Source organism: Myotis nattereri (genome assembly GCF_964212035.1).
Source record: "Myotis nattereri genome assembly, chromosome: 4".
In the NCBI taxonomy this organism is placed as follows: domain Eukaryota; kingdom Metazoa; phylum Chordata; class Mammalia; order Chiroptera; family Vespertilionidae; genus Myotis; species Myotis nattereri.
The window spans coordinates 384,687-522,500 of record NC_138079.1 but is presented as its reverse complement, the minus strand read 5'-3'; the positions used below and the strand labels follow the sequence as shown (position 1 = coordinate 522,500).

At 52.2% G+C, this 137,814-nt stretch overlaps 2 protein-coding genes across 6 annotated transcripts; one reads left to right on the top strand and one right to left on the bottom strand.

Moving 5' to 3' along the window:
* The first annotated feature begins 26,667 nt into the window (after positions 1-26,667).
* Positions 26,668-74,075, top strand: GPBP1 (GC-rich promoter binding protein 1). Of its 5 annotated transcripts, none has more exons than XM_081089685.1 (13): positions 26,693-27,015; positions 27,762-28,692; positions 47,827-47,946; positions 55,067-55,190; positions 55,322-55,545; positions 58,848-58,914; positions 59,936-59,995; positions 65,262-65,446; positions 66,701-66,841; positions 68,410-68,577; positions 69,240-69,427; positions 71,841-71,943; positions 73,611-74,075. In XM_081089685.1, the coding sequence occupies exons 3-13, from the start codon at positions 47,884-47,886 to the stop codon at positions 73,767-73,769; spliced, it is 1,482 nt and encodes a 493-aa protein (XP_080945811.1). In that variant the 5' UTR covers positions 26,693-27,015; positions 27,762-28,692; positions 47,827-47,883; the 3' UTR covers positions 73,770-74,075. The 5 variants fall into 5 exon arrangements, with proteins under 5 accessions (XP_080945813.1, XP_080945811.1, XP_080945815.1 ...); XM_081089686.1 differs by lacking the exon at positions 26,693-27,015 and adding an exon at positions 27,071-27,105; XM_081089687.1 differs by lacking the exon at positions 59,936-59,995 and having other exon boundaries at positions 26,668-27,015.
* A 38,209-nt stretch (positions 74,076-112,284) lies between these two features.
* ACTBL2 (actin beta like 2) lies at positions 112,285-113,415 on the bottom strand (the record flags this gene model as incomplete). Its single annotated transcript, XM_081089931.1, has 1 exon — positions 112,285-113,415. The coding sequence occupies one exon, from the start codon at positions 113,413-113,415 to the stop codon at positions 112,285-112,287; it is 1,131 nt and encodes a 376-aa protein (XP_080946057.1).
* Between the last annotated feature and the right edge of the window lie 24,399 nt (positions 113,416-137,814).

Here is a 137,814-nt window from a genome sequence, read left to right as displayed (position 1 = left end):
GGCCTGGCCGCTAGGGGCGCACTGGTCCCTCCAGCCGCCGGCACTCCCAGGCCTGGCCGCTAGGGGCACGCTGGTCCCTCCTGCCACCGGCACTCCCAGGCCTGGCCGCTAGGGGCGCGCTGGTCCCTGCAGCCACCGGAGCCAGCGGTCGGGCCGGACCGTGGAAATGGGCTTTTACACCGACCAGCTCTGGACCCTGATGTTTCTGGGAGAGCCCGGCCGGTTCTGGCTGCCCTTTCCCGGGTTCACAGGGCTGGGTCCTTCTCTGTGGTGCGGCCTCGCGCGGGTGGCCGCCGAGGGCGTGGGGGCCCAGGGTGACAGGTGGGGTGCCAGTCTTCCCGGAGCCTCCACCGCCCATTCCCCTGGGGGTGCCGGGGCGTCCTGTCCAGCTGCGGGGCTGGGGCGGCTGGGCCGTCGGGGGGAGGAGTGCACCCCCCACCCCCAGAGTGTGACCCCCTCTCCTCATCCCCCCTCCCCCTCCCCCTCCCCCTCTCCCTCCCTTTGTCCCCCCCCCCCCCCCATCACTCCCGCTCTTTCTTTTCCCTCGGCTTCCATTTCTGTGAGCCCAACAAATGAGCACGTTCTGAGTTGCTAATATCAGCCTCAGGCGGTGACCCACTAGCCAGCCGTGCGGGCCAGATCCGGCCCGTTTGAAATGAATAAAACTAAAAAAAAAAAAAGACCGTACCCTTTTATGTAATGATGTTTACTTTGAATTTATATTAGTTCACACACACACTCCATCCATGCTTTTGTTCCGGCCTCCGGTCCAGTGTAAGAACCCATTGTGGCCCTCGAGTCAGAAAGTTTGCCCACCCCTGGTCTAGCCCTTCGCTCCCCTGGGCACCTGCTGGACCATTGTGGTGCCATGTTCCACAGGATCCATGGATTCTTTTATATATAAAAGAGAGGAAGGGAGAGAGAGAGGGAGGAGAGCGAGAGAGAGAGAGAGAGAGAGAGAGAGATCAATGATGAGAGAAGCATTGATTGGCTGTCTCCTGCACGCCCCACACTGGGGATCGAGCCTGCAACCAGGGCATGTGCCCTGACTGGGAATCGAACCCACGACCTCCTGGTTCACAGGTCGATGCTCAGCCACTGAGCCACGCCAGTGGGGCGGAAGCACCGATTCTTAGAGCACACCTCTAAGAATGGATGGCACACCACGGATGCTGGTGCCATGGCCTAGGCAGGCACGTTCCTGGCACCTGACACTCCTAACGAGCTTGGCTGGACCAGGTGCATTCTCTGCCGAGGAGGGGATGGGCCGCGGGCATTACCACATATTTCCAGCTCCCTCACCGCGAGCACCTGCTCCCCAAGGCGTGGCCGAGCTGTGACGGACAGGCCCAGACACCCGGCCGGGCTGTTGGTTTCCTGCAGGCCGTGTGCCAGCCCTGGCAGCAGGTTAGGATAAAGGCTGGGGAGACGCACAGTAAAAACAAGCAAACAGCAACAAAACCCCTCCGAGATGCTGGTCCCTCGTACACTTTGAGCACATGGAGATGTTGTCTTTAACAGTGAAAAGACTAGAAGGAAATTCATCCAAATGCTAGCAGTGTTATACCAGGGCCAGAAGATCACATGCATTTTTTTTCTTCCTTAATTGTCTTTTTTTTTTAAAGTATATTTTTATTGATTTCAGAGAGGAAGGGAGAGGGAGAGGGAGATAGGAACATCAATGATGAGAGAGAATCATTAATCAGCTGCCTCCTGCACACCTCACACCGGGGATGGAGCCCGCAACCCGGACATGTGCCCCGACCAGGAATCGAACCACGTTCCCTGGTTCGTAGGCCGATGCTCAGCCACCCAGCCACGCCGGCCGGGCTCTTCTCATTGTCTTGATGGTGTCATTGCAGCACAAAAGTTCTAAATCTGGAGGGAACCCAGCTTAATCCAATTAAATAGATTTTTCCTTTTGTTGCATGTGTTTGTTATTACATCCCTAATCAAAATTCATGGCGATTTATTGCTACGTTTTCTTCTGAGAGCTTTATAGCTTTCGCTCTTGCTCTTGGGCCTCGGATCCACTGTGAATGAATTGCTTGTGTGGTGTGACAGCGACTTCGTTCTTTTGCGCGTGGGCATGACGTGGCTCCATCGTCGGCTTCCTCCCTTCTTTCCCCATTGGACTGTCCGGTCACCCTGTCAGGAAGTCAGCCGACCAGAAAGGAAAGAGCCTATTCCTGAGCTCAGTCTGTCCCAGCCAGTCCCACGCTGCTTTGCTTCCTTGCAGCTTTGTAGTGACTTTTAAAACCTGGAAACGTGAATCCTCTCTCTCTGCCACTTTAAATCTCGAGCAAGTTCCTTAAACTTCTCTTTCTAATTCCGTCCAACGATGGTAAAAAGAGTACCTCCTGCCCTACCCAGTTTGGCTGAGCGGAGAGAATGTTGGCCCTCGGACTGAAGGGTCTCGGGTTCGATTCCAGTCAAGGGCACGTACCTGGGTTACAAGCCTGACCCCCAGCTCCAGTCGGGGTGCGTGCAGGAGGCAACAGGTCCATGTGTCTCTCTCTCATTGATGTTTCTCTCTGTCTCTCCCTCTCCCACCCACTCCCTTTAAAAACCAATGGGAAAACCCGCAGGTGAGGATTAACAAAAAAAGAAAAAGAAAAAAGGAAAGAAAAAGAAAGGAAAAGAGAAAGAGTGCCTCCTTGAGAACATAAAGGTAAGTGCCAAACTCCCAGGGAAACCCCCACGAAGCCTCTGCAGCCAGAGATGTGAGCAGCCCCCAGGATCAGTGCGGCCCCTGCACCCTGTGCAGGACGAGCCGGGAGAGCAGGCCCCCGCCCGCCCCTGCGTCAGCCCGGCCCTGGTTCTGAGAGCCAGTCCGCACCCTCCCTGCACAGGGGCACGCTGGGAAGGCTGCACGCTGTTCCCTGGGTGGAGGGTCCTGGTGCTGTCCAGGTCCAGTTCCCTGGGAACAGGCGGCTGGAGGGGAGTGTGCAGGCGGCTGGAGGGGAGTGTGCAGGCGGCTGGAGGGGTGTGTGCAGGTGGCTGGAGGGGAGTGTGCAGGGGGCTGGAGGGGAGTGTGCAGGCGGCTGGAGGGGAGTGTGCAGGCGGCTGGAGGGGTGTGTGCAGGCGGCTGGAGGGGAGTGTGCAGGCGGCTGGAGGGGAGTGTGCAGGCGGCTGGAGGGGTGTGTGCAGGCGGCTGGAGGGGAGTGTGCAGGCGGCTGGAGGGGTGTGTGCAGGCGGCTGGAGGGGAGTGTGCAGGCGGTTGGAGGGGAGTGTGCAGGCGGCTGGAGGGGAGTGTGCAGGCGGTTGGAGGGGAGTGTGCAGGCGGCTGGAGGGGAGTGTGCAGGCGGCTGGAGGGGTGTGTGCAGGCGGCTGGAGGGGAGTGTGCAGGCGGCTGGAGGGAATGCTAGGGAAGCGCCACCTGTGAGGGAGTGACCGGCGCCCTGGCCTTGCAGACCCATAGAGCTGAGCTGCCCGGGCAGGCGGGCAGGTGGGGGCACGCTGCTCTGGCCACGGTGCAGGCTGTGCCAGGGGTGAGGGGAAGGACAGTGTGGGGCAGCTCCAGGTCCCTCCGCTGGGAGCAAGGCCTGGGCGGGTGCACCCCTCTACCCAGCACAGCGCCGCTGCTCAGCACCACCTACAATTCAGTCCATCGCTGGTCCCAGCTCCGGAGGTAGTGCAGGCCCCACAGGTCCAGGTGAGGTCCTTGTTCAGGCTGCCCCCTCAGACACCAGCCGCCCGTGTGGGGGACCACTGCTCTTCCCACTGACCAGCTGTAAAATGGGGTCCCTCCCCCTCAGTGTCCACCTTTCACCAGGGTGACTCACAACTCACCAACAGCCCTACACGTGTGATCACAGTTTTATTATAAAGAAAGCAATGCAGCCCGGCCGGTGTGGCTCAGTGGTGAGCGTCAACCTATGGACCGGAGGTCGAGGCTCGATTCCTGGTCAGGGCACAGTGTGGGGCGTGCAGGGAGCAGCCGGGCAGTGATTCTATCTCTCCCTTTCTCTCTGAAAGCAATAATATATATATAATTCAAGGCAGGAAGCACTAAATGAAAGGGACATAGCAAGCCGAGAGGACACATGCGCTCGCCTCCTAAAACCCAGGTGTCGTTCTCCCTGAACCGTGTGCTCAGCAGCCAGGACGCCCCCCTGAGGCCCTGAGGCCTACGCTTTTGGTCTGTGTTTTTTTAATGGAGCTTCATTATATCAGCATGAAAGATTAAGTCAACAGTCACCTAAGAGAACTGGCCCTCCAGCCCTCCCCACCTTGGGGGTAGGGTGGGCAGAACTTCCAACCGCTCATTTCAGGCTTGGTCTTTCCGAAGATCAACCTTGACCCAGAGGCCATCTGGGCACCCCACCCCCACCCCAGCCCATACGATGTCGTTAGCATAACAATGACGCTCCCTCCACCCCCAAAATTCAAAATTCCAGAGGGGGACCAAGGCCCAGAGGTTCCCTTTCACAATGCAGCTCATCATCATGTTAACCACCTGCGTCCCCTGGCATTTCCTCCATGCACTTGACCATGACGCCCCACTGTGTGGCTCTGCTCCGCCTCCCACCACACCTGCCAGCACCCCGAAAAAGCACTTTAGGGAACCCTCCCCAAACCCTTATTTCTCTGAGCTCCACCCAATGCCGCACCCCCAAAGGCTTGGTGGCGGGACCAACTCCATAATTCGTGGGGCCTAGTGCAAAGCCAGTGTGGAGCTCCTTGTTCAAATACAGGGCGTCCCCCCCAAAATGTAGACACACTCTGTTTTTAAATATATTTTTATTGATTTAGGAAAGGAAGGGAGAGGGAGAGAGAGAAACATCAGTGATGAGAGAATCATGGATGGGCTGCCTCCTGCACGCCCCACACTGGGGATTGAGCCCACAACCCGGGCCTGTGCCCTGATTGGATTCGGACCCTGACCTCCTGGTTCATGGGTGGACGCTCACCCACTGAGCCACGCCGGCCGGGCCTACACACTTTGAATAATGATTAATTCCAATGCGTTAAATCTGATAAGAAAGACACTTCAATTGAGCTATCGGCTGCTAGGTGTGTAGACGTTTTGGGGGGGACACCCTGCTTTATCAGGAGTGGTGGGCCCCTGGGCACAGGACCCTCTGAGGCTGCACAGGCCACACGCCCGCCCGAGGCCTCCCCACCTGAGGGGCTCCCTCCACGGCGTGTCCACTGGGGCATCAACGCAGCCCCCCAGGCTGTCAGTCCAGTCTTTTCCTCTCCCTCGCCCCTCACACCCAATTCATCACCAAGTCCTGAGTTCTCCCAAGTACCTCTCCACCTTGTCCACACCTCTGGATCCCCCGCTGCCGCCCCATTCAGGCTGCCATCGCCCTGCACCCGGGAGCCCCCCAGCCCCGCCTCCCATGGCTCCCCCCGAGACCCAGGGCACTCTCTGTCAATGCAGACCTCACCATGGCCACCCCCTCGCCTGGGGACAGCACCTCAGTGCACCCCTGTTTTGGGGACAAAGGTCAAGCACCCGGTGGCTGGGGAGGCCCTTTCTGGTGGGGTCCCTGCTGGTTTTCAAGCCTCAACTCACTGCAGCTGTTTCTCTCTGGGGGACATTCTTTCTCCTCTGTCCGTGGGGTTGTGAGCTAGGACCTTGGTGTTAGTTACAGTTGTATTTGCCATAAGACCCCCCGAGTTTGAACATTGCAAACTGTGTGAAGTGACATAAACAAACCCTACTTTCCCAAACGAGTGAACGCCCAAACCTGTACCCTTAGAACCTTGTCACACCGGCCCGAAGGCCGCAGCCTGGCAGCCACCGATGAGGACCAGCGGGCTTACCCGACACATACAAACCCCGGACTTTCGGCACGCGGTGTCTCCTGCCCCGAGGAGGACTCCCCGGGCCGTGCCCGAGCTGACTGCGGCCGTCCCGTCCACGTCCCTGTCGGTGTGCGCCACCGGTGGTCGGGCTGGTGCTGGGAACCACCAGAGCCTGGCGGTAAGCCCTGTGTGATTGCACACTCACTGTCTGTCTGTGTTATGGTTATGACGTGGCTCGGCTGCCTCAGGCCTTAAGTTCCCGGGGGGACGCCGGTATTGCTGGCTCCGGGACCCCTGCTGTAAGTAATTATAGGACATTGGGGTCAACTGGGACCCTCGGGCAGAGCCAGACTCCACAAACTCCCAGGACGGGGCACAGGTGGCCTGAGGAAGGAGAAGGGGCCCAGTCAAGTGGCCAAGGAGGGCCCTAGAGACTTCATGCTTTTCTGCCTCGATTTCCTCATATGTCCATTCAGGACACTCCCCACCAGCTGTCAGCCCTCTGAGCTCCATGCACACAGCTTCCTGGCTCCTGCTGGTGCCTGGCTTGGCTGCCTCCTGCCGCCACTCCTACGTCCTACGGCATCTGCATGAGGCTTTCCCTAGGGGAGTCTAGCTCCCACCACAACTACTCAGCCCTCTCTGGCAGCTTTCCAAACCCCCAAGAGTGAGGATCCGTCGATTGGATGGGGCGGATGGTCCAGGAGGTCCCTGCAGTCATGGAGGCAGCAGCCGGGTGGGACTGCTCCCCTGGGGCTCAGGGAGGGAACATGGGAGGGAATGTGAATAGAGGGAACATTCCCGGCAAAGGGCTGTTCCGTCTGCCTGTCACTCAGCCCCGAAGATCTGTGCTGTCCTGGCCAGTACCAGTGCCTCGGTCCCCACAGCCCAAGTGTGACCCTCATCTTCTTTTAAAAGGATGTCTTCAGCCTGGCCAGCGTGGCTCAGTGGCTGACCGTCGACCTATGAACCAGGAGGTCATGGTTCCATTCCCGGTCAGGGCACATGTCCAGGCTGCAGGCTCCATCTCCAGTGGGGGGCGTGCAGGAGGCAGCTGATCCATGATTTGCTCTCATCATTGATGTTTCTATCTCTCTCTCTCCTTCTCCCTTCCTCTCTGAAATCAATAAAAATGTATTTTAAATTAATCTATACCAATAATAGAGGAATATGCAAATTGTCCAGGACACCATCACAGTAACAGTAATGACCAGCACACAGTGTGGGGCACCAGGCCGGCAGGGGAGTTAGTGAGGGACAACCAAACGACTGAACAGCAGGCTTTGTGGGGCACCAGGCTGGCAGGGGGGCAGTTGGGATGACCAGGCCAGCAGAAGGGGGCAGTAAGGGATGATCAGGCAGGCAGGCAGGCAGGCAGGTGAGCAGTTAGGAGCCAGTGGTCCCAGGTTGTGAAAGGGATGTCCGACTGCTGGTTTAGGTCTGATCCCCGGGCCTAAACTGGCAGTCGGACATCCCCCAAGGGGTCCTGGATTGGAGAGTGTGCAGGCTGGGCTGAGGTGACCCTCCCTCCCTCCACATAAACAAATTTCGTGCACTGGGCCTCTAGTAAAAAAATAAATGTCTTCATACTTCCCACTGGAAAGCCACCCATTACCTTCATTTTCTTTTTTTAAAAAATTTTTTTTAATATATTTTATTGATTTTTTACAGAGAGGAAGGGAGAGAGATAGAGAGTCAGAAACATCGATGAGAAAGAAACATCGACCAGCCGCCTCCTGCACATCCCTCACTGGGGATGTGCCCGCAACCCAGGTACATGCCCTTGACCGGAATCGAACCTGGGACCTTTCAGTCCGCAGGCCGACGCTCTATCCACTGAGCCAAAACGGTTTCGGCCTTCATTTTCTAAATGACATTTATTTGGGTGACATTGCAATGACATGATACAAGGTTCAAGTGTACATTTCTATGCTACACCCACAGTCCAATCTCCGTCCATCGCCATGTGTTTCACACCTTTGCCCTTTGCTACCCCACCCCCTTCCTCTGGTCACCACCACTGTGGTCTGTGTCTATGGGAGTGTTTTGTTTGTTCATTGGTTGCTTTCACTTTTATATCCCGCATATATAAGTGAAATCATTACCTTCATTTTTTGTACTTCAAATCACTTAACATCTGTAAAAATACAGCCTGCATTTGGGGTAAAAAAAAAAAAAAGAAAAGAAATTCTAGAAATAGTTTCAGGAATATAAGAAATTTCCAACTTAAAGGGCAGAGAAGTGCATTCAAATGACTGCTGACTACAGTTATTTGTGTGTTTTCCATGTTTTTAAAATAACTATGCTATTTGGTAACCTGGACCCAAAGAGCAACTGTGAAAAAGTCAGACAACCCCACGTCCCCCTAAAAATCTCATCGAATAGCTCCTGGCCTTGGCTCTACCACTCACAGGCGCCATGTGATCGAGTAAAATTCATGATTTAGTAAAACACAGCGCTGTCTGGCCTGTGGCTCAGCCTGTTGGAGCGCTGGCCCAGCACGGGAAGGACACATGTTCAGGTTTCAGGTTTGATCACGGTTGGGGCATGTGTGGGGGCAACCAATCATGTGTCTCTCTCACATCAATGCTTCTCTCTCTCCTCTTCTCTCCTTCCCTTCCTCTCTCTAAAAAGAAATCAATAAAATGCATGCTAAATTTGAAAATATGCAGCTACGCTATATTATAAACTATGCAGCTATGCTATATAAGACGAAATAGAAATGATATTATGTAATGTGTTGCGGGCCTTTGCCAGCCCACGAATCCATTCCAGATGGAAATGCCCAGCACAACCCAGAAGCTCTCAGCACCCCGCGGTGTGGGTTCCTCTTCTGTACTTTTCTGCCCAACATCTTATTACGAAAAATTTCAAAAATATAGAAAAGCTGCCCAGTCATCGCCCATATGTACATGGTTTATTTATCCCTTCTGCCGACAGGCACGTGGGCCACTTCCCGTGCTTGACTGTTACGATGAAACGGCTATAAATATCCTGTACGATTCTCTTGGTGGACATATGATTTTATTTTACAGGGCTTTTGATAAGCAGAAGTTTCTAATTTTGACGAAGTGTGATTTGCCAACGTGTCTTTCTTTTATGGTTAATTCATCTGTGCCCCAGGTATAATGTTTTGACCTGCCCCAATTCCATGAGGATATTATCTGATGTGTTTTTTAGAAGTATTGTAGGTTTACTTTTCACATCTAGGTCTGTGATTTACTCTCACATTAATTTTTGAGTGTGTTATAAGGCAGAGTATGTTAGTAGGGTCTTTTTAGTTGATGTTAATATTAAGTTGTTCCAACACCATTCAGAATAGGGCATCCGTTTCCCCTGAGCTGCACTGGTGACTGTCATAAATCAGGGGGCCCAGTGTGCGTAGCTCTGTGGGGCCTCCCTATGCTGTTCCATTGGTTCATCTGTCTTCATCCAACAGCACATGGTCTTCTTTTCACTTTCAGACTAAGTTTTAGATTAATTATTTTGTTTGTTTGTTAATCCTCACTCGAAGATACTTTTCCCTTGATTTTATTTTATTTTTTGTTGTTAATCCTCACCCGAGGATATTTTTCCATTGATTCTTAGAGAGAGTAGAAGGGAGAGGGAGAGACAGAGAGACACATCGATTAGTTGCCTCCCAAATTAGAACCAGGGATCGAGCCTGCAACTTAGGGAGGTGCCCTTGACCGGAATTGAACCTGGGACTCTCTCTGTCTCCCCCGCTCCCTCCCACTCTCTCTAAAAAAGTGCCATTGACGCCTTCATTGGTGAAATTAGAGGCAGTCTCTCCCTAAAGTTCTCTGCCTTCCGTGCCCACTTGATGAAGGAACGTTTCTGCTTTCCTTCTGGTACTAATCATGCCAACAGGCCGGGCTCAGCCTGGAGGGAGAACCTCCTGGAGACCCAGGCCGCCCTTGGGGGCCTCCGGGACTTCCATTTCAGCACCTTCGAAGGTGAGCAGTGCCATGGTACCAGAGTGGTTCTTGGGGCTTCCCCAGGGCCGAGATGGGTCTGCTCGAGGCCCCAGACATGGGCCCTAGTTCTAGATCTAGTTCTAGTTCTAGACATGGGATTTAATTTGGAGGTGCCTTGCAGTCATCCCCATGTATAGGTGGTTTTAGCTTCATTGATCGTATTCTACCAGCTCTTTCTATTTTGCCCTCGTCTTTAACCACAACACCTTCATTGTAGTCTTTCTTTCCAGAGAGAGAGAGAGAGAGAGAGAGGTTTGCGTACCTTTGTTATAACAGAGAAAAAACAACCCTGTCAGCTCACCGTGACCCACAGCAGTGCTGCTCCCGTCTCATGCTCCGCGAGGTTGTTCTCTTAAATTGTTCGTGGCCCCGTTGCTTTAAGTCTCTCTTTCCGGCTGCTGCTGCAGGAGACGGATTTGCCTGTGTTTTCCACAGAGCAGATTCCGCAGAAATGTCTTGTTTGTTTGTTTGTTTTTAATATATTTCAACTGGTAGACGTTCAACCACTGAACCACACCAGCGGGCTCCGCTCTTCCTTTTGAAGTTATTCTTTGATAGAATCGGTCTTTATATGTAGCGGACTTTCTATCAGTTTTTTCCTAAGGAAAATCCCACTGGCATTTTGATTGGGATGATGTAAAGTTACACCTTGGCTTGGAAAGAATAACATATTTGTGGCACTTGCTTGTTTTTCTTTATCCCCTTCAGAACCCTTCAGCTCATCCATCTTTTTTTTAAAAATATTTTTTAATTGATTTTAGAGAGAGAGGGAGAGGGAGAGGGAGAGGGAGAGGGAGAGGGAGAAACATCAGTGATGAAAGAGAATCATCCATCGGCTGCCTCCTGCACGCCCCACACTGGGGATTGAGGCCACAGCCTGGGCTTGACCGGAATCAAACCCGGGACCTTTCAGTCCACAGGCCGACGCTCTATCCACTGAGCCAAACCAGCCAGGGTTCATGCCAACTTTAAATACCCAGAATGGCAGTTGTCCCTTATGTGTATTTTTACCATTTTTTTTGCAATTATCCGTTACTTTTTTTTTAATATATTTTATTGATTTTCCACAGAGAGGAAGGGAGAGAGATAGAGAGTCAGAAACATCGATGAGAGAGAAACATGGATCAGCCGCCTCCCGCACACCCCCCACCGGGGATGTGCCCGCAACCCAGGCACATGCCCTTGACCGGAATCGAACCCGGGACCTTTCAGTCCACAGGCCGACGCTCTATCCACTGAGCCACACCGGTTTCGGCTATCCGTTACTTTTAATGTAATGTTTTCAAGGTGGTTAATGCTAGATAAGCATATGTTTTATATTTTTTTAACTTTTCATATTAGGCTTCAGTTGGAGAAAAATTAATTACTCAGACCTCTCAATTCATTGCTTACTGTCAAGAGCAGCTCTGTAATGCCGATTAATGGTTCGTTCATTTTAGTTTCTTTTAACCGTACTCACTCATCTTATTTTTCTTCCATCACTTTAATATGTTTGATCCAGGTTATAAAACATGCATACGTTCTTGTAAAATATATCGTTTTGCATTGCATGCCTATGTGCTTTAATCTACATTAATGATATATGCCATATACTCTATTTCTTACTTCTTTCTTCCACAGCATTATATTTTTATGATATGCCTATACTGCTGAGTACATATATGTTAAATATATGTATTGCTTCTACCTGCATAGCATACCACGGCTACCACATTATTTTTTTGGTTAATCCTCACTGGAGGATATTTTTCCATTGATTTTTTAAAATAGATTTTTATTGATTTCAGAGAGGAAGGGAAGGGGAGAGACAGAGAGAGTGAAACATTGATGAGTGAGAGACACATGGATTGGCTGCCTCTTGCATGTGCCCTGACTGGGGCCGCAGATTGAGCCTGCAAACGAGGTATGTGCCCTTGACCAGAATCGCACCCAGGACCCTTCAGTCCACAAGCCGATGCTCTAGCCACTGAACAAACCGGCCAGGGCACGTCCACCACATTTTGCACACCCACCCCTCGCACATCTCAGGCTCACACTACCGTCAACACTGGGATGAACATCCTGTGTAACCTGCCTTCATACCTGTGCAGGAATTTCTCTTTTATGTTTATTTTTAAAGTATTTTTTAAAAAAAATATATATATACATATATATATATATATATATGTATATATATATATATATATTTAAATATATTTTATTGATTTTTCACAGAGAGGAAGGGAGAGGGATAGAGAGTCAGAAACATCGATGGGAGAGAAACATCGATCAGCCGCCTCCTGCACATCTCCCACTGGGGATGTGCCCGCAACCCAGGTACATGCCCCTGACCGGAATCGAACCTGGGACCTCTCAGTCTGCAGGCCGATGCTCTATCCACTGAGCCAAACCGGTTTCGGCTTTTTAAAATATATTTTATTGATTTTTTACAGAGAGGAAGGGAGAGGGATAGAGAGTTAGAAACATCGATGAGAGAGAAACATTGATCAGCTGCCTCCTGCACACTCCCCACTGGGGATGTGCCCGCAACCAAGGTACATGCCCTTGACCGGAATCGAACCCGGAACCCTTGAGTCCGCAGGCCGACGCCCTATCCACTGAGCCACACCAGTCAGGGCTTAAAGTATTTTTATTGATTTCAGAGAGGAAGGGAGAGGGCGAGGGAGAGAGAAGCACCAATGATGAGAGAGAATTACTGACTGGTGCCCGTGCGGGAATTTCTGAGATAACAACTGAGTCTGAGTCGGGCACCAACTCCTTATCCCCGAGTCCTGCCAGACGCTTTCTAGAATGTCCTGGACACCGGCTGCCGTGTCCCTGCCACTCTGCCAATCTGCTGGGTGGGAAGTGGGTGTCACCTTTGCTTTAATTTTTATTTATCTGCCTCCTAGTGAGGCCAAGTTTCTCTTCAGTATTTGCCAGCCTTTGTCCACCCCCTGCCTGTTCACATCTTTTATCCATCTTTCCAGACGGCTCCCAATTTCATCTCTGCTGGCTGTGGGAGCCGTTGGCGTATTCTGCTTTTAACGCCCTGCGGGTTTTAGTCATGGCTCATATCTTCTCCTAGGCAGCCACCTGCTTCCCAAGTTTGTATTTCATTGGACAAAATTCTTTAAATTGAATGCAGTGACAATTGTCGTTTTTCATCTCAGTTGTATTTTATATATATGTATATATTTTTGTTGATTTCAGAGAGGAAAGGAGAGAGATATAGAGACATCAATGATGAGGGAGGATCATTGACTGGCTGCCTCCTGCACACCCCACACTGGGGATGGAGCCCATAGCCCAGGCATGTGCCTTGACCAGAATGGAGCCCAGGACCCTTCAGTCCGCAGGCCGGCGCTCTATCCACTGAGCCACACCAGCTTGGGCTGACATTTGTATCTTTATTTATTTCTTTTCCCACATTTGCATTTTTAAAGGACAGCTTCCTGGTTCATAGGAGAGCCTGCACCTTGTTCCCGAGTCGCTGCCAGGCGGAGTCCCTCTCCCAGGGCGGAAACGCAGGGCCCGGCCTTCCCTGGGCAGGTGGGCAGTTTCTCAGCCACCAAGTCTTTCCTCCTTCCAAGCACCAGGTTCCACCTCTTTCTGCGCTCTGTTCCGTCCTGGGGTCTGTCTGTCTGTCTGTCTGTCTTCCCCGGGAGTCTAGGCCGCTGTCCCTGTGATGACTTTGGATCATGTGGCTGATTTATGTTCGTGTTGTTCTCAGTCCGTTTTACTGGCGTTTCAGTGACATCATCCCGCCAGTGCCTGTCCTTCTTCCTGTCCAGCAGGTGCGGTCACCGTGGGGACGGCCCACGCGGGGGGCAGCAGGGAGCCCATGGACCGCACTGCTCCCCGGGACGGGGCCTGCTCCCCGGGACGGGGCCTGCTCCCCGGGATGGGACGCTGCTCCCCGGGATGGGACGCTGCTCCCCGGGATGGGACCCTGCTCCCCGGGATGGGACGCTGCTCCCCGGGATGGGACGCTGCTCCCCGGGATGGGACCCTGCTCCCCGGGATGGGACGCTGCTCCCCGGGATGGGACGCTGCTCCCCGGAATGGGACGCTGCTCCCCGGAATGGGACCCTGCTCCCCGGGATGGGACCCTGCTCCCCGGAATGGGACGCTGCTCCCCGGAATGGGACGCTGCTCCCCGGAATGGGACCCTGCTCCCCGGGATGGGACCCTGCTCCCCGGAATGGGACGCTGCTCCCCGGAATGGGACGCTGCTCCCCGGGATGGGACGCTGCTCCCCGGAATGGGACGCTGCTCCCCGGAATGGGACCCTGCTCCCCGGGATGGGACCCTGCTCCCTGGAATGGGACGCTGCTCCCCGGAATGGGATGCTGCTCCCCGGGATGGGACGCTGCTCCCCGGGATGGGGCTCTGCTCCCCGGGATGGGACGCTGCTCCCTGGGATGGGGCCCTGCTCCCCGGGATGGGACGCTGCTCCCCGGGATGGGACGCTGCTCCCTGGGATGGGACGCTGCTCCCTGGGATGGGGCCCTGCTCCCCGGGATGGGGCCCTGCTCCCCGGGATGGGCCCTGCTCCCCGGGATGGGGCCCTGCTCCCCGGGACGGGCCCTGCTCCCCGGGACGGGGCCTGCCTTACTCTTTGCACACTGCATGATGCCCTCTCTCTTCAGCTCCCACTGTGGGTCTGCCTCTTCATGTTCTAGGGGGTTTATAGTGGGAGGAAGAGTGAAAAGACACCGGCAGCAGGAAGGCCATAGGCAGGGCGATCTCGCTGGAGGCCCACCGCGCTGGTGGACGTGATTCACACTCACTTGCTTGTGATTCCAGGTGTTTCAATCCACTTGCTTAAGACCAAGACCAGACTTGCTTTACTCGGAGCATCCGGGGGGGGGGGGGGTCAGGACGTGGTCCCTCTGCATCTGCTGCCCTTGAGAGCAGTCAGGCCCACTGAGCGCTCAGGGATAAGACGCGGGAGGGGTAACTATGGCAACGGCGCCTGCAGCCTAAGTGAGAGTTTGTGGGGCTGTGGAGAGTTTCCATCTGAGCCAGGCGACTTTTTACTAACCTGAAAACTCTGGGGTCCCTGAGGGTGGTGATAAAGGGGTCCCCCCACCCACCCTGGCGTCTCTTTCCCTAAGAACGTGCTCTGGCAACAGCACTTTTATTTTTGCGGGAATTTGTCCCCGGGCTCAGGTGCAGCCTCCCAGGAACAGGAGCACCTCCTATACAACCTGGACTTGGTCCCTTCCCCGCCTGGCCAGGAACAGCGGTGCGACCAGCCGGTCATTTGCTTGCAGGGTGTTATTTTTTTCACCTTTTAAGACATGCTGTCCTGTGTGTTACTGGCTTTTGAAATGACTATAATTCCCACCGCGAACCTGTGCTACATGCATTGCCGAGAAAGGTAGAACCAGTCTCCGAGTGCAACCCTGCTGCTCTCCCCCCCGGAAAAATGACCCCCGCCTCCCTCCCAAGGCTCTGAGGCTGTCCGGTGGGCGCTCATCTGCTGCGTCCGCCTGTAACCCCCGCTCACCCGGTTTTGCTTTGCTGGTCACTGTGGGGAGAGCGGCTACAGCGTTGGGGCAGGTTCCAGCCTCGGACTAGTGAGAGGGCACGGTCCTCTCCAGGCAAAGCCCTCCCAGCACATTACAGCCAAAGGCTGTGGCTGTGAGCTTGACCTCATGGTCCGAACCTGTGGTCCCAGGTGGCTGAGTGACGTGGGCTGCGGGAGGGGCCGCAAGTGCTGCCCAAACAAAGCTTGATCGAGTTCAGGTGCAGGTGACTGAGTGGATTCGAAACCTGCGAGAACGTTGTAAACATCTTGACCTGCCCTTGCTTTGCCTCCTGGATCTGACTATAAAGTAAAGACTCGGCTTGCAGTCCGTGGCGCTGTCTCTCCATCCGAGGACAGTGTCCACCTGGTCCCAACTCTTTTCTCTTGTTTGTCTGCTTTAATCCTTCACCGCCCGCCCTCGGGTTCACCCCTGGCCGTGCTGGGCACGGGTCAGGTACAGACTAGAGATGAGCTGTGGGTGTGGGAACACAGGCCTTAGTTACGTCTTCCTCTGCACGCCTCTGTACTTTTAACGTGTCTCCAAGTTAAAAGAGAAAGAATGCGGTACATGTTTATTGTTCCAAATCTGGAATACACAAAAGAGTAGGGTAATCTTCCATAATTTTACAACCGAGCGGTAATTCCCTGAAGATGTCAGTACCCATTTCCCAGTGATGGGGACTGGCCGATCTTCTCCAGGGTTGATGAAGGTTAAGGAGCCCGCATCCAAAAGCTCAGAAAAGTATTTCATTTGAAAACAAGCGCCATCAGCCAGGCTGGTGTGGCTCAGTGGTTGAGCATCAACCTATGAACCAGGAGGTTAGGGCTTGCTGCGAGGTCAGGGCATATGCCCAGGTTGTGGACTAGATCCCCAGTAGGGGGTGTGCAGGAGGCAGCTGATCTGTGATCCTCTCTCATCACTGATGTTTCTATCTCTCTCTCCCTCTGCCTTCCTCTCTGAAACAAAATAAAAAATATACTTTAAAAAATACATTTTTTTTATAGATTTTTATTGATTTCAGAGAGGAAGGGAGAGGGAGAGATAGAAATATCAATGGTGAGAGAGAATCACTGATTGGCTGCCTCCTGCACGCCCCCTATGGGGGGCGGGGGGATCGAGCCCACAACCCGGGCATGTGCCCTTGGCCAGAATCGAACCTGGGACCCTTCAGTCCACAGGCTGACGCTCTATCCCAGCCGTGGGCAAACTACGGCCCGCGGGCCGGATCCGGCCCATTTGAAATGACTAAAACTAAAAAAAAAAAGACCGTACCCTTTTATGTAATGATGTTTACTTTGAATTTATATTAGTTCACACAAACACTCCATCCATGCTTTTGTTCCGGCCCTCCGGTCTAGTTTAAGAACCCATTGTGGCCCTCGAGTCAAAAAGTTTGCCCACCCCTGCTCTATCCACTGAGCCAAACCGGCCAGGGCAAAATACATTATTAATATCAATCTTTCTGATCTTTCCCAAAGTATTCTTATATCCTGGCTCGTCATTCTGCTATAAAAGAAAAGAGAAAAGCGACATCAGATTCCCCAGATCAGTCAAGGGCCGTAAAGGATTCTTGGCACAGAGGCATGGGGTAAGACTTTAGGGTAATCCGGTCCTTATAACACGAATGGCGATCACCTATGCAACACATTTAATTCAGACGAACAACTTTCAGAACTTTGCCATTTTAATGAACAGAACCATCCACTTCAGAAACTACTCACTCCCATAAAGCAATTTTAACTTTTCCTTTGGGTCTGCAGGTAGCAGAATGCTTTTTGCAAACTTATTTCTTCGCCCAATGTATGGGCAATAAAGTCTCTACAGGAAGTTTTGCCAGTTTTCCTCCGACCCAGGTGCATCTCCTCGTGACTGACTTTGGCTCCTGGTTCTTAGCGATGGAGGGAGGGCGTGGCTGGTCCACGGAAGGGAGGTTTCCGGTTCTGGTCTGGCCACGGGGCAGGCAGCAGAGGCCCCGGGAAAGGGGCTCAGGAGTAAAGGGAGCCGCAGTGACCTCACTGGGAGGTCTGCTCCATAAACTCCTGCCTCCGGTAGCAGTGAAAGGCGGCCTTTGCCCTGAGCGAGCCCGTCCCTCCTGTCCCTTACTCCTGTACCTGGAGGTTAACACACCTTTGAGATGCCTGTTTCTGAGACCCAGGGGGCGTGGCCACCCTCCACAGAGCCATTATCTTGTTCACCACCTTCCTTGCCTTCTCCCACCTTCATGGAATCTTCTTTTTTCTTCATGTTTTTATTGATTTCAGAGAGGAAGGGAGAGGGAGAGAAGCATCAATGATGAGAGAGAATCATGGATCGGCTGCCTCCTGCACGCCCCACACTGGGGATCGAGCCCACAACCCGGGCCTGTGCCCTGACCGGGAATCGAACCCTGACCTCCTGGTTCATAGATGGATGCTCAGTCACTGAGCCAAGCTGGCCGGGCTCATGTCACCTTCTAATGTCATTGTCTGGAGCGTTTGCGATCTTGCTTTCCTGCATGTCCTCGGTTTGGCTCAAATAAAAACACTCCACAGGCTTGAAAGGCGGCTGGAGGGGTGGCCCTGAGGCAGGGACCCCACGGGTGCAGAGGCCCCTCCAGCCTGCCCGGCGCTCGCCCACAGCCGCCGCGTGGCCCTACTATGGGGGCGGGGGTGCAATTGTGGGGCTTGGGCTTGACAACACGACTCCACTTTCTCTTCCCAAAACTCAGGCCCTGGAGCCAGGCTCAGCGGAGCGGGGACCCCACCCTGCAGGACGGCTCCCCACGTGGTCTCCGCGGGCTTCCTCGCTCACGGGGCCAGCGGCTGCCGCTCAGGAAAGCTGTTGTGGCAAGTGCGCGAGGCCAGAAGATGGAAGGACTGTCGCGTCAGGGATCTCAGTGAGCTGGGCGCTGGGTGCTGGGCTGGGGAGCCACAGTGAGGGCCGGGTCAGAGGCCTAACGAGAGGGTGAGGGCTGGGCGTCAGTGCTGAGGGGGAGAGGGGGGAGCGGGCGCAGAAGCCAGAGATCCCCGACTTTGGAGACTTGCGACCTGTCGTCGGGCCCAACAGCATGGCTCTGGGCCTTTCCACAGGACAGTCGCGCACGCAGGGCGATGCTCCCTCGAAAGCGAGGCCACGGCGAAGGCAGGCTGAGACCGCAGGGCCGCGATGGACGGGAGTTTTTGGCATCCGGACTTAGCCAGGGTTCGGCTTTCTCCGTCATCAGATCACATCTCCTCCTTCCGTTAGCATTTCTGAAGGGAAAGGACGGTGAGGAGTTTCTCTCGTCCCGGAGTTCCCCAGCAGGAGGGAGTGGAGGGCGGGTGGGCAGGAACCAGAGCCCGAGGCAGAGGCCGGAGGTGGGGGAGGTGACCGTGACCTTCCCAACCTTCCCAAGGCCAGCAGCTAACTGACTTGCTGGGAACAGCGAGGGCGTTTTGATTGTTACAAAGAGAGCATTTAGCAAACTTACGTGCAGTCAACCGCCTTCTTTTAACAGATAAGCACGAGTATTCCTTGCTGGGCTGTAACGGACATTGAATTTGCTAGGAAAGCAAGTACTGGCAAAGCGAAGGAAATCGGTACTTTTCACCTGGCCTGCATGGCTCAGTGGTTGAGCATTGACCTATGACCCAGGAGGTCAGGGTTCGATTCCTGGTCAGGGCACCTGCCTGGGTTGTGGGCTCGATCCCCAGTGTGGGGCGTGCAGGAGGCAGCTGATCTGTGATTCTTAATATTGATGTTTCTATCTCTCTCCCTCTGAAATCAATAAAAATATATTTTAAACAAAAAAAAACCCATGGTACTTCCCTTTGTGGGAAACTGTACCAAGAAACATGCAGAACTTTTTTATTTTTTAAATATATTTTTATTGATTTCAGAGAGGACGAGAGGGAGAGATAGAAACAACCTGCTAACGTAAAAAACCACTAAAACCTGTAAAGAATTTTTGTGAGTTTATTTGAACCAAACTGTCAACCTATGCCGGGAAGCAGAACCTCAACGATAGTGCTCCAGAGAATGTCGGGCTAGATCTGCATTTATACATTACAATCAGAGGAGGGGATGTAGGTGGGGTACAGGAAATCCATTGGCGATAGACTAGAGAGGTGGATTAAATAAAAATTAAAATGATGGACACATACTTAGGTGGGTGCAGGAACAATTAACATGATAATGAAGGAATTTGTGGTCCCTGTCCTGGCGCCCAGCACATGTGGTTGTGCCCCAGGGGCTCCAGAAAAAGGGAGGTTACAAGTTACCCAGACATTTCAAGGGTATGTTATCATAGATGCAAAAAGACAGACAGGCTCAGTGAAGGTAAAGGTTAACCTTGTCAGTGAAGATACCGGCCTAGGACGGAACTGCCCACCATCACTGCTGTAGTTAAAGTTTAATTTCAGACCATCCTTGGTTAAGGTCTCTGAGTTTGTGAGACCGCCATGCAGGCCTCCCCTGAGCTTGTCAGGTTAGCACGTGGCCCCTTTCGTCCACAAACCATAATGAGAGAGAATCATGGATGGGCTGCCTCCTGCACACCCTACACTGGGGTTCGAGCCTGCAACCCGGGCATGACCGTGACCTCCTGGTTCACAGGTCTACACGCAACCACTGAGCCACTCAGGCGGGTGAAACATGCAGAACTTTGGAAAATAACACGGTGGCACCTCGGCCAGTGCTGTTCAAACAGTGCAGCACACTTGTCACCGTCCGCCTTTGTAGCTTTTGCAGACAATGACTCCACAGAGGGGAACTCTTAAAAGACATGCTGAGGCATATTCAAAATGTTAAGAGTTTATTTGAGTGCAAACTTGATTAGAGTCGCGGCCTCTGGTTCTGCCGGAGAGAAGAGCCCTGGGGAGCTGTCCTTGTGGACAGAGCCAGCGGAACGAGGGAGCTACGCTGATTAAAACAGCGGGTTGGTTGCTACAAGGTCACACCCGCAGCGGATGGCAGGGCTATCTGCCTGGTGCTGACCAGGGCTTTGCTGACCTCTGGTTTCAGATCCGTTTCTGAGAAGCCCAAACGACCAGGAGTTACGCCTTCACTTGGTGACGAGAGGCTCAGCCGCGGTGCGGCCCTCTTGGGCCCACTGTCTTGTTTTGCAACCGTACAGACATATGACTGTGCCCGTGGGCGTTCCGGGGGCTACGCATGTACACATTGGACTGTGTTTATGACAGACCACTTCCAGGTTATTACAGTAAAGGGGCACCACAAAATATCATTGTTAAACACGGGAGGAGGGTGTGGATACGGAGAGCGAGGACCCGCCGGCCGCAGGATCAGAGCTTTTCACGCTGGGATCCTTAACCCCTTAGAACATCATGAAAACCAGAGCAGCTCCCTGCTACACGTGAGCGTACCCCGTGTTTCATATATGCAAGTGGGCTCCTTGTCAGGGGGTGTCTGGGAGAGGCGGTCGCGGAGGAGGGAGCACGAGCAGTTAGTAAACGCGCTGGACTTGGTGGAGTGCAAGCAGAAAACCCCCTCCCGTCCCAGATCTGAGCCTGGAAACCCGCTCTCTGGAATGGCTTTGGTCTGCCTCGGGCCAGCCTCTTGGGCCTGATCTGTCGCCTTTTCAGTCACTTTCAGTACGAAAAAGGCCAGCCTGTCCAATAACCGACATCCCCAGCTCAGCCCCTCAAGCTTCCTCCTCCCTCAGGTTCCATTCCTTCAGGTGGTAAACCTGTGGTGGGAGGCGGGGCCAGGTCAGTTTTCTCCGTTTTGCTCCTCCCTGGGGGCTGTGAGGCTGCATCGCCTCCTGCTGTCGAATTCCGAGGGGGTGGGAGAGGGCCTGGCTGTGAGGCGGTGGGACTTGCGGGGTTGTGATCTGATAGGGAGGCCTCTGGGGTAGACAGCGGCCACAGGCCCGTCCTGTCCAGAGCGCCTTTCTCGATGCCTCATAACCCGCCCCACTCTGGACAGGCCTAACTGTAGGAACGTATTTGCAGGCTCTTCCTGGCCACGTGTGACCCGCCCTCCACCCCTGGCCTTGACGGAGTCCCTCCTTGACCAAACTCTAGCCAGGCGCCTCGGAGCCCTTTCTTGGCCAGGCCTCGGCCTTGGCCCATAAAGACGTGAAGGAACACTGACAGCTGTTCGGACGTTCAAGGCCGCTGCCCAGGATGGCCAGTGCCTGCTGAGGAAGCTCAGCGCGGCCAGGAGAGCTGGCCGTTCCGGCCCCACCGCCCCCGCTCCGGGAGGCAGGAGTCCGACTGTGATAAGGGCAGTTACAGTGCAGATGGCATTCCCATGGACCCACCTCCTCCAGATGCCTGTGATCTCTCATTTCCCCGACTCCCCGAGTCTCCTCTCCCTCCCCAGCCCTCCTTCTCCCTTCAAACGCCCGGTCACCGCGGCCTGAATGGACGCCCAGTTGGTCCGCACAGGGCTCTCCCCTGCGGGAACAGCATCGCTGCCTGTCGTCTGTCCTTCCCACGTCTGTCTGGCCTCGTTTGCCTTGGACAGAGTCCAGGGTTTCCACAGACCCACCTGTGCTGGACCCACTGCGCCTCTCCAGGTGTCCTCCCGGGCGAGTCCAGCTGCCTTCAGTGAGGACACATGTGCATTAGGGGTCACTGGGGACCGGACCCCGGGTGGGGCCGTTCCCCACACAGTCCGGTAGCTGCCTGTGGGGCCAGGAAAGGCCCTCACAGCCTGAGGCGGGCCCTGTGTTTTGTAAACTTCCCTCTTCACTGTCTCAGGATGGCCCGCACCCTCCGCCATTTCTACGTGGTTATCTGTCCACTTTGTCCTCTGCCCATTGCTGCAGTAATAGTGGATGTTTCACAGCCATTTCTCTTTCCTTCTTACCATCAAGTCATCACTTAAAAAATGTTTTTACTGATTTCAGAGAGAAAGGGAGAAAGAGAGAAACATCAACGATGGGAGAGAACTCAAAGGTTATGTTCATCCTTAAAATGGAACAGAAACAAAATAAAAACAAATTAAATATGGGAAATGTTAGAACATATGCAATAAAAAATGGATATAAAGCTGCATATCCACGTTGATGAGACAGAAACATGCAAGGACTACGTGAAGGGACACATTAATATTTAAGGGCCATCGTTCCTGGGTGGGGGATTATAGGGTCATTTTCAGTTGCTTTTGCTTCTCTGTGTCTGTGAAGCTTTCTCTACCAAGCACATACTACTTTTATGCTTAAAAAATTGAAATTAATGAATAACAAATTTATTGATCAAATTTATCATCAGATGTCATCATGATTAAATATGACACAGATCTTGTCAAAGTTAAAATTATACTCTATCACTTTTCATTTTTTACATAACATTTTTTTGAATTGAAAAGAAAATATTTTATTTCTTGTAGAGTGAGGATGCTTTTATTGTCACCCTCCAGTCCTGTACCATCCGGGTAGTACTTATGGGATACCTGTGTGCCCAGCATTGTACCAGGCACTGGGGACACAGCAGGGGACGAAAGGGCATGGGCTCTCCCCTTTGAAACCCATTGAGGAGCGGGACCCATTAAACTGATCACCACAAAACGGTGACACTTGCCAGAAAGGAGGAGCATGCAAATATTGTTGATTATAGGAGAAAGGCTGTGTCAGTTTCTGATTTTCTCCAAGTAGGATGTCAGAGCATCAGCCCGGGTCATCTGTGAACCAGGAGGGCAAACACAGGACCACCGTCCGGGTGGACAGAGAGTAGGAGAGAACCTGTGCACCGGGCAGGGAGCCCAGAGGCCCTCGGGCTGGGCTGGCGCACGGGGACAAGAGCCAAGTGGGTTCTGGATGCTTCATCACTCATCAGCCTTTTACAGGCTGAGCTTTGGTTTCGGGGCAGTGTCCCTGACCAGGATCTCACCACCAGCAAGGGGAACAGCCCTGGCTGGTTTGTCTCAATGGCTAGGGCGTCGGCCTGTGGACTGAAGGGTCCTGGGTTCGATTCCGGTCAAGGGCACATACCTGGGTTTCGGGCTGGATCCCCAGTAGAGCGTGTGCAGGAGGCAGCCAATCAATGATTCTCTCTCAACGTTGATATTTCTAACTTAAGGTTCCTGTCCCTTCCTCTCTGAAATTAATTTTAAAAAATATATACATATATAAATAGAAAGGGGAACAGAAAGAATAGTGAGAAAAGTGAGTGCTGACCCTTGTGGGAGTCCAGAGAAGTAAGTTCTAAGCTTTATGGGATGGTTGTTTACATGAGTGTTCTTTGAACAGGGTCTCTAGGGATAAGAATAAGATTTTCAAAGTAGCCCTGACCGGTTTGGCTCAGTGGATAGAGCGTTGGCCTGCGGACTGAAGGGTCCCAGGTTCGATTCCGGTCAAGGGCATGTACCTTGGTTGCGGGCACATCCCCAGTGGGAGATGTGCAGGAGGCAGCTGATCGATGTTTCTCTCTCATCGATGTTTTTAACTCTCTGTCCCTCTCCCCTCCTCTCTGTAAAAAAATCAATAAAATATATTTAAAAAAAGATTTTCAAAGTAGAGAGTAGGGAGGGGAAAGGCAGTTTATAATGAAAGGGAATAATAATGGTGCAGAATGTCCAACAAGGGAAATTCTGAGAACTACAGGCAGTGAATGACTGAAACAAGACTAAAGGTGGGGAGGTCATGTATTGAATAACTACTGGAGAGCCCTGGCCAGTTTGGCTTAGAGGAGAGAGTGTTGGTCCGTGGACTGGAAGGTCCCGGGTTCAAGTCCGGTCACGGGCAAGTACCTCCGTTGCGGGCTCCATACCGCCTGGTCAGGGCTCATGGGGGAGGCAGCCAATCAATGTGTCTTTCTCACATTGATGTTTCTCTCTCTTTGTCTTTCCTCCTCCCTTCCGCTCTCTCCAAAAAATCAGTGGAAAAATATTCTCCAGTGAGGATTGACAAAATAATAATAATAATAATAATAATAATAATAATAATAAAAAAATAAACACCGGAGAATTTACGCTGCCTGAAAGTGTACTAGTGGCTATGAATAGACATGAAGAAGACGTACTGCTGTATTCAAGGACTTCTCAGTCCGTGACAGAGACAGATAAGAAAACTGGCGATTTCAATCTAGGGTAGTAAGTGTAGGAACAGTGATGAAGAAGGTTCTGGACATCCTCCCAGGATAAGGGTAGAGGAAAGGCAGAGCCATCAGGAAGCTGACTTACACAGACAGAAGTCCCCACTCCTGACCCCCGATTGGTCTGTCCTCACGACTGATTCAAAGGGCACTGTCCCGATTGGTCAGAACACAGCCATGTGATTGGTTGGAGCTGCGAAGTTTCCATTGGTTGGAGGAGGCCTCAGTCCTATTGGGAGAAGTAGAATTCTAGGAACTCCTTTAGAAGAGCTGGCTCAGATGGCAGGAGCACCATTTGGTCTAGCCTTATCCCCTGCAGTTTGCATGAGAGGCCCCTGTGCAGAAATGGCTGCTAGGTGTTTTTTATTTTTTATATATTCTACTGATTTTCTACAGAGAGGAAGGGAGAGGGATAGAGAGTTAGAAACATCGATGAGAGAGAAACATCGATCAGCTGCCTCCTGCACACTCCCCACTGGGGATGTGCCCGCAACCAAGGTACATGCCCTTGACCGGAATCGAACCTGGGACCCTTCAGTCCGCAGGCCGACGCTCTATCCACTGAGCAAACCAGCCAGGGCTAGATTCTACTTTTTAAAATTTGAGCCCAGTTAGCTATCAGAAGTCCTTCTTACTAGCTGTCTTCTTCTTTTTTAAAAAATGTATTTTTATTGATTTCAGAGGGGAAGGGAGAGGGAGAGAAAGAGACATCAATGATGAAAGAGAATCATTGATTGGGCTGCCTCTCCATGCCTCGTACTGGGAATCAAACCAACTACCCGGGCATTTGCCCTTGACCGGAATCAAACCCAGGACCCTTCATTCCGTGGGCTGACGCTCTATCCACAGAGCCAACCAGCCAGGGCACTAGCTGTCTTCTTTAGGGTTCATACAGTTTTATTTTAATTTTTTTTCTGATTTCTAGTGAGATAGAACAATTTTTCATATAATTATTGACATACATGACTAGCTTGTTCATATTCGCTTACTTTTTATGAGGTAGTTATCTTTTCCTTAATGATTTGTAAGAGCTCTTGATATATATGGTATGTAAATCAAACATTGGATATAAGAAATAGTTAACGAGTATATATATGTTAACGTAAAAACATTCAAACCTGTACCGCTGCTGTAAAAGAGAAGGAATTCTTGCCATTTGCAACAGGATGGATGGAGCTAGAGAGCATTATGCTAATCAAAATAAGCCAGTCAGAGAAAGGTAAATATCCCATGATCTCACTCATTTGTGGAATATAATGAACAACATAAACTGATGAGCAAAACCAATGGACACAGACAGTAGGGGGGTGAGGGCTTGTGCTTGGGGGAGGGGGTGGCGGGGGAGAGGTTATGGGGGAAAAAAGGAGGCTCACGTAATACTATAAACCAGCGGTTCTCAACCTGTGGGTCGTCTAAGGTTGTTTCAGAAGGACACTCTCACGGGTCGTCTAAGACCATCGGAAAACACATATATAATTACATATTGTTTTTGTGATTAATCACGATGCTTTAATGATGTTCAATTTATAACAATGAAAATACATCCTGCATATCAGATATTTACATGACTGTTCATAACAGCAGCAACATTACAGTGATGAAGTAGCAACGAAAGTAATTATATGGTTGGGGGTCACCACAACAGGAGGAGCTGTATTGAAGGGTCGTGGCATTGGGAAGGTTGAGAACCACCGATTTTCAGCGTCTAAAGGCTTTTCCCCGAGGCCAAGTGACCACCAGACCAGGCCATTCATTTAAAGCCGCGTGGGCGGCGCGGGACGGACCCTGCAGGTTCAGCCCGGCACCATGGCCATCGCCCCGGGGCCCTGCCGACCCTCGGAGAGTCTGCGCCCGGCTCCCAGGAGCGTCTGGCGGCGGCGGCAGCACCGGCTCCCGCGGGCCAGGGGCGTGTGCACCAGCGCCGGACCACCGGGCCAACACCGCCCGCGCTTCCCCGCGTGGAACCGCGCATCGCGAGCACGTGATCCGCGTCCGCCCGGCCCAGCGCCGGACCCAGCGCGAGGCGCGCGAGGCTGCCCCGGCTTTGGGCTGCGCGGCCGCCTCCCGGCGCGGCGTTCCGACCTGGTCCACGGGTCCCCCGCCGTGTAGGCCCTGGGCGGCCCCAGGCGGGGCGAGGGCCCGCGGAGAGGCTCCAGGGGGCGGGGGGAGGCGGGGAATCCCCCTTCCACCGAACCTTCCCGATTGTTCCCGGCGCGCACGTCAGCAGCAGGGGGTAATCCCCGCTCCAGCTGCTGCTGACGTCACCGCGCGGGTCCCGCCCCCGCCCTCGGGGCCTCCTCGCGGCCCCGCCCCGGCGTAGCCTCGCCCCCTGACGTAGCCGCGCCCCCCGCCCCTTCCCGGCCGCCGGCGTAGAGGGCGGGGCGTCTCCGCGGCGCGTGTGCGGCTGCGCGGGCCGGAAGGTTCTGAGGTGGAGGCGCTCCCCGTGCGGCCCCGCCCAGTCGGCTCCTGCGCTCGCGGCGGCGTCTCCACACCCGGCCTCGCTCCTGCTGGTCCGCGCCCCGCCTCCCCTCCCTTCCCCTCGGCCCTCCAGTTCCGTCCCTGCCTCGCTGCCGTCCCTCATCTCGCGAGACTTGTCCCAGAATATTGCGGACCGGGTCGGCGCCATTTTGGGACGGAGACTGGTTGTGGGGGAGGGAAAAGCGGCAAAAGGGGATTATTCAAAGTACCGAGAGCCTCGTCCCGGACCCAGCGCCCGCACCCCAGCCCGGGCACCTGCGGGGGCCGAAGGTAACGGGGGTCGGGGCCGCGCCGGCGTCGGCGGGTGGCGTGTGGGCGTCGGGCCGGGGTCGGGGCGGCGTTGGCGACGCGCGGTGCGAGGTGCCCGCGGACGGGGTGCGGGAGCGGGGCGTCGGGAGTGGGCCGGCGCGGGGCCGTGAGCGGCTGCGTGGGGCGGGCGGCGGGACGGCCGAGCCGAGCCGGGCGCTGGGCGGGTCGGGGCCTCGGCCGCGGTTTCGGCCGCTCCCGGCTCCCGCCCGGGTCCGAGCGGCCCTGCGTGGCGGGCGCGCCGGAAGGAGCGGTTTCCTGAGTCCCGGGAGCCGGAGCGCATCTGCCCGCGGAGGCCGGCTGGGGGTGGGGGGGGCGTCGCCCCTGGGCCCGTCGCGGCCCTCGGCCCCGCGGCTGCGCGGGGCGGGCTGCCGAGCGGCAGGGACGGCGGTGGCCGCGCACCTGTCCTCCCGGTGCCCGGGGCGGGCCCCGCGGACGGGTCCTCTTTGCGGGGTGCCGCTCTCCGGGGGGGACGGGTGCCGCGGAGTGTGGGCTCCTTACATAACCGCGGTACCGCGCCCCTTCCCGGGGCACCGACGCCCCTCCCCGCCCCCCGCCCCCACTGGGGAGCCCTCTGCCCCCCTGGCCGCTCAGCCCCTCGCCCCGGGGCCGCCCCGCTCCCGGGCCCCGCTCTCGGGGCGAATTCCTGGCTCCGCTGCACACCTCCGGCTAACGCAAGTTTGTTTGTTTTTTTTACACAACTTTTCCAGGTGACCGCCGTCGCTCAGGTGTGAAGATCCTCTCCCGGGGCTGCGGGCCGGGATTTCCAGTGGCCATTTTGGGATTACAGTGCTTTCGGTCCTTCCGCCCCAGAAGTTGGCCGAACGGGCGAGGATCGTCTCTGAAGCGAACGGCTCCGCGCGCTGCCGAGACGGGCGCCCGGCGGTCCTGACGGCGCGGCTCCCGCGGGTTACGTAACCGGTCCCGGGCTTCGGCGGCCGGCGTGCTTTCCGGTGTGTGTGTTTGTGTGTCTGTGGCCTTCCCCACCCCGTGGTGGTGTCAGCCGAAACTGTAAGCGATGCCCGGCTCGTGCCTCGGGTAGTTTCGGAAGTTTCCGATTCCTGTTGCAATCGTGCCGAAGGTCCCTGGCAGCTTACCCTCCGTAAAACTTGTGGGAATTTCTGACCTCAGCCCCGTGCGTGTCACAATGGGGCGGCTTCTCTGAATGAAGACAGTGAAGGAGACCCGCTTTTTCCCTTTTCTCTCTTCTTTCCGTGGAAACCTAAGATGGTGCCGCCTCCCAGCAGCGTGGTCGTGCTGAGATAGCCGTGTCTCCGCGTGCTGCTCAGGAATGCGCTTCCGATGTGAAGCTTGCTTTTTGTTTTTGCTTTTTGGGTCATAAATTGGATATTTCACCTCGAGTGGATAAGTACAACACTGACAAGTACATGGAATAATAAAGAAGACTTTATCACCGTAAACCCCAGGAACTTGGCTAATCTGGAGGGAGCCATATGAAAACTTTAAACCTGAAGTATGGGTAGCTGACTTGAAGTAACTCTATGTCAAATAGTCATAGGTTAAGTATCTTCAAAGAACTTGGATTTTATTTCAGGGGATACAGAATAAAAAAACAAACTGGAAAACACAAAGATCACAGAGAAAAGCCCAACACCTTCTTGTGCGGTCCTGTTGGAATTTGTAAGTACTGTCTGTATATGGTGAGCATGTCAAATGGACATTTGTAAAATGCAATAAGGGTCAAGGTAGCCTTTGTTATTCTTGAACCTTTCAGTGTCTCCCAATAATATTGCTCTGGACAATCTGAAAACAACTATTAATCTTAAATGCGGAAGGAGTTAAGGTTTAAGACTATTTCAGATCAAACAGTCCAAATTTTAATTTTTTGTGCTCCTAAAGTAAGAAGGTACATATGGCTGTTATTCACCGTAGGCTTTGTGGATTCCTAGATTGGTAGAAAAAACCCAAAAAGTTATTCATGTTTAAAATCTTATAGGGCTTGGTTTTTAATATGCTATTTCAGAAGTAGCTTGTTTTAAGGCGTAAGTTTTAACATTTGAATCTATCATAGAAATTTTTTTTTATTTTTTTTAAAATGTGTTTTATTGATTTTTTACAGAGAGGAAGGGAGAAGGGTAGAGAGTTAGAAACATCTATGAGAGAGAAACATTGATCAGCTGCCTCCTGGCACACCCACCACTGGGGATGTGCCCACAACCAAGGTACATGCCCTTGACCAGAATCGAACCCGGGACCCTTCAGTCCGCAGACCGACGCTCTATCCACTGAGCCAAACCGGTCAGGGCAGAAATTAAGTTTTTTAAACTTGTTGAAGTGGTTTTATTTCAAATTATTCCTTAAGATCTCAGCTCCACCCTAGCTGGTTTGGCTCAGTGGACAGAGCAGTCGGCCTGTGGACTGAAGGGTCCAGGGTTCGATTCTGGTCAAGGGCATATGCCCAGGTTGCAGGCTCCATTCCTAGTAGGGGACCTGCTGATCAATGATTCTCATTGTTGATGTTTCTATTTCTCTCTCCCTCCTTCTCTGAAATCAATAAAATGTATTTTAAAAAGTGAATATTAATTGCCATAATAGAATTTTTTTGGTGAGTGAATTACCTTTTACTTAAAAAAATTGATTTTTAGAGAGAGAGGAAGGGGAGGGAGAGAGATAGAGATAAACATTGAATTTGTTGTTTTACTTATGCATTCATTGCTTGGTTCTTGTATGTGGTCCGATCCTGTTTGAACGTGAAACCTTGGTGTATCAGAATGGAGCTCTTTCCAACTGAGCTACCCAGCTAGGGCATGAATTATTTTTTAATATTTATCTTATGGGATTGAATGGTGGTTTTTTTGTTTGTTTGGTTTTAATTCAATGTATTTTTACTGATTTCAGAGAGGGAGAGGGAGAGAGATAGAAACATCAATGAGACTCATTGATTAGCTGCCTCCTGCACGCCCCCTTGTGCACTGACCAGGAATGGAACTGTGACCTCCTGGTTCACAGGTCCACCTCAGCTGGGCCTTACTTGATTGTTTTGATAAATATTTTCTGGGCATTGAAATCTATAGTATTGGTAGCTATTGGAACAGTGACTGGGCTGCTGCTTATCCCCCCATAAGTACCTCTTTTTCTCCTATCCCATTTTTTCCTTTTTTTTCTCTAGTGCCTAAACTATAGGTCTAAAAATAACAATCACAATGGCTAACATTTGTAGATGGAGATTGTGTCATGTGTTTGCCTTGTACTTTACATGGTATATCTTTTTTTAAATATATTTTTTATTGATTTTTCACAGAGAGGAAGGGAGAGAGATAGAGAGAGTTAGAAACATCGATGAGAGAGAAACATCGATCAGCCGCCTCTTGCACGTCCTCTACCGGGGATGTGCCCGCAACCCAGGTACATGCCCTTGACCGGAATCGAACCCGGGACCTCCCAGTTCGCAGGCTGACACTCTATCCACTGAGCCAAACCGGTTTCGGCGACATGGTATATCTTAATTAGCATAATCCTATGAGAAAAGTACTATTCCAGTGGCATAGGTGAGAAAACTAAGATTTAGGGAGACTGAGACGGGCAAAGTTAACTCGGTTAGGGCCAAGGATAGATTGGCACCTTGACCAACTCTCCAAGCCCCATGCCAGTACTATTAACCATTGTACCATACTTAACACTGCTTTGTGGATTTTACTTTATTAACTCAATTTTATTTGTGCATTATCCTGATATTTTTGTTTTTCTTTTCATATGCTTCTTCTTTGTAGTTAGTTTTGATTGCTATTTGGAGAGAAGCTAAAAGATAGAAGAGAAACTTTTGTTGGTTTTGCTGTTGTTAGTAGCTATTATGAGTGATAACTTGGGTTAGCAAAGTATTAAAATGTGGGGTCAGGTTATATTGAGATCTCATGCACCCTTGCCTCTTTGCCCAGGTTTGGAGCTAAATGCATGTTAACTGTTTTACTTTTTCTCTGGCTTTGAATTGAGATTACTACATGGATTTTGTGTTTATAGCTGTTGACACTTTAGAATTGAGAAAGGGAGGACTAGTAGGAAAATAAGACTAATGGGAAACAATAAGGAAAGAACAGGAGTGAACAGAAAGAAGAAAATAAGATTTAGGGAGTCATAGATAGGAGAAGGGAATAAGGATGGAAATCTCTAGTCTGAAAGTAACATTAGCAAGTGAGGAGAGAACCTAAACCCAGGCCAAATTATCTAATTGTATTTGACGCAACCACCTTTTCTGTTTAATTTTTGATGAGAATGTTTAGGTGACAGTTTAGATCCAGGTAAGGGCAGTGATGCAGAAAGTGAGGAATGTCTGGGAGTTAGGAAAGGTTTTTGGTTTAGGATTTGGAATATCTAGAAAAGGGCGCATGTGACCTTGTATATTCGCGTAACCTCTTTTGGCCTTAGTTCTTAGTAAAACAGATGGAAATAATGCATTTGAAGGTTTTTTTGTTAATCATGGACTGTAATATAGATGTAAAGTCTTCTATATTTTAATATTCTGCTTAATACATTTTACATGTCAAATCAGTATTTATAGTCTCTGAAATGACTTTTTCTCTTGTTGCGTTTATTTATTTTATTTAAATATACTTTTATTGATTTTTTCACAGAGAGGAAGGGAGAGAGAGAGTTAGAAACGTCGATGAGAGAGGAACATCGATTAGCTGCCTCCTGCACACCCCCTACTGGGGATGTGCCCGCAACCAAGGTACATGCCCTTGACCGGAATCGAACCTGGGACCCTTCAGTCTGCAGGCCAACGCTCTAACCACTGAGCCAAACCGGTTAGGGCGCATTTATTTTTTTAAAAAAATATTTTTATTGATTTCAGACAGGAAGGGAGAGGGAGAGAAATAGAAACATGAATGATGAGAATCACTGATCGGCTGCCTCCGGCATGCCCCCTACGGGGGATCGAACCTACAACCCAGGCATGTGCCCTTGACTGGAATCGAAAGCGGGACCTTTTGGTGCGCAGGCCAACGCTCTATCCACTGAGACAAAACCGCTAGGGCTCTTGTTGCTTTTAATTGCGTGACCTGCAATACTTATTCAGGCCCTGCCTCCTCATTTCCAGTTTCATTTATTGTTCTAGCTTGGTCCTTGGCCAAGGAAATCACCTGTTAACTCACCTTTTTGCCTTTAGTTCCATTCTCTTTTCCCCATCCTCTCTCCTGTGGTCAGAGAATCTGAAGTATAGCCTTTTGTTTTGTCACTTTAGCAGCCCTTAGGTTGTGTAGGGGAAAGTAGGTTGGAAAGAGATTTGGTCCCTGCCTCTCCTTCTCTCCTTCCCTCCCAGTGTTTTGTGTGTCAGGAATTTCCAACATGAATTCTTTTTGGCTGCATGGGTGGGTGTGGGAGACAGTATAGCTAGAGAATTCTCTGAAATGGGTAATTTTTAGGGGTGCTTAATGTATTTTACTGGGGATCAGGTCCATAATTTTCAATAGAACCCTCACGAGAAACCAAAGTTAGAATTACTGATAAACCTTTAATGGTTGGGTCTCTCTCTCTCTCTTTTTAAACTTTTCTCTGCTTTTTTCCTTTTTGTCAGTCGCCCCACCCATCAGTTACAGGCTTTTGCTCTGTATCCCTTCGCGTAATTGCTAGTTTCTGCATCTTTTTAGCAAGAACAAGAGTTTTAACCTCCTAGTTAAATAGGTTGTTTCCTTTGAAAGACAGAACTTGCAAATAGGTTTTTAAAAATTCTAAAAATGAAAAATCGTCAGGAAGTTACCTTTACACATACGTACTAGCTAAAGAAATTAGTTTGCTTTTCAGTGGACATAAATATATACCCTTTTAATGAGTGAGTTTTTAGAAATTTGGGGGCAGTTTAGCTGAGTGGTTCGGGTTCCATCCGGGTCTTTCATAAAGTCTTATGAATTGACCAGGGCTGCAGCCAATGAAAGGCTTGACTGGCTGGAGGACCTCCTTCCAAGTGGTGTTCTCATTGGCTGGCAGGTTGATGCTGGCTGTTGTCTGAAGGACTCAGTTCTTTACCCTTGTGTATATCCCCATCCAGCTGCTTGAGTTTTTTTCTTTCTTTAAAAATATATTTTTATTGATTTCAGAGAGGAAGGGAGAGGGGGAGAGAGAGAGATAGGAACATCAATGATGAGAGAGAATCATGGATGGGCTGCCTCCTGCACGCCTCACACTGGGGATCCAGCCCTCAACCGGGCATGTGCTCTGACCTGGATTTGAACCGTGGCCTCCTAGTTCATAGGTCGATGCTCAACCACTGAGCCATGCGGGCCTGGCCAGCTGCTTGAGTTTCTTTGCAGCATGGCAGCTGTGTCTCCCAGAGCAAGTGACTTGAGAAAAGGGATAGGTGAGGTGTGCCTTTTATGACCTACCTATTCTTAGAAGTCACATTCTTTTCATTAGAAACAAATCATTAAATCTAGGCTGCAGACACCATCTTCTATCAGAATTATTTGTGACATTAAAAATCACAGTAGGAAGTAATCCTTCACGCCTCATAATTGTCAATATAACTAGCCAAAATTTTCACCCCACAAATAGGAAGTTGAACTATTATAAGTTTAGAGAAGAAAGTGTGTTCTAAATTTAAATGAATTTAGAAGGTATAATCCTTCTACCTTTCTAACCAATGTATGAGATGGAATTTCCCACCCCTTCACACTAATCTCCCAAACAGTGTATGAGGGTCGTAAACTTAAAGTTGGCCATTTTAGGTACTTTTGAGCATGCAGTTCAGTGTCATCTAGCACATTACAATGTTGTACAGCTATTACCACCACCCATCTCCAGAACTGCACCCAATTAAGCATTAACTCCCAATTTTTTCTCTCTCCCCAGCCCCTAGCAATTTGTATTTCTGTGAATTTGATTACTAGGTACCTCATTGTGCACTATTTGTTTTTTAGTGACTGGCTTGTTTCACTCAGATAATGTCCTCGAGGTTCATGCAAGTTGTAGCAGGTGTCAGAATCTGAATTTTCTTTTTCTTTTTTTTAAAAATATATTTTATTGATTTTTTTACAGAGAGGAAGGGAGAGAGATAGTCAGAAACATCGATGAGAGAGAAACATCGATCAGCTGCCTCCTGCACATCCCCCACCGGGGATGTGCCCACAACCCAGGTACATGCCCTTGGCCGGAATCGAACCTGGGACCTTTTAGTCCACAGGCCAACGCTCTATCCACTGAGCCAAACCGGTTTCGGCTGAATTTTCTTTTTAAGACAGGATAATTTAATGTATGTATATACCACGTTTTGTTTATCTTTTTATCTGTTGATGGACACTTGGGCTGCTTACAGTGCTGCTGTGAACATTGGTGTTCATATATCGGTTTAAATCCCTGCTTTTAGTTCTTTTGGTTATAAACCCAGAAGTAAATTTGCTGGATCATATGGTAATTTTATGTAATTCTTTCAGGAACTTTGTTTTTCATAGGGGCTGCACCATTTTTTACTTCTATCAGCTGTCTACAAGGGTTCCAATTTCTTTATATTCTTTCCAACACTTGCTGTTATTTTTGTGTGTGTGTATTTTTAAAATATTTTTTAATTTATTGATTGATTTTTAGAGAGAGAGAAAGAGGAAAAAGGGGGAGAGCGGGAAATACCAATTTGTTGTTCAGTTATTTTTTTTGCATTCATTGGTTGATTCTTTTTTTTAAATACATTTTATTGATTTTTCACAGAGAGGAAGGGAGAGGGATAGAGAGTTAGAAACATCGACCAGCTGCCTCTTGCATCCCCCCGACTGGGCATGTGCCCGCAACCAAGGTACATGCCCTTGGCCGGAATTGAACCTGGGACCCTTCAGCCCACAGGGCGACGCTCTATCCATTGAGCCAAACCGGTCAGGGCATTGGTTGATTCTTGTATGTGTCCTGATCTGGGACCAAACCTGCAACCTTGGCTTATCTGGATCAATTGAGCTACTGACCCCGGGGCTCTGTGTTTTTGATGATAACCATCCTAATGGGTTTGAAGTGGTATCTCGTTTTTTTCATTGTGGCTTTTAAAAATGTATTTTTTTTTTTATTGATTTCAGAGAGGAAGGGAGAGGGAGGGAGAGATGGAAACATCAATGATGAGAGGGAATCACTGTCCGCTGCCTCCTGCATGTCCCCTACTGGGGATTGAGCTGGGACCATGCATGTGCCCTTAACTGGAATCGCAGGCCCCGACCCTCTATCCACTGAGCCAAATCAGCTGCAGTGGTTCTCAGCCTTCCCAATGCCACGACCCTTTAATACAGTTCCTCATGTTGTGGTGATCCCCAACCATAAAATTATTTTCGTTGCTACTGCATAACTGTCATTTTGCTACTGTTATGAATCGTAATGTAAATATCTGATAGGCAGGATGTATTTAGTCGACCCCTGTGAAAGGGTCTTCCGACCTCCAAAGGGGTCGCGACCCACAGGTTGAGAACCGCTGGGCATTGTGGTTTTGATTAGCATTTCCCTAATGATTAGTAATGTCTTTTCATGTGCTTAGGCAATTTGAATACCTTCTTTGGAGAAAAGTTTATTCAGGTCCTTTGGCCATTTTTTAAATCAGATTGTTTTTGTGTTGAGTTGTAGGAGTTTTTTATGTTCTGGATATCAAGACCTATGATAATGAGCAGATCTGGATAACTAATATTTATCAATGCTTACCATGTTCCAGGCAGTGTTCTAAGTCGTTTAAGTATATGACATAAGGTAAGCCCCATACACACCGTGTGGGGGAAGGTCCTATTGTCCTCATGTTACAGATGAGAGAATGAAGTCAGGGGATTTTAAGTTACTTCCCATATGACCAGTAAGTGACATTTCTGGATGCATACATTCTGTATCCAGAGTCTAGACTCCCAACCATTATGGTTCATAGTTTCAGTTTTTAAGGTGGTGATTGGAGGAAAGTACCATACTATTCTGTTTCAGGAACTTAGAAAATATTCTTAGCAACTACATTTTATTTTCCTTATGATGATAGTTGTGACTTTCTTCAAATATACCTTTCGAATGGGTTTGATCTCAGAAGTATTTTCTTTTTGGCATAACTAATGTTTGTATAGTATCTCAGTTTTTCCCAATTACCTTGTGAAATAAATGCTATTTAATGGTTTTAAGAAACTTAGTCTGATATTAAATAATTTACTCAAGGTCCTCAGTAAGTGAGGGAGCCAGAATTTGAATTGGGCTATCTGTTTTCTGTTAGAGTTAACTTCTAGTGTTGTAAGTCGCAGAGTAGTGCTGTACGGTACAGCTTTGTCAGATAATCGACGTGTTCTGTGTCTGCACCGCTCCTTGTTGTAACTAGCCAGTAACGAGCATTCGAAATGTGGCTAGTTCAGATAAGGACCTGAATTTTAAGTTTTATTTAATTTTAGTTAAATTTAAATAACGAATATGGCTACTAGCTGCCATAATGGACAGCACAACTCTAGAGCAATGATACAGAATTTAATTTTAACCATTCTAGTGGGTGTATAGTTTGAATTTGCATTGTAGTTTGAATTTGTATTTCCCTAATGATGTTGAGCATCTGTCTTTTTATGTGCTTTGGTGAGGTGTTAAACATCTTTTGCGCATTTAAAAAAATTCACTTGTCTTACTTAGTTGAAACAATTCTTTTTTTGGGAAAGAACTGTTTATATTCTACTTGGGTATGTGTATCATACAAATCTTTTGCGAATAATTTCTCCAGTCTGTGGTTTGTCTTCATTTTCTTAAGTGTGTTTAAGAGTAGACATTTTTAATTTTGAGGTAAAATCGGTTAATTTTTGTTTCAAGGTTTGTGCTTTATTGTGTCCTAGGAAATCTTTGCCTAACCCAAGATCACAGGATTTTCTCCTGCTTTCTTTTAGAAATTTTATTGTTTTGCTCACATTTACAGGTCTATTGTCTTCTTTGCATGTGATATGAGGAAAGGGTTGAGAGGTTCTTTTTTTTTTTTAAGTGTAGATGTCCATTTGCCCCAGTTCCATTTGTTGAAAAGACATTTTTTTCCATTCAGTCACTTCGGAATAACCTCTACTGAAAATCAGTTGACCATATGTGTGGAAATTTGTGGACTCTTCATTGGCATATATTTATTATGTCATTTCTATTGAGCAGTTGATAGAAATTATAGCATTTGATTTTTTCTTTATTTTAAAACATGATTGACATATTTTTGTTTTCTAAAATCTGCTATAGGAAATTGGATTAAAAGGGGAAATTGTTTTTTATGGGCATGTGAAGAAAGACCTGTTGCACAAGAATGCCATTGTGAATTCATAGAGCAATCTGCTTTCCAGTGGCTTACCTAATTTGTACCTGAGCATAATGGAAAACAAATGACAGTATTTCTGTATTGGAAATGAGGAAGTAGGGTCCAAAGTATCAACTTATTTACTGTGAAACATTGACTCAGCAGTGGATGTAGGATTTTTATCTCTTGAGCTGGTCTGTGTTAGTGATGGTCATTGCCTCAGCAGATGTTTAAGTGCCTGCTGTGCTGCACTTTCATTGGTGTTGGGCTTTTAGTAGCAAACAGGCAAAACTAAGATTCCTAAATTCATGTAGTTTGTTCTGAAGTTCTGTGAATATAGAGTAAATAGAGCCCTTATTCTGAATCGTAGAGCATGTATGAGGGCTTATTTGCTAAAGCTGAAGAAGACTAAACTTGGGGCTGTCTGACAGCACCACCAGGTGAATGATGGAATCAGTTTCATGGATTACTAGCTACGTTGAAAACGACTTGAAAAGTGGGATTCACCTGATAAGATGGCGTAAGGACTATTGCAATGCAAGCTTAGTTGCCTTAGTTTTTTTCTATAACTCAACTGATAGTTTCAGATTTTTCACATGAATTACTCTTTGGTCTCGCCTCCACTAATATGAGTTCCTTTTATAGGAACTTGTAAACAGAGAAAAGGGAGTGAAAATGTTTTCACCTTACTCCTTTAAATTATCCTTTCAAGGGCTGAATTTAATGAGTACAAGAGTCTGTTTGGGGACAAAGTTGGCTAGATTAGTGGAGAGCCAGTTGTGACTGCAGTGGTAGCTCAAAGTACTTGTCTTTTACCTGTCTAGGAAGAGATTGAGATTTGTACTTTGTGTAGTTTGAGATAGCTGTAAGACTAAATCTTACTCAGAACTTAGGGAAATGCTTCAGTACTTGATAGTAAAGCTAGTCTTCTACACTAATAAAAGAGAAACATGTAAATTGGTGTCACTCAGCTACACCCACCAGCCAATCAGAGCGACTATGCAAATTAACCCAACAAAGATGGTGGTTAATTTGCATACGCAGGCATGGACTGAAGACTGACGAGGCTTGGCTTCTCCGCTGTGGCAGGACCAAAGGCCTGGGTCCCGGATGCCGGAGGAAAACTGGTGCCGGCAGCCAGGGGAAGTCAGGCCTATTGCACGAATCTCTTTGTGCAACGGGCCTCTAGTCCTATATAATAAAAGGGTAACATGCAAACTGACCCTAACAGCAGAGTGACTGGGAATCACTGGTCACTATGACACACACTGACCAACAGGGGGCAGACGCTCAATGCAGGAGCTGCCCCTGGTGGTCAGTGATCTCCCACAGAGTGAAGCTCTGCTCAGCCACAAGCCAGGCTGCCAGCTGCCAGTACAGCGGTGGTGGTGGGAGCCTCTCCCGCCTCCTCAGCAGCGCTAGGGATGTCCGACTGCAGCTAGGCCTGCTCCCCGCTGGCAAGTGGACATCCCTCGAGGGCTCCCGGGCTGCCAGAGGGATGTCTGACTGCCAGCTTAGGCCCAATCCCCCCAGGAAGCGGGCCTAAGCCAGCAGGTGGTCATTCCCTGAGGGTTCCCAGACTGCGAGAGGGCACAGGCCAGGCTGAGGGACCCTCCTGAGTGCACAAATTTTTGTGCACTGGGCCTCTAGTATTTTATAAGATAAGAAAGGTCTCTACCTAATGTATCCTGGGTTATTTATAGTGTATGTATGTGGGTGTGTATAGTGCTTAAGAATTTCAGCTGCCACTGATTAGTACTGTGACCTTAGGAACTCTATGTGCCATATATATGTATGTGTATATATATGTATAATATATATATTCGTACACACGTATATCTATATATATTTATATACCTACATATATAAACCTGTTTTTCTTGTTTGAAGAAAAGATAATAACTTCCTGGGATGCAGGGAGGATTGAATGAGATAATACTTGTAAAGCCCTAAGCAAATTGCCTAGCAAGGTGTGTGTGTTTGTGTATATGTATGTGTGTGTGTGTGTGTATGTATGTATGCAGTATGTCCTTTTAGCTATTGTCTTAGCATGTAATTTATCCTAGAAAATATTCCATGTACACTTGAAAAGAATGTTTATTCAGCTTCTTTGGGATGAAATGCTCTGAAAATACCAATTAAGTCCATCTACTCTAGTGTGCCATTTAAAGACACTCCTTGTTGATTTCCAGTCTGGAAATCTATCCATTGATGTCAGTGTGGTGTTAAAATCACCTTTTATGACTGTATTTTTAATCTCTCCCTTTATGTTCATCAGTATTTGCTTCGTATCCTTAGTTGCTCCTTTGTTGGTGGCATAAATGTTTACAAGGTTTATATCCTTTGGTTGGATTGATTCATTTATCATCATGAAGGGTCCTTATATCCTTTGTTTTAAAGTCCATTTTGTGTGATAAAAGTTCTTTTTCCTATTGTTAACTTGCGTTTCTGTGTCATGTCTAAAAATCCACTGCCAAAGTTAAGGTCATGAAGCTTTACCTCTATTTTTTTCTGATGGTTTTATAGTTTTAGCTTTTCTAGTTGTCTTTGATCCATTATTGCATCTGTTTCTGAATATGGTGTCACTTGGAGTCCCAGTACCATTTCTTGAAAAGACTGTTCTTTCCCCCATTGAATCATCTTAAGTATTTTGAAGACTCATTTGGCCATATGTGTAAAAGTTTATTTCTGGACTCTCAATTCTATTCCATTGATTTATATATCTGTCCTTCTGTCAGTAGTACACTGCTTTGATCATGGTAGCTTTGTAGTAAGTTTTGATAGAGAACTGTGAGTCCCACAATTCTAACTTTATATATATATATATATATATATATATATATATATATATATATATATATTTATTTGTGTATATATATATATATGTACATATACATATACACACAGACACACACACACACAGACATACTTTTAAATATTTGGGATCCCTTGCAGTTTCAGATGAATTTGAGAATGACTTTTCTGTTTCTCCAGAAAAGGTTGTTGGAATTTTAATATAGATTATGTTGAATCTGTGTATCACTTTGGGTAATACTGATATCTTAACAGTATTAAGTTTCCCAGTCCTTGAATGTGGGATGTGTTTATATTTATTTGGTCTTTTAAATTTTCCTTCAGTAGTGTTTTGTAGTTTCTAGTGAACAAGTTTTATACCTTTTTGGTTAAATTTATTCCTAGATATTTTATTCTTTTGCATGTTATTGTAAGTAGAATTGAATTGTTTAAATTTTCCTTTTGGGTTGTCATTTGTACACCTGAGTTCTGAGTTATCTGTCATCCTGAAACATGGCTGAATTTATTAGCTCTAATAGGTTTTTTCTCTTTTTTTCCCACGGATTCTTTATAATTTTCTATCTGTAAGATCATGTCATTCTCCTTAAACTAGTCCGACTGTCTGTCCCAGGCTGGTTTAATATGCTGGGCAGCATTGCCATCAGCTGTTGTGTCTCAGCATGGCAGTAGTGGTGAAAGTGCTGGTTGCCGGAGTTGCCTGGACTTCAGGGTTCTTAAAATGGATCACAGTTCCTAGGTCTGTGAATATTACCTGTTCAATACCAGAGATATTGTTTACCCCTAACATTGTGGGGAGAACTGAAGTTTTTCATCGCCTCCTGAGCCACCTTCTTTTTGTGGGCAGTTTCTTTCCGACTAGTGTGCACCTGTGCTTGCAGTTGGGCTCATGGCAGTTATCTTGTTGGAGAGGAAAAGGGGCCAAGCAAGAAGTGCACACATGTGGGGACGCAGGATGGCACCCAGAGGTGGATCTTTTTGTGTTTATCTTTCTGGAGGTTTGGTTAGCTTCTTAGATACATACATTTGTGTGTTTATAACCATTCTTTCCTTAGATAACTCTTTATGCCTTTTTCTCCTCCTTTTTCCTTCTGGAACTTCTATGTGTACGCTGTCCCACAGATGTTTTCAGCTCTGTTGGGTTTTTTTCTTTTCTTCCGGCTCCTTAGACTTACAATTTTAAGTTACCTCTCTTCAAGTTCTCTGGTTCTTCTGCCGCAAATCTGCTATTGAAACTGTCCAGTGAAATTTTCATTTCAGTCATTGTTTTTTTTTGACTCCAGAATTTTTCTTTGGTTCTCTTCTATAATTTGTGTCTTTATTGCTGCTCTATTTGTTGAGACATTGTTCTGGTTTTCTTCAGCTCTTTGTATTTCAGACAGTTGAGGGCTGTGTTTCATCAGGGACAGTTTCTGCCAATTCTTTTTGCTTGTGAATTGGCCATGCTTTCTTATTTCTTTGCATGGTTTTTTTTTCTTTTGTAGAAAATTGAACATTTTTAATATTGTAATTTGTTGACTCTGGGAATGGAATATTCTCCCTCTACCCCTAATCCTCGGTTGCCTGCTGTGGGTTGTAGTTGTTTATTCAGTAACTTTTCTCAATTATTTTTGTAAAGCCTGTATCCTTTTTAGTTTTTTTTTGTTGTTGTTGTTTTGTTTTTTTTAATTTTTAGAAAGAGAGAAACATTGATGTGAGAGAGAAACATTGATCAGTTGCCTTTCTTGGGTGCCCTGACCAGGAATCAGACCTGCTATCTTTTGGTGCGCAGGACAACATTACAACAAACCGAGCCAAACTGGCCAGGGCAGAGTCTGTATTCTTTGGCTTGGGTAGCCTCTGACTCTTAGCTTGTGGTCCCCTAGTGGTGTTTTTTTTTGTTGTTGCTGTTTTTAAAAAATAAATTTCTATTGATTTTAGAGAGAGGAAGGGAGAGGGAGAGAAACAACAATGGGAGAGAAACATAGATTTTTGCCTCCTGCACGTTCCCTACTGGGTACTGAGCCCACAACCCTGGCATGTACTCTGCCTGGGAATTGAACTGTTGAGCTCTTGGTGCATGGAACAACGCTCAGAGCCACACCAGCCTGGGCTGTTTTGTTTTGTTAACAAGGATAATGTTTTAATGAAAAAAATTTAAAGAAATTAGTGCAAAAAAGAAAAGTTTAAATACACCAGGATTAGCATATTATCTTGTGTAAAGTATGCAAATCCTCACAGCTGAGACAGGTTGCAGTCTTTTTTTTAAACCTTTTTATTGAATTTATTGGGGGTGACATTGGTTAATATAATTATACTAGAGGCTCGGTGCATGAAATCATGCACAGGTGGGGTCCCTCTGCCTGGCCAGCGATCAGGGCTGATCAGGACCATCTTGCCCAGGCCTGATCTGGCCGGTGGCCAGGGAGGGACTGCTGGAGGGCTCCAGGGCGTGTCCAGCCCCGTCTCACCAGTCCCGATTGGCCAGACCCCAGCAGCAAGCTAACTTACCGGTCGGAGCATCTGCCCCCTGGTGGTCAGTGCACATCATAGCGACCGGTTGGTCGAGTGCGGAATGCTCGGCACACACTTTCCCTCCAGCCCCTGGTCTTGGAGACCTCATGTCCTTCCAAGGCTCTGCTCACCCTCTGCAGCTGCCACACGAAGTAAATTGCGCGCGCGCGCGTGTGTGCGTGTGCGTGCGTGTGTGCGTGCGTGTGTGTGTGTGTGTGTGTGTGTGTGTAAAAGTAACCCTTTGCAGGCTCCATGTATCTTTACTTCACTGCAGTTCCTGTTACCCCAACATAAGGAGACACCCTCATTATCAGGTAACACCATCATAGTAAGCCCCCTGCTCAGCCTACTGCAGCGGTTTTAAATAGGCCATGGGTTGCCCTATATCAGTGGTTCTCAACCTGTGGGTCGCGACCCTTTCACAGGGGTTGCCTAAGACCAACGGAAAACACATAATTACATATTGTTTTTGTGATTCATCACTATGCTTTAATTATGTTCAGTTTGTAACAATGAAAATACATCCTGCATATCAGATATTTACGATTCACAACAGTAGCAAAATTACAGTTATGAAGTAGCAACGAAAATAATTTTATGGTTGGGGGCCACCACAACATGAGGAACTATATTAAAGGGTTGCAGCATTAGGAAGGTAGAGAACCACTGCCCTAGATGGTTTGGCTCAGTCGATAGAGCCACGGACTCAAGGGTCCTGGGTTCAATTCTGGTCAAGGGCACATTCCTGGGTTGCAGGCTCTATCCCCAGTAGAGAGCTTGCAGAAGGGAGCAGATCGAGTCTCATCATTGATGTTTCTATCTCTCTCTCCTGCCTTCCTCTCTAAAATCAATAAAAATAAATAGGCTATGAATGAAACGATGCTGCTCTCCATCCATCCAATCCCCCCTCACACCCTCTTTTGTCTTTGCAGTTCCCCCCCCCCCCCCCGCCCCCACCCCCCCCACACACGCACTCACTCCACTGGGGTCTGTAAAATAGGGTCAGGATTTCTACTTCAACCAAGGGTGATGTTTCCCCGGCCCTCCTTCCCCGCCCATCTCTGTCCCCAGTCCTGTGGGATCTCTCCCTCCCTCTCCTCCATCTAACTTGGTGGCACTACTCTGCCCCCTCCTCCTGCGAATTCTTGTCTGCAGCCTCCCCCTTTCTCCTCCGTGGTCGGGCTGTGTGGGAGGCGCTGTGCTGGCCAAGCGGAGCCTCCAAGGAGAGCTGGGGAGAAGGAGGGAGAGATGTGGAGCCTGTCCCATGGGAGAGGCCATGGGCTCCTCCGCTGCCCCCACCCAGCAGCTTTTTTTTTTTTTTTATTGCTTAAAGTATTACAAAGAGTATTACATATGTCTCCTTTTTTTTTCCCCCTTGACATTTATTTCCCCGGCCTCCCCTAGCCCCCAGTGTCTTGTGTCCATTGGTTATGCTTATATGTATGCATACAAGTCCTTCGGTTGATCTCTTACCCTCCCCCCTTCCGCCCCACAAAACACTCCCCAGCCTTCCCGCTGTAGTTTGACAGTCTGTTCGATGCTGCTCTGCCTCTGTATCTATTTTTGTTCATCAGTTTATAATGGTCATTATTATCCATAAATGAGTAAGATCATGTGGCTTATTTCACTTAGCATAATGCTCTCTGCTGGGAGCCGGTCCACCCTTGCTGCTTGACACAGTCGCTGCAGGGAAGAAACATCTGCACAGCTTATGTTTCAAGGGACCTGGCGTATATGGCATATGTTTGCTCCCCTTCTTAGCGCTATGTGTTTTAAACAGGACCACCTCCCCCAGAAAGGTTGTTTCCCCAGGTGGGGATTTTTCCCTGGAGTTGGGGATTAACAGGACTAAGGAAAGGAATAAATCAGTAAAACTCCTTATCTAAGTGCCAGGCGGGTAGTTAATCACTTAAACTACAAACAATCATGCTTAAGCTACATAATCTGGTATAAATACAGATGTAACAGGAGACTAAAGACAGAACCTGGCTGGAGAACCTGACTAGAGAAATGATAGTTTGTGGCAATGTTTGGGTGATTGCAGATTGTTTTTGTCTCCCAGAGAGAAGGTTGGAGTTGCTCCAATGTAGGGGATTGATAAATTGTTTTTGGGAGACTCTGCTTTAGGTAGATAGGGGATTTTGGGAACTCAAATGCCTTCAGCTCAAAACTATTCTTTTGTCAAAGTGGTATATTTTGGGGTGGTACATCTTGACCTCAACAACACTTTTGTAAATGCTATCACATGAACTAGTATTTGCTCTTTGCTTTTTTCAGAGCATGAAAAAACTTCTGCCATTAGCTAGTCATACTTTATTCTTCAAGAACTAGATTTAAATTACAGTTCATTGAAGACATTGCAGAAATGTGTAGGTAATGTTGATGGTTGTCTCTTAGGGATAGTGTTCAGTACACAATTTCTCACTTAACCATCATTTTGGATGAGACCCTGTTTAAAATGATAAGCTTTAAATTATTGGTTAATTTAAGTTCTCTGGAATTTCATGTGAATTGTCATTTGGTACAAGTTATAAAAGTAAATTTTCATTCCTATTAAGTTATTAGGATTATAATCTTAAGAGTTTCAACAACAAAAAGTTGTTGGAAAAGTAACATTCCATCACAAAGCAGTTTAGTATTTAGCTTCATGTCAAAGTCCTATATAATAAAAGGTTAATATGCAAATAGACCAAGTGGCGGAACAACCAAGCAACCGGTCGCTATGACGTGCGCTGACCACCAGGGGGCGTGTATGGAACATGGCGGGTGTTGGCTGTGGTGGGATGGTGGAGCAGGTGAGTGGGGGCGCCAGACCAAGGCGGGGCGCTGGTTGCTGGTTGCTGTCATTGGGGCGAGCCTCTGGTGGTTACTGAAAAATCTTTGTACTCATGCACTGTAGTCCCGCCCAGTGCTCGCACCTGCTGCTGGTGCTGGCCCTGATCGCCCCTGAGGGCTTATCCCCCCCTCCCCCCCTCCTGAGGGGCCATCAGGGCAGCAGCTGCTGCTCGCACCCGCTAACGGCACCAGTCCTGTTTGCACGCGCTGCTGGTGCCAGCCCCAATTGCTCTGCGCCGTTAGCAGACGGGACCGGGGGCCGCGGCGGGAGGGGCCAGGCAGGGGCATGGAGGGTGGGCCGAGACCCTCCCCTGTGCCTACTGCAGTCTCGCAGTCCACAGTTCCTTTCAAGGTGCATGAATTTGTGCACTGGGCCCCTAATAGATAATAAAAATCCTTCATACAGTCTAAAACACTTTAGATTTCATTTTTATTTCAGAAGACTTTAAAAAGTAACAAGATGTAGTAGAATTAGAATGTCCGAATTTTTATATAGTTCAATAGAAGCCCGGTGCACGAAGTTCTTGCACGGGTAGGGTCCCTAGGCCTGGCCGGCGATCAGGGCCGATCCAGGCTTTCCGGCTGCTGGCTGGTGGCTGGGGCCTCCCTTCATTCCGTGCTGCCCCCTGGTGGTCAGTGCACATCATAGCAAGGGATCGAACTCCTGAAGGGACAATTTGCATATTAGGCTTTTCTATATATAGATTTTGACTAGGTATGCTCTTAAAAAAATCTCACATTTGTTTCATAAGTGTTTTCTTGGAATTGTGTCAGGCTTTTCTAATTTTATCAATGTTTTTCTATCCCTGGTTCTCATGAGCATTTAGCATTTAAACATTTTTATTACTATAGTGAGTTAACTAGTTATGTCTGTTTTTTTGTATTTGGCTACTCTTTAACCTATCTTTTTTTTTTCTAAATATATTTTATTGATTTTTTTACAGAGAGGGAGGGAGAGGGATAGCGTTAGAAACATGGATGAGAAAGAAACATCCATCAGCTGCCTCCTGCATACCCCCTACTGGGGATGTGCCTGCAACCAAGGTACATGCCCTTGACCAGAATCAAACCTGGGACCCTTCAGTCCGCAGGCTGATGCTCTATCCACTGAGCCAAACCGGTTAGGGCTTAACCTATCTTTTAATAGACCAGCACAGTTTGGGATAGTAGATATAGAATATTTCTGTAATACTCTGAGAAGTTTTTAAGAAGTAGGATAGGAAATTGATATAGCTTTAAAAAATGATGGGCATAGCACTTAATATTTGACAGAAGACTTGTTTTTTCCTATGTTTTTATTGATTTTATTTTATTTTTTGAAATTGTTTTATTGCTGAAAGTATTACAAAGAGTATTACATATGTCTCCTTTTTTCCCTGCCCTTAACAATCCCCTGGCCTCCCCTACCCCCCAGTGTCTTATGTCCATTGGTTATGCTTATATGCGTGCATACAAGTCCTTTGGTTGATCTCTTACCCTCCCCTCCTGCCCCCCAACCCTCCCCGGCCTTCCCGCTGTAGTTTGACAGATTTTAGAGAGAGATAGAAATATCAATTGGCTGCCTCCTGTACACCCCCCACTGGTGATTAAGCCTGAAACCTGGGCCTTTGCCCTGACTGGGAATCGAACCTGTGACCTCTTGGGGTTCATGGATCGAGGCTCAACCACTGAGCCACACTGGCCAGGTGACTTGAAAAAGGAAGATTAACAGTAGTATCAATCATTTCATTTTTAAAATTTTTCATAGTTGAGGTTATTTGTGAATATAAAACACTTGTTATTAAACTTCGGCATCTTGATGTTCAGAAAATCCGATTTCTTCATTGAAATGAGTCTAGTTGTCTACTTGGCTTCTGCCTTATTTTAAAAAACTGAATTTACTGTGTTTAGATTGTACTGGCAACTTGAAAGTTTTATTGATGCAATTGAGAGAGGCTCCCAAAAACTTTAATTTAGAATTCAGATTGGTAGTTAGGTTAGATTTCTTATTCCCTGCTGGGGTGGGGCAAGAGTAATCATAGATGGTGTTATGTGCGTCCTATTGTGTGATATCAGGAGACACTGAATGTCTAGTCTGTGATAAGGCCATTTTAATTTTTTAAAAATAAGCTTTATTGAGATGTACTTTCTACAATAAAATTAGCTAGGTCTAAGTGTACAATTTGATGAGTTCTGACAAATGTACATTTATATAACTATCACCACAATCGTAGATAATACCCTATTACCTCAGAAATTCCCTCCTTCCCTATGCACTCATTCCCCTCCCCAAGGCCCTCAACCCACCCTATTGGTGTAGCTTCTATCACTTGCCTTTTCTGGAATCTCATAATAAGTGGAACCTTGAAGTATAAGATCATTGTAACTTAAAGGAACACAGAATAAGGTCATTTTGGCCAGGAGCTGCAGGTCTAATTCCTTCCATTTTTATGTGACAGGGACTTGCCATGAGGTGTTGAAGCCTTGTTTCATTGAGTCGGAGAGACTGGACCTAAATGGCGCAGCATGACTTTGCTCCAGCCTGGCTTAATTTTCCCACTCCACCATCATCAACAAAGGTACTCTTTCTTGCATCTTTCTCTCTTCTTTTTGTCTTTCTGTCTGTCTCTTTGGTCACATTCTATACAAGTGTAGTTTTAAGACGTGAAGGCCTAATATTTTTGCAGAGAAATACTTTTTGTATTAACATTTAAGTTAGTTTTTATTTCATCTATTGGTTTTTATTATTTAAAAAATCAGTTTTCAGTGTACCATCATCATATGAAACTATTTACTTCTAAGTTGTCTTTTGTACGAATAAAAGTTTCATACACTATTTCAAATCTGTTAGTATATTGAATATTGCATCCTACCTTTTTCTATATTATTTTTCTGATAAATTGCCTTACTTACTTTGACATAATGTTCGTTGTTTTCTTTGTAAGTGAAGGTTTTTGAAGTCTTTCCATATAACTGGAAGACTTCTTTTTTATATAATCAGTGAGACTTTGAATGGCACATTACTAAAACTTCAGGAGTGTTGAGGAGTTTGCAATATTGTTACAATAATCAGGACTCACTAATCTAAGAATTGTTCATTTTACTAAACTACCAAAACAGCATAGTTTGTATGAGGGACTTTGGAATTGTTAGAGGCAATCTACTTGGTTTAATAGCTGTCATCCACTTCTTTCCTTAATTTGAAGAAATCAAGAGAGGGTCTTGATCATCTGCTGCCTATTAATAAAGCTCTACCAGGTTTTATGAACAGTATTTAAAATAGCTCTTATGGGAACAATTTTATAATTTGGAAAGTTGTTCCCTTATGAGGGACTTGTTAGAGCATAGTAAATTTGGCTATGATATGTTGAAAAAGCTGCACTGGAGTGACAGAATTCCTAGGCAATAGAATTTTCATGTTTGAAGCTGGATCTTAGTAATCATACCTTTTTTATGCAGGTTGATTCACTGGAAGGCTCATTGACTTGCCTTTTGTCATGAGTTAGTGTGAGCCAGGGTGCTTTTCCTGTTCTCTTTCCATAGGACTCATCTTTGGCATTCCATTTCCTGTCCTGTAAAGTGGGATTTGAACTTGGTTGGGAATGGAGACTTCTACTGATTAAGCCACTGGGATCACGTCTTAGTTCAGACTCTCTGTTTACTCCTTTCTCTCTGATGTGTCGGTTTCTGGAATTGCTGCTTAATTTTTCCCCTCAGCTGCTCTCATCTGTCCCTTTAGTGGGCTCATTTCCTTCCAGGCTCACTTCAGAGCTGGGATACATAGAAATTTTCTGCTTCCTTCTTCTCTGTTGTGCATGTTCTCTGAAATGAGTATAAGACTTGTTTTTATTTGTAAGCAGATCAAGAAAATTACCAGCACCTGAAAAGTTAGTTGCAAAACATGAAAACGTTTGAGAATAATTCTTCATTCAAATGTTAATCTGTGGTTGACAGAGACTGACTTTTATGTCTGGTGAAACCCTGCATTCTGGAACCTGACTCTTGATCTGCATGTAGGCCCTCATAAACAGTGATGATGACTTTGAGAATTGGGATCGCCTATTCTAAATTTTCACTGACTTATTCTAAATTGCCTCCAGAAAATGGTATCAATTAGAACTCTTAACCAGCAGTATTTGAAACTATCTCCTTATACTTTACCCAAAGTAATTTTGATAAACACAAACACACACCTTCCAGTAATAACTTTTTATATTCTTTTTTTTTTTTTAAAGATTTTTTTTTAATATATTTTATTGATTTTTTACAGAGAGGAAGGGAGAGAGATAGAGAGTTAGAAATATCGATGAGAGAGAAACATAGATCAGCTGCCTCCTGCACATCCCCCACTGGGGATATGCCCGCAACCCAGGTACATGCCCTTGACCGGAATCGAACCCAGGACCCTTCAGTCCTCAGGCTGACGCTCTATCCACTGAGCCAAACCGGTTTCGGCAACTTTTTATATTCGTATTACCTTCTGTCTTTTACTTTCATCTCAAAATCTCTATTTATGGACTTACATTTATAATTAACCTGTTTTCTACAGAGCCCTTTTAAATCTTATGCTGTATAAGTGGAATAAATAATAATATACTGCTGGGTTCTCTGTTTCAACTTAAAGGAATTATTTCATATATTTGTTTGAAGGGATGATACAAGGATTTAAGGGTAAAAATATTTTCAGAACTTTAGTAGTTTTCTGAGGTGTGTAGAATTTTAGTGCCATCATGTGGTGAGATTTTAAACTGCATTGATAATATCTGGCATAAACACTTTTGAAGTGTTTATTGGAACCCAGTCAGAAGTAAATTTCAAAGAATGTTTTTGTATACACATAGGTATTACTAAAAAGCATACACTTGTGGTGCACTAATATTTCCTGTTGTCTTTTTAAAAAATACATTTTTAAAAAAATATATTTTATTGATTTTTTACAGAGAGGAAGGGAGAGAGATAGAGAGTTAGAAACATCGATCAGCTACCTCCTGCACATCTCCCACTGGGGATGTGCCCGCAACCCAGGTACATGCCCTTGACCAGAATCGAACCTGGGACCTTTCAGTCCGCAGGCCGACGCTCTATCCACTGAGCCAAACCGGTTCCGGCAAAAAATACATGTTTTTATTTTTATTTTTTAAGAGAGAAAGAAACAGATGAGAGAAACATCATTGATCAGATCGCCTCTAGCATGCCCTCCCCCACTAGGGATAGAACCCACAACCCAGGCATGTGCCCTGACTGGGAATCAAACCGGTGACCTCTTGGTTCATAGGTCAAGGCTCAATCACTGAGCCACACTGGCTGGGCTATTAAGGTTTTTTGTTCTTTTTCCATTAAAAAATTCAAACTGGCACAGATTTCATCACCTTTTAGTAGGTTCTGACCTGCAATTTGGGAAAAGTAACATTTTTATTATTATAGGAATGCCAAACTAAAATGGTTGTAGATAACTAAAAATTTAGGTTCCTTTTTAGATAAGCCTTGTTGTCGATACTTCTTTCCCATTATCTTACCTTAGGAAATACAATGAAGTGATTGGTCCTTAGGCTGAAGCATCCTTTTACCAGTTAACCGCCACAATATTTTGAATTTAATTTAAAAAGGTCTGCCGCTTGTGTCTATAGATGCTTATGGCGTATAAATGATTCAGTGCAGTAATTGTTTGAAAAAAGAAAATGCCAGGGGTGCGGTATTAAGAGTAGATGGGTGGTAGGAAAGTGAATAGGGATTTTTTTTTCTTTTTAAACAAAATAACACATTACGATATTCTGCTATAGTCAATACATTTTCATATTCGTATTCAATATTCTGTAGTTATATATATGGCTAGAGCATAGCAATAGTGCTTTATTGATTCTGTCATGGTAACATTTAAAAAACAATGATTAATTCTGTACTTGTCAGTGGTGTTAGCAATGTGAGCCTGCATGAAAAATATGTGCTATTTAAACTTTAGGCCAACAGAGGATCAGAAAATCCAGTCAGACTGGTAGCTGAGTTTATTCACAGTATCAGAGTTTGTATAGTATTCAAACTTCCTGTTTACTATGTACAGTTTTTTGTAACTGACTCAGATATTCTAAGGAATCCAGAAAAAGAATGAAAATGTGCAAGAGAGAGAGAGACGGTCTCTTCCTTGTTCATTGTATCATCTAATGTTTCTTGAGGCGTTACTACATACCAATCACTGTGTAAAATACTTTCTATGACAAAAATCGTAAGCGGTAGATACTCCGGTTTTTTCCTCATTTACAGATGAGAGCACAGGTTGAGAGAGATGAGTAACCTGTTCCAAAGTTCTTGAGCTAGGACAGGAATCCATGTGTATCTGACTTTAAATGTTATCAGTTTAATAACGTTCTTTTCTTGATTGTTAGGTAGTAGACTAGTTTTTAGAAATGAAATACCAGGATGCTTTTTTTAAAAAAATATATTTTATTGATTTTTTACAGAGAGGAAGGGAGAGGAATAGAGAGTTAAAAACATCGATGAGAGAGAAACATCGACCAGCTGCCTCCTGCACACCCCCTACTGGGGATGTGCCCGCAACCAAGATACATGCCCTTGACTGGAATCGAACCTGGGACCTTTCAGTCCGCAGGCTGACGCTCTATCCACTGAGCCAAACCAGTTAGGGCCCAGTTAGGGCTTTTATTCATGCACCAGAATATATTTTTATCCTGGTTTTAGTAAACAAATAAGATTGCTTTTTTTCTTCCCCCTCAAGGATGGCATCTCCAATATCTTTCTATAGTCAGTACACGGGGACCTAACTCTTCTGTGGCTATATAATCTTGTATTGAGTGGATCTGCATGGATTATTTAATGAGTACCTATTAATGGACTAAATTGCAGGAATATATTTGTAGAGTAAATTCCTAGCAGTAGAGTCACTGGATCAGAATGTTTTTATATTTGGTAGATAGTGCCTAATTTCTCTGGGAAAATTGCACCAATTTATAATCCCATCAAAATATTACAAGGGGGCTGGTTTCTTTTTTTTTTTTTTTTTTAATTTTGGTGATGCTGGATGTTTTCACATTTTTAAGTCTTTGTGAAATTGGGTGAAAAATTGTACTTTATTGAGCATATTTTTGTGTTAGGAAAAATTTCTTTTTTTAAAAAAAATATATTTTGCTGATTTTTCAGAGAGGAAAGGAGAGGGACAGAGAGTTAGAAACATCGATGAGAGAGAAGTATCGATCAGCTGCTTCCTGCACACCTCCTACGGGGGATGTGCCCACAACCAAGGTACATGCCCTTGGCCGGAATCGAACCTGGGATCTTTCAGTCCGCAGGCCGACGCTTTATCCACTGAGCCAAACCGGTTAGGGCTAGGAAAAATTTCTAAGAACTTCGTTAATGCAGTCCATTTGTTAATGATTTGTAATAGCTTTTCATATTGTGGGATTTGCTTGCCATTAATATGGCACATATTTTTCTACAATTTGTCTTGGTAGAAGGTTTTAGTGAAATATTTAAATGTATGGAGAAGTGTAGAGAGAATTGAGAGAACACTTAAACACCCACAATACTCATATCTTAATATTTTGCCGTATTAGCTGGAAATAAAACATTGTGTATAGTTGAAGTCCAGCTTACTTCTTTATAACACTTGTTTTAGAAGTCTTCATTTTCTCCCCCACAGGTAGTCTCAATGCATGTTCTTTAATTACTATTCACTATGTGAATGTTAATAAATAGTATTGTTTTGCATGTTTCATGCTTTTATATAAATGATTCATTTATATGTCTGCATCTTGCTTTTACATTAATCCTGCCTTTGAGGTTTTTTCCATGTTGCTACCTGCAGATTTAGTGTAATTATAGAAAACTCTGTCTAGTGTTCTGCCTTGCACCTCTGCCACCTTTCATCTGTCTGTTCAGTTGAGGTGGTGTCTACCTTTTGGCTCCTAGAGAGAGCCCTGCGTTGAGTGTTCTTGTAACGTTTCCTTGTACGTGGGTAAGAATCATCTAGGCCAGTGCTCCGTAAGCTCTAATAATGTGTGATAAGATAACCCTGGGGTTTTCTTAAATGCAGGTTCTGATTAGAGTAGGTTTCAGGGTAGGACCCTAGTTCTAAACTCTTCAAAGTGATGTTGATTTTGCTTGTCTGTGGACCAAACTTCTCGTAACAAGGCTCTAACCTGTAGTTAAAAGAAAAATTGCTGAGACTTGATTAGATATTGCCAAATTCTCTTCCATGTGGTGTACTGAGTTTCACTGCTGTATGCTGCATATAACCATTTACATTATACTCCTGCCAAAATTTTGTCAGATTATCAGAGTGAACATTTTTCCAGTCTTGGCTATAAGATGCGTTTTCATTGTTCTTTGACATTAGATTACATTTCTGTGAATTGCTTATTCACATTCCTTTTTGTTTTTAAATCTTCATTTGAGGATACCTTTCCATTGATTTTTAGGTAGAGTGGAAGGGAGAGGGAGAGACACATCCATTGGTTGCCTCCCGCACACACCCTGAGCAGGGCCAGGGATTGAGCCTACAACCCAGGTATGTGTTCTTGATTGGAATAGAACTGAGACCCTTTAGTATGTGGGCCGACACTATCCACTGAGCCACACTCACAAGGGCTGTACATTCTTTATTATTTCTTTTGGGTTGCTTTGTTTTCATATTGGTTTAAGAAATATACACATATATATTTGTATGAGTGTATATATGTCATTTTAAATGTCTTATAGTTTTACATAGTTTTTTTTTTTTTGTCTTACATGTATTTGGCTAGATGTATGCAGGTGCATTATAGTACTTGTTGCTATTTTATTTATTTTTAAAATAGGTTTTTATTGATTTTAGAGAGAGGAAGGGATGGGGGAGGGGGGGGGGAGAGAGAGAGAGAGAGAGAGAGAAAAAAACATTGATCGGTTGCCTCCCACAAGACTGAACCCGCATCCAGGATGCCCGCAGAAGACAGGAGATAGTCAAGGACTTTGTCTTTCAGGGCATAGCAGACAGCACGAGGCCTGAGGCAGCAGGGCAGCTGGCACCAGGAGTCCCATGGGGCCATGTGAGAGAGAGAGGGACCACGTTGGGGATAGGTAGTGGATTACCATTGCAACTGAGGAGCTCCCCTCCCTGTCCTGGAGGAAACCGTCACATAATACAACCCAGAGAAATGGTCAGAGCATTCAAAACAGTTCCAAGTTTTAACGGAGATTAATAGTTAGTAGTGGGAAAAACCAGCAACTTTTATAAATAGTTGTTTTATACACTTCTAATTTTTTAAAATCATTTTTATATATTCTTTTGACAATTTTTTTGAACATTTGTTTTGGGGAAAGAGGACAGCACTTAAAATAGAACTGTAGCTTTAGTTGCCATAATTGTCAATATTGAAGAAAACCTTGAACTATTTGAATCAAGTACTATATGATACAGAGTATTACATTTTGTTATAAAACCCATATTTTGCCTCGTTCTCTTTATACCATTTTACCTTTCAAATGTTGGGGTGAGTAGAGGTAGTGGCCAAACTCGTTCTGAATGGGTTCCTGTTTTCACAAGGTAGAAGAAAGGAATGGGTCCATCTTACAAGTTACCAAACATTGACATAACTACAACATTTTCTAACCATTTAAAATTCTTGGAAATAAAGCCAGAGAGTATTAGTTTTTAAAGTTGTATTTAGGTTTTATATATATGTTTACCTATATGCTTATAATTTGTTTCAGTCCTCACTGAATTTTGAGAAGCATTCTGAACACTTTTCATGGACAGAAAATCGTTATGATGTGAGTCGTCGGCGACACAACTCTTCAGACGGCTTTGATTCTGGTATTGGACGTCCCAGTGGAGGTAAAATTTGCTAAGGAATGATAGAATTTAAGAAAACTTTTTTTCATATTATTTTAGGAACGTTTTGATTGTCATTCAGACTTTAAGTATAACCATCTTTGAATTTGTAATACTTTACCATTATCAAAAAGGTAACTTTGGAAGGAAAGAAAAAAATGGATGGCGTACGCATGGGAGAAATGGCACTGAAAACATAAATCATCGCGGGGGATACCATGGCGGGAGTGCCCGTTCTCGGAGCAGCATTTTCCATTCTGGAAAAGGCCAAGGACTGCACGACAACAACACCCCTGACAGTGAGCCAGGGAGGAAGGAAGACAGGAGAGAACGCAAACAGTTTGAGGCTGAGGATTTTGTAAGTGTCTTGTCATTTTAGTGCAAATGTGGTTTTTGCAAGTGCTGTTGTAGCACAAGCTCATTTTCTACTGAGAACACAGGTCCAGTTCACAGCTTTCCTTCCCGCCCTCCTTCTGTCTGTGTCCTACTCACCATGGGGTCTTTAAAAACTTTTTTTTTTCCTCTTTTTTTTTTTTGGTCTTTAAAAACTTTTGATAAATTTGTCATTTTATTCCTTATAGAAACCTATTTATTTTAAATATATTTTTATTAGCATCAGCCTGCGGACTGAAGGGTGCCAGGTTCAATTCTGGTCGGGGGCATGTGCCTTGGTTGCAGGCACATCCCCAGTGGGGTGTGTGCAGGAGGCAGCTGATGGATGTTTCTGACTTTCTGTCCCTCTCCCTTCCTCTCTGTAAAAAGTCAATAAAATATATTAAAAAATATATATTTTTATTGATTTCAGACAAGAAAGGAGAGGGAGAGAGAGAAACATCAATGATGAGAGAGAATCATGGATTGGCTTCCTCCTGCATGCTCCCTGCTGGGGATCAAGCCTGCATGTGCCCTGACTAGGGATGAACCGTGACCTCCTTGTTCATAGGTTGACGCTCAACCACTGAGCCATGCCAGTCAGGCTCCATGTAGAAATTTAAACAATTGCCCTCAGAAATAATGCTGAGTTCTAGTGACCTGTTTGCAAGTGCATCATAATACTATTTTTAGAAAGCTGGTACATTTTTGGAAAGACTATTTTACCAGTACATTTTACTTAAATTGCCTCTCTTACACTTGATTACTTATGTATGACTCTTAATGAATCCCAGGATAGCTCTCCTTTCTTTCAGCTACTTTCTCTATTCAGAAGTTTCTTTGTGCTCAGGAAAGGAAAACTAATTGTTAGCCTAGGTCAATTACTACTAAAAATAAGTATGAACTAATTAAAAACAGAATTTTCTTAATTTTTCCTATTGGTAAATCTCACCATGTGGCTGGCTTATCTAAACACTATGTTTCAAGTTACATAAAAATTGACCTAGTGTACACTCTTATCTAGTTCTTGTGATTCATTCCGGTAATTTCTTTTTGTGTATATGTTCATTCTTCATTCAGCATTCGAGTGGTTCTGAGTCCTAACTGTTCTTGGTCTTCAGAATACATAGGTGAATAAGATAGGCAAGGTCCTTTACTGTTAGTGAGTTTATATTCTTTTTGGGACTTTAGGCCATAAAAAGAAAAAATAATTAGTATTTTGCAGAGAATTTAGACAGGAAGTGATTGGCCACTCTGGTTTAGCAGATCAGAAGAGGTTTCTGCAGGGAAGTGTCTTAAGCTGGGACTTGGAGGAGTGAGTTCTGTTACGACTGGTAGGATGGGGAAGAGCTGGTAAAGAGTAGTGTTCGGTCCCAGTAGAGAGAGAGGAAGGGGTTTTAATTGAGTAGGACTCTTGCCTGTAACATAAAACATTTTAGTTTCATTACAAATGCACCAGGCAGCCTCTTTGGAGAAGCCATGTGAGTTGGTTTTAGTTGATTTGAAGACGGTTCCAGTAGTTAGACCTTGAATGGGTTACAGTGAGAGCAGAGACCAGTTAGGAAGTGGCCGGCGGGAGTTGATCAGGAGGAAACAGTTTGACTGGGTGGGAGCTGTGACAGGCGAAGATACATGGTTTGAGATGTAATTTGGTGATGGTTTGGGGGGAGGGTGGAAGTGAAAGAACATGACAGATTGGATTGAGGTCAAGGAAGTGGTGAGGGAAAGAGAAGGACAGGAATTATGCTTAGGTCCTGTAACCTGGTAGCCTTGGAATCACTGTACCTTCCCGTTTCGGTAGCCCATTTTATCCACTCGATAGTTACTACGAAATGGAATTTTTATCATCTAAACAAACCAGAAATGATAATCGTATGCTCTCCTAGTGTTGTGAGGGTTAAATGAGTAATGTAAGTAAATCACTTCATGAACAGTGCCCGACACATAGGCACTCAGCACAACCTAGCTGCTGCTGTTATCATACCCCACCCCCACTTCCAAGACGGCCGGCATCAGCTATTACAACCCAGTCCTGGCATGCAGACCCATCACCTGCTGCCTCATACAGAGGAGCCTGGAGAAGCGCATGTAACTGCCGCCAGTCCTCTTGAGTTTGTGTCAAGGAATCCACTGGTTTGCGTGCATGCCCTTTGGCGCTTTTGGTAATGTCAGTAGAGGATTCTTTTTTTTTCCAACACACGTTAAGCACCTTTATGGCATGGCAGGCTGTGTTGCTAGATAACATGGACCATATCTGATATAACTAATGGAAATTTAGGACTTGAGATGGTAAACATATCTACTAAGATTAGCTTTAGAGCACACATTCAGTGCTCAACTCCATTTCTTTTTTTAAAATATATTTTTATTTTATTTTTTTAAATATAGTTTATTGGTGTTTTACATAGAGGAAGGGATAGGGATAGAGAGTCAGAAACATCGGTGAGAGAGAAACATCGATCAGCTGCCTCCTGCACACTCCCCACTGGGTATGTGCCCGCAACCAAGGTACATGCCCTTGACCGGAATCGAACCCGGGACCCTTGAGTCTGCAGGCCGATGCTCTATCCACTGAGCCAAACCGGTTAGGGCTAAAATATATTTTTAATGATTTTAGAGAGGAAGGGAGAGGGAGAGATAGAAACATCAATGATGAGAATCATTGATTAGCTGCCTTTTGCATGCCCCCTACTGGGGATCGAGCCTGCAAGCAGGTCATGTGCCCTTGACTGGTATCAAACCTGGGATCCTTCAGTACGCAGGGTGATGCTCTATCCACTGAGCCAAACCAGCTAGGGCTCCATTTCTTTTTAATATTATGAGCATCACTTGTTAAAATAAGAATTTGCACTTCGCTTTGAGAACGAGTTGCTCACTAAAGCATCCAGTAATGAAAGCAAGAATTGGGGACAGTTTGATTTCCTCTTCCCTGCTCTTGCCCTTATGCTGAGAAAGGGTCTCTCTCTCAGATTGATGCAGAGACTGATTCTCTTGTGTTGGTGGTTGTTGTTCTGACACTTTTCTCTGATGCATTTGGGGATGAGGGAAATATTTAAAGACATTTTCCTTGTTTCCTAGTGCTAGGAGGGAGGATAGATGGTAACCGTTTTAATAATGAGCAGGCTAAGTTGAAAGTTAGGGCTATGATTATAATTATTCTGTAATCGTTGAGATAATTATGTCAGGTTTTTCAGAATGATTTTGAGGTTACTTTTAAAAGGATTTATTTTTTTTAAATGTGAGAGGTTAAACATTTTTTGTGTTGTTTTCATTCCAACTTTCTTTCAGCCGTCTTTAAATCCTGAATATGAGAGAGAACCAAATCAAAATAAGTCTTTAGCTGCAGGTGTATGGGGTAAGTAATTTTTTATTTATCTTTGAGGGGTATAAAATATTTGTAGGTTTTACTTTTCTGTGTTTTTAAAAATAAATAGGTCAGAATTAAATCTTTTCTTTTAAATATGTTTTGATGTGCTTAGCTACGAAAGGGTGGCACTTAGCTTTTAAAAACAAGGTATTAGAGATAAAAGAAGGTTTTGAGTCGAAGTGAATGATTTGCCCATGTTTGTACCATTAAGTATACTCACATGAATTTTTAAAAAATGGTCATAAGTTAATGTAATGAATGGATGTCATTTTGAGAGTACCCCAATCATCAACTAAAGAAAAGATTTAGTTTTAAATTAATTTTTAGTTTTTCAAAGTTGAAAACTTAGTTAACTGGAAAGATACATACTTCTAATCATACCTATGAAAATGGTTACACATAGAGTATTAAATATGTATAAATTTGCCTATGGAACTAGTCAGTGTTTGAAATTATTTGCTTTTTGATTGTCAAAGCTCAATGACAGTTTTTCTGGTAATTCCGTTTTCTTTAAAACTGCTTAGAGTTTAATTTGATAGCATCTTACAAAAGATTTAAACTGCACTTAGTATAAATTAGACAGCATTTTAAAGATTCAAGTGAAGTTTAAAATAATGGAAAAATTTATAATATAAAGATTTGATATCTGAAAAATAAATTATTATTTGATACCAAATTCAAAGGTGGTGTATTCACTTTGGAACTTGTACACGATCATTTGTATGTTTCTACTGAAAATCAACAACTTATCAAAACAAGGATTGTGGCTATGGCAGCATACTAGTCCTAACAATAAAGGCATTATTTTAAACTTTGCCACTTCCTGTGCTGTTCTTTATTGTATTTATGGGGTGATACTCTGGGGAATTATTTTGTTTCTTTTGATCTCCAGATTGATTTAAGGGTTTTTGAGGGTGGGGGTGGGGGTGGTCAGACACTTTTGTGAGAACCATGTGAATGGCATTGTTTTTTCTGTATTGCAAATTAGTATTTCTACCACTCTCCCCAGGCCTACACGCCCAGACACACACATACCCAACCAAAACAATCTCCCAAGCTCCTCTCTTAGGTATGTTTCCTTATTATTCAGTTTTTCTGGGAACAGCTGATTGCATAAGAATATAGAATCACCTGGAAGGTGTTAAATAGATTCTCTAAGGAATTAGGAATGATTTGGATTTGATTAGAATGAAAGTACATAAAAAGTCAAGAATGTCAGCGAGCATTTGTCATATAAAATTACCTATAGATACTATTGGTATTGATCCTTTGTTAATTTAATAAGTTTAGAGGAAATGATTTAAAGGCAAATACTTCTTTGAAAATATTGAGAATACAGTGTGTTAATATAAGGATTTTGGGTCTACTATTTCAGGGTTGGTGTAATAAGGATTTTGAGCACTAGTTGAAAGATGTTTAAAAGGAAGATGTACTCTTTACTGTGTCTTAGGTAAACTGCGAAGTGTATCTGCATTAGAAAACAATGGTTAATTGTGGCTTGGTTAATTGGTAAATTCCCAGTACTTCCCATAGGAATACAATGAAACTTTCATTGTATGGCACTTTATTATTCCTTTCTCACTTCCCCCCGGGTTCCCAAATACTGTTTTACCCATTGCAACATTTAAAATAGCGATTGTGTTCCTGAGGAAGACATGAGAATTTAGGAAAGACTTCAGTTGAACCTTTTCTAGTGCTTCTTTCCAGGTAAGTAAAAATTTAATAATGGAAATGAAATGCCTATTAAAAATAAATCAGTTTGTCCCTGAAATTATTTTTTATAGATCAAATATTGCAAGAGTCTAAACATACATCTCAATTTTAAAAAGACCTTTTGGGAAAGTAATTAAGCCATTTAAAATGTAGTTACATAAGCTTGATTCTACTTAGAAGCTAATTGGATTTACTGGGAATACCATGCAGCTCGTACCCTTGACCTTAGCCAGGGCCGCTGTTGCTGGTGCACAGGGTGAATGCTCTCTAGATCAGTCAGTCTTATTTCCATTCGTTAATACTGTGAAACTAAATCGAAGATTCAGGGTGTTTTAGTGTGCCTGTGGGAACTTTAAAATAATTTAGTTGTGTGATTTGTTTGGGGGGGTGAGAAGAGATAAAATGATAGGTTTATTATGGTTTGTATGCAATTTGAGACATAATTAGAAACTGGTTTTTGTGTTTTCAGGACTCCTACTGGCTATTTTTGTGACCACACAACATGTCAGCAATATATTATTGGCAGAGCCTAACAAACATGCAGTGCTTAAGAAACTGAATCATGAAAACGTGTCATTAGTAATCAACTTAAAACTTAGTCTTGTTTCAACTCAGCATTCTTATTTGTGTCTATTCCTTTATAACTTGATGATGAACTTACCTGATTTTTGCTCATACTTGATATACTGCTTGAGGGCATCAAGGTTCATTTTTAAGAATTTTGTTTAGCTTTTAAAATCAAAGCAAATTGGTGACCAGTTTTAAAAGATGGGACGTTTTCTAGAGAATTCAATGATATTAACCACAAGCATACAGACATGATTCCATTAAATAAGCTAGATCATGTTGAAAAGCTCTGTTGTTTTTTTTTAAGGAACTTTGTAAGCAGGATTAAGAGAAGGGAATAATCTGTATCAAATGTCTTTGTAAAAGCATTATATGGGTAAATTATGTATTGAAATGACTTCACTTTCCTTGATGTCCTTCTTATATGGAAACAGTTAAAATTATTCCAAGGTTCAAGGTTGAGAAAAGAAAAGTAAGGGGGTTTGATTGGACAACGTGCCACAAGTAAATTTTATTTGGTCAGAGTTAGAAGTATCACTTGTTCAACGTGGAAATTGTTTTTATTTTAGAAGTGTATTTCTTTAAGCCTGTCCTTCATATGAGTAAATAGGGGACTTTGTTAAAGGAAAAGTGCCATACCCCGCTATTGACATAAATTATAAGTTAGTTAAACTCATTTGATTAACACTCTCATACTGTTGCAAAACAAGACAGATTTGTTCATTAAATTAAAAATTTCAAACAGCATCAGTCTCTATAAAAATAATCTTGACAGGTTATTTAGTAAAATAGTGTTCACAATACCCTGCCTGGCTCCCTTGGTTGGAGCGTCGTCCCGTACACCATATGGTTGTGGGTTCAATTCCTGGTCAGAGCGGATATCTAGGTTGCAGGTTCCATGCCCTGCTGGGGCTCATAAGAGTCTCAACCAATTTCAGTGTTTCTCTCTCACATCAATGTTTCTTTCTCCCTTCCCCTCTCTCTAAAAAATAAAAACATATCCTCGGGTGAGGATTTAAAAAAATGTGCTCACAATAGTAATTTCTTTTAATTGCTGTGGTACAAATTCTTTGAGTTTAATATTTGTATATCGTGTCTTATGTGACTCAGTTCCTCCCCAAGTTAGTGTGAAGACTTAATCACTTACTGTTTTACCCTTCACTTGGCTGTATGCTTTTGTTCACACATAAAGTTGTTTCTTTTCACCCTAGCCTGTTTGGCTCAGTGGATAGAGCATTGGCCCGTGGACTGGAGGGTCCTGGGTTCGATTCTGGTCAAGGATACATACCTCGGTTGCAGGCTTCATCCCTGGCCCCACGTGCAGGAGGCAACCAATTGATGTATCTCTTTTACATCGATGGTTTTCTCTGTCTTTCCCGCTCCCTTCCACTCTCCCTAAAAATCAATGGAAAAATGTCCTCAGGGTGAGGATTAACAGAAAAAAAAAAGAATAAAGTTGTTTCTTTTCTTGAGTCAAGATAATGAGGATCTCAGTTAAAAGTGGCATGAGCGTGATGGTGAAGGCAAGGTGTGCCCTCATGTCACTGGGGCGGTGCCGACTTCAAGCCTCTTATTCTGACAACTCAGTGTAGACTCGGTCCTGGTGTTTTTCGTTGGGGGAGGTAAACATTTTGAAGAATCTTGCCGCAGTGCCATGCTCTCCAGCAGTGCAGTGCAGTGTACAGTACATTGGCTTTGGAATGAGATGGACCTGGGCCCTAACATTACGTCTTGTACGTATTGGTTATTTAGACTCCGGAAGATTGTACTTAATCTCTCGGAGTGAATTTTGTCATGTGTTAGATGAGGATGACCGCAGTCATCCTCATGAGAAAAGCATTATTAATGTTCGTCTACTATGTAAAATCTTTGGTCATGTAATAGGTGTTTAATAAAAGTTAGCTAGTTATGTTGTCCAAATCTAATAAACCAGGGAGATTCTAGAAGATTTATTAAGAGACCAAAAAGAAAAAAAAAATTTAGGTGATACATCAAAGAATAAAGTAATAAGTGATTGAAACAAAAATTTTAGCTAGCCGGTAATTTTATATGGCAGCTATGTAGAGAGTATAGTGAAAGAAAGGATGAGAAATTAAGCATATGGCCAATTTGCTTTGTATTACATGTGACTATATATTCCTCACCCAAATTTTCTCATTTCGTTTTTTAGGGAGGGGGGCAGAGAGAGCAGGGGTAGAGGAGAGAAAGAAACACCGATGGGTTGCTTCCCACACACACGCCTCTACTGGGGCCGAGCTTGGCACCTGCAACTGAGTGAGGTACATGCCCTTGACCCCTCAGTCCGAAAGCCCTAACCACCAAGCCAAACCAGCTAGGGTGATGCGGCAGTATTTTATTTCTCATCTTTCTCCAAAGAATTGAGTCATTTCTTCCACCATTGCCTTTGTATGGAAGGAATGAAAGTAATTATATTCACAGATATTGGGAGCATGAATAACAGGATAGTAAAAGGATATTGAAAATTAGTTATTGGTAGATTACAGTTGTTTCTGAGGATGACAGGGAACTAACGATATGAAGATTCAGAGTCATGTTTGCCTTCAGGTGCCTTGAACTTAAATTTGAATGAGAACACCTGCTTGATGCAATGAGCCATGTGGTTAACGAGTCATTCTCTAAGGTCACTCACTTTCTAACTCGTAGGTCAGTGTTAGAGCCTGTCATCAACACAGACACTTTCTCTTTAAAAGAATAATCAAGAGTAAGAACCATGCCATTGCACTCATGTGGGGTATGAAGCTGAGACTCAGGCACAGACAGCAGGAGGGCGATCACCACAGGGAGGGGATGGGAGGGTCCTGGGGGGTAAAGGGGCCAAATCCATGGTGACTGACGATGGTTTGATTTTGGGTGGTGGGCACACAAGGGCAATATACAGACCATGTATCATAAGAAAGTACTCCTGAAGCGTATGTGATCCTATTAACCAGTGTCCCCCAATAAGTTAATAAAAGGTAAAAGAATAAATAATTTGGGTAGTTTTCATACAGTTTACCAATTGACAAAGGAAATGGAAAAGGCGTAGGAGACAGTGGATATGGTTTGAATCCAGCAGCTTCAGCACTTCACTTGGAAGGAGAATTTGAAGCCTCAGGTGATTGGAGAGCCTCTCCATGTCCCCCGGGTCCTTGTTTAGTTCAGTTTCTGAGATGGCCCCGGAGGAAGTTGGGTTTGGTTGTTTGAGGTGGAGCATCATCATAAAACATCTATGCAACATTCTGCACCACAGGATCCTGTCTCTTTTAATATGCAACACTAGCTAACCTTAATTTAGAATTCCTTGGATTTCTTTCTTTGCGTTAATTCTTTTATTCTGAACTCTTTATGAAACTGATGTTTTCAGAAATATTCATTGCAATAATTGGGAACACGCTCACAGGTAACACCTGTGTGATTATACATCCATCAAACTCTAAGAGTTTTTCATGTTTTAGTAATTGCTGTGGTCTTGAGAAAAGCTTTTAGTTAGCAAGTGTTATTCCTAGTACTACCTCAGAAGTAGGATTGAGTCAGTTACCCTGCACCTCATAAATGCCTTCAGTGTAGTGGTCAATATTTGAATGAATTGGTTGGTATGTCAAAACAGAATTCTTTCATCAGTCATAACTCAAGTAGAAATAGAGGCAATAAGTGAGAATGAAAAGGATTAGGAAAATTCTCTTTTCAAAATGGAAAAGCAGAAAATATACTTCATATTTCAAGTCTTAAGGGCCATTAGGATGAAAATTGCAATGAAAATAAAATATTTTGGGAGCTAATCTTGGTTTGGTGATAGTTAACATCTCCAGGCCACTGTCTAGCTGAATTCATTATCTGTATTACTTGACGTTGCTCAGTTCTTCCATGATTTGTTCAGTTATGTTTAGCTATATTTCTTATGCAGGAGTATAGCTTATACTTATTTAGCTTACTTCACCCAGGAAGCAGCTGTTATTTTTAAAATACAATCAAAGCTTAGAGTATGCTGTTCTTGTGGTGGTTTAATTTTATGTTAAATTTAAACTGTAACTCCTGCTCGTGCTTTGTCTATGCAGAGTACCCTCCGAACCCCACGTCTAGAGCTCCCAGGATGCTGGTCATTAAGAAAGGCACTGCCAAGGACTTGCAGCTGTCCGGGTTCCCCGCCGGAGGGGCCCCCCCGTCGCAGCCAGTGAAGAACGGGACTGGCCCCAGTGTTTATAAAGGCCTGGTCCCCAAGCCTGCTGCTCCGCCCACAAAAGTAAGCCCCACACGGTGACCATGACAAGTTTCAGTTGATGTCAGTGGAATTATTTTGGGAAAATAGTGTTAGAAAATCTACACTGAATTACTGGATTGTTTTGTTGGGGACCGACTTGTGTGTCACTAATTTTAATTATCCTTTAAATGGCGCGTGTTTTCTTGTTTTAGTAGTAAATGAAATCTGTAAAACTTGTTTTGCTAGATGCTGCATCTGACAGTGATGGTGAACCTTCTGAGCTTGGCGTGTCAGCATTTTTAAAAACCCTAACTTAACTCTGGTGCCGTGTCACATATAGAAATTTTTTGATATTTGCAACCATAGTAAGATAGAGACTTATATTTTTGATATTTATTTTATACTAGAGGCCTGTTGCACGAAGAGATTCGCGCAATAGGCCTTCCCTTCTCCTGGCTGCCGGCACCGGTTTTCCTCTGGCGCCCGGGACCCAGGCCTTTGTCCGGCCAGAGCCGCCTTCCGTCCTCCGTCTTCGCAGCCCTGGCCGGGGCCACCTTCTGTCTTCTGTCTTTGCGGCTCCGGCTCGCCTTCAATCTTTGCTCCTCCGCTTGGAGCCTACGTATGCAAATTAACCGCCATCTTTGTTGGCGGTTAATTTGCATATCACACTGATTAGCCAATGGGAGGCATAGCGAAGGTATGGTCAATTACCCTGTTTGTCTATTATTAGATAGGATATTTAAATGCCTTTTAACAAAGAAAAATCAACCAAAAAAACGAGTTCAGAGGTGACACGCGTGTCATAGGTTTGCCATCACTGATCTATGATATATTTGCTTAATAATATATAATGCTGTTTTCTTGGTGTACTATCTTAGGTTTTTGAAACTCCCACTAGTGGTTTCTTGACAATAGGTAAAAGAAATCTCATTTTAGGTTTATAAAACTGAAAAAAATTGCAATGTCGTTAGATGTTTTTATTTGAATACCACACTTTGATTTTATTTATAGAAAAAGATGCAAGAGGATTGTGTGGTAATGATTACGATCTAATACAAAAATATTTGCTTTATGAGCCACATATAGTCACCTTTATTTTATATTGTTCGCTTTTTCTCTCTTCTGTGTAATCTATATTTTTTTTTCTTTTTTTAAAATTATTATTAGTTAAGGTATTACAAATGTGTCCTCATCCCCCCCATTAACCGCAACCTCCCCCCCCCCGCCCACTCACGATCCCATCCCCCTGTTGTCCTATATTTTTATATATATTAATGTTTGTGTGTTTTTCTTTAGCCTACACAATGGAAAAGCCAAACTAAAGAAAATAAAGTTGGGACTTCTTTCTCTCATGAGTCTACATATGGTGTTGGCAACTTCAATGCTTTTAAATCAACAGCCAAGAATTTTAGTCCATCAACAACGACAGTGAAAGAGGTATGGCATTTGCAATTATTTCTGAGGGATGTAACGTTGTAATCACGAGTTTCATTAACAGAAATACTCACAAGTTCTTTTACAAAACTTTATTGAGAGATTTCTCCTCTACTTGCTGACACTTTTGAACATTAAGTAGGAATGAGTTTTAATGAAAATTTTCCAAAACCCAAAATGTAGACAAAATAATACCCATATACCCAGCAACCAGAAAGACTAATTAAGAATTAGGAAAATGACAATTTAGACATTTTTGATAAAGTTATGCTATGCATATGATGTCTGACCCTTCACGGAAATCGAGGATTTGTATGATACCATCTTTAGGGGCTGATGGAAGCTTTATTGGTGCTAACACTTAGGGGGCAGAGGGAGGGTGAGGGGAAAATGCACATTATTGCACTGGCATGAGATGCCTGCTAAGCTAATTATTTCTGTGTCATTGGACCAGGTTCTGGAACTTCAATACCAGGGAGTTTTCTGACCAGGTTAGGGTCAGAAGACACTTGTGACTCTGTCCTTAAACTTGGACTGGCGCTGGGCGCTGGGCTCTGGGCGCTGGGCGCTGGGCGGGAGCACTCCTCACGCACTGGTTCTCCATCGTAGACCTTCAGAGCTTTGGGGGGAGGACCAGCGTGTCAGCTGGTTGGTTGTGGCTGAGATTCATTACAGGCTTACAGACCTTTTGCCAACAGTTAGGCGTTACGGTTTATTTCCTAGTGAAGAATCTGATACAGAGTTCTAACATTCTGATTCTACTGTAACCCTCTGTCAAAACAAAACACTGAAGACAAAAGGATGTCAGTACATGCTTCTTCTCCTCTCCCCCCTGCTCATCCAAATTTCCCTGGTGAAATCCTGCCCGATAAAACCCCGTGTGTGCCTGCCTGTCAGTCCCTGCAGATAGATCTTATTGGCGCTGTTATTAGACCTTGAAGCTTAGAACTGTGGGAGACAGTATAAAACCCTGCTTTTCTGTGTATTGTAGAAACGCTTTAAACAATTTCAGGTTTTTTTATTTTATTTTTATTTTTTAAAAATATATTTTACTGAATTTTTACAGAGAGGAAGGGAGGGGGACAGAGAGTTAGAAACATCGATGAGAGAGAAACACTGATCAGCTGCCTCCTGCACAGCCCCTACTGGGGATGTGCCTACAACCAAGGTACATGCCCTTGACTGGAATCGAACCCGGGGCCCTTCAGTCCGCAGGCTGACACTCTATCCACTGAGCCAAACCGGTCAGGCCTAAACAGTTTCAGGGTTTTTTAAAGTTTTATAAAATAGTATTTAAACTCCTAACTTCGAGTCATCGTTCTTTGTGTTATCAGACCTTAATTGTTTCTGGAATAAGAAAATTTTTCCTTTTTTTTTTTTGAGAAAATTCTTTTGTTTACTCATCCAATGGGGTAGCTAAAACATGGGGATAGAGGAAAGTCTTTGACATAGACCTTAGCATCAGTTTTGTATTCTGGATGAAGGTGAAAGAGGAAGTTGTGGTTGTTTTGAACTTTACATTGACATTAGTTCTCTACATATTTATCAACATTTCTGAATTTTTTTCTTAGTGTAATCGCTCAAATTCCTCTTCACCTGTTGACAAACTGAATCAGCAGCCTCGTCTAACCAAGCTGACACGAATGCGCACTGATAAGAAGAGCGAGTTTCTGAAAGCGTTGAAACGGGACAGAGTGGAGGAGGAGCATGAGGATGAAAGCCATGCTGGCTCTGAGAAGGTGACTCTTGGTTTGAGTAATGGGTCGTTGAAATATCTGGACAAATACCAGTTAGGACCCTTGCAGCGACTTCAATGACTTTTTTTTTTTTTTTTTTCCTAAAGTACATTTCTCTCATTCTGAAGTTCCTGTGCAAAAATAAAATTGAAAAATTCCTGTTCAAATATGTCTTTTTGTTTTCCCCACATTGCCTATTTTCATCCTTTGGGCTTTTGCCTTTGTTGAAAAATGTAAATATTAGCTAATAAGCTGTGTGTATCCATCCAGCTTAGTGTGTGTGTGTGTGTGAGTGTGTGTGTGTGTTTTAAATATTTACATATTTTAATTGATATAAGGGAGAGGGAGAGAGAGGTAGAAAAATCAGTGATAAGAGAATCATCATTGGCTGCCTCTGGCCTGCCCCCAACTGGGGATTGAGCTGCAACCAGGGTATGTGCCCTGACCAGGAATCGAACCAGCGACCTCTTGGTTTCTGGGTCGATGCTCAACCACTGAGCCTTACCGGCCAGGCCATCAGATTTTATTTTAATGAGAATGTCTTCTAAATTTAATGATTATAAGTATTATATTTATATATAATCAATGTAAGAGAACTGGGACCTACTAAAGTTTTTAACAACAGTATTCTCTAACCCATTCTTTTTTAACTCCCTAAAAATCAGGATGAAGACTCATTTAATTTGCATAACAGCAATAGTACTCACCAAGACAGAGATATAAACCGGAACTTTGATGAAAATGAAATTCCACAGGAGAATGGCAATGCCTCGGTCATTTCCCCGCAGATCATCCGGTCCTCAACCTTCCCACAGACTGATGTTCTTTCAAGTTCCCTTGAGGCAGAACACAGGTTAATATTTATTTTTACTTCTCTGTATTTTTTATATTCAGGATTTTGATATTATAGAAATGCTGTGATTCATTTTTTAACAGTCTTATTGAGATATAATTTATATGCCATACATTTCACACATTTTAAAAGTACAGTTCACTGATTTTTTTAGTCTATTCAAAGTTGTGCAGTTGTCGTCAGAATCTAGTTTTAGACAATTTCCATTGCACCCAAAAGAAACCCCGAGCTCATCTGCAGTAGTTGCTCCTCCTCTCCTCTGTCGTAGGCAGCCCAGCCCACTTCCTGTATCTGTAGACCTGCCTTTTCAGTGTATTTCATATAAGTGGGATCCTAAAACCTTGTCCTTTATGTCTGGCTTCTTTCTCTCAGCATGTTTCTAGGCCCACAGACACGACAGCACCTGTCACTTCTTTGCTCCTCTTGTTGCCTCCACTACCCTGTGCGGCTCTCCTGTTCATGGGCTGATGGGATTGGGCTGTTGGTACTTGTGCGTTTTGTGAATCATGCTGCTGTGAGCATCCCTGTGCACAGTTCTGTATGAGCTTGTGTTTATTTCTTTTGGGTAGACGCCTAGGAGTGGAATTGCTGGGACCGTGCTTACATTTTGAGACACTGCCAAACTCTTTCCATGCGTTCGAATGCACACTTGACATTCTCCTCAGCATCATGGGAAGATGCCCGTTTCTCCAGGATCTCAGGGACACTTGAGACCGTCTACCTTTTTGATCATAGCCATTCTAATGGATATGAAGTGATCATCTTTGTGTGTGTGTGTGTGTGTGTGTGTGTGTGTGTGTGTGTGTACACATATTTTAGAGAGGAAGGGGTGGGGAGAGAGAGAGAGAAACATCACTGATGAGAGAGAATCATTCAGTTCCCAGGCCAGTGCTCTGTCCACTGAGCCATACTGGTTAGGGCTCTTTTGTGGTTTTTAATGTGCATTGCAGAATGACTAACAGCATTGAGCGTTTTTTTAATGTGTACTTATTAGCTATTTGTATATCTTCATGGGAGAAATATTTGTTGAAATTCTTTATCCATTGTTAAATTGCATTATTTGTCTTACGGGTGTAAGAGTTATTTACATGTTTTGGATATAAGTTTCTTAAAAATACTTGTATAACTAGAGGCCCGATGCATGAAATTTGTGCAAGAGTGGGCCTTCCTTCCCCCGGCTGCCCTCGCAGCCCCTGCTTCATCTGAAGGACGTCAGGTCTTATACGGTAGCATGTTACGCTTTTATTATTATAGATTTACAGATTTTTTTCTACTCTGATCTTTTCAGTTTCTAAATGGTGCATTTTTAAATATAAAAACATGATTTTTATGAAGTCACTTTCTAATTTTTTTTTTTTTTTATTGCTTGTGCATGTCTTGTCTGTGTTGTGAAGTGGGGTTCTCAAGTCATCCTTTCCCATGTGGATATTCATTCATTGTCCTAAGATCTGATTTATTTTTTATTGTAAACGTCCAAGAGACTCTCTGCTTTTATCATTATCATCTTAAGCATCTTCTAAACAGTGACCTCGTCAGTGATGAGCCTCAGAATTGAGGTGTGTTCAGTCTAGAGTGGACTGTGGTGGTTTCCCCTGTGGCTTATCAGTAAGAGCAGGTATTTGGCAGAAGTGGCTCACCCTTCCTATGGTCTTGGAATAAACCAACGACTCGGCATCACTGCAGGAAGGAGTGGAGGCTCTTGGCTTTACTTGTGCGTTTGTTATGAATTAAGCAAACTTTCATTGAAGCTTAAATTTTATTAGATTGGCACAGAAATACACACCACCATGAAGGGAGAAATTATGGCACCAAACTCTCTGCCTCTGTTGTACTTAGGATTGATCAGATTCCTATTCATTCTACAGTTTTCATTTTTATATATATATATATTTTATTGATTTTTTACAGAGAGGAAGGGAGAGAGAGAGAGAGAGTTAGAAACATCGATGAGAGAGAAACATCCATCAGCTGCCTTCTGCACATCTCCCACTGGGGATGTGCCCACAACCCAGGTACATGCCCTTGACCGGAATCGAACCTGGGACCTTTCAGTCCGCAGGCCGACGCTCTATCCACTGAGCCAAACCGATTTCGGCATGCTTTTACTTTTGATACATGAATTTAGCAGATTGGAAGTTTCTAGACTGGAGTGCCTTTTGCAGATTTCCAGCCTCTGACACCAGAAATCAAGCAGTTCATTCTGGTCTTATTGTCTAAGGTGTTTTATTGGGCTTCATCGCATCTGTTTATTCATGTTCAGGAAGACATCCGAAGCATAAACTCAGGCCCTTTTTTAATACACTAGTATTTTGAGAACTTTGTATAATGGTGAATGTTTTCTGCCACGTGACATAAATGGAATTATCCTACTTGGGTGCAGCTCTAAATTTAATAATTTCCTCCCTTTTTTCAGATTGTTGAAGGAGATGGGCTGGCAAGAAGACAGTGAAAACGATGAAACGTGTGCTCCCTTAACTGAGGATGAAATGAGAGAATTCCAAGTTATTAGTGAACAGGTAGGAAGACCTGAATCAGACAAGTTCACTTCCGATTGCCTTTTCTTAATCAAAACAATGGATTTTAAAAAATACTTTTGGAGGGTGGGGGGTGTGTGTCACACAGTTTTCTTCAGGAATGTATTGGGTATCACATTCCGGGTCATCAGTATAAATACTCGCAGAGACATGTCTTCGTCATCAGATCAGAAGAACAGAGATATTACATTCCATTGCTCTCCAACCCAGTGGGCACAACATTTTTATCAGTTAGTTATTTCGTTATCAATAGGGTTGTATCTGCCCATCCTGGTCATCACAAGATTTCACAACCAATTATCTTGGTCAGGCAATATTAGACAATCCTTGAAACGACTGCCTTATGCTATTGGTGCCTGGTGAATTTCTCATCATGCCTTTCTTCACATTCAAAGCAAAGCCTTCCAGCAGATGCACCGAGTGGTAAATGCAGCCAGTGGGCTACTGCTCACCAAACAGCCATAGGCCTCGGTGTGTGCAGCGCATGCTGATGTTTACACAACAGTGACATCACCTCATGGGGCCTTTGGGAGAGCGTCCTGCCATGGATGGGTGGCTGAATATAGCTGCCACCCCAAAGTCTCTCATCACCCCTGTCTCCAGCTCTCTCCCTCTGGTAGGTGATGCTGTAAGCATCCCCGAGTGGCTTACTACATGGCTGATGAGGTCTATAAAAGCTGTGCTTAGAGATTTTGATGAAAATTACCAGTGTCAAACGTTTTTATGAAATTAAGGGAAAAGACTGAAGTTAATAGAATGTACATTATTGTTCGTTGTTACTGTTTTTGTTATTGATTTAACTTTGTATCTTTAAAAAGTTTCTAATCTGGGACAACCCCTTCCCAAGCCCCATCGGTGACCTAATTAGTTCTAATTTCTCCTTTTCAGAAATAGAAACTAAGTTTTTCGAGTTTCTTAATCTCTGTGGTTAAGCAAGGGGCGGGCTCTATTTTATTCCTTATTCTTGTATGCCTTCCTTTTTGTGTACCTCCTATTGAATACTGCATACCCGGATCGTTTGTACTCTTTTTGTTCCACAAAGTGTGAGCGAGGCAGACGGGCGTGCTCGCAGCCAGGTGGCCAGGGCAGGACAACAGCCTCTGGAGCCGAGGGGCTGCTGGCTCCACACGGGCAGCATCTGCGCCCCCCGGCTACTCCCCTCTCCTCGGTGGTGTGGTCGACGGTGAGCGCCGTGCCCCCAAAGCAGGGGTTCATTCCTAGGAGATCTTTAGTTAGACCAGTTGGATCAGTCACTTTGCTGTATTAAACTAGTTTTCCAGAAACGATGTCGTCGTCTGTGGACTTCACAGTTTTAACTTTATTGTATTCATGGTTACATTTAATTATTACTCTATTTTTAAAAAAATATATATTTTTATTGATTTCAGAGAGGAAGGAAGAGGGAGAGAGAGAGAGAAACATCAGTGATGAGAGAGACTCATGGATCAGCTGCTTCCTCACGCCCCCTACTGGGGATTGAGCCTGCAACCTGGGTAGGTGCCTTGACCGAAATCGAACCCGGGACCCTTCAGTCCGCAGGCCAGTGCTCTATCCACTGAGCCAAACCAGCCAGGGCTATCACACAATCCTTAACTTGATAGGAACTCCTGGAGCACAGTTTATTTAATGTTTTATTTTTGGCATTTTAGTTGCAGAAGAATGGTCTGAGGAAAAACGGTATTTTGAAAAATGGCCTGATCTGTGACTTCAAGTTTGGACCCTGGAAAAGCAGCACTTTCCACCCCACGATTGAGAACGACGACACGGAGACGAGCAGCAGCGACACGTCCGACGACGACGACGTGTGAGGCCCCAGCGCCCCCGAGGCTTCGTGTGGCCGTCCCCGTGCGGCGGGGGGAGTGCCAAGTGAAGAACTATAATTGATGTAGTAAACGCCCCGTTAGAGAGTTTTTGGGGGACTTCGGTATGAAGAAAACCAAGAATGTTGTGTTGGGCTGTGTTGAACATTCTTTCTTTGTACATGGATGTTGTAGAAATGAGGCCTGTGGTGGACCAGCGTGGACTCTGCATCACCACAGCATTTCTCTGACTAGCAATGTGACGATGTAACAGATGAGATGTTCTCATTTAATAATAAAAATTGTGTAATGTTTTGCAAAGCTTCTGTCTTAAAATGTCCGGGTCTTAAGAAAAAAGGCAGCTTACACTGTTTGCTTGCAGAGCCTCTCTGTTCGTACAATGGAAATCCTCAACCCACTTTGTGCCCCGCCCCCAAGACGATGTAGCATGTCGGCTGACCTGGAGCAAGTGCACTCAGACATTCACCCCCGAGCTCCGCTGTCGTACTACCACCTTCTAAAGCATACGCTGCTCTTTAGCCATGTGTAGTTCCGTAACTTCCAGGAAAGACTCGCCACACTTTCTTCCAAATTCTAAGACGTGGTTTTCAAGAGCTTTATTTGGGGATGTTGTCAGACCAGGATTTTCAGAGTTGATGGAAAGAGTTGTGGGAAAACTTATTTTGATAAATTATTACCTGAGCAGAAAAACTGATCACTGACTGGATCTGTCCCCAACATGGAAATAAACTGGATTTTCAGAACCTTGTTGTGCTCTGTAGTGTCCCGGGTTGGTCTCCACACAGCGCTCTGCTCGTCCTGGCAGCTGCTTCGTTCAAGGCGGCGGCCGTTTTCCGAGTTTAGGGCAAGAGGTCGGGAAACGGCCTGATCAGCGGCTTCCCGCGTCCAGTGCCCGTGAACCCGGTGTTCTCATCGGCACATCGATTTCAGTCATCTCTGTCCCCTGCTGGCTGGGGGAGGATGTTTGTATTTTGAATTTTTTCTCTCTTGTTTGCTCACGTTTCTGTGTTCGCCTCCCTCCCCTCGCTCATGCGTAAGTATAGCCTCATCGTAAGGAGCGCAGTCTCACAGCAAACACGTCCCAGGTTTCATGTCAGAGGCTTCTTTTTTTGAAATTGCGTTTTCAGAAGACTTCTGTGTTTCTGCTTTTCCACCTCAGTATCCTGCCTAGATAACCGCCCATGCGTCTCTCCGACATCGATGTTTTCTCTGTCGCTCTCCCTTTCCACTCGCTCGCATACATACATCTCCTGCCCAGACTCCAGTTTTTACCAGAAGCCAGATTACGTGTCACGCGGAGTGGTGGTGAGGTGTTAAAACGACACGGTTTCATCCCACAGAACTTGGGAGGATGAGTCACAAAGGATCAAAGTCACTGGAGTTCTCTCCGGAATAGGCCCGTGTGTCACACCTGCCACCGCCAGCCCATCCCCTCGCGCAGTGTCGGCCGCGCGGAGCCCATGGCGGCCGCGGCTCCGTCAGCCGCAGGCGGCACCGGTGTCTGCGCTCGGCTCGCACTGTTGGGTCGTTAGTGGGTTAATGAACCCTCCCAGACGCAGACGGTGTTTGCTAACACAAACAGGACCGAGAACGTGGCTTCCATTTAACATGTACCTATTGTGTTTTCTAAATGGCTCTGAAATTTTGTCACTTTTCGTTTCTGGCACGCTGCCTTCAGTTCAGGGCCTTTTGCCCTGATCCCCTCTCAGCGTTCGCAGATGCTGAGCGCGGTGCGGGGCTGTGGCCAGGCGCTCACAGGTGCGGGTCAGCACGGGGCCGGCCATGTCCGCCTCAAAGGCCCCCGCGGGTCCCGTTCCTGCGGGCGGGAGGGCAGGGTGGCAGAGCCACGAGTCCCGGGCCGTCTCAGGAGTGGGTGGCAGGGTCTGGACCGGGTTCGAGAGGAGGATGGCCACAGCACGGGAACCTCGTGTGGAAACCTGACCTCCGGCCACGGGGGCCTGAGGGGCCATTTACTTTAAATTCAGCTTTTTGCGGCAAGTTTTTTCAAAATACCACTTTATCAAGGTATAAACGAACATAAGATACACATTGAAGGCATGTAGCTTGGCAAGTGTTGACCTGTGAAACATGGCTGTCAGGTAGTGAACGTGCCTCACCCCTAAAAGGTGTCTGGTGTGGCCCCCCAATCCTTCCCTCTTACAATACCTCCCCTCCCCCCAGTGCTTTTTGGGGAGCATGGAATGTGTGAACAAAACTTACAGGAATGGGTTTAAAGTAGCATTTCAAAAATTGTATGTTATGTTTATTAATAGGGTAATTTTTATTTTCATAAATATTTCTGTTAAAGTTGAAACAAATGTAGAAGTGTTACCAATAGTCGGGTAGGTTGGATGGCATCAGACTTCTAGACCAGTTAGAATTCAGGGTGTTGACGGGCCTGGACCCTAACGAGCTCGGGGAGCACCTGTGAGGTTGTTTGTGGTGTTGGTCTTGGGACCCGTGCTCGTCTGAACAGTGTGAAGGGCTGAGGGCATGTCCTGATCCACTTGCTTAGACCTGCTCACAGGCTCCATAACGGCGCCTGATCAGAATGCACTTGCGGCAGAATTTAGACACCTGGCCTAGAAGAGGCACACGTGCCAGCCGGGGTGCTCAGTGGCTAGAGCGTGGGCTCCCGGGTTTGATTCCCGGCCAGGGCACAGGCCCTTATTGCCGGCTCGATCCCCAGTAGAGGGTGTGCAGGAGGCAGCCCGCGCTCTCCCCTGTGCCTGTGGCCTCCTGCCTGGGCCCGGGTGCTAATGGACAGGGAGGCCTCCGAGTGCCTGGCTCTGATGCCTGTGGCCACGGAAGCAAACCCAGCTCGGCCTGTACGTGCCTCAAGCTTAGGAAAGCAAACGCCGAGGACGCCCGGCCACAGGCACCTCGGGCTGGGCCCAGCAATGGCTCCATGTCCTGTCCCAGCTGCTGTCCACAGACCCCGGTCACTCCTGGTTCGGTGGCCACGGAAAGGGGTGCCCCCCCTGCCCCCGTCACTGTCAGGAGGGTCACTGTGCAGATCCCCAGCAGGCGTCTCCAGGTGCCTGTTGTGACCTCACTCCTGCCTCGATCCCAGAGGTGAAGTGGGAGCTGCAGATGCCGAGGCTCACGTTCCCGAGAGACAGGGGGGGTCTGACGGGACTTGGCTGCCTGACCCAAGGGAGAAACGGACCCCAGAGTGCCCGGGGCTGGCAGGGAGGGTGGGCGCCCCTCCCCACCCCACCCCCACCCCCAGGAGAGGCCGCCTCGCTGTCTGTGCCAGGAGACCTGACTTCTTGAACCCTGTTTCCCGGCCGATTCTGGACCCGTTACCCGTGCTCAGCAGCTCTCACCCCTGACAGTGCAGTGGGGTCCAGGACTGTCTCTGAACTCTGCTCCCCGGAGTCTGGGGTCGCTGGCGGCTTCTCTCAGGTGGAGGATCACCTGGTCCTGGGCAGGGAGGTGGGGAGGGCGTGGTGGTGCCTGGGCTCTGGTCTGGGTCCTCCTCCCGCCTCCTGACCCAGAGCGAGCTCTGCCCCAGGCACTGGTCCTGTCACTGAGCTCAGGGTGCTGCCCCTCCCCTGCCGCAGCCGCAGCCGGGCCCCTATGGCCCGCCAGTAAGGGGTTTGTTCAACTATTTTAATGAAAGGAAATGAACACCAGGGGGCAGCAAGCCCCCGTCCAAGGGCCTGCAGACACCTGTAGGCAAAGGGCGTTTGCTCAGCAGGACCTGGGAGGTTCCTTCTGGACGGGGCAGCGTCTCCCAGCGTCTCCCAGGGTCTCCCAGCATCTCCCACGTGTCGCGGGGCCTGGGCCTCCCGGGAAGAGTGGGCGGCCACACCCCAGGCCCCACCCAGCCTCCTGGTCTTCCTCCAGAGACAGGTAACTGGAGTTGGATTCCTGCATCTTTTGAGAGATCTGACTTTTATGTATTTTTTGTTCACCCTCACCGAGGGTTTTTTCCATTGATGTCCAGAGAGAGTGGAAGCGGGGGGCCACAGAGAGAAACGTCGATTGGCTGCCTCCTGCACACGCCCCAACCAGGGCCGGGGCACCTGCAACCAAGGTACAGGCCTTTGGAATCGAACCCAGGACCCTTCAGTCCGAGGGCTGGCGCTCTATCCCCTGAGCCACACGGGCCAGGGTGGATGCCTGCATCCTGAGGCCGAGGGGCTGAGTCCCCCCTCCCGGGTCCCTCGGTTCACAGGGTCAGCTGAGGCCCCCACAGGGGAAGAGTCCGGAGCCGGAGCCAGGTGTGTCCACCAGGTGTGTCCACGGACGCCCGAGGCCCCGGCCTGAGGGACAGTGTGAGGCGGGGAAAGCCGTGCTGGCCTGGAGATTTCACTCCAAAGCCCAGGCCCCTGTCCCCTGCGACCGGGAACACGCCTCAGCTAGAACCGTCCGAGGCCGCACGCTGCCGGGCCCCTGGCGTGTGTGTGTGTGTGTGTGTGTGTGTGTGGTGTGTGCTGGTGCTCTCCCAGGGGTGAGGGTGAGGACTAAGTTATAAAAGCGTCAGCCCTAACCGTGACCCCGCGGTCGGGGTAACCTGGCGCAGGAGGGGCTGGCTGTCCCCCGGGCGGGCGGCCGGGTGCCTGGCGGTTTCCTTGCACCTGCTCAGCGGCCTGGTCTCGCTTTCACTTCCAGGAACCACAGTGATGGGGCCTCAGCCAGCGCTCCAGTCACCCCGCGTCACCCCAAGTTCATGGGATCAACCCCCACGGACCCGAGGACCAGGTGCCAGGACCTCCTGGGCCGCTGTCCGTCCCTGCAGCTGCTGGGCTGCGGTGAGCTGGGCTCTGGCACGTGTGGCCTGAGCTTTCCTAGGAATCGGCGGAGTCCGGGAGGCGCTGGCTTCAGCGTGTCCTGCATCCCCCCTCGCCCTCTGGACGGGGCACCCTCAGTCCCCACGGGGCCGCTGGGCGCCTCCCGGCCTCGGAGATCCGGACCTTCCCCCTCCCGCCCTGCTTTCCTGGGCGCCGTGTGTTGCGGTCCAGGCGGGCACAGCTGCACTCACTGCGAGAGGAGTGGGGGTCAGGTGGACGGGGGTGGACGGGGGAGGGGGCGGGGGGGGGGGAGAGGCCCAGGTGCCTGCCCCTCACAGTCCCCCCCAGAAGGGGGCATTGCTGACCTCATCCAGGTCACTGTCTGCGAACGTCCCGGGGCAGTTTCTTCCTAATCTTAGGGCCCCACCCAGGGGAAGGTTCTGGAACCACCAGAGCACTGAGGAGGGGTGGGCCTGTGCTCCCACACCCCTGGCCCCCTGGTCCCATCTTTTCGGGACAGTCTCGGGTGGGGGGCAGGCGGCTTTCTCAGACCACGAGCTCTGCTGAGGACAGAGGGCAGGGGCTCCTCCCAGCATGAGCCTGGGGGGGGGGGGTCAGCCCCTCACATCCTGAGCCGGGGGGTCAGCCCCTCACCCCCTGAGCCGGGGGGTCAGCCCCCTCACCCCCTGAGCCGGGGGGTCAGCCCCCTCACCCCCTGAGCCGGGGGGTCAGCCCCTCACCCCCTGAGCCGGGGGGTCAGCCCCTCACCCCCTGAGCCGGGGGGTCAGCCCCTCACATCCTGAGCCGGGGGGTCAGCCCCTCACATCCTGAGCCGGGGGGTCAGCCCCTCACCCCCTGAGCCGGGGGGTCAGCCCCTCACCCCCTGAGCCGGGGGGTCAGCCCCTCACCCCCTGAGCCGGGGGGTCAGCCCCTCACATCCTGAGCCGGGGGGTCAGCCCCTCACATCCTGAGCCGGGGGGTCAGCCCCTCACCCCCTGAGCCGGGGGGTCAGCCCCTCACCCCCTGAGCCGGGGGGTCAGCCCCTCACCCCCTGAGCCGGGGGGTCAGCCCCTCACCCCTGAGCTGGGGGCGGGCAGGGCCAGCTCAGTAAACTTCCCGTCCATCACAGACTGACCTGGGAGGAAGGAATGTTTACCTTTGTGAAAAGTGACGTCACAGGCGGGCAGCACAAGCCCATGTCAGCCAGGGTTCGTTTTCGCGGGTGTCTGAGGACTCCGTCAACGTTTTCTTTCTTTTTTTTCTTTTTTTTTAATTAAATCTTTATTGTTCAGATTATTACATTTGTTTCTCTTTTTTCCCCCCCATAACTCCCCTCCTCCCAGTTCCCGCCCCACCCTCCGCCCTCACTCCCCACCCACTGTCCTCATCCATAGGTGCACGATTGTTGTCCAGTCTCTTCCCGCATCTCCCACACCCCTTTCCCCCCCAAGAATAGTCAGTCCATTCCCTTTCTATGTCCCTGATTCTATTATAATCACCAGTTCATTCTGTTCATCAGATTATTTATTCACTTGATTCTTAGATTCACTTGTTGATAGATGCATATTTGTTGTTCATAATTTGTATCTTTACCTTTTTCTTCCTCTTCCTCTTCTTAAAGGATACCTTTCAGCATTTCATATAATCCTGGTTTGGTGGTGATGAACTCCTTTAGCTTTTCCTTATCTGTGAAGCTCTTTATCTGACCTTCAATTCTGAATGATAGCTTTGCTGGATAAAGTAATCTTGGTTGCAGGTTCTTGGTATTCATCACTTTGAATATTTCTTGCCACTCCCTTCTGGCCTGCAAAGTTTCTGTTGAGAAATCAGCTGACAGTCGTATGGGTATTCCCTTGTAGGTAACTGAGTTTCTTTCTCTTGCTGCTTTTAGGATTCCCTATTTGTCTTTTGCTCTTGGCATTTTAATCATGATGTGTCTTGGTGTGGTCCTCTTTGGATTCCTTTTGTTTGGGGTTCTCCGCGCTTCTTGGACCTGTAAGTCCATTTCTTTCACCAGGTGGGGGAAGTTTTCTGTCATTATTTCTTCAAATAGGTTTTTAATATCTTGCTCTCTCTCATCTTCTGGCACCCCTATAATTCTGATGTTGGTACGCTTGAAGCTGTCCCAGAGGCTCCTTACACTATCCTCGCATTTTTGGATTCTTTTTTCATTTTGCTTTTCCGGTTGGGTGTTTTTTGCTTCCTCGCATTTCAAATCATTGACTTGATTCTTGCGCTCCTCTGGTCTGCTGTCGGGAGTCTGTATAATATTCGTTATTTCAGTCCGTGTATGCTTAATTTCTAGTTGGTTCCCCAATATAAGATCGAGGGTCTCATTAGTTTTCTTGTAGATCTCATTAAGTTTATCGGCGGCTTCTAAACAGTTCTTAAGAGACCTTAAAAGTGTGGTTCTGAACTCTATATCTTCCATTGACAATTTTGTCCTGTTTCTTTGTCTCTGCATTTTGTTATGCTTCCTTGGTGCACCCCCTAGTGGTCTTTGTTCGTGGTCTTATAGTTAAATCTTGATTGTTGTAGCTAATTCCAGGGAGGGTTTGACCTCCAGGCCAAGTGGCTATGAGAATCAGCTGTGTCAGCAGTGAGAGAACTTCTGTCCTCTAGGGAGGTGCTAATCTGGCGTTTGCCTGAGGCTATCCGGCAAATGCCTCTGTGCAGGGCTTGGGCGGGGCAGGTCGCACAGGATCAACAGGGTGGGCCGGAGAGAGCAGTGATGGCGGCTCTCAGTCCTGTCCCCAGGGGCTCTGCCTCTCTGAGTCCCAGCACCCGCTGCAAAGCTCGGAGAGAAAGCTGCACTCGCTCTGACCGAAGCCAGACAGCCCTGCTTCTCCCGTTTGAGTCTGGGTCCCTAAAGACTCGCCCGGATCTGGAGCTCAGAGTCTGCAACTCCCTCCCGATTGAAAACGCCAACCGCGCCCTCCCTCTGCCACCAGCCCGCTCCGCGCACTCCGCACCTCAGAATTTGACTTCAGCACTGCGCCTCCTCTGAGTGTCCGTATGCGTTTCTCTTTCCTCCTAGTTGTAGGACTTCCACTCAGCCAGCGTTCCAGTGGTTCTGGGTGATGTCCGTTCCGTCTTTTAGTTTCACTTTTGAAGTAGTTGTTCAAAGCAGCAAACTCCGGCGTTAACCTAGGCCGCCAGCTTGGTTCTCCAACGTTTTCTTTTTTAAAAATATATTTTTATTGATTTCAGAGCCGAAGCAAGAGGGAGAGAGAGAAATATCAATGATGAGAGACTCATTGATCAGCTGCCTCCTGCACGCCCCCCACTGAGCCACACCGACCAGGGCCCTGTCAGCTTCTATAGAACCCGGAACCTGCTCCAATAGCTACTGCACCGGCTCCAACAGCAGCTCCGGGGGCGAGGGACCGAGGGACCCAGGGACCCAGGGACGGAGGGACCTGAGCTGAGCCTCGGTGGCGCCCCCTGCAGGCGGGACAGGTAAGGACACGCGGACCACCCCGGGCGAGGCCGGGAGGTGACGGCTGGTGCCCAGACCCCTCACGTGGGGGGTGGCTGCTGCCCCTCCGGTGGGCGCTGGGTGCCGCGGGCGGGTGGCAGGCTGGCCCCTCCTGCCCGTCCCGCCGGCCGCCGGCTGCCTTCCTGCCGTCACCCCCTGTTTTGCCGGAAAACCCGCCTCTCCCAAGCGGCTGTTTACGCCGTGGTTTCTGGTCCGTTTCTCTTTCGAGCGCAGCGGGGGGTGTTTACATCTAAAATAAACTGTTTTGTCAAAACGGCAAAACAGCGAGGCCTCGGTGAACCCCGTGCCCTTCCGCCCGGACCCAGGCCCCCGGACCTGGCCCCCCGGCCCGGCCCCCCGGCCCCCAGCCCCCCGGCCCCGGCCCCCCGGCCCCCCGGCCCCCAGCCCCCCGGACCCGGCCCCCCGGACCCCAGCCCCTGGCCGGGAGCACCGCCCTCACAGGACGGCGGCCGCTCTGACGTGTCCGGTCTGGACGGTCCTGGGGGGACGTGGAGCGGGGCTCCTGCTTGTCCTCACCGCCGGGAGCCGACCCGCAGCCGCGACACCCAAACGACCGCCTCCGGCCTCCGCCTCCCGCCCGCGCCGGCCTCGCGCTCATTTTGTTTTCAGTCTTTATTGTTGGAAGGGCCACACGTGTCCCCTTGCTGCCCGCACCCACCGCACCCACTGCACCCCATCTGTGTGTGCCCCGGGGCCATGCACACAGCTCACCCCCACCCGCACCCCGTCTGTCTGTGCCCCGGGCCATGCACACAGCTCACCCCCCATCACCCCGGCCTTCCCTCCGAGACGCACTCTGTTCCCGCTCCCCTGTTTCTCACGGTTGGATTCGCCCTCAGACACTGAGAAAGCCGGTGAGCACGCTCTGTTCACGGCGACCCCCTTCTCCGGCTCCTTTTGGTCAGGCCTCGCGTCCGCAGGCGGGTTTGGACTTGAGCGCAGACCCGGGCGGCAGCACTGTGTCCAGAGGCCGTTCAGTCCCGGGAAAGTCGGTGGGGGGTCCGTGGGGGTGCATGGAGGGCACGTGGGGGTCCGTGGGGGTGCATGGAGGGTTGTGGGGGGTTTGTGGGGCCGTGGAGGGTCCCTGGGGGCCGTGGGGGTACGTGGGGGTCGTGGGGGCTGTGGGGGCCATGGGGGTCGTGGGGGTACGTGGGGGTATGTGGGGGGCCGTGGGGGGTACGTGGGGGCCGTGGAGGGTACCTGGGGGCCGTGGGGGGTATGTGGGGGCCGTGGAGGGTACCTGGGGGCCGTGGGGGGTATGTGGGGGCCATGGGGGGTACGTGGGGGCCGTGGGGGGTGCATGGGGGCCGTGGGGGGTACGTGGGGGGCAGGCACAGGGAACTCGGGGTGGCTCTGGTCTCTGGGCATCTTTCTTAAAGTCTCTCAGGTGCCTGTGTCCCCACGTTTCGTGGCCAGGCCGTCACATTCCGGCCCCGAGGAGACCACGTGCGGCTGCTGGAAGGGGGTGTGGCTCAGTGCCGGCAGTGGTCACGTCACACCTGCCGGGGCTCCTGGCGTCGGAGGTGGAGGCACAGGCGCCTGCAGCAGGGAGGGGTCTGGTCTGACGTCCAAAGTGCGGACCAGAGGCCGGAGGTCAGGGGTCACGCTATGCGCGTGTGTGCACGTGTGCGTGCGTGTGTCTGTGCGTCTCCGTGTGTACACACATGTGCGTGTCTGTGCATGTATGTGCACATGTGCGCACGTGTGTGTGCATGTGTGTGCATGTGTGGTCACCAGAGAACGTCCATCGTCACACGCAGGCGGCTCCCCCCTCGGGAAGGGCTGGGAGCACTGACAGGAGCCCCCGCTGTGCACCCGCCCTGCCAGGGGCACGAAAGGTCAGGTCCACAGCGCCTTCTCCCCAAACACCGGTTCTGGTTGTTTAAACACAGCCTCCAGCAGCCGACCCCCAGGGCGCCGGCCTCTCGCCCGCGCGGGGACCGGTTCCGCGTGTAAACAGGATGAGCCTCTCGGGCTGTTTACGGGACCGGCGGAGGTAACCGTCCGGCCGCGCCGGCTCTTCGCTGGCCGAGGAGCCAGAGCCGGAGGCCGTGGGGCAGGCGCGGTGCTGGGGTTTGCCAAGCGCCAGGCGCGGTGCTGGGGTTTGCCAAGCGCCAGGCGCGGTGCTGGGGTTTGCCAAGCGCCAGGCGCGGTGCTGGGGTTTGCCAAGCGCCAGGCGCGGTGCTGGGGTTTGCCAAGCGCCAGGCGCGGGCGAGGGTTTTCCGGACGGATGAGGGCTCGTGGGCGACAGAGGCCTCCCTGGAGGAGGAGCGGTGGAGGCTCCGGAGGCGGATGTGGCGGGGGCCCCTGTGGCCGCCAGTGACCCAGTGACCCAGCGGGAAGGAAGCCCTGAGTTTAGGTTTCGCTCTCCTGCCACAGGCGGAGGGAATGCTACTGACACAGACCATGGGAGGCCGGGGGTGCAGCCGCTGCGGAGACAGCATGGAGGCTCCTCACAACGTCCAAAATGGAGCTGCCATCGGACCCGGGACCCAGTTCCCGGGACAGAGCCCACGGGACCCGGAGCTCCGACCAGGGGGGATGTGCACCGTGTTCCGAGCAGCACAGTTTACAGCGGCTGAGACCTGGGAGCAGCCCACGTGCCCATCGCAGACGAGTGGCTTCAAAGTATGGTGCCCGGGCCGGCGTGGCTCAGTGGATAGAGCGTCGGCCTGCAGACTGAAGGGTCCTGGGTTCAATGCCGGTCAAGGGCACAGGCCTGGGTGGCAGTCTCGATCCCCAGTGGGGGGCATGTGGGAGGCAGCTGATCAATGATTCTCTCATCACTGATGTTTCTCTCTCTCCCTCCCTCTCCCTTCCTCTCTGAAATCAATAAAAAATATTAAAAAAAAAAGTGACTGTGGCTCCCGCTGCGACGTGACGGGCGGGTGTGTGAGCTGGGAGGACTGTAGAGTCAGCTCCTGCCCTAACGGAGCCTCTGCGTAGGGTTGGGCGTTCGCCTCACCACACGCACGGAGGTGGGTGACGCCAGCTTCGCCATCTGCCAAATGAGAAAGACGGCGGGGGGGGGGGGGGGTGTTCAAGTCCAGAGGGAGTGTCTCCCGGGCCAGGCCCGGCGTCTAGGAGAGGGACCTGGGCACGGGCTTTGGAGAAAGTGGGGGTTTGGTCTGGGCGAGTGTGGGTAGGTGCCTTCCAGGCTAGAGGGCACTTAGGGGTGCAGGGAGTGACTGGGGTGCCCCAGTGGTTTTACGGCAAAACTGAGCAGAAGGTAGTTTTCACATACACCTGCCCCCACACCTGCACCCCCCCCATCAACACCGCCTAGGGGTGCACCTGTTACACCTGAGACCTTCACTGGCACGTCCTCACCGAGAGTCCGGTGACATGAGGCTCACTGTCCGGGATGCATCTCCTGTGGGTTCAGACACACATGTCGGGACTGTACCCGCCACCATCGCGCCACACAGCAGTTCCCCGCCCTGAAAGCCCGCGGCCCCACAACGCCGCCTCTTACCACGGAGCCGGGGGCACTGACACGTGACCATCCCAGACTGAGACGAGAGTGTGAAACCACTGATTTCAAAGACTCAGGACTAAACACATCTGTAAAACAGCTCAATAATTTTTATATTAGTTACATGTTGTAGCTGATCCTCTCTGGGTCTATGGGGTTAAGTAACCTAGATTGCTAACATTAATTCCGCTTGTTTAGTTCACCCTTTTAGGTGGGGCGAGAAGAAAATTAAAAATGGCGTCCATGGCGCGTTACATCTGGACGGACGGCCCTGCTCTAGTGCGTCTACCCCAATCCTCGCCGTCCCCACCCCCCCCCGAGTGAGTGACCGGTGCAGGCTGTGGGCCTGTGAAAGGTTCCTAGATGCAGGTCCCGCTGACGGGCTACTGTGCTCGGACGTGGGTCTCCGTCCACAGCCCCTCTGCCCACAGTGACCGGCGCCCGCGGCTGGACAACGCGGCCAACGACGCGCCGCTGGTTTCAGCCGGTGGATCGAGCCGATCGTCCACGGGAAGACGGCAGCCTGCAGCCTCGCCCTCAGGCCTGATGTTTGTTCGTAAGTGCTTCTCAGGAAGCAGCCGCACAGATGGACGCACCCAAGCTGCGGTGCAGCTTCCACCACGGACGGAGACACGGACGGAGACACGGACGGAGACACGGACGGAGACACGGACGGAGACACGGACGGAGCAAGGGCTTTGATGGGGCCGCCGGCACCTCCAGTTTAGTCACGGAGGTGATTGTGGGTTCCTGAGCGTCTGAGGCCCCCAAATTATAGTTTGACTCCTCGCCAATGAGATCCTGATGAGCCCCGGGAGGTTTGCTGGTGATTTGAGAGGTGAACTGGCACACGCACGCACGCACGCACGCACGCACGCACAGTATGCGTGTATGTATGTACTAGTATGGACACCCTGAGGGTTCCTCGTTCCTAGAAAGGGATCGAGCCCTACAAGTGGGCACGTGTGGTCTTGGTTCTGAGATATTCGCTTGTTCAGAGAATATTTATTGGGGCGACGAGCCTTGGTGGGGGCCTCGGCATTGAGACGCAGGTCAGCACATCGGCTCTCTGGGTGCCGAGGGTGATGGGCGATCCGGAGCGCTCGGTGCGGGACTGCACGGGCGACCAGCCTGAAGGGAACGGGAGATGCCGTGATCCTGCCAGAGAGTCATAATGCGGGGACCTGGGCCACGGAGCCACAAGGCCGGTGTGAGCGTAGGAGCCACCAGTTAGCAGCTGCGATGACGCCCAGACATTGATTAGTACACTGTTGAGAGCTATAAAATGATGATGTTAGTAATAATGAAAATGATGCCTCCCAGCTTGTGTTGAGGATTTGAGGCCACGCCTGGTTAATAAACACCTTGGCGATCGGGAATTGTTAGTTATGGCTCCATGTGTACAGATAGGGTGGCATTTTTCTAAAAATGGAACACAATAAGCCGGCCGGCGTGGCTCAGTGGTTGCGTGTCAACCTATGAACCAGGAGGTCAGGGTTCGATTCCCAGTCAGGGCACATGCCCGGGTTGTGGGCTCGATCCCGTGCAGGAGGCAGCCAATCCATGATTCTCTCTCATCATTGATGCTTCTATCTCTCTCTCTCCCCCTTCCTCTCTGAAATCAATAAAAAAAATATTAAAAAAGGAACATAATAAAATACATTAATAGTAAAATTCCACTGATCATTTAATGAAGGCATGCGAGGGCCTTGGCATGCCTTGTAATTCTGAAGTGCCACCTGGTTACCCCGTAGTTACCCCAGAAGATACGGGGGAGTAAGCTGAGCGTTTAACCTTGGGACAAACAAAGCCCCATTTTCCACAGCGTGGACAGGGCCTGTGCTGCCCGCGGCCTCCCAGATGCTGGCTGATAACCCATCACTAACCCAGCTCCTCAGGACGGGCCAGACCCGCCGAGGGACCGGGCTGTGTTTAAGGGTGAGCGAGGAGGAGGCCTGGGTTTGGTCCAAGTTCGCTTGTACCTGATTGTCGCCTGTGGTGGCTCCCGCAGGTGAAGGACATGACACAGACACGCGTGGACACGGGTGCCTGCTCCTTCCGTCTCATTACATGGAGGTGCCCCAGTTCCTGGGCCTTGGCTGCCTGGTGAGTGGGAGTCGTCCGCTTGGAAGAACATCCAGGAATGTGTTCCTCGGGCACAGAAGGCCCCCCAGTCCCCCAGCTCCCCTGCCCCCCCACAGCAGACTCTAGGGGGTCCAGGCCCGGCCACCTGCCTCCTCCCCGAGCAGGAATCCTCTGGCGGCCCCCGTGGACTCAGAGCCTCTAAACCCCCGTCCGGGTCGTGTCTGCTGTGGACCCCGCTGTCCGGACGGGACAGTCGGGGAAACAGCCCCGCACCCCGATGGGGAGCCGGCCCTTGGGGCTCGCACCGTCCTGCTCAGCGAGTCCGCTTCCCCCTGACCGGGGAGGCAGGCGGCTCCTGAATCAGTTCACCTGCGGCCTCAGGTTCCCCGCAGCGGGCGGGGCAGCATGAACCCGGGCCGGGGTGGGAGGCGGGAGGGAGGCGTGGAGGCAGCGGCCGCCTTCCCACGTGGGTCAGGGCCCGTGGTCAGGGGACGGCGCTTCCCGGGGCGGGTCCTCGAATGTCCTCCCGGAGTCACAGCCGCATCCATGGTGCCCAGAGGACATCGCTGCCCAAACGGCTTGTAGTCGCTCAGGAAGGAGGCCGCCCAGGTTGTCAACAGGGTCCGGACTCCCGCTGCACCCGTTTCATTCGTTGCCAGCGCCGCCGAGCATCGCCGAGCACCGCCAAGTTCTCCCGAGCACCGCCGAGCTCCCCTGAACATTGCTGAGCACCCCCAGCACCACCAAGCACCACCGAGCACCGCCCCCCACTACCCCCAAGCACTACCGAGCTCCTGAGCTCCTGAGCTCCCGAGCAGGCTGCATGCGGATGAGCGGCACCTGGGCCCGACCCGCACCTCCTCCACCCGCGGCTCACAGCGACTGCGAGGCGGTCGTGCTGATCGATGGCCACCGTGCTGACCAGGGCGCAGGGTGAGTGCAGATCCTGGGGTCGTTCACTCGCTGCAGAGCCCGGACTCGTCGCTTATTAGCTGAGGCGGTGCCGGCGGAACCGGGCCTCTCCCGGGCTCGGCTGGGTCCAGCGGGAGCTCATTTCCAGTAACAGGCTCCCGGGCAGCGGGCGCTGTGGGCCTGGCGTTCCCTTCGGACACGGTTCCTAAAGCCGCGGGGCGAGGAAGTGCGGGGGCCCACGTGGGGGGGTGGTTCACGTGCTGGGGTGGGCCACATGCAGGTGTCCATGTGGGGGTGTCCACGTGTGGGGTTCGGGCCAGGACTCGGGGCACCTCCCACGGTCCAGGGCTTAGCAAGCGGCCGCCGACGGAGGGAGCCGGAGACGGATCTGTTCGAGGCTGAAGGAGCACCGACCGCACCCGTGTCCCCAGCCCCGTGGCGACACAGCGGGCGGTGCAGCCATGGCCGGTCGTGCCGCCCAGAAGGGCTGGGAAGCCCGGAGCCCCGAGCAGCAGCCTGGCTGGGGCTCTGCCACCTTCCCGTCCCCAGTCCACTCTGAGCAAACAAGAACATGCTTCCGGGAGAGCGTGATGGTAGACGTCGGTGCGCGAGCTGCTCAGCGCGGAGCATGGCGCAGAGTAGGCCCCGGGTTAACCTTCCAGACGCTGCCCTCGGAGAACTCCTGCTCGCTTCTCTGTTCTTCCTGCGCGTTCCCCCCTTTTGCTAATTTTTATCCACACAGGGATTTCCGTCCTGCATCATCCATAGCTCATTCACCAGAAGAAGCTCTCCCGGTGATAATCCGATTGTGTTACAGCTAGAGGCTCAGTGCACGAAACTCGTGCATAGCAGGGTCCCTAGGCCCGGCCCCAGTCAGGGCCTCCGGCTGCCGGCCAGGGCTTCCTTCGCCCCGCGCCGCCCCCTGGTGGTCAGCGCACGTCATGGCGAGTGATCGAGCTCCTGGTCTGCTGGCGGAGCCCCTGAGGGGACGCTTTGCATATGAGCCTTTTATGTACAGACAGTCCCGGGTTACGTCGTTTCGTGGTGACGTCGCCATCTCCCGTTTATTTATTAAAAAAAGTTCTGTCATTTCGACGTATGTACGTATGTGCTTTATGTTTACTATTTATTTACCACAAGCAAAGGTCAGGAAGTATCTTCCTTTTAAATTTTTTGTTACTGTTTCATTCCTGCTGTGTCCGTGCTCCATGTGTGACGTAGGTGCTTACGGAGGTGGGTTCCGACTTAAGGTGAAATGGAGTCACGTCGCCGTGGGAATGGGTCTCCGAGGTCACCCGAGGACCTACTGTGTGTAGATTTGGAATAAAGGCGTCTCCGTTACAGGGAGCACGAGAGCGTTAGGACGTTAGCTGCTGAGACAGCGCGTGATGGTGAGCGGTGAGGAGGGGCGAGCCGGGCGCGGCCTCGCGGAGCAGGAATGACCTGCCCGTTTGAAGCAGAAGCTGATCAGCCGGGACCCGCCGGGGCTGCGGGCCGGGCTGGCCTCGCGGGGAGAAGGACGTCGGAGCAGCCAGGCTCTGTGTGACCGTCTCTGCTGACGAGCCACGTCCCATCATTTCCGGGAGGGGATGCCGGAGAGAGGGCTGTTGTCCCATCATGTCCGGGAGGGGATGCCGGAGAGAGGGCTGTTGTCCCATCATGTCCGGGAGGGGATGCCGGAGAGAGGGCTGTTGTACAAACTGTTTATTGGTGGCGTCTTTGTGGCTAACGTTTGTACCAAACTGAGTTCTGATCGATGACTCACCCTGACCTCCAGGGCCTGCCCGGTGCTGAGCCAATGGACCCATCCCAGAGCCTGTGAGCTCGGCTAAGGCGGGATTTCTGGAGGCTCCTGTGAGCGCGGCGTTGGGGGGCTGGCCCCAGGTGGGGGTGAGGGAAGGGGAGGCTGCAGGGCCTGTGGTGGTCTTGCGGGAGCCCACAGGCCATCTGTAGGGAAAGAGCAGCAGTCATACCAGCTGTGTGGTTGCATGTTCCAGACGGTTTAAGTGTAAACTTTTACCTTAGAGATGGGCTGGGTTGGTAAGATGGGTTCCCCCCAAAACACCTCCGGCCCCGGGGAGGGGCGGGGCCTGCAGACCCCAGGTCCAGGCTGGAGGTGGACAGGGGCCTGGAGGCGGCAGTGGAAGTGGTGGGGAGCTTGTAAATGTCGTCTTGACCCAGTTTTTTAAAAAAATATTTTTATTGCTTTCAAGGAGGAAGGGAGAGGCAGAGAGAGAAACATCAGTGATGAAAGACAATCATGGATCGGCTGCCTCCTGCACGCCCCCCCCCTCCCCACCCCCACTAGGGATGGAGCCCACAACCCGGGCCTGTGCCTGACCAGGAATCGAACTGTGACCTCCTGGTTCATAGGTTGACGCTCAACCACTGGGCCACACCAGCCGGCTGAACACAGACCTCCCCGCGGTCACTGTGAAAAAGGACAGTCCCCTGCTGGTCCGGCTGTCATGTCAACAGGTGCAGCTTTAATCCCCCGCCTGCAGACTCACACGAGAAACGAGCATTTGTGTAAACACCTCGGAAAGTCCTTTTTAAAGACACATGGACTTTATACATCACGCATGACGAGTTTGTTTGTTTTTTAAATTCTAAAGAAAAAGGGTGGAAAGTAACCTCTCGGCTGCACCGTGAGCTTGGGCCCAGTCCTTGAGTCTGTCACCGTGTGCCCATGTGTCCTTGGCATCGCGGGCGATGGTTTAGACCCGTGGTCGGCAAACCGCGGCTCGCGAGCCACATGCGGCTCTCTGGCCCCTTGAGTGTGGCTCTCCCACAAAATACCACGTGTGGGCGCGCACATACAGTGCGACTGAAACTTCGTGGCCTGTGCGCAGAAGTCGGTATCCTCACCTGAGGACATTTTTTCCATGTATTTTAATTTTATTTTTTTATATATTTTATTGATTTTTTACAGAGAGGAAGGGAGAAGGATAGAGAGTTAGAAACATTGATCAGCTGCCTCCTGCACATCTCCCCACTGGGGATGTGCCCGCAACCAAGGTCCATGCCCTTGGCCGGAATCGAACCTGGGACCCTTCAGTCCGCAGGCTGATTGCTCTATCCACTGAGCCACACCGGTTGGGGCTTCCATGTATTTTTAGACAGAGTGGAAGGAAGGGGGGGGGGGAGAGAGAGAAACATCGATGTGAGAGAGACACATTGATTGGTCGCCTCCTCTATGTGTCCCTAAGGGAGCTGGGGATTGAACCTGCAAGCAGGCAGGTGCCCTTGACCAGGAAGTGAACCCGTGACCCTTGGGTCCACAGGCCAACGCTCTAACCATTGAGCCAAACGGCCAGGGCAAGACGAGGCATATTTTTAACGAAATGCCATTTAAAACCACCGAGGGATATCAGTTTTGGGGAAGGACGTTCTGAAGCTGCACAGTAAGGGAACGTAATCTTTTCAGCGGAACGAAGTCCGTGTGTGTGGACAGAGATAGAAGGGTCTCGTGTGGCTGGAAGGATGGCGTCCCCCCGACAGCCGGTCACCGTTCCCGTGCGTATGTGGTCTGCGGTGGTGGCCCCCAGCCGGCGCCAAGGGGACACCGCCGCTCACCGTCCTCTTAAGCGGGTGTCGGCGCCTGCGCCTTCGATCTCGGGCAGCCGACGTCGTCATCCTGGCCGCCGTCTGGCTCCTGGGCTGCGAGGAGCGTGAGAAGACGGGGCCTTCGTGGCCAGCGGGTGTGGAGAGGAGGAGAGGGGAAACGCAGAAATCGGTGCAATTACAGACAGTCGGGCCCTCACCAGTGTGGCTCAGTGGACAGAGCACCGGCCCGTGGACTGAAGGGTCCCGGGTTTGATTCCGGTCAAGGGCCTGTGCCTGGGCTGTAGGCTCCTCCCCGGCCCTGCTCAGGGTGCATGGGGGAGGCATCCAATTGATGTCTCTCTTTCATCGATGTTTCTCTCTTTCTGCCTCTCCCCCTCCCTCCACTCTCTCTCTAAAAAGAAAGATAGTTCGGGGCATGTTTCCCAGGGGACTGTCCGCTGAGGAAAGTGATTTAAGTGAACGTGGGGGGCGAGGCATCGGCCGGGGCTGGGCACCTGCAGGTGATGACACGTGAGGGGAGGTGAACACAGCACCGTGTTCCCCCCTCCCTCCTTCCCCCTCCCCCACTCCCTCCCCCACTCCCTCCCCCACTTCCTCCCCCACTCCCTCCCTCCCCCACTCCCTCCCTCCCTCCCTCCCCCACTCCCTCCCTCCCCCACTTCCTCCCTCCCCCACTCCCTCCCTCACCCCCTCCCCCACTTCCTCCCTCCCTCCCTCCCCCACTCCCTCCCTCCCCCACTCCCTCCCTCCCCCACTCCCTCCCTCACCCCCTCCCCCACTTCCTCCCTCCCTCCCTCCCCCACTCCCTCCCTCCCCCACTCCCTCCCTCACCCCCTCCCCCACTCCCTCCCTCCCTCCCTCCCCCACTCCCTCCCTCCCCCACTCCCTCCCTCACCCCCTCCCCCACTTCCTCCCTCCCCCACTTCCTCCCTCCCCCACTCCCTCCCCCACTTCCTTCCTCCCCCACTCCCTCCCTCCCTCACTCCCTCCCCCACTTCCTCCCTCCCCCACTCCCTCCCTCCCCCACTCCCTCCCTCACCCCCTCCCCCACTTCCTCCCTCCCCCACTCCCTCCCTCACTCCCTCCCCCACTCCCTCCTCCTTCCTTCTTCCCAAGAAAACACCCACCCCTTTCATAAAATGACTTGAAAAGCAGTAAACAATTTAAAGTATCCAATTTTAGAACTTAAGTGTGATTATATTATGGAATAAAATTGTTGAGGGAAAATATCAACACAGGAGCTTCTAGAACACGCCACAGATGGGAGCAAGCCCGGCTGGGCGGCTGCCGTCCTTCGTAGCGGGCTGCGCTGTTTTCTGTTGGGTAAGTTGATATTTGTTAGTTGTTGATAAACGTTTGGGCAGCTTAACACACAAAACAAACGCAAAACAACAAATAACCAACCACAGAAACGGCGAGGCTGACGGACGCCACAGGCGGGCTTCGTTGTCTCAGGTCGGTGGGAGTCACTAACTAAAGCCTCGATGTGCTTGCAGGAGTCCATCATCAGAGCTGCATGAATGTGAGCGAGAAGAAGAAAAATAGCAGCCATCCCTTTTTGTAAAGTTATTTATTTATTTTTTAAAATATTTTTATTGATCTCAGAGAGGAAGGGAGAGGGAGAGAGAAACATCAACGACGAGAGAGAATCAGGGATCGGCGCCTCCTGCACGCCCCCCACTGGGGATCGAGCCCACACCCGGGCCTGTGCCCCGACCGGGAATCGAACCCTGACCTCCTGGGTCATAGGTCGGCGCTCAGGCACTGAGCCACGTGGCCGGGGCTGCTCACTGTTTTTACCTCATGACGTCAGAGAACAATGCTTTCCTCTGGGCTCAGCACGGAAACATGCTCCTGAGAAGCCTCACGGGCACCCGTGTGCGAGGGAAGGGCACCGCCCAGTTCACCGCGTGGAGCTCGAGTGTCACGTGCTCGTCTGCCGTGTGTGTGTATGTGTGTGTCTGTGTGTGTCTGTGTGTCTGTGTGTGTGTCTGTGTGTCTGTGTCTGTGTGTGTCTCTGTGTGTCTCTGTGTGTGTGTGCCTGTGTCTCTGTGTGTGTCTGTGTGTGTCTGTGTGTGTCTGTGTGTGTGTCAGTGTCTGTGTGTGTCTGTGTGTGTTTGTGTGTCTCTCTGTGTGTGTCTGTGTGTGTGTCTGTGTCTCTCTGTGTGTCAGTGTGTGTGTGTCTGTGTCTGTGTGTCTCTCTGTGTGTCAGTGTGTGTGTCTGTGTCTGTGTGTCTCTCTGTGTGTCTGTGTGTGTGTCTGTGTGTGTGTCTCTGTGTGTGTGTGTGTGTGTGTGTGTGTGCAGGTTCCCAGCGTCGGTGTCTGTGTGAGGACGCTGACTTTCCGTGTCCAGTAAATATTTGCATGCACATCCCCAAGTGTGTGGAGTGAACAGAATGGTTTCAACTTCCTGTCCATGGAGCTTATTTCCATGTGGAAAGGTTCGAGGAGGAAGTGAGCGCGGGTGGCGTTTGGTGGACGCCGGCCCGTGAGCAGCAGCAGCGACGGAGCCGGGACTTGGCACGTGGGCTCTGCCGGCCCTTCACACGCGTCGCCTCTTCACCCCACGGCCACGAGGCGCACGTGGTCCCTGTGTGGAAGGCGGGGAAACGGGTGAATGCAGCGTGACCGGGCGCACCCACGCACGTGAATCCTGGCGGACACGAGGCTGCCTCGTGCTTCCCGTGGCGTTCACGTGCGCGTCGTGCTGCCGCGTAACCCGGGACGTGCTCACAGGAAGGCCCGGCCGCGCTCGCTCTCCAGTGGCCTCCGTCCCGGGAGACGGTCTCAGACGCACTGGACCGAGAGCTGGGACTGCCGCGGCCACCAGCTCCCACGGTGGCAGCTCTGCCTCTCATGACCAATTCGCGGGGCCGATGCGTCCCCAGGCCTCCCAGCGCCAGACCGCGGGGAGCGCGGCCGGTGGAGGTGGAGCCGCACTGGCCCCAGGCCCAGGCCGGGGCTGCGTTGCACCGGGAGGCTCACCGGCCGCTGCCTCACGGGGAAAAGGGCCAGGTCGGCGCTTCAGGCCACGCCCCACGGAGACACGAACCGGAGGCTGGTCACCGCGGGGTCTCACCTGGTGCACGGACTCGGCAGCGACAGGCTGTCCGTCCGCCAGCGGGCAAAGGCGGGCGGCGATGCTGGTGAGCGAGTCCCTGGGACCAGGGTTACCGGGCAGCATACAAGATGCCCAGCGACGTGTGGGCTCAGGTGGACGACGGAATGTTTTTAGTGTCAGCAGGTCCCAGGCCACATTTTGGACACACTTACACTAAAAACATCTCGAGGCTCATCTGAAAATTAAATTTAACTTATAGCCTGTGTTTTTAAAAAAGTATATTTTTATTGATTTCAGAGAGGAAGGGAGAGAGAGAAACATCATGGATGAGAGGGACTCATGGATCAGCGCCTCCTGCGCGCCCCCCACTGGGGATCGAGCCCACAGCGCGAGCCTGTGCCCTGACCGGGAACCGAACCGTGACCTCCTGGTTCACAGGTCGACGCTCAGCCCCTGAGCCACGCCGGCCAGGCCACGCTGGCTTTCTCATGCGAGTTCTGGCCTGTTTGCTGAGACCACGTCCCACTGAAACACGCATCCTGACTGCACAGTCGAACCTCTAGGTCCAGGGATCTAGACCAACCACCTTCCCCGGGTGCTCATTCCCAAGATCCTCCGAGTTTCCAGGAAGAGCACCCAGGACGGTGTTATCAGAGACGGGAGTGAGCTGAGTTGAAGTTTGAAATAGAATTTCTTTTCTCCCAAATCTAATTATGAACCACTTTTCAGAAAATAGAGGGTGACTGTTGCTATGGCAACAGAAGACTTGAGGCAAGAAAGCATCTTGGGCCGGACACGGAGGCAGCCCTGCACGGAGCCACCAGCTCGTGGAGGAGCAAGGCCAGGCAGGCAGCCTCCCGGCTCAGCACCTCCGAGCTTACATTCTATTTTATTTTTAAATTATATTTTATAAAATACATATATATATAATTGATCTCAGAGAGGAAGGGAGAGGGAGAGAGAGATGGAATCATCAGTGATGAGAGAATCATGGATCGGCGCCTCCTGCTTGCCCCGCACTGGGGATCGAGCCCGCACCCCGGGCCTGTGCCCTTGACCGGAATTGAACCCTGACCTTTGGTTCATAGATCGACGCTCAACCACGGAGCCACGCCGGCCGGGCCAGTTTACAGTTTAATGGGGACGACGTCGGACACACCGACTCCCTTCAGGTAACGCAGTCACATCCACGCTGTGGCTGCACTGGGTCCTGTGGGGACGTGGAGGCTCCCCGAGTGTCAGAGCAGCTTCCCCAGAGACGAGAGCTAGACCCACAGGCAGGGCGGCGTGTGCTGCGTGGAAGGGTGCGGCCGCACTCGCCTTTCCCGTCCCCGGCGTGTGGGATGCGGGAGCTGAGGGTAAGCTGAGGCCATGTGTGTGCTTCACAGCGTCAGTGCAGGGCACGCAGGCGCAGAGGAGGGTGTGGAGCCTGGCCCGGCTGAGTGCGCTCCGGCCGGGGCTGTGCCTGCTCCCTCTCGGGCTCCCGTCTGCTGTTCCCAATTCTTCTTTTTTAAAAAATATTTTTCTTTCGATGTGAGAGAGGCACACCGGCTGGTTGCCTCCCACACGTGCCCAGACTCAGGCCTGGGACCGAGCCTGCAACCGAGGTATGTGCCCTGGACCAGAATCGACCCTGTGACCCTTCAGTCGGTGGCAGATGCACTAACCACTGCGCCACCAGCCAGGGCTGGAGGAGGATCTTGTCCCGTGGCTCCTCCTCCCAACCGGACAAAGACAGGGAAACAAGTCTCAGTGCAAATCCGCGGGTCACACCATGTTGCTAAGCCCGGGGCAGCCACCCGGCCGTTGGCCAAGAAGCCGCCCTGTCTCCCCAGGTCACTTTTCCCCGCATTTCTCCGTCACGGGCAGAGAAGGAAGCATATGGCTCAGGTCTGTGCTCGGCCACAGGTGGGCTCCACGGGGCGTGGTGGCCCGTCAGCGACAGTCGCTTCAACACGGCAGGAGTACGCGCTCGTCTTGCTGGGCCGAGCAAGGGCGCCTCCAGGCGTGTGCGGCGGGACCGGGCCAGCCTCCCCCTGACCTGAACGGACCCTGTGCAGCGGGAGCGGCTGTGCAACGAGTCCTGTCGCTCCTGAGGGGACGTGAGACCTGCCCGGGCCAAGGCCAGGCGTGTGGACAGTGGGAGCATTAGGTGGTAGACGGGAACCTGGGGAGGCTCCCTGGGGAGAAGGGACCAGGTCGGGAGGCGGCAGCTCGTTTCGGCCTCGATGCTGTTGGCAGCCATGTTTCCTGGGGGAGGCTCTGTGATTCTTCGCGTTGGGCCTTTGCCACGCGGCCACGGAAATGACGGCCCAGCTCGCGGTGGGGGTGGGGCGCGAGCTGCCTCTGCAGCCCAGGAGGCCCTGGGGTCACGGGGCAGGAGGCAGGGCAGGAGGTGGGGGAACTTCTCGTCATACAGACTTAGCCACAGGAGCCCAGAGGAGCCCAGACTAACCCTGGAATCAGGCACCGGGACATAACCCAGATTCTGCAGGTGTTTCCTGGGTGCCCTGGGGGTGACCTCTCTGTCTGATCCCACAGGGCGCTGGGGGTAAGAGAAGGGCAGTGAGCTCAATGCAGACTCTCAGCAGGTGCCCGTGAGAGCGTGCAGGGCCGGCACGGAGGTCAGCACAGGCCGGCCACCGCTCTGTCCAGCGAAGCAGGAAAGGCCTTAGAGTCTGAATGGTGAAGACACCGGAGGTTCTATTTGTCTGAAGCACCCAGCGCAGCAGAAGAGGCAGGTTATAAACCGAGACGTTATCTTCATGGGAAGAAAGACGTCCTGGACCGATTCCCTCCCCTCCTGTCGTCTGTGTAACTTCAGGTGCAGGTATTTCACGAGACCCCAGGGAGGAGTGAACGGTCGGCTGCCTAGAAATGATTTATCTTTAGATAAAACTGCAAGCAGAGCCCGGGGGAGAGCTAAGGACCAGCCTGTGGCCGCGTCCCAGGGAGGCTGCGGCGCCCTCACTCGCCGGCCTCACCCAGCGCTGGGAGCCACGCCTTCCCCGGAATCACTCTTCCTGTGGACTCGGGTGTCCTTTAGTCCATTCAGAAAACGATGAGCCCTGACTGTGTGTCTCAGTGGCCCGAAAGGTCCCTGGTTCGATTCTGGTCAAGGGCACATGCTGGGGTTGTGGGCTCAGTCCAGCGAGCAGGAGGCAGCCAATCAGATTCCCTCTCATCATCGATGTTTCTATCTCTCTCTTCCTCTCCCTTCCTCTCTGGAATCCATAAAAATATATTAAAAAAAATAAAGATAAATAAAAAATGATGAGAACCTGCTATGTTCTGGCCTCCGGCAAAGAGCTGGGATGTACAGGGTGGGAAAGGAGGCTTACGGTGCAACACGGAGAACAGTCCGGGAGCTAGTCAGTAGTAAGGTGAGCACCCACGGTGTCATGTATCAGAACTGTGACCCCACTTTAGCGCCCCCCCTCCCCCCGTCCCCTGGTCCCTAATGGAACCAGGGGGCACTGTATTCTGTCTTCATAGGCCCTGCCCTGCTTACACTTGAAGAAATTTAAAGATAACTTTTAAATCCTCACCCGAGGATATGCTTTTATTGATTTTTAGAGAGAGAGGAAGGGAGAGAGAGAGAGAGGGAGAGAGAGAGAGAGGGAGAGAGAGGGAGAGAGAGAGAGAGAGAGAGAGAGAGAGAGAGAGAGAGAGAAACATCGACTGCCTGCTTCTTATCTGTGCCCCAACTGGGGATTGAATGCAACCTGGGCGTGTGCCCTGTCTGGGTTCAATCGAACCCGCGACCTTTGACCTTTCCGGGGTGATGCTCCGTTCAGCTGAGCCACCTGGCCGGGGCTGAAGGTATAAATATTTTTATTTAAATCTTAAGTATTCTTCATTTTAAACTTGTTGAATCCGTTATTTCAGTTTTCATAGCTAGGTATTTAATCCTACCTGAGCCCTCTCTCATTTCTCTCTCTCTCTCTCTCTCTCTCTCATAGGAATGAAGATTGCCAATTCTTTGAACTTAAAATGAAAGATTGCTTTTTCTATTTCTGGCCACCAAATGCTCCCATGAAAAAAACAGGCTTTTTTTTTCTGTGGAAATGTACTTGTAACTCCAAAATTTAAATGGAAAAAACTGAATTAAGAAGCTATAAGTGAGTCAGGAAATTCGAATGAACTCGTAAAACACAGCAGCTTGATTGAATTAGTCCCCTGCTAGTCAGTTCTCTACCCACATGAAATACGAAATAAAAAAAGCCTTTGTCAAACCATTTGAAGCAAAACCTGGAACATTTTGCAGTCCCCTGATGAGTGGGAAGATCCTGATATTTCTTACTTCACCGGAAGTAAGACTTTGGGAGACGCATTGAAACAAGGTTCCATCCAGAACTGCCCGCACGGCGAGTCCGAAGAGCAGAGAGACTCGCTCCACGCGAACAACTGTCACCGTGAAGGTCCCCGAAGGCGGCGGCCGTGCCCCTGCAAAGTGGTTTCACCGCGACAGACAGACAGCTGGGAGGAGAACAGGTTTGCTTCTCTCCAACCAGGGAGTCCCGACGACGTGCGTTTCCAGTGCGTTTCCGTGGGAACCTCCGTAACTGGCCGTCTCGCCGCCTCCCACCTGACAATAGGCCACGGAGGCAGGATTCTTCTCGCAGACGAGCAGGTGGGAGCTCAGAGGTTGGGGAGCTTGTCCGGGGTCACCGAGGGGGTGCCGCTCGGGGCCATAGCCAGGTTGCCTGTGTCCCCAGTTCCTGCTGATGGCCGACGGCACGCGAGGCTGTGGAGCCCCATGCCCTCCGACCCCGGGTTCGCTGGAGTCGTTTCCGTCAAGGCCAGCCTTCCCTCCGAGGGGCTGCGGCGACCTCGGTCCGGAGGCCTGTGCTGCTTGTCACGGCGTCTCCCTGAGAAAAGCCAGGCGCATTCCAGACGCCCGGTCTAATCAGCCTGATACGGGGGTGCGGCTGGAGAATGCGGGGTCACCTGGCGCCCGCCCAGGGGCAGGGAGGGCCGGCTCGGCTGCTGTCCCTGGGCCGAGGGTGGCTCCGCGACCGGCCGTGTGGCCGGGCTGGGCCCTGGACGGGGTCTCTGATGCTGGAGTCACGCTCGCGTGCCCCTGGCTGCTGACCGCTGGCCCTCATCCCTTTTGTGCCAAACGTCAGCTCCCGGGCCCGGCTGATGGCAGCCCGTGGACGGGCACCAGCTCTGACCTGTGCTCTCCAGGGGGCACCGCGAGAGCAGGGCCTGTGTGCGTCCTCAGGCCTGTTCCTCCTCACACTTGGCTGCTTTTTTAATGTGTTTTTATTGATTTCAGCGAGAAAGGGAGAGAGAGATACGTGATGAGAGAACCATGGGTCGGCCGCCTCCTGCACCCCTCACTGGGGATCCAGCCCACAACCGGGGCCTGTGCCCCGATGGGAATCCAACCGTGACCTCCTGGTAACAGGTCGGGGCTCAGCCACGGAGCCACGCCGGCCGGGCTCTCTGGCTTCTGAGCCCTCCTCCCTGGCTCTCCCGGGGGCCTCGCCGGCTCCCCAGGACCACTGTCCGCTCCGGGCTCCTCGCCTCCGTCTCCTGTCCCGTTTCCCGGCAGCGACGGAGCCCGCGTCCAACGGCTCTGCTCCCCTCGCCCTCGTGTCACGCCGTCGCCGACGTGGTTCCATCTCCGATCCGGTTCTGCGTGACCCACACCCACGGTCCCACCTGTTCTCTCCTCGCGGCCCTGGAGCCCCACACTCCCGGCTCGGCTCCACCTGAACGTCGGCCCGACAGAAACTCAGGTCCCAGCTCAGACCCCGGCCCTCCCCCCAGGGCACCCCTTCTCCGGCCCCCCTCGGCCCCCCATCTGTGAGCCCCTCTGCCCCCCTCGGCCCCCCGTCTGTGAGCCCCTCGGCCCCCCTCGGCCCCCCTCGGCCCCCCATCTGTGAGCCCCTCTGCCCCCGCGTGTTGTCGCCCAGCTGGCTCTTCCTCTCCTGCATGTGGTTGACCTCACGCCCTGACCTGGGCTCCGGGCCTCGTGCTGCTCGGAGACGTCTCCATCGATGTAACAACGAGAGGTCACGACAGCCTCCGACCCAGACGCCACGGCCGGTGTCTCCCGCGTGGATTCCGGGCGCTGCTCCGCGGAGGGCGCGACCCCTGCCACGTGATGGACGCGGCCCCAGCCATGACCTTCTCTCAGACACGAAGGCATGCGCCCCCCCCCCCCGCCACACGCGTGTTCAAGTTCCCTATTGTTCCTCCCTCTGGGCAGCGATAAGCTGTAACATTGCTTATTGATTCTGGAGCTGGTTCGGCAGCGCAAACAGACCTATCAGCAGCCCTTGTGCTAATCACAGAGGAATGTGGTCTGCGGCCGAGCACAGGGTCCCCGGGCAGGTCCCCGGGGAGGCTCCCCCCTCAGGGCGAGTGAGCTCAGTCCCTCGATGGAGATCGGCAGGCCCGTCGTCCATGTATGTTGTCCATGTGTCTCCCGTCAGAGCCCTGAGCCCCTCTCTGCCCCAGCACCAGCCCCCGGTCCCCTTGGTTCCAGAGTTGAAACCTGACGGAACCTCTTGCTCAGCAGCTGCTCGATGGCCCTGAGGGACCTGCCTGGCCTGGGCATGGGGGAGGGGGGTGGGGTTGGGGGTGGGGGTGGGGGTGGGAGTTGGTGGGGACGGGCCCTGGGCGCCCTCCCGCCCTCCACGTCCTCCCCGAGGGTCTGCTTGCTCCTGGCTGCACGTGGGGACTCGGTGGACCCCGGGGTCTCTCCGCACACGGGTGGGCCGGGAGGAGTCCGATGGGAGCGCAGGGTCCCCCCAGGGTCTCGGGTCAGGCCGCGGGCGTGCGGGCTCTGTTCCGTCCCGAGGAGCACGCCGTGGGGAGGACACACCTTGAGGTGGACGGGGAGCCAGGCCAGTTTGAAGCTGACCTTTCAGGGTCCTGCGTGGAGAATGGTCCCCAGCGGCCCCCCACTTCCCCTCCCAGCACCACCGCAGCCCAAGGGGCCGGCCAGGGCCCCCCTGCGTCTGTCCACCCCTCACACACGCGCCCTCGGGTGTCAGGGCACAACCACAGTGCAGTCCCCACTCGCACGCAGACCTGGGGCCACAGCAGCCCCCCAGCGGGTCTCGGAGATGTTTGGGCAAAAGTCCCAGTTTCCTCAGCGCCTCCGGAGGCGTGGGAGGCCCTCGGGCCACGCGGACGCCTGGCTCCATGGACAGTGGCCACGGCTGCCGTGGGGTCTCAGAGTGACCCCTCCCTGCTTCTGAGAGCAAACTGGCACGAAGCGTGGTGGCACCAGGAGAGGGTCTCTCTGACTCTGCACGTCTGCCAACCCCACCCCCCAGCCCCCCCGAAGCCCCCATCCTCCTCCCTGAGTCCGGATCTGAAATGCCCGCCAGTCTCACGGCTCAGAGCCTGTGTAACCCTGGTCCCCACGCAACCCCGACCAGCTCCTCCGTGGGGATGCACCCACTGTTCTTGGGGTCCCATGCGGAGAAGGTGGGGTCTGCGGGCTCCCTCTCAGCTCTCGCATTCCCAGACGTCTTCACCCAACTGTCAGCCCCTCCTGCCTCATCTGCACAACTGGGCCCACAAGGGTGAGGGGGTGTCTGGGTGTGAGCTCACAGGAGGGTGAGGGGCGTCTGGGTGTGAGCTCACAGGAGGGTGAGTGTGGATGTCTGGGTGTGAGCTCACAGGAGGGTGAGGGGGTGTCTGGGTGTGAACACACAGGAAGGTGATGGGTGTCTGGGTGTGAGCTCACAGGAAGGTGATGGGTGTCTGGGTGTGAGCTCACAGGAGGGTGAGGGGGTGTCTGGGTGTGAGCACACAGGAAGGTGATGGGTGTCTGGGTGTGAGCACACAGGAAGGTGATGGGTGTCTGGTTGTGAGCTCACAGGAAGGTGATGGGTGTCTGGGTGTGAGCACACAGGAAGGTGATGGGTGTCTGGGTGTGAGCACACAGGAAGGTGATGGGTGTCTGGTTGTGAGCTCACAGGAAGGTGATGGGTGTCTGGGTGTGAGCTCACAGGAGGGTGAGGGGGTGTCTGGGTGTGAGCACACAGGAAGGTGATGGGTGTCTGGGTGTGAGCTCACAGGAAGGTGATGGGTGTCTGGGTGTGAGCTCACAGGAGGGTGAGGGGGTGTCTGGGTGTGAGCACACAGGAAGGTGATGGGTGTCTGGGTGTGAGCACACAGGAAGGTGATGGGTGTCTGGGTGTGAGCTCACAGGAAGGTGATGGGTGTCTGGGTGTGAGCTCACAGGAGGGTGAGGGGGTGTCTGGGTGTGAGCTCACAGGAAGGTGATGGGTGTCTGGGTGTGAGCTCACAGGAGGGTGAGGGGGTGTCTGGGTGTGAGCACACAGGAAGGTGATGGGTGTCTGGGTGTGAGCACACAGGAAGGTGATGGGTGTCTGGGTGTGAGCTCACAGGAGGGTGAGGGGGTGTCTGGGTGTGAGCACACAGGAAGGTGATGGGTGTCTGGGTGTGAGCACACAGGAAGGTGATGGGTGTCTGGGTGTGAGCTCACAGGAGGGTGAGAGGGTGTCTGGGTGTGAGCTCACACAGGAGGATGAGTGTGGGCGTCTGGGTGTGAGCACACAGGAAGGTGATGGGTGTCTGGGTGTGAGCTCACAGGAAGGTGATGGGTGTCTGGGTGTGAGCTCACAGGAAGGTGATGGGTGTCTGGGTGTGAGCTCACAGGAGGGTGAGGGGGTGTCTGGGTGTGAGCACACAGGAAGGTGATGGGTGTCTGGGTGTGAGCTCACAGGAGGGTGAGGGGGTGTCTGGGTGAGAGCTCACAGGAAGGTGATGGGTGTCTGGGTGTGAGCTCACAGGAGGGTGAGGGGGTGTCTGGGTGTGAGCACACAGGAAGGTGATGGGTGTCTGGGTGTGAGCTCACAGGAAGGTGATGGGTGTCTGGGTGTGAGCTCACAGGAAGGTGATGGGTGTCTGGGTGTGAGCTCACAGGAAGGTGATGGGTGTCTGGGTGTGAGCTCACAGGAAGGTGATGGGTGTCTGGGTGTGAGCTCACAGGAGGGTGAGGGGGTGTCTGGGTGTGAACACAGGAGGGTGAGAGGGGGCGTCTGGGTGTGAGCACATCCCCGTGAGGACCTGGGTGAGGGGCAGGTGCTGGGGAAATGCTCTCCTCTTCGGAGCCCGTTTGGCGGCCTGGACTCCATCCGTTGCATAGCAGCTTCATGGGGGTGTCTGGGCCCCTTCAGGGCAGGTGAGGACAGGAGACGCCCCCCCACCCCCCCCGCCGCCCATCGCCCCAAGCCTGGGAGGCCTGTGCCCTCCCCTGACACTGGGACGCAGTCTTAACCCTCTGATGGCACGGCCATCGTCTGCTCGGACTTGGGAAAGGCCGTTCCTGGAGGCGCTGAAACCACAGGAGTTTTCACAAAGGGCCCCTTGTACGCGGCTCGGAGTTCAATGGGGGAGGCCTGTGGACGCCACATAAAGCGTTTATTCTTCACGTATTTATCATCTTCGCCAGGTTCTATTTTAGTGACAGGGAACAGCCTGCAGCCTGAGTGGAGAGCCAACTCTTTGTCCTTATTTTTGGCCTCAATCAGAAGGAATCGAGCCCGTGAGCCGCCCGGAGGGGGTCTTCCGAGAGCCCAGCTTCTAACTCAGAAAAGCCCAGTCCTCTCCCCTCCCTCCCTCCCTCCCTCCCTCGTTTCTCTGCTGGTGGGGTTTCTGGCCCTTTCTGGCTTGTCAAGCTCACAGGACCCATGAGGCTGGTCTCCTGAGCGTGGAGGCGGGGCTGGTTCTCCGAGGGGCCTGGGGTTGATCCAGAACAGTCATCGGCAAACTGCAGCTCCCGAGCCACATGCGGCTCTTTGGCCCCTTCAGTGTGGCTCTTCCACAAACTACCAACTTCTGCACATGGGCCACAAAGTTTCAATCGCACTGTATGTGTGTGCCCACATGTGGTATTTTGTGGAAGAGCCACACTCAAGGGGCCAAAGAGCCGCATGTGGCTCCCGAGCCGCGGTTTGCTGACCACGGCTCCAGAAGACCCCTCTGGCTGGTCCATGAAAGATGCTGGGCCGGGGTGGGTGAGATGGGCCCTCTCCCACAGGTGACGTAGGATGTTAAGGTGACACCCAAGGAGGGAGGGCCAGGCGTGTGTGAGTTAAGGTGTAAAGGTGTTTCTTTTACAGCCGTCAGGGAAATTGTTGGAATTGCTTTTAAAATAGAAATGTAGTTATACTTATAGTAAAGCTAATCCTATATAATAAAAGGCTAATATGCAAATTGACTGGAAGTTGGAACAACCGGTCGCTATGACATGCACTGACCACCAGGGGGCAGACACTCAACGCAGGAGCTGCTCCCTGGTGGTCAGTGTGCTCCCACAGGGGGAGCCCCGCTCAGCCAGAAGCCCTGAGCCAGGCTCACAGTTGGCAAGCGCAGCGGCGGGCCTAAGCCGTCAGTCGGACATCCCCCGAGGGCTCCCGGACTGCGAGAGGGTGCAGGCCGGGCTGAGGGAACCCCTGAGTGCATGAATTTTGTGCACTGGGCCTCTAGTGGGATATGAAGCCTGAGTTAGCCCATCTGTGGTGAGGAAAGAGAAAGGAAGGAGAGAAAACGTGCAGGAACAAAGGAGAGGCAGTGAGCAGCCGGAGGCCCGGGAAGAGAACAGCCTGGACGGGGGTCTGGCTCGGCTGCTGGAAGCAGGTGCGGAAACCAGGTGCCTTACAACCCCACCTGCAGCCCAGGTGTGGGCGGGCCACACCCCTCTGAGGACGGGGCGGAACCCACCCAGCCTCTCCCAGCTGCGGGCCATTCTGGCTTCCTTGTCTGAGGTTAGAGATGGTCGCTGGGTCGCTCGGCCACGGCCGTCTTTCCGCCGTGCGTCTTCACCTCGTCTTCTCTCTTTCTGTCCGAATCCTGCCTTTTCGTAAGGACCCGGGGGCACTGGGTCAGCCCCACCTTACCGGCCCCACTGTGACGCGATCGCCTCGCAGAGCCCTTCTCACAGACCTCCAAGGTCCTGGGGCCTTTGGGGCTCACAGTTCAGCTCACGGCAACCTGTTGGATTGTGCGGCAGCGGAAAGGGAAGGTTGGGGAGCGGAACCGTCGAAGGCAGATGGACAGACAGACACACAGGAGGAGTCAAAGGGTAGGCTGGGGAGCGGAACCGTTGAAGGCAGATGGACAGACAGACACACAGGAGGAGTCAAAGGGTAGGCTGGGGAGCGGAACCGTCGAAGGCAGATGGACAGACAGACACACAGGAGGAGTCAAAGGGAAGGCTGGGCGGAGGAAGAGCCGATGGGGGAGCGAGCGGCGGGCCTTACCGCGTCTTCTGAGTGACGGGATCTGAGGGGGGACACGACTGGGAACCTCCGAGTCGGGAAACGGGGCCGTCGCGCTGGCTGGAGGCTGAGGGGGAGGGGCCTGGGGTCAGTCGCGTGGGGCCTGATGGCTGTGGGGGTCACCTGTCAGCTCGGCAGGGAGGGGCCAGGAAGGGTTCTGCCCGATTCAGCGATACCGTCAGGGCTGAACTCAAAGGTGTAATGAGCCCGGCCGGCGTGGCCCCGTGGTTGAGCGTCGACCTACGACCCAGGAGGTCAGGGTTCGATTCCCGGTCAGGGCACCTGCCTGGGTTGTGGGCGCATCCCCAGTGGGGGGCGTGCAGGAGGCGGCAGGTCCATGATCCTCTCTCATCACTGATGTTTCTGTCTCTCTCTCCCTCTCCCTTCCTCTCTGACATCATCAATAAGAAAAGCGGTGGGTGGGGTGGAGTGGGGGGAAGTGAGCTGGGAGGCGGGGGGGGGGGGGAGCGGCCGGTGAAGGTAGCACTGGCCCAGGGCGGGCGTGGGGGGCACCGGCTCTGCCTGGGGCTGGAAGGAGCGGGTCTGGGTCACTCGGTGAGTGTCCGGGAGAGCGTGGCGGGGGCAGCAGCCCTGCTGGCGTTGGAGGCCACGCTGGGAGAGACTCGGGGAAACGGAGGCAGTTCGGGAGAGGCCTGGGAGAGCGGAGGGAAGGCGCGCTGTGCGTACTGAAGCAGCAGGGAGCTGGCTGTGTCCTGCGCCCGTCCTGCCCGTGTCTCCCGGCTCCGAGCCAGGCTCCCGGTCGGCGGGGCCTCCCTGAGGAATGTGAAGACTCCAGGCCCCGGGTCCAGCGTCGGCAGAATCGCCAGAAACACTCGCTCCTCCGCGATACGCGCTGTTTAGTTTGCACGGAAGAGCGGATGGAAAACAGCTCTTCCATTGTCCCGGGCTTTCGCTGTATTTTCCTTGGACTCCGTGCAGGGTCCCGTGGGGGACGGGGCATGGCTGGGCCTCATCTCTGGTCCCAGGGAGCCAAACGCTGAATTCCGCTGGAGGTCTCCTCGCTCGGGACTGGATTCCAGCGTCTCGCTCTTTTCTCTTGGAATGTAGGTGTTTGTTGTTGTTGATATTATTACGGATGCCTCCCCTTCCCCTTCCCCTTCCCCCCTCCGGGCCCCTCCCTCCCCCGGGCCTGCACCACCCTGTGCCCGTCCACGCTGTGCCTGTGAGGGTGCGAGTCCTTGGGTCCTCGCTTCCGCCCCCAGCGCCCGCGAGGGGTGCCGTCTGTCCCATGCCTCCCGCTGCGGGTCTTAGGTTGTTGGCCAGTTCGTTTGTTCACTGGATTCCACAGATGAGTGAGGTCAGGTGGTGCTTGTCTTTCTCTGGCCCCTTTCACCCGGCACCACACGCCCAGGTCCCTCCGTGCCTCCCGAAGGGTAAGATGTCCCTCTTTTCCCAGCTGCACAGTATCCGGGCGTAGACGCACCACAGCTTTTTATCAGCGTCTCCTCGGACGCGCTGGGCCCTTCGTGCTGTTACGGGGGTGAGCCTGGTGCCTTCACCGCAGAAGGCAGCCTCCATGCGGCCGGGCCTGTCTCTGGAGCCGGGACCCCCGTGTGTACGGACCCCCCTGGCTCTGCCGGGAGCCGGGACCCCCGTGTGAACGGACCCCCCTGGCTCTGCTGGGAGCCGGGACCCCCGTGTGTACGGACCCCCCTGGCTCTGCCGGGAGCCGGGACCCCCGTGTGTACGGACCCCCCTGGCTCTGCTGGGAGCCGGGACCCCCGTGTGTACGGACCCCCCTGGCTCTGCCGGGAGCCGGGACCCCCGTGTGTACGGACCCCCCTGGCTCTGCTGGGAGCCGGGACCCCCGTGTGTACGGACCCCCCTGGCTCTGCCGGGAGCCGGGACCCCCGTGTGTACGGACCCCCCTGGCTCTGCCGGGAGCCGGGACCCCCGTGTGAACAGACCCCCCTGGCTCTGCTGGGAGCTGGGACCCCCGTGTGAACGGACCCCCCTGGCTCTGCCTCTGGAGCCGGGACCCCCCGTGTGTACGGACCCCCCTGGCTCTGCCGGGAGCCAGTGCAGGGCTGGAGCCTCGGGCTGGGGCTGGGGCGCTATGCCTGGAGTGGTTGCTGCTCTTGAACTTTCCTCACGGCCCCGAGGGAAAGACGAGGAGCATGAGGGTTTGCTGAGAGCATCCTGTCCAGCAAGAATTCTAGATGCTTCTGTCACCTTCAGGCTGGCGCTGGCCCCGCCCGAGGGCAGGGTCATTACCTGAGTCTGAGGCTGGAGAGGGGGCGGCCGTCCTCATGGAAGTGCCGAGAGCGGAGCCCAGGGGGCACCCGGGCCCCTGTGCCCTGCACTTCGCTTCCTGGGCCCCAGGCGGGAACTCCACGGCCAGGAGGTGTCTGCCCGCCTCTCGGGGCCTGGTGTCCGGGTTAGACCCCTCATGACCGCCTGCCGAGAGCTTTAGGGAGTGTCCAGCGAATGTCCGCTCACGTCCCCCCGTTAGCGCTTCCTCTTCACCCCCGGCCGGGGCGCAGGCCCGGGAGGCAGGCTGTGCGCGCTCACGCTGGGCTTATCTAGAGAAGAAATAAGTGGGAGAGAGGAACACCAGGATTGCACAACCACAGGCAGACGCAGAGCATGAACAGCCGGGTAGGAGCAGCATGGTCTCCTCGTGAAGGAGGGGTTACCCTGCGGCCCCCCGAGAGAGAGGGGGCGCCCTGATTGGAGTGCGTCCCCTGGGGAGACCCGCCCAGGCCCTGGGTAGGTGCTGCGTTTTCTTGGAGGTCGGGCTGGTACACGCTGTGTCCGTCCAACTAGGAATCCCCTTTCGGGCAGAGTGATCCGTTGATTTGGGGTGCCCGTGCGGTCTCGGGCGGAGCTGAACGGGGGAGCAGTGGGCGAGTGACTGGGGAGGGGCACGCGGGCTGCAGGGACCTGGCAGTCCTTTTTTTAAAAATGTATGTTTATTGATTTCAGAGAGGAAGGGAGAGGGAGAGAGACATCAGTGAAGAGAGTCATTGCTCGGCTGCCCCGCCGCCCCGCGCACCCCCGCCCCCGCGCGCCCCACACGGGTCTGCGCCACGAGGTGGGTGGTGTTATTCCCGTGTTCCAGGCGGAAGCAAGCGCAGGAACGTGAGCCGCTTCCCGCATTCAGGTCGGCAGTCGGACGGGCACAGCGGGTCTGACCCTGAGGCCGGGCCTTTTCAGGACGGGCAGCGGCCGTGGGGCCTGGGCCTCTGCACCCCGGTCTCTCCCCTGACCCGCCCGCACCCCACGCCCCCCCCTCCCGGAGGCAGCGCTCAGCCCTTCCCGCAGGAGCCAGGCTCCGGCCAGGACAGAAGGGGAGAGGGTCGTCCGTGTTGTCAAGCAGCCACTCAGTAAGGTTTTCCGTTCTAAGGGGCGTCAGGGCGCGGCCTGCACCCGTCTGTCACCGGTCACTGGTGTCCGTGGCGGGTTTAGCTGAGCCCAAAACAACAAGGCGGTCGGACGGCGGCCTCGGGGGGGGGGGGGAGGGCAAGGCGGCCGCTCAGCAGGCTCCGTGGCTTCACTACTTGGGGTGTTTCCTTAAAGGTGACCTTACAGCCCGGACAAGCCCCTTCCTGTTGACGAAGGAAGCCCAGCGTATCGGTCAGTTCTAATGAGCAGTCTCTCTGCGGAATGTGCACGTCCGTCTGTCCGTCTGGACGCCCCACGGCCTCTGTGCGCACCTGGGAGCCGTGCTGGGCACACGCACGCTGGTCCCTGCGGACAGGTTTGAGGAACCTCTGTAGCTTCTGGAAGGCCGCGGCGCGTGGTCAGCCGAGGACACACTTCACCGTGACTGTGTCTGGGCTGCTGGGGAGCCCGATGCCTGGCTCTCAGCCCCCGAGCAGCTCGGATTCAGGAAAACCAGCAGGACCGAGACCAGCTCGGAAGAATATGCTGTTGTACTCACGGAACGGCTCCTTCAGGTATCTCTTTATTGATTTTTTTTTTAGAGAGAGAGGAAGGAAGAGGAGAGAGAAACGTTAATCGGCTGCCTCCTGCACACACCGTGCTGGGGATCGAGTCCACAACCTGGGCATGTGCCCTGACCGGGATCGAGCGGCAACCTTCTGGTGCACGGACGAGGCCCAACCACACTGGCCAGCGCTCACTGAGAAGCTCTGGCGCTCTCTCTCTCTCTCTCTCTCTCTCTCTCTCTCTCTCTCTCTCTCTTTCCTTCCTTTCCCTCCTCCGTTTCCTGACGGACAGGAGAACACCCAGAGGCCCTGGGTCTGCATGTGTTTGCTTAGGGACCGCACTTTCACCTGCAGAGCAGGGCTCAGCGTGTCTCCTGGACGCCCCGCACCTGCCCCTGAGCTTCCTGGGGGGGGGGGAGGGGGGAGGCGTGTTCCTGGTACGTGAGGATGTGGGTCAATGTTTGTGGGAGCTGCTCTGCGTGTAGGAGATGCCGCAGCCGGTCCGTCCAGGGCAGCGTTCTCGTTGTCACCGTCCCCTCTGCCCATTCATTACCCGGGACCAGGCCACCCACGGACGCCAGCCTTCACGCCGAGGGCAGCAGGGACGTGTAACCTGGCCTGACTGGTGAGCGCTCGTTTTAAGGACAACTTCCTTCTAATGTTCACACGACCACACGCAGCAGGTGCGAAACGACGACACAGAAGGAATGGCTTTATCTAAGGAACACATGCTTAAAAACTCCGACTAGAGCTTTAAAACACAACCCTGCTCCCACCTAAAAGGAAAAAAGAAACTCTTTCTTCTTAAGAATCTGACGATTCCTTAATAAGCAACCCCCCAAATATCTCAAAATTTCAGAAAAACACAAGTGACTGATACCCAGGTAACCAGAAATCCTGGCACATATTGAAATAAATGCACCCGGACTTGAAATTGGTTGAACGTGATCACTGGATTCATTAGAAATTTTCAGACATTAAGGGAAGATACAGTGATATTTCCTAAGGTGTGAGCATCTTAGGTGCTTCTGCATAAAGAAGTTTAGCTACTGGACAAAAAAGCAGAATCACTCTAAAATCTTCCCAGGAATGACACCGGGATGACGGTACCGGAACTGGAATTTATGATTTACAGGACGCGGCAGTGACAGGACCCACCGTGAAATTCTCGAGAAGAGAAATACCCAAATCACGGCCCACAGAGACCCTTCAGGACGCGTGCTGCCTGGCGAAGACACCGGGAGAGAGTGTTCCTGTCAGACTGTCGCGTCGCGGCGTCCGATAGGACGGGGTCTCCCTGTTGCAAAGCGGGGCACTGTCTGCAGGCGCACAGCTTTACAAGTAGAACGGAGTCCAGTGAGCGAGACACGGGACGATTGTCTGACCAGCAGGTCTCCACTCCGCCCCGAACACTTCGCGGACGGATGCACAGAAGTGGGACGTTGCTTCCCCTGATGCTGCTTCAAGTAGAAGGAAGGACGGGGCGCTGGAGCCATGAGACAGTGGCTGCCGGGGAGGGAGGGAGGGGGTTCGCGCTGGCCGGCCAGGTCGCCCGCGTCATCGGAGACCGTAAGCTACTCCATCTCCCGGGAGCTCGTGTGGAGACGAGGTTAGTGGCCCTTACCGCGCGTTCTCTCTCCACGAAGAAGCAGAATGCATCGAAAACAGGGATTCTAAACACAGGACTCGCTGGCTACGCGGATGCACGTCTACAGAGTCGCTGCTGCTCCGTGAAAGGCATCCCGGATGCGAGAGCCAGCGTGAAAGCTGGGAGTCCTCGTTCCCCGGACGACAGAGCGTTTCCGGGATCCCTCTCCTCGCACCGATTTCCGCAGGTTCTCCTGGGTGGACCGGACGGGGCCCCTCGGCCAGGATGGAGCTGAGTTCGGGGTTTGCACACGGCGGGCACGGACTCCCCTCAGCGCAGACAAAGGCGGTGCCATCGGTGGCCGGGGACGGACGGGGCCGCGGGCGGACACCCTCAGAAGCACTTCCTGTGCACCACGGGCGGGCCGGCCTCGTCGTACTCCTGCTTGCTGATCCACATCTGCTGGAAGGTGGACAGCGAGGCCAGGATGGAGCCGCCGATCCACACGGAGTACTTCCTCTCGGGGGGCGCGATGACCTTGACCCTCATGGTGCCGGGGGCCAGGCCCGCCACCTCCTGCTGCATGCGGTCGGCCATGCCCGGGAACATGGTGCTGCCCCCGGACAGCACGGTGTTGGCGTACAGGTCCCGGCGGATGTCCACGTCGCACCTGAGGATGGAGCTCAAGGCCGCGGCGTGGACGCCCCGGGACTCGAGGCCCAGGAGGGAGGGCCGGAACAGGGCCTCGGGGCACCGGAACCGCTCGCTGCCCAGGGCGATCACCTGCCCGTCGGGCAGCTCGTAGCTCCGCTCCAGCGAGGGGGACGCGGCCGCGCTGGCCATCTCCTGCTCGAAGTCCAGGGCGACGTAGCACAGCTTCTCCTTGACGTCCCGCACGATCTCCCGCTCGGCCGTGGTGGTGAAGCTGTGGCCCCGCTCGGTGAGGATCTTCATGAGGTAGTCGGTCAGGTCCCGGCCGGCCAGGTCCAGGCGCAGGATGGCGTGGGGGAGGGCGTAGCCCTCGTAGATGGGCACCGTGTGCGTGACCCCGTCCCCAGAGTCCATGACGATGCCCGTGGTGCGGCCCGAGGCGTACAGGGACAGCACGGCCTGGATGGCCACGTACATGGCGGGGGTGTTGAAGGCCTCGAACATGATCTGAGTCATCTTCTCCCGGTTGATCTTGGGGTTCAGGGGGGCCTCGGTGAGCAGGACGGGGTGCTCCTCGGGGGCCACGCGCAGCTCGTTGTAGAAGGTGTGGTGCCAGATCTTCTCCATGTCGCCCCAGTCGGTGACCACGCCATGCTCGATGGGGTACCGCAGGGTGAGGACGCCGCGCTTGCTCTGGGCCTCGTCGCCCACGTAGGAGTCCTTCTGCCCCATGCCCACCATGACGCCCTGGTGCCGGGGCCGCCCGACCACGCAGGGGAACACGGCCCGCGGGGCGTCGTCGCCGCCAAAGCCGGCCTTGCACACCCCTGACCCATTGTCCACCACCAAGGCCGAGAGCTCGTTGTCGGACATCGTGCCGGCCAGGCAGGGGCAGAGCGGACGGGGAGTGACTGACGGATGCCGGTGCGAGGGAACGGCCAGGCCGGAGCGGCCTGCAGATGGGGCCCGGGCTGATGGCCGGGATTTAAAGGCACGGCCGGCCCCACCCACGTCCCACCCACCCGCCCAGCATGGTGGCGTGGCCTCTGAGGTTCCAGTGAAGACGGTGATGATTATGTGCATCACTCGGGGGCCTTCCTCATAGAGAACAGGGCTGCCCCCGGCCACAGCGCCGTGACTGTAATTAGGCAGCCCGCGCGTCGGGGCCTCGGGGACCGGGGGTGCAGCGTGGGCGGGATGCACAGCGAGACGGAAGGAGCCGGAGGGAGGGGCAGCCGGCCACACAGCCGCTCCGCCCTCCACCCTCTGGCCCATTTTCTCCACCGAGCTTAACTCTTCATCTAAATACTGTTCTTATGGGAACTCTGACTCCAGAAACTTCACTTTAAATATATTTATTTATTGGTTTCAGAGAGGAAGGGAGAAGGAGAGAGAGAAACATCAATGATGAGAGAGAATCATTGATCAGCTGCCTCCTGCACGCCCCCTACTGGGGATCGAGCCCGCAACCCAGGCAGGTGCCCTGACCAGGAATTGAACCTGGGACCCTTCAGTCCGCAGGCCAACGCTCTATCCACTGAGCCAAGCCAGCTAGGGCCACAAACTTCACTTTAAAAAAGAATTATTTTTTTATTGATTTCAGAGACGAAGGGAGGAGAGACAGAGAAACATCAGTGATGAGAGAGAATCAGGGATCGGCCGCCTTCTGCACGCCCCCCACTGGGGATCGAGCCCGCAACCCGGGCAGGTGCCCTGACTGGGAATCGAACCCTGACCTCCTGGTCTGTAGGTTGACGCTCAACCACTGAGCCACATGGCCGGGCCATTTTAAAATAATATATTTGAACCAATCTTTAAAAACACTGTGATCTTCCAGATTCATGGGCTGAATTGTGACGTGAGGCCTCTTGGTCGTCAGGGGAGCTCTCGCGCCCGACCCTGCCCCCGTCAGCCCGGCCCAGCCTCCCCGGCCCCGCTTTCCTCTGCTCTCACACCCGTTTCATCAGCGTCCACTTCATTTGTAAAATTTTGTATTTTTTTAAAAAAACAAAGGAATTGCCTTGGTTTGCAGTTTACCTCGAACTTTCCCTTGACTTGTGACCCAGAGGAAGGGTGAGCAGCAAGGTAGGTCCGACCAGAGCGGCCGGGTCATAGGTTAACCTTCCCTGTCCCCCAATCAACTCGGAGAACAGAGCAGGCACCTAGCACCCCTCCCCCCTCTGAGCCACCCCCCCCCCCCCCCCCGCCTGTGGAAAGGAGAACGGATGAGCCGAGAGCACGGTGGACTCTGAGGCTTGTTTTTATAAAGGTGAACCATGGCTCGTCCTAAAGCCAGTGTTTTTCTTCCAGTTCTTTCAGTGCCTCGGACGTGGGAGGTGGGGGTGTGCACCCCTGCAGCTCGGAGCTCGGCCGGGACTGGAATGTGCAACTGGTCCCGCCTCAGCCCTAGGGGGCAGCAGCGTTCTTCCGTGGGAGCTGGGAGTCACGCGCCCAGCAAGCAAGCCTCTACTCAGGGAGAAGCAAGCCCCCCAACTTTACATGATAATTAAAAACATCTCTTTATTGATGTCAGAGAGGCAGGGAGAGGGAGAGAGATGGAAACATCCATGATGAGAGAGCATCCTGGATCGGCCGCCTCCTGCACGCCCCGCACCGGGGATCGAGCCCTGACCTCCTGGGTCCTCGGTGGACGCCCAGCCCCTGAGCCAGGCGGGCCGGGGACAGTCACGTTTTAACTGAGTGTTTCCATGTGCTGGCTGGAGGTGAGGGATCGCCCACCACCCGTTTCTCCCCCAAGAGCCTCACTGAGTCGAGGACTGGCTTCCACTCAGAGCTGAGCAGCCAGAGAGACAGACCCGTGGGGAGCGGGCCCCAGGGACACACGCGAGGGGTCTCCCCGCTGTGATTGGCTTTGGGGCCCCTGTCGAAGACAGTCCCACTCTCCCATGGGGCATTCGATGGCCTTTGCTGCACCCGGGCACAGGGCACTGTGGGTGCCGGGGGCTGAGGCCTGAGAGCCGGCTGAGGCCGCGGTGACCGGGACGGGCCACGGGTGGGCTCACCTCTAATTCCTGCTCCGGACCCAGCAGCCTGGCTTCCCGGCCGCCTGGCTCCGCGCAGAGCTGCCACGTGAGCTTTGGCTCTGCCAGCCGTTTGCCGACTGTTCACAGTTCCTGGGCGTCTCTCTCGGGGGGCTGGGGGGTGTGTGTGTGGGGGGGACAGAGACGCCAAGACGGGCCCGTGCTCTACCCCGCTGCCGCCCAGGCGGTCGGCTGGGAGACAGGCGTCGCTTGCTGGGCTTGGGGCTCTGGTGTAGCTGCATGGACGTCTCAGGAGAAGATGCCCGTGTGCACTCAGTGCAGGTGCCGGCGAAGCGTCCGAACTGCAGCGCCCCTTCACCTGTTCGGTCGGAACACAGATTAGAGTTCGCAGGTGAATTGCTCCGTCAGCAGATGTTTGACTAGAAACGCTTCAGCCCTCACTGTCCGAGCGGCTGACCCCGAGGGGCCACATGCGCTGGGCAGACGACCCCCGACCCGGCCACACAGCCTTGTCCCCATCCCCTCCTGGGGGTGTGGGTGGGACTCACACCGGCAGTTTCTAAAGAGCAGAGTGAAAGGAGGCAGATGGAGGAGGGAAACTAGAGTCTGTGGGTTCTCGCCTCGGAAGTCTGCCCTCTCCCGTTGGGCTCCTGGAGCCTCCAGGCTGAGGGCAGCTCCTGGCCGCAGGCAGGTCCTGACTGCGGGCACGTCCTGGCTGTGGGCACATCCTGGCAGCCTGCACCCCTCCCCCCATGGACTTGACCCCTGGCCTCACCTTCTTGTGACGTCCCAGAGCTCGTTTTGGACCCACAGATGCTATTTATGCCCGCCCCCCGGCGCCCTCCCCTTCCCCCCCGAAGCCACCTTCTGGTTTGAAACTAATATTTAGAACAGTGGTTTCCCACGTGGCTGCGTTAGAATTGCCTGGGGCCTCGGAGAAATGTGGGTGCTCAGGGTGGACTCCAGTCAGGCACCAGATCCCTGGGGGGCACAGCATCCAGATGTTTATTTTAATATATATTTATTTATTTATAAAAGATATTTTTTTGATTTCAGAGAGGAAAGAAGAGGGAGCGCGAGGTGGAAACATCCATGAGGAGCCGCCCACACGGGGAATGAAACCACGACCTCCTGGTTCACAGGTCGATGCTCAACCACTGAGCCACGCCAGCCGGCGCATCAGGATGTTCAGCCTCCGCAGAGACTCCAAGGGGCAGGTGTGGCCGGGACCGCTGTGGTAGCTCCCGTCCCCGCCTGTCCACCCGCAGCCCTGCCCCTCCGCCGGCCTCCGCGGGCAGCGGATCCTGGTCCCGGTGCCCCTGGTGGCCTGGCTCAGCTCCAGCCTCAGATCAGGGTCCTGATTGGAGGCAGGAGGCCGGGCGGGACACCTGAGCCCACGGGAGCCCCCGTGTCCCCGCCCGTGATGCCGATCAGCGCGTCCGCTGGCCTCGCGGGGGAGGAGCGTCCTCTGCAGCCGCGGCTGGTGCACGGGCTGCGTCCAGAACCCGCGCGTGGTCAGGGCCCGTGGAGACGCCCCCAGTGCCAGGGGAACACAGTTGCCCAGGGAAGGGCTGGTCCCAGTGGCTCCGAACCCTGGACCCGCGGGACCGAGAGCCACGGCAGGAGACTCGCCGCCTCGTCGCTGGCGGAACCCCACGAACGGAACCGTCCGCGTGCCGACGGTGGTTGGCCACTGGCCGCTTTCTCTGTGTAATTTATTTTTCTTTTTTAATTTTCTATTGTTGACAGTATTACAGATGCCTCTCATTCCCCCCTCCCCCATTCCCCCTCCCCCCATTCCCCCTCCCCCAGGCCTGTACCACCCTGTGCCCGTCCACGGCTGTGCCTGTGAGGGTGCGAGTCCTTGGGTTCTGTCTTCCGCCCCCAGCGCCCGCGAGGGGTGCCGTCTGCCCCATGCCTCCCGCTGCGGGTCTTAGGTTGTTGGCCAGTTCGTTTGTTCATTGGATTCCACAGATGAGTGAGGTCAGGTGATGCTTGTCTTTCTCTGGCTCCTTTCACCCGGCACCACACTCCCAGGTCCCTCCCTGCCTTTCTGAAGGGTAAGATGTCCCTCTTGGCGGTTTCCTGTGGGCCTCCCTTTGCTACATGTTACGTAGGCAGAGGGGGAAAGTGTGTGTACAGACACCGCGTCCGAATCGGGGTCTACGAGGGTCATCACTCTGTCTCCCACCCTCCTCCCCCTCGCTCCTCCTGCCACCAGGTGAGATGCAGGCATGAAGCACAGGCCCCCAGGGCTCTGCCTGAGAGGACTTCGAGGGGGTGGGCAGGTGGGGACTGGATCTGAGGGAGGGGGGTGTGTGGGCTCGGATGTCCGCACCCACGGGGGAGCAGACCTTCCCGCGGACACCAGGTGGGGCTGCGAGGAAGCCCAGGAGCGGGCAGCACCGCTGGGGTCTCGGCCGGAGCAGGGCAGCTGGCGGCCTGGCCCACCTGCCCGCCGGGTGCACAGGTGAGGCCGCAAAGTCTGCCTGGCTGTGACCAGGTGTCCCGTGGGTGCGTGCCCCTGGCGTGTGCCCCACGGGCGAGTCAGTGAGCCTGCTGGGCGTGCATGTCCTCCACCAGGAGCTGTGGTTTTAGACGGGGCGTGGCTTTGAGCCAGGAAGTTGCAGTGTGTCCTTGTCCTTCTGTTTTCAGGGCTGAGTCTGGCACATAGTAGGTACGTGGTAAGGGTTGCCTGGCAACCACGTGGCGCTCGAAGGTGATGGGTGTGATTCCCCTGGAAGGAAACAGCCATTCCGAGACGTTTCCACGCATTTGCATGTCCACTGGTGCTCTCGGAGTTGCGGCTCCTAGAACAGGCTGCTTGTCCTGTTTCCACGCCCGCTGTGTGCGCTATAAACAGAAACACCCCCTTCACCGGGCCCATCCCTTCTCGTGATTCACGTTCCCGTCTTGGCTCTTCAGAGAGTAGAGGTCCTATTTGAACCCAACACCCACTCAATGAAGTGGCTGGAGATCTGAGCGGCTCCAGAGGCGTTCGGGGTCCAAGGGCAATGCCCGCTTCCGCCCGATTGGCCGCTGGGCGCAGCTGCGGGCGCACACGCGGAGCAGAGGATGAGAACGGATGTAAAAAACGAGATGATTTGGTTGCGTGGGCCACAAGGATTATGGGAGCTCTTCTTCTCTCCTTAGCCAATGATAAGTGAGGCCATGTTATATGTGACACGAGCCTTCATCACAGGCTGGTCACGTCCTTCATGCAGAGCGAATCCCGCAGCAAGCAAATCGTCCTCAACCCTTGGGCTCCGAAACGCAGGCTCGTCCCCGCCTTTGCAAGCGATTTCCATAATGCACTTCCCGCTGCCATCACGGTGGCAGGCCGGCCGTGGCCTGTTGCCAGGAGGAGGCCGAGCCTGAACCACCTCATGCAATTATGCAAACGCGGTTCCTGTGAAGTACCAGGAAGGACACGCTTGCTGTCAGTCATTTCGGAAGCCTTCAGGGCTGGTCCCGCCGACCAGCAAACCTGATTGTTCTCTTGGTTGTTCAGTGTATTTTGGAAGCAAAAGCTTGTAAACATCTTTTAAGAATGGTTTCTAATACACCCTTTTCGAAGGTTTGTCTTTAAGATGGCCTGGAATGGCCTTTAATTTTCTTCAGTTTGCGATCCCTGCTGGTTGGCTGTTTGCGGAAGGGGCCAGTCTGATTGTGGCTCTAATTCCGCCTCTAGCCCCAGCGAAGCCTGGAAGAGGCTCTTATCCCTGCGGCGATGACTGTCCCCCGTCTGGGAGGGATCACGCAGGATTTCCCATCTTCCTTCTGAGATTCTGCAGCTCACGCCGCAGGGGACGTGGGCTGATGGGCAGCAGGGACGGGGGTGGGGGGAGGGATGGGGGGTTGGGACTTTGCACCAGCCCTGCTGGCTCTGTGCCCAGAGCCGAGGTGGGGCCGGGGCAGATGGAGATGAGAGAGCGGGTTTGCCCTCCAGAGACCAGTCAGAGGCTGCCCTGTGGCGAGGACCTCATGGCAACACTGGGCATAGCAGGCCAGGAGGTGTGTGGCTGCTCCGAGAACAGGGTGTTTAGGTATAGAAGGCAGAGGTGCAACATTTGAAAGACAGAAAAAGGATGGACTCCAGCCCTCTTCGCCCAGTGGGTAGCTGGCGTTGCAGCGATACAGATTCAGGTGACAAGAACCATAAACAAGATGAGCTTCGGGCAAGTTAAAGGCCAAAGATCAAGGCCGAACTCAGAAGGTCAGTAGGGAGGAGGCACAGGCCACCCAGGAGGCTCCGTGGCTCAGTCGCACTTATTTATCCGTCCGTCTGGGCTCATGCACCGCGGGGAGCCCTGGAGGGAGGGCCACGGGCGAGCTGCCGTGGAGGTAACGCTGAAGAGGAGCCAGAGAATAAAGAAACACAGGGGCACAAACACCCAGTTATGGGTCAGTGGAGACGGACAGCTATGAATATGGCTATGACCATGGAATGAAGATGACCTATTTCCAAGGCACAGAGGGCTCTGAGGTGCTAAAGGCCAGGGCATGGAGCTGGGTGCTGTGGTTAACAGCACAGATGCCGCCAGAACCTTCAGGGAAGCCTCCCCGTGGAGGGTACTTTTGAGCAGAGGGACTGAGTGGAGAAGACGGGCTCCATGGACACCTGGGGGGAGTGCACAGACCTGAGGAAGGACCACCGTGGAGCAAACCCGAGAGCAGCCAGAGGCCGGGGTGGATGGAGCCGGGCAGGTGTGGGGGGGCAGGAGATGGCGCCCCGGGGCGGGCAGGTCTGGCTCCGACCGGGACAGAAATCCAATGAAAAATCCGAGCGGGGTGGACGCACAATCTGATTCATTTCAGAAGGTTTTGACCGGCTGCTACGGCCAGACTAGCCTCACGGGGCAGGACCCGGCCAGAGGCAGGCGAGCTTCAGCAGCCGGGGGCCGGACGCAGGGCTGTCAGCCAGTGGCCAGAGGCTTGAAGTAGAGCCGCCCTTTGCAGCTTGCCCACAGGACTCGTGGATGGGCTGGGGGAGCGTCAGAGGCACCAGAACGAGGAATGACTCTTGGATTCCTGGTCTTAACAATCCCGTGAAGGGGAGCAACAGTGAGAAAAACGTGGAAAAGTTCCACGGTGGGGTCTAAAGCCCCTGGAGGCATTTGGGGGGTTTGTCTTTCATGAAAGCACCTGAGAAGGACTTACTTGTGGGCACCGGTTTCTTTATCTTGAAAAGGGAAGTCGTAGCACTTGTTTTACTCTCCCTGGAAACGATGGTGAGGCTCAGAAGAGACAAAAGGGGGCAGGCGCTTTGAAGAGAGGGCGGCACGTGACACGCGATGTGATTGCCAGGCCCGGCCGGCCGTGCCCGTGGCTCCGTGCCCAGCTCTGCCAGGGGCCTGCCGGACGCCCTCCATCTGTCGATGACTCAGGTTTTCCAGCCGTCCAGCGGGGACGGTCGGAAACAGTCCTTTGACGCAGTGATGTGATGGTAACAGACAGGATGAGTTGTTGTAATGGTGTGGTCTCCGGGGGGCTCTCACTGCTCCCCATTCCCCCAAATATCAAAGCATTAAAGAGGCCTGTGCACTGTCGACATTAAAGGGTGGAGGTCGGCTGGACACACTCTGGTATTCTTCCGACGTTAGCTTTGCCCTGTGCTCATCCTGTGACGTGGTTCCCATGCCTGTGAGTTGGGGTCTACAGGGCACTTCCCTCGGAGACACAATTTCAGCTTCAAAAGAGCCCACAGCCCAGCTGGTGTGGCTCAGTGATAGAGCGCCGGCCTGCAGACTGAAGGGTCCCGGGTTCGATTCTGGTCAAGGGCACATGCCCGGGTTGTGCGCTTGGTCCCCAGTGGGGGGCGTGCAGGAGGCAGCCGATCAAGGGTTCTCTCTCATGATTGATGTTTCCATCTCCCCCTTCCTCTCTGAAATCAATAAAAATATATTTATAAAAACAGAGCCCATGGGCAGAGGACCTGACAGAGCGGGGCCTGGTGCGGCCGCAGAAAGCCGCCCTGTGTCCGAGGCTGTGGCTGCATCCATCCCCACGGCTGCTGTATCGCCCCCCACCTGTTCTCTCGGAGTCAGGGTCTGAAGCCCCAAGTCAGTTTCACGGCCTGAACCCGAGGCTTGGCTGGCCCGCTCCCCGGGAGACTCGGGTTGGTGTCGGGTTTGCCTTTTCCAGCTTCTAGAGGTCCCGTTCCCCACGGTGCTGGGCGTGTGGCCCCTCTTCCACCTTCAACACCATCCTTGTAGCACCTCCCGACCTCTGCATGCCATCACCCACGTCCTTCTCTTCTGTCTGCGCCCCCGCTCCGTCTCCCCTTTTGAGGGCCCTGTGATTACGCGAGGGGCCACCTACAACATCCGGGTACCGTCTCCATCTCGAACCCTCAACTTGATCGCCTAGCGAAGTCCATCCTGCTGTAAGGTAGGGGTCATGGGGAGCAGGGCTGCGTATGGGGGCTGTTAATTCAGCCTACAATGTGGTCCGGCTTGGGTTGAGTTTCAGCTGGTGGTGGCGTGGACATCGCTGCAGGAGAAATAAGGGGACACGGTTCGCATCTGTGTTCATGGGCTCTCACGTTTCACTTCCTGCCTCAGTTTGGAGAGTCACCATGTTTTTCTTCTCAAGGACTTTCATTCCTCTATAAATATTTACGGAGAGCCCTTTACGGTGCTGGGAACTGAGCAAAACAGAGGGAACCTTACCTAACCTCATGGGGCAGTGGGAGAAAACATAAATAAAGCCACCACACAGACACGGGCCTGCGGAAGGGACGGGCTGGCACAGAAGAGCCAGAGTGGACAGTGGCTAACGTGGCGGAACCAGCTTTTATTCAAGACGGTGGCAGTGAGGGAAGAGGGACCTCGTCTCCATCTCTCCTAGGGGCTCGAGTCTGAACACAGCGGGGCCAGTGGGAATAGTAGCCCCGGAGCACGGTGGGGGTCAGGGGAAAACCACCAGGAGGGGGCCAGGGGCTAAGGCTTCTGGCTAAAGGACACCCCCAGATTCCAGCTGAAGGAAGCCAGGGTGGTCGCATACCACAGCGGGAGGGGGGACGAGGTCAGGCTCTGAGGGCGGAGAGACCTCTAACTGGGCTCGGCAGGATTCCTGCTAAAACCAGGCTCTTGGAAACACGCCCAAGGACGGGCCTCGTTGCTGTGGCTGGTTTGGCTCAGTGGATAGAGCATCAGCCTGCGGACCAAAGGGTCCCGGGTTTGACTCCGGTCAAGGGCATGTAGCTCGGTTGCAGGATCCTCCCTGGCCTGGGCCCTGGTCAGGGCACATGCAGGGGGCAACCAATGGATGTGTCTCTCTCCGTTGATATTTCTCTCTGTCTTTCCCTTTCTCTTTCACTCTCTCTAAAAAAAATCAATGGAAAATATCCTTGGGTGAGGATTGAAAAACAAAAAAAAGGATGGGCCTTGTTGAAAAAGTCGGCTCAGGGGGCTGGACCAACATGGGGCCTCTGGGGCGTGTTGCCAAGCTCTGGGGGGATGCTCCTCTGCCTCTGCTTTGGCGGATCTCCCTCGTCCCAGGCCCTTTCCCCGCATTCGCTCAGGGCTCATGGCATCTGATCACCGTGGAGACACATTGGCCAGGCTTCTCTAACTGATGCACTTTTTTGACCTTTCCCTCCAACCTCCTTCTCCCTGGATGACCTTGGGCTTCTCCCTGGATGACCTTGGGCTTCTTTGAACAGCAGCTCAGGAGAAATCTTTGGACAGCTGGACTATTAAGTCTAAACAGAACCACCACACTTCAAGGTGACACAAGACCTGAGAGGGAAACTTGACACAATTTCATTTTTCCTGTTAAAGGAAGAAATCCAGCTTCTTCATTCTGGAGAGGTAGGGACGTGGTCTCCCTTTCATCTCTTCCCGAGATGTCTCCACGGGCCCCAGGGGAAGTGGGTGTCACAGGCCCAGAAAGAACGAGATTGGTTATATGAGCAGCGCCGTTCCCTTCTCTCTCCATTCCCTGCAGTCAGCGGGGTCCCTGTGCCCAGCGCCCCCCACTGCCCCCGCGAGGGGTGTCACCAACCCAGGCTCCTCCCCATGTGGCTTTTGGGACTGGAGTCTTGACACTCTGTGAACTGTCTGGTTCCAGCCGAACCCGCTTCTGCTCCCCGGGACCCGCAGACACCCCTTTCCTCCCTCCTGCTGCTCTCCAGGAAATGTGGCCACGGCCGCCTACCCGCCGTGGTGAGGGGTTGTCCCTTCTGTGCTCATGGGAGCCGCTGCTGCGGAGAAGCTGGAGGGAAAGGGCTTGGGCAGCGGGCGGGCTGTCCTGGAGAGGAGAGGCCTCTGTTCACAGACCGGGGACGGGTCTTTAAAGAGCAGCCTCTGCCAACGCTGGTTTTCATCCGAACGGAACGGCATTTCCTCTGGGGAGACCCTCACTGGACAGAGAGCAGCAGCTCCTCTTTCCAACGGGCCCTGCTGGTTCCCGGGTCCTCACACCTTCCGAGACCTCGGCTCCGGGGCCTTTGTTTCTGGGCCTCAGACCGTGCTCATCCCCCCACCTGGGGGTCGCTGTGAAAAACAAGGGAAACCCCACGTGCCGATGCCACCTCCTGGGTGAGCGCAGCCTGTGGCGTCTGCCTAACCCTCCAGCACCTCCGGAAAGGCATGGCCTCTCCTGGGTGAGCGCAGCCTGTGGCGTCTGCCTAACCCTCCAGCACCTCCCGGAAGGCATGGCCTCTCCTGGGTGAGTGCAGCCTGTGGCGTCTGCCTAACCCTCCAGCACCTCCGGGAAGGCATGGCCTCTCCTGGGTGAGTGCAGCCTGTGGCGTCTGCCTAACCCTCCAGCACCTCCCGGAAGGCATGGCCTCTCCTGGGTGAGAATGGGGGAGGCAGGAAGAGAGAGGCAGCCCCTCCTGGATCCACGACGCAGGGGTGGGCATCAGACCGCCTCTCTCTAGACCTGCATCCTGAAGCCAGAATGCTCTGCGCGTGTGTGAGTCGTGCGGGCAGCTTATTCAGGGCCCAGAGCCTAATCCTAAGGCTGTTCCTCCAGTCCTCCTTCTGTTTCCATGTCAACAGTGAAACAATCATTTGGGCCCAGAGTGGGGGGGAGGAAGGAGGAAGGAAGGAAGGAGGGAGGACATTCTGTCAAGGCTGCTGCAAGAGAGACACAGGGTGGGCGCACACCGTGGGAAAGAAGGCCGAGAGTGGAGACAGTCCCCACCTGTCCCCTTGTCTCGCCCCTGACCCCATTCTGACCCTAAGAAGGAAACAGAGAGGGGGCTCCGAACTGTTAGCTCCTCCCCTGGCGAGCGTCGCTGCCAGGGAGCGGGCAGCTCCGAGCTTGGAGACCGGAAAGCGCTGACTCCAGTCCCGCTCCTGACCCCGTTCCTGGCTGACGACAGCCTGTCTCCTGCGCGCGCTGTGGGGCCATCGCGAGGTTTGTGGGATCGGGACCTGCCCCTGGGTGACCACCAGGCTGACCCGACCAGCTCTGATGGGCAGACGCCAGGGCGATGCGTGCACGAGGTCAGCGGGCTTGGTCCAGCGGGTTTCACTCGGTCTCCGGGATCCTGTTCTATAGCCGCCAGGCAGCGCTGGTCAACGCTCCGAGGCTCTGATTGGCTGGGTGTGGTGAGGAGCCAGCCTGTGAGGCTCTGATTGGCTGGCTTCTGCGAGGCTCTGATTGGCTGGCTGTAGTGAGGCGCCAGCCCGGGAGGCTCTGATTGGCTGGCTGTGGTGAGGAGCCAGCCCGGGAGGCTCTGATTGGCTGGCTGTGGTGAGCCGGCCTGGGAGCCAGGGCACGTGTCATGGACTTCTCCGCAGCCCAGGGCTCTCTAACCAGGAATGAGTTTATCTACACGGGCTGCGTCAGTCAGGCGGTAGCGAGAGGAGAACCTACATATGGACCATGTAGGACTTCCGCACACTGACATGTTCCCAGATCTGCAGTTGGCACATGTGGACAGTCACGTGATTGTACTAGGTCGCTGGATAAAACATGTCTAACTGTGATCAGGAAAATAGTTAGCATTTGCTTTCCTGGTGGAGGGACAGTCATCGCACGGCGTCCTCTCCGGGATGCAGCGCCCAGCAGGAACCCTTCCTTCCTGCCTCCAGGTGGGTGCTGCTCCTCCTGGTACTCAGCTGTGACGTCAATGCCCACGTAACGCCTCCCAGCCCCTTGCAGGGAGGGCACGTGACAAGGGGACCAGGTGACCGTGGGAGCTGCGAGCGCCTGGGCTCCTGCCTGACGCCCGGAGGACAGCGTGGCCGGAGGTGCGGAGTCGCTGCGAGGACCAGTAAGTGCGTGCCCTGGGCTCGGTCCCTCTGGCTTTTCATTCCCTGGACTCAGCTGCCCGGGAAGAGGTCAGTCCCTGCGCTTTGGGGCGGCCTGGAGGTGGAGCCCCGGGACCGGACCAGCAGGGGTTCAGTTCTCGGTTCTGCGGTTGCTGTGTGGCTGGGGCAGGCGGCTGAGCCCGGCTTTTCGGCTCCTTCCTCGGTGGGTGCGTGGGAGAGCCAGCCTGTGCTGGCGGGTTGGTGCGGGGTGGGCAGTGCCGTGAGGGGCCCGGCGCGCAGGAGGCGCTGACCCCGTGGCCGTGTTCTCACCTGACGGGCAGGTGGGTGCCCTCTCCCTTTCCGAGGCGGTGACCGGGGGCCCGAGCTGTGGCTGCAGCCAGGCCACGGAGGCTGACACGGCCTCGACCACGCGGGCCGTGGGAAGGGAATGAGGGTGCATCGGGCTAGGCGCTCCTGTTACAGAGAACAGGCGCTTTCATGCGCAGAACTGCCTCCCACTGGCCAGGACGGCTGTTCGCAGGACAGAGCTGGGGCCCGGGAGGCGGCCTCCATCCCAGGACAGCTGCGCCGTGGGCAGCTCGCTCCTCTGCGCAGAAACGGCCACCGCCTTACGAGTGTTCCTCCCAGTGAGGCCCTGGCATCTTGGTTTGGTCTCTGACACCTTCCCCTTCACGCACCCTGGACGGGCCTCCTCGGATGCACTGAGGGTTTGGTTAGAGTGTGGTCGTCAAACCGCGGCTCGCGAGCCACATGCGGCTCTTTGGCCCCTTCAGTGTGGCTCTTCCACAAAATACCGACTTCTGCGCATGGGCCACGAAGTTTCAATCGCACTGTACGTGTGCGCCCGCACGTGGTATTTTGTGGAAGAGCCACACTCAAGGGGCCAAAGAGCCGCATGTGGCTCCCGAGCCGCAGTTTGCCGACCACAGCGACGCCATAAAGCTAAGCCTAGGGCCTCTGTGCTGCCGGGGGATCTTGCCTTTAACTTATAAAAAATGCACAACAGCCGTGGAGCTGAGCGGAGTGAACGCGATGGAACGAGGCGCGTCTCCCTCGGCGCCCACTCGCTCCATTTTGCTCTGGACCCTCCTCCACGCATCTCCAGGGTCAGCCCACCCGTTTTCCAGACCCTGATCCTCGGTTCCCCGTGGGAAGCCCCTTCCGACCGCTCTGCGGACACATCTCTTCCTCCGATCGGCTCCCACCTGTCTGTCCACGGTGCCTCCCACACGTTCCTAACAGTGAGACTCACCTGCACGAGTCTGTTAAATAGAAACACCCGGGCCTCATCCAGACACCAAGTGGCGTCTGGGGGGGAGGGGTCTGGAAGGAGTTCCGGTCGGGGAAGGAGAACTTCCTGTAACACCCGCGGCTCACACTGCAGTCCCGGTTCCAGGCGGCAGCACCGCGTCCTGTGGGCGCGGGAGAGGAATGCAGAGTCCCGGGCCCCTTCCGGAGCCACTGACTCAGGAGGTGCGTTTCCACGACTCCCAGGTGAGTCCCTGGCCGCTGGAGTGTGGGAAGCGCCGGCTGCACATTCACTGCTTGCTCCTCGGGGTACAGTGGACGAGGCAGCCAGGCCCTCGATCCCATGAATGACTCCAAGCCGCTGCCGTGACTCCTTTTTTCAGAGGGTGAGACACCCACGAAGCTGGACTCTGTGGAATTGTAAATAGTAGATGTTCTTTGTCTTACCTACAAAAAAGGCAATTTCCTATGTTTCAGCTCAGTAGTAAGTGGTGGCAGCGCTGGGGTGAGCCCTCGGGGGGTTAGGATGATTGTAGGCGCCAGTAGCTGTTGCTTTTCAAGGAGAAAACCCCTCAGATTAAAATGCGTGATTATGTCCCAAGGTTAGTGCCCGTGGGGTCCGAGCCAGGAAAGGAGACCATGGAGACGGGGCGTGGCTGGGAAGCGGGTGTGGGCGGGGCCTGCGCCATGGGCGGGGCCCGCGGTGTGGGGGCGGAGACAGGCTTCAGGTCCTGGCTGGACTGACCTGCTTCTACCTGCTCAGCGCACGTGGGCTTGGAGGCCGCAGGTGTTCGCGCGCGTTTTCTCCCGGACACACAGGCGGAACTGCCCGTTGTTCTCATGTGTAAGTTTCATCTTGGTTCCAAATCCCAGGGACTGCGATTGTAGACGTCGGCGAGAGGACAGAGTTGCTCTGTCGGTTATGCTCCGGCAGAGGACGTTGACCGTGTGGGCTTGTCCGGTGTTGTGTGTTCGAGGGCCCAGGTCTGCGACGTCTGAGGAGACTGGAGAAGGAAGGAGAGATTTCCTGCCAGGCCCGGTGCTGCGCTCGCTCTTTGCAGGAGCTGAGAACACAATGAAGATACAAGAAGAGCAGGCCTCCCCCAGGCAGTGCGGCGGGGCCGGGGGTGGGGGGTGGGGCCTCCCGCCCTGCCCGGTGAAGCGTGTCCTGTTTGAGGGTTGCAGGCAGCGCAGCCCAGGGGGTGGCCTCTGGGCCGTTTCTCTGTGGCTTTTGCTGACCACCCGATCCAGCTGCAGTTCTTAGTCTTAACAAAGAGGCTTTATGTGGAAAGTGCTTGCGATGTCTCAACATGAGGAATAGTCAGGTGTCGGCGAGGTCAGAGGGTGAGCTGTAAGGGTGCTCGGGGCCTCTGGCCTGGACCTGGCAGAGGTCACGGAGGTGACCGTGGGGTCACGTGCCTGAGTGGCCAGCGAGAAAGCCCCGTGGAGAATGCGTGTCTGAGCCTCTGCTCATGTTTCTATAATGTTCCTCCGCAGGAAAGCGTCTCCTAAAATACCTTAAAGTTCCAGGAAACGGGCACGAAGCGGCTTCACCACAGCTTTACCCGGGATCACAGCCCCTCCGTACAGGCTGTGCGTGCCGCTCGGATGTTCCCAGAACAGGAGCCAGGAGCTGGGACACAGGAGTGGTTTCTCTAAAGAGCGAGGCCAGTCCTGGCGGCTTTAACACTGTGCTTGCTCTTTGCCTCCAGGCCCGAGAGGGGTGGCCGCGGGAGCCAGATTGTTCTAGGAGAGCCCCCCTTGATCTGGTGAAAGTGCGTTTGTAGCTTTGTTTCCACGAGGCCGAGAGGAGCAGCATGTTCCCCGTGTCTGGTGAGGAGGCCTTTGCATCGCACCATCGTCACAGAACCACGTCATCACGGACGCTTCTTTGGCCTTAACTGTGTCTGGTCTGCGCTGACCAGCGATTCTCCATGTGACTTAACGAGGTCCTGTGTGTCTCATCACCCTAGCTCAGTGGTCTGCCGACTGCGGCCCCTTGAGTGTGGCTCTTCCACAAAATGCCACGTGTGGGCGCGCACACACAGTGCGATTGAAACTTCGTGGCCACACTCAAGGGGCCAAAGAGCCGCATGTGGCTCTCGAGCTGCAGTTTGCCGACCACTGCCCTAGCTTCCTCCTCTTCTCCCTCCTCGCCTTCTTCCTGCTCCTCCCCCATCCTCCTCCTCCTCCTCCTCCTCCTCTCCCCCCCCCCCCCCAACCCCACCTGATACTTGCAGGACGTTCCCTGGGTTGGTTTTTGGAGGCCGAGCAAGTTGGCTCAGCCACGGGATGCTGTGCTGCAGGGCCTGCTCCCAGGGCCGTGCTGGAAGCCTCTATGACAGGGGTGGGCAAACTTTTTGACTCGAGGGCCACAATGGGTTCTTAAACTGGACCGGAGGCCGGAACAAAAGCACGGATGGAGTGTTTGTGTGAACTAATATAAATTCAAAGTAAACATCATTACATAAAAGGGTACGGTCTTTTTTTTTCAATAGTTTTATTCATTTCAAACGGGCCGGATCCGGCCCGCGGGCCGTAGTTTGCCCACGGCTGCTCTGTGGGATAGGACTGCCTTGGACCAGCCAGTGCTGAGGGGGGGCAGAGGGTGGAGATGAGAGGGGCAGGTTTGCTCCAGTCCAGAGGCCTCTGCACGCGGCGAGCAGGCCCTGGGCGAGGAGGGCCTGGAGGTGAGCCGAGCAGCTGTCGGGAGAGGCCCATGAGGCCTCGTGGTTTTTGTTTTGATTTTTTAACTTTGTGTCTTCGTGGGCCGTGAACTAGCCGGAGCCTCCGCCTGTGGCCTGTAAGGCTCCCTGGGGTGGCCGCCCCGCCCGTCCTGCCAGCCACACACAGGCAGGAGGCTCTGGCAGAGGGAGGCCCAGGAGATGAGGGAGCGGCCGGGCAGCTGGGATCTGGAAGTGTTTTTCAGGGAAAACAAAACCAGAGCCCTGGTAACAGAGAAAGGTAATTCGTTTCTGCCTTGCTCTCCGCTCAGAGTCTGTCTGTCTCCCTGAGGAGTGATGGAGGGTCTGGTCGGGCGGCCCTGCCGGCAGGTGGTTCCTCGGGAGGCCTGGGGGCAGCTGGTGGGTGCGGGCGTTTTCCAGAGCGACCTCACTGCTGCCCTCGCTGCTGCCCTCGCTGCTGCCCTCGCTGCTGCCCTCGCTGCTGTGAGTTCCCTCTAGATCAGTGGTTCCCAACCTTCTGGCCCTTTAAACACAGTTCCTCATGTGGTGACCCAACCATAACATTATTTCCGTGGCTTCTTCGTCACTGTCATGTTGCTACTGTTATGAATCGTCATGTAAATATCTGATATGCAGGATGGTCTTAGGCGACCCCTGTGAAAGGGTCGTTCGGCCGCCAAAGGGGTCGCGACCCACAGGTTGGGAACCGCTGCTCTAGAAACTAGGACGAGCGGCCACTAGGGACAGGCTGGGAGGACGCTGCTTCAGGCGTCTCCTCACTCCTGGGACAGGCGCCTGTCCCCCTGGAGGCCGCCGTGCCTGAGCTGCGAGAGCGTGGTGTTGAGTCTGCAGTGCAGGCCCCTGTCAGGCTCATTGACGGACCAGCACGCAGCAGCCGGCCCAGCCGAGTCCCGTGCTCACACTCGGCTCCTGCACCGCGGCCTGGGGAGGGGCCGCCCAGGTCCCAGCATGGACAGTCCCCGGGCCCTGGACATGGGCGCCTGGGCGGGAGGGCGAGGGCTGGGAGGGGAGAAGGTGCTCTGAGCGGCATCACACTCGCCCACACCCCCTCCTGCAGCCGTTCAGCGAGGGCGGCCTCCCGGTGTGAGTGAGGGCGTGAAGGAGCCCTTTCCCACGTACACACGCCATGGAGGGCGGGAAAGGCCAGTCCTGGCCCAGCACACCTGTCTCCTAGGCCATCAGCCCCTGGAGGGATGAGGGACCTGTGTTCCGAGAGGCGCTCATGTGAGTGTGACTGTGTGACTGTGAGTGTGTGAGTGTGAGCGAATGTGTATGAGAGTGTGAGTATGTGAGTGAGTATGTGAATGGGAGTGAGTAAGTGTGTGAGCAAGTGTGAGTGTGTGGCGGGCTGGGGCGGGCGCAGTGGGACAGGGAAGAGGAGCGTCTGACACGTAGAACTGGGAGCTTTTTCACTGAACCCTAAGGGTCAGGTACCCCTGCACCGTCGTCCTCCTGGCTGTCGGGGGACGTAGACAAGCCCCGGGAGCCGCACCCATGGGCTCTGGTTCAGTGTCCCCAGGTGCCGAGTCTGGTTTTTATGGATAAAATGGGCCTTTAGAACTGCGGTGACATTTCTGATCTCGTAGACACTTACTGTGTCCATTATACCCGTGGACTCTAGTCTTAACCTTTATTCGAGTCTGTGTGAAACAATTAGGGGTTTTTGTTTGAGCATCCTAAAAATACATCAATTCTAGCTGCTCGGAATAAACTGTGTTACCATGACAACGAGGCTGCAGTCCCAGCACCTGGCTTCCCATGAGCACCCAGCATGTGTGTGTGTGTGGGGGGCGGGTGGGGCGTGGGGTGGGGGGTGCAGAGGACGCTATAAGGTATTTCAGGAGATATATCAGGGTCCGTGCATCTCCCCATTTTCTCAGGTTGTAGAAGAAAGATCTGAGCCAGAATCTCATTTTCCCTGAAAATAAATCTTTCTGAGACTTTTCGCTCTTGTGCTCTTGCACCGAGGCCTGCTTTCCCACCACCTCGTCTGAGCCGCAGCCTGAGCGGTGGTTTCTCAGGCCCGAGTGGGAGCTCATGGCAGATGATAACGGCGAGTTACACAGGTTCCTGGCTGGTTCAGGACGCATGTAAAAATGCTTGGTCGACTGAAAGGAATCCTCATTTTTAGCTTAAATTAAACAATTTGATATGTTTCAAGGATGCTTCTCGAAATGAGGAAGTGATTTAAAATGAGAGATTGAAACCGGTGTGTTGACTTGAAGAAAACGAATTGTGGTAAAATGCACATAACATGAAACTCACCATCTTCACTATTTCTAAGAGGACATTTCAGTGGTTTTGCATCTGCTCCCGTTTTGTGCGTTCAGGCTCCGGAACTTTCTCATCTTGTGGAAGCTCATTAGCAGGGGCTGTGAGTCACGCTGGTAGGACCGTCCGCCCGCAGATGTGCATCTGAGAACCTGCCTTCAGCTCTTCGGGGCCTGGATCTAGTGGTAGCCTTTCTGGGTCGCGGTAACTTTATGATTACCTTTTAAAAAATTTTTTGATGAATTTTAATTTCTCTTAATCATAGCATCATTTTGATCCTTCATTGGATGCCTCTTTACAATGAGACACAGTGCAGAGAAGAAGTATTAATAGTCTATTAAGACGCCTTTCATAAAACTCTTTAGTGAACTGCATGTTTTCCCGGTAAGAATATCTATTTCTTGAACAGGTGTAGGCACCCTCATTTCTTTGCTAGAAAATGGGTGTTTTGTCCCCATCACCTCCTGATGGTGACCTGTTTGGAGAACCATCAGACTCTTCACAAAGGTGGACTCATTAACGATCCCACCAGCAACGAGCCAGGGCTCCAGTGTCTGGAATGTTGGTTATTTTCCATTTTTGGAAAATGACCGCCTCCTGGGTGTGTGAAGGGATGTCTCCTGAGGTTTTGGCTCACGTTCCCCTGATGACGTGGACCGTCTTCTCATCTTTCCTGGCCATTGGGGTATCTGCTTTGGAGAAACGTTTATTACAGTTCTTGTCCCATTTTACAATCGGATTGTGTCTTTGTTGTTGAGTTGTGAAAGTTCTAGATGAGATTTGCAAATATTTTTCCTCCATTTGAGAAAATCGATTCGGATCGGGCAGCATTCAGAGAGAGAGCCCCCGCGGAGCCCTGCGAAGTGAGAGCCTTTTCCGGGAGGAGGGGAACGGCCACCAGGAGTTACACCGAGAGAAGGAAGCAGTGGGTCATTCAGGGTCACATCCTTCCGGGCGTTGGAGGGCCCATCGGGCAGGCGACCGGCAGGATTCCTGCCTGCTTGGGTTTGAGACTCCATTTCTGGGAGAGTGGGAACTGAAATTAAGTCTCGGTTTAGTGATGTGGGGCTTAGCATCAGCGGCTCCATTTGGGGCCCAGTGTCCTGTGTTAACCTCCCTACCGGCTCCGTCCCCAGGTACAGGCACATCGGGGTTAGGGCTTCAGCACGTGAATTTGGGGGCACAGTTCAATCCATAACAAGGGTCACTTCCTTTCACTGGACCTGACTATAAAAACTGGTGATCAATTGACCAAGAATCACCATTTTTAAGTTTTATTTTCAGCAACATGGCAAGAATAATTTACTTTCGTAGGTTTAAAAATCTCTTATTAAAAAAAAAAAAATCCCTAAAGCCCGGCCGGCGGGGCTCAGTGGTTGAGCATTGGCCTGTGGACCAGGAGGTTGTGGTGTGATTCTCGTCAGGGCTCATGGCGGTTGCAGGCTCGACCCCTAGTAGGGTGTGTGGGAGGCAGCCATGGATGCTGCTGCTCTCTCCTGGATGTTTCTGTCTCTCTCGCCTTCTCCTTCCTCTCACTCTAAAAAAACCCACACACAATAAAAACATGTTTTTAAAAAATCCCTGAGCTCTCTTTGAGAGAATTGTTTAAAATAACCCTATTGGAACAGAAACTTGCCAAGCCACCGCCTTTAGATCAGAGAAGCAAAGGGTAATTTAGAGTGAATTATTAATATGCTCATTAAAGCACTTAAAGCCACGCATTTGCCAGTGTTTATGAGCGAGAAGTTTTTACAGCTTCATTAGGAGCCTCTAGAATGTAAATTGCTCGGAGAAGTGCAGGAGCCCACACCCTGCGGGCGCCCTGTTTCCCACGGAATGCTTGTCGCCACGCTGTTGAAATGCATGTTATTTCTGTGCATTTTAACGGTGGTTAATGAGCAGTGCACAAAAATGTCGGAGAAAAAAAAGCCTGCTTTGTTTATTCCGGACCAAAAAAGATGGAAGAGATTCTATCTGTTTGTGCAGATCATTCTAAACACCCCACTCCGTTCTCTTAGACACGCAGGTCAGAAGTGGCTCGAGCCCAGGTCCGCCCTCCTCTTCGACTCGGCTCACGGCTGCCTCCTTAGAGATAAACCTTAGTGCCTGGCCGGCGGGAGGCCGGGATTGGCCGGGATCTCTGACCGCAGGCTCGGAGGAGAAACATGTTTAGTTTGAACTGAACCTCAAGCGGTTTGACCTTGATGGACTGTACTTGGTGTGGAGGTCACGGCAGGATGCCTGACTTGCCTCTTTCTGTGACGCGTCCACCCTGGAGTGTGTCGGCTCCGCAGGGTGGCAGGCCCGATGCCGGGGCCCGAGAATGCACAGCCTCAGGACAGACCGTCTCCCGGGGCATCGGCTGGCCGAGCACCCCCTCACGCGTGGAAGCACAGTCTCACTCCAGGCTCCGTGGCAGCTGGGTGGGCAGGACACCTGGACGTGGCACTGGTCAGGAGCCTTACCGGCCTCGCCGATATCTGTGTGTGTGCTCTCTCGGGTGTGGCCACTTCCATCCTGTGACGGGCAGTCCCCACGTGGCCGTGTGTGTTGGGTGTGGTGAGCTCCCTTCGTGCGCCTGACCGGTCAGCATCTTCAAACAGCTGTCATCCTTTCCCCTGGCCATGAACGTGTGGTTTCGGGATCCAGAACCCCAAACAGCGAGGGTCGCTCTTTCTTCTTCGTCTTTGAGGTGGTCCAGACGCTGCCTGCACCTGTGGGACGGGGGGGAGGTTGTGAGACCCTGGTCATCGCTGTCAGGGCTGCCAGTGCCACACCTTCGGGCCGAGAGCACCGTGTCAAGGCCTCTCCCCACATACGTTTCCCTGGATGAAGCTGATGTGTGCTGTTCATAGTTGACGTCGTCCGGAAAGAGAATGAAAATGCCCGTTTCTGCCTGAGCTCCTGCTCCCACAAGAAGCTGCCCGAACCCTCTCTTAGGACACAGGTTCTGAGACAAATGTCTTTTCTTGTTTCTCTGCCTCCATCGATGGAGCTGGTGATGAGCACATCTCAGCTCGCAGAGCCGAGGGGTGTTGGAGCTGTGACCGCCGAGATGTCTCCCTCCAGCCTCTTGTCATCTCCGGGGAACAGAGCACGGGGCAGAGCAGGCGCCTGTGCAAACCCCCGTCCCAGGGTCAGACCAGGGGAACCGCCTTCCTCCCAGGGCCACGCGGGATTTCACATCATTCTCGGGCCACACAAACAACCACCTTGAAAGGAGCCGCTGTGTCTGGTCAGACATTTAATTTGCTCACCTCAGTGCCTCGCAGGGCCAGACCCCATGATCTCTCAGGCCTCCTACGGCCCGTGGGCCAGAGGTCCCCACCCCGGTCCAGAACGGAACCTGGAGAACCACCATGGGTGGACCGGGAACGACGCAGCCCGGGAGGCTCGCAAGGCCCGTGCCAGGGGCCCCGATCATGGGAAACCGTCCCAGCTCAGCCAGCGGCTCTCGGCGAGGCCACACCAGCACTGCATCGCCTGCAGAGCCTGCACTGCTCACCCCCAGGTCCCTCCCACTGTCCGTGCTTTGCATCCAGAGAAACCTCACACGTCCGTCTTCCCTGAACAGTTATTTGGGAAAGAAAAAAGCCCCGAGCCTGGGCCCGGCACCAGCTTGCTCATGATTGTGGGGACCCAGGGCCTCCCGCCCTGAGCTGCTTGGCGAGAGAACAGCGTGGGAGGGACCAGGGGAGGGAGCGGAGGCCTCACCCAGGCTCGCCAGGAGGCAGGAGGAGGCAGGGAGGAAGGGAGCACCAGCTCCAGGTGGCATCTTCCTGCCCTGTTTTCTCTGCCACGTGACGTGTCTGATGATCCAGCTCCTGCCCTGGACCGGCTGCCTGGACTCGGGGCTCCTGGCTGATCTGAAGGCTGGAGTTTGGTTCGGGTCAAAGGGCTAAGTCCAGACTGTGAATGGGTTTCTCTGTTTTTAAAGGGCCACACCCCCAGATGCAGTTGGCGGTGGGCCACACGGTACACATGTGGCCATTCATGCTGTGGGCTGTGGGCGGGCGCCCTTCTCCGGTAGGGCTGTGGGTGCAGCCTCCGGAGCTGGGCAGGGGCCCCGAGGGGTGACGCCAAGCCGGTGGTTGTGATGCTGGGAAGAGCCCCGGTTTCTACACCAAGCTCTTTGCATCTCCTCCGAGCTCCTGCAGAAACGCGTCTGGATGGGCTGACGTGTCTCCCCGAGTTCCTGGGAATGAGAGAGCCCTTTCTGTGTGTGTAGATTTTCCAGATGTTGCTTATCCACAGAATGAAACGTCAGTCCCAAACCTCCTGTTGTGCATGAAACACGGACGAGTGTGTAAGGCTGACTCGGGCCTCCCGCCGAACGGCCTTCCCTCCCGCCCAGGGCGATGGGCTGGACTCAGAGGCTCGCAGTGAGGGGGACGGGGCGTCTGGTCTCCCAGGGTGGATGGCAGGAGCTCGGGCTGCCCCTGGGGCATCTGCTCGGTCAGCACTTGTTCTGAGGGCGACAGAGGTGGGCAGAGCTGGCTGCGCTTTCCTCAGACGCCTTTCCCAGCAGTTGATTGTGCTGCTGGCTGCGTGCGTGCTGTAGGTGGAGATGTGGGAACCTGGGAGAATGCTAAAGGGTGTGTGTGTATGAGAGAGAAGGGGGTGGGGAGAGAGAATGTGTGTGTGCGCATGCTTGTGTGCACGTGCATATTTATGTGTGCACGCGTGTGCATGTCTATGCATGTGTGTCACATGTCCCAGTGTGCACATGTATGCGTGTGTGACTGTAATGTATAAACCTCCATTCTCTGGAGCGCTGTCTCCATCCATTGGGCGTCTGCGTCCTGGCTTTGTTGACAGTTTGGCTCAAATAGACTCACACAGATTGGTCCCAGGTTTGAAGGATCCCTAGTTGACAAAGGTCGGGGCAGAGGGAGGAAGCACAGCACCTCCTGTCAGAGAAGGGCTTCCCTGGAGAAAGGGGTGCGTGAGGGATGTGGCTGGGTCGCCGAGGATTCTGGGCGTCGGTGAGACAGGACAGAGCAGAGCAGGTGGCAGGAGGCCGATGGTCCCCCGGGCGCGGGCCCAGGCGAGAGGGACTTCAGGCCCCTGGTGACCACCGTGCTGAGCGTGTGAGGACAGGATCAGTAAGGAGAGTCGGCCTGTGAGTGGTCGGCAGAAATGGCCACTGGGGACACGGACGTTTTGCTTCGAGCGTTGAGGGGCTGTCGGGTGGGGCTCAGGGGGTTTGAGGAGAGAATCGGACCCTGCCAACCAGCAGGGTCGGGACGGAAGCCCCTGTGCGGGCGGGAAGGGCCCGGGCCACTGGGCTGCGTGGGCAGGAGGGGTGAGGGGAGGGGGGGATGGAGGCGGCTCTTTGTCCGGCCAAGGATCCCGTGAAGTCTCGCTTGGAATAATTTTGCAGCCGAAGGTGCCATCTTGCTAGACAGTCCCCTCTCCTCCTCCCTTTTGCTGCTTAACGATTCGTCGTGGAAGCTGCAGAGCAGGGAGCGCAGAAGAGCAGAGCCACTGTGTGCTGGTGGGTATGTCACTCGAAGGAGAAGGAACCCCTCTGAGAACCCCACGCAGAAGCCGGGCGCTCCGGTTCGGGGCTCTCACCGGCACGGTCTGCACGCAAGCTCAGCACAGACGCTGCGGCTTCCTTTGCCCCAGCGGGCAGGACGCGGCCTTTCCTGTCGGGTTGTCCCGGCCGGGCAGACCGTGTTTCGTTCTGTCCATCCTGTTCCCACCAGGCAGGACACGCCCGGCTCAGAACCTGCGTGCGTTTTCCTGGTCACCTTTCTCTTCTGGAACCAAAAGAAAGGAGGAGCGGGCGCGACTTAAAGAGATTTCCAGGAA

What these genes read in the sequence shown, in the direction of transcription:
- GPBP1 (XM_081089685.1), top strand. Translation starts at nt 47,884, where the DNA reads ATGGCGCAGCATGACTTTGCTCCAGCCTGGCTTAATTTTCCCACTCCA. An exon ending in CTCCACCATCATCAACAAAG is followed by an intron (nt 47,947 to 55,066) that starts GTACTCTTTCTT and finishes AATTTGTTTCAG; the next exon opens with TCCTCACTGAATTTTGAGAA. An exon ending in CTCCCAAGCTCCTCTCTTAG is followed by an intron (nt 59,996 to 65,261) that starts GTATGTTTCCTT and finishes TTGTCTATGCAG; the next exon opens with AGTACCCTCCGAACCCCACG.